The sequence below is a fragment of the Dipodomys merriami genome, unplaced genomic scaffold (genome assembly GCF_024711535.1).
Source record: "Dipodomys merriami isolate MVZ:Mamm:240054 unplaced genomic scaffold, mDipMer1.0.p SCAF_19, whole genome shotgun sequence".
NCBI classification, from domain to species: Eukaryota; Metazoa; Chordata; class Mammalia; order Rodentia; family Heteromyidae; genus Dipodomys; species Dipodomys merriami.
In genome coordinates this window covers 10,960,881-11,082,776 of record NW_027203270.1, presented here as the reverse complement: position 1 = coordinate 11,082,776, position 121,896 = coordinate 10,960,881, and the positions used below count along the sequence as shown (strand labels likewise).

General features: G+C 43.9%; 4 protein-coding genes across 7 annotated transcripts in view; 3 read left to right on the top strand and 1 right to left on the bottom strand.

Moving 5' to 3' along the window:
• The first annotated feature begins 573 nt into the window (after nucleotides 1-573).
• On the top strand, nucleotides 574-51,459 carry Atad5 (ATPase family AAA domain containing 5). The gene is made up of 23 exons (XM_070027246.1): nucleotides 574-673; nucleotides 3,603-5,479; nucleotides 8,563-8,659; nucleotides 10,464-10,616; nucleotides 11,599-11,725; nucleotides 14,044-14,125; nucleotides 18,882-19,066; nucleotides 20,216-20,370; nucleotides 21,447-21,606; nucleotides 22,295-22,483; nucleotides 23,135-23,231; nucleotides 24,250-24,329; nucleotides 24,569-24,708; nucleotides 25,531-25,681; nucleotides 30,623-30,799; nucleotides 31,055-31,191; nucleotides 32,960-33,053; nucleotides 35,465-35,529; nucleotides 38,021-38,201; nucleotides 46,078-46,250; nucleotides 47,710-48,566; nucleotides 49,366-49,524; nucleotides 49,628-51,459. Exons 1-23 carry the CDS (start codon nucleotides 608-610, stop codon nucleotides 49,704-49,706), a joined length of 5,481 nt encoding a protein of 1,826 aa, XP_069883347.1. The 5' UTR covers nucleotides 574-607; the 3' UTR covers nucleotides 49,707-51,459.
• Nucleotides 51,460-53,899: 2,440 nt separating this feature from the next.
• On the bottom strand, nucleotides 53,900-63,576 carry Tefm (transcription elongation factor, mitochondrial). Its single transcript, XM_070027250.1, has 4 exons — nucleotides 63,497-63,576; nucleotides 60,896-61,359; nucleotides 57,014-57,163; nucleotides 53,900-55,846 (listed from the first exon to the last, which is right to left on the bottom strand). The coding sequence occupies exons 1-4, from the start codon at nucleotides 63,525-63,527 to the stop codon at nucleotides 55,409-55,411; spliced, it is 1,083 nt and encodes a 360-aa protein (XP_069883351.1). The 5' UTR covers nucleotides 63,528-63,576; the 3' UTR covers nucleotides 53,900-55,408.
• A 10,318-nt stretch (nucleotides 63,577-73,894) lies between these two features.
• Adap2 (ArfGAP with dual PH domains 2) lies at nucleotides 73,895-102,878 on the top strand. Of its 3 annotated transcripts, XM_070027243.1 has the most exons (11): nucleotides 73,895-74,082; nucleotides 74,723-74,853; nucleotides 76,495-76,586; nucleotides 79,269-79,348; nucleotides 81,105-81,217; nucleotides 85,734-85,880; nucleotides 90,056-90,139; nucleotides 96,917-96,979; nucleotides 98,527-98,604; nucleotides 100,521-100,755; nucleotides 101,780-102,878. In XM_070027243.1, exons 1-11 carry the CDS (start codon nucleotides 73,989-73,991, stop codon nucleotides 101,812-101,814), a joined length of 1,152 nt encoding a protein of 383 aa, XP_069883344.1. In that variant the 5' UTR covers nucleotides 73,895-73,988; the 3' UTR covers nucleotides 101,815-102,878. The 3 variants fall into 3 exon arrangements, with proteins under 3 accessions (XP_069883344.1, XP_069883345.1, XP_069883346.1); XM_070027244.1 differs by lacking the exon at nucleotides 90,056-90,139; XM_070027245.1 differs by lacking the exons at nucleotides 73,895-74,082; nucleotides 74,723-74,853 and adding an exon at nucleotides 76,314-76,401.
• Nucleotides 102,879-110,677: 7,799 nt separating this feature from the next.
• Nucleotides 110,678-121,896, top strand: part of Rnf135 (ring finger protein 135) — a 13,562-nt gene continuing 2,343 nt past the window's right edge. Inside the window, exons 1-4 of one of the 2 annotated variants that reach the window (XM_070027242.1) lie at nucleotides 110,678-111,107; nucleotides 116,400-116,454; nucleotides 116,549-116,638; nucleotides 120,521-121,896. The exon at nucleotides 120,521-121,896 is cut by the window's right edge and continues 2,343 nt beyond it. In XM_070027242.1, coding sequence (XP_069883343.1) covers nucleotides 110,694-111,107; nucleotides 116,400-116,454; nucleotides 116,549-116,638; nucleotides 120,521-121,050 — 1,089 coding nt within the window. In that variant the 5' untranslated portion in view covers nucleotides 110,678-110,693 and the 3' untranslated portion in view covers nucleotides 121,051-121,896. Of the gene's footprint in view, nucleotides 111,108-116,384; nucleotides 116,455-116,548; nucleotides 116,639-120,520 lie in introns of both variants that reach the window. The other variant, XM_070027241.1, reaches the window with a different exon arrangement.

Below are 121,896 nucleotides of genomic sequence, written 5' to 3'. Positions count from 1 at the left end.
AATAAGACTAGCTTAGAGTCTCAGGTTTAATTCTGTGACTCACTGTGTAACTTTACTCAATTCGCCTCTCAGATGGCAAAACTCGAAAACTCCGTTCGTTTCCAATATCAGGACGATTTGGTGTCGTTTCCAGCAGCTTCGCTAAAGAGACTATTTTGGCCCTCGGGGCTCACCGTCTGCGCAGACTCCAGATGCACCCGTCAACTCCGCCCCCTGAGCTCAGGACGGCGCGAAAACCCAATTGACAAGAACTCCCGCCGAAGCCCCGCGGCCGAGCGGCGCTCTCCCGCCGGTCCTCGCCCGGGCCCTGGTCCCGAGCGCTCGGCCGGCATCGCCCATCGCGGAAGCTCCCTGTAGCTGCGGGCCGCGTCCCGGGGATCCGCGCTGCCCGCCTTTTTCTCGCCGCCTTTTTTTGTTTATTTTTTCCGCCGTTGACTGCGGAGCTGGGCCCAGCCTCCGCTCGGGTCTGGTGGGCTGTGGCGGACCCGAGAGGGATCCGAAGGCCCAGTGACTCCTCGGCTCGGAGCTGGCCGCCTCCATGGCCTCCGGACAGGCCAGGCTGGGCGGCACAAGGTCCTAAGAGCTGGGATTCGGGGAGGCAGGGAGCATGGTGGGGGTCCTAGCCATGGCGGCTGCAGCTGCTCCCCCTCCCGTGAAGGACTACGAGATTGAGGTGAGGTCCGGGGTTTCTGTCAAGTTTCCTTTCTTCGTCTGTGGAGGGGTGGGGTGGGGTGGGGAAGGTGAGGGGCGGGTGGAAGGCGATCCCGAGGTTTGCCTCCCGGAGGGGAGGAGGGGAGGAGGGGAGCGATCGTAAAGACCCACCACACAGTCGAGAGATGGCTTGAGAACGTCGCCCCTGTGTGTGGATGAGTGGAAGGGTGCTCAATGCCGACCAACGTGAGCCTGGGAGAAGCTTTCGTGGTCTCAGGAAGTCTGGGATCAACCCCGTCCAGTTTCTAGATTTTAAAATGGGGGGGTGGAAAGCGTTGCTTTGGGGTTTGTGCCAAGTTATAGAACCTGTGTCAAGTTCTAGGTTCAGCCGAGGGAATCATAGAACTTTAGCGCTGAAGAAGATCTCTCTGAGAAGTCCACGAATCATCCTATTCTAGGAATTCCATTCAGGATGTCACTTTAAGAAGCAATAAATGTACCTAATAGAGAAATCAGTTTCTCCCAGCTCTAGAGTGTAATATACAGCAGTGTGGAATTCCAGCTTGGCATGTTGATGTTCTATATTTATCAGGTTTCAGGGAAGTACACTAAACACTCATTATAAAGACGGGGTATACGCCTGTAGGTTTTGTATCTTTTCACCTCAGACTAACATGCTAACTGGTGTATCTCATGTGTTCTTGAGGTAAGCTAAATTGTATGCTCACTTAACTGGGACTCCCGATTTTTTAGAATCCAGTCATTTTTGTCTTTTTCACTGCTATTGTTTGCTAACCAAATGGATTGTTTAGCTTGTCTCAGGTCTGAAGGGCTTCTGGCACTTGAATTATGGGATTTTGTTTGATTGCTTGTATGCTAATTTTTGAACCTTTACTAAGGGGTACTGGAGTTTAAATTCAGGCACTCACTTGGCTTGCTTGTTTGGCTGATACTCTATCACTTGAGCCACACCTCCAGGCCAGTTTTTTTTTTTTAACTGGTAATTTGAGATGGAGTTTTGCCAACTTCCCTGCCCAGGCTGGCTTTGAACCACAGTCCTCAGATCTCAGCTTCATGAGTAGCCAAGATTCCAGGCATGAGCCACTGTGCCTGGTACCAGCTCTATTCTTGTTAGTTGTATGGGTCTTTAGTTTCTGTTTTTGATGCACTTTTTTTTTCTAATATTGTATCAAATGCTATAAGATGGGAAGTTTTGTTGTTGTTTTGCGGGTCCTGGGGCTTGAACTCAAGGCCTTGGCACTGTTCCTGAGCCTCGCTGTACTCAAGGCTAGTGCTCTACCACTTGAACCACACTGCCATTTTCAGCTTTTTTGAGTAGTTTGTTGGAAATAAGAGTCTCACCAGGTCTTTTCTGCCTAGGCTGGTGATCCTCAGATCTCAGTCTCTGAGTAGCTAGGATTACAGGTGTGAGCCCACCGGCATCCAGCTAATATGTGAAGTATTTTGCCAAGACTTCAAATATTTGGCTATTGTTCTATATCATAGTCATGCTTCATGAATGCTTTTGAAAAATCATCTACTTAAAAAAATAAAAAGAGCTGGGATGTAGCTCAGAGGCAAGCACTTGCTTAGCAAGTACAATGTTCAAAGTACTTAGCAAGTACTGGGTTTAATCCCCAGTACCAGGGGGAAAAAAAAAACAGTTGAAAAAAAAGTTGGGTGTTCAAAGCTGATACCTGTAATCCTAGCCACTCAGGAGACTGAGATCTAAGGATTGAAGTTAGAAGCAAGTCTGGGCAGGAAAGTGTGTGAGACTCTTTATCTCCAATTAACTACCAAAAGCCAGTAATGGAGCTGTGCCTCAAGTGATAGAGTGTTAGCCTTGAGCAAAAAAGCTCAGGGATAGTGCCCAGACCCTGAGTTCAAGTCCCAGGAAAAAAGAAAAATCATTTAGTTAAATTGACAGAACAAAATGGTAAGAATACATACATTAGCATTATGATAGCATGTAAAGAATTGAAAATAATTTGGCATGCTGGTTTTCTGGTCATATAGTATCAAATGTATGTAGGTGTCAGCCCTGGTTATCTTAGGTCTGAAATTGAGCAATGTATTATAGTTATGAAGGTTAGGATTACATTACATGTACTGCATAGCCGGTTGGTGCACTTTTGAGAGAGCCTCTCTTCCTCCCACCCCTCCTGTGTATTTCTTTCTCTCCTTTTCTTTTTTTGCCAGTCCTGGGGTTTGAACTCAGGGCCTGGGCACTATCCCTGAGCTTCATTTGCTCAAGCCTAGCACTTGAGCCACAGTTCCACTTCCAGCTTTTTCTGTGTATGTGATACTGAGGAATCAAACCCAGGGCTTTACGCATGCTAGGCAAGGACTTTACCACTAAACCACACTAAGCCTGAGAGAGCCTCTTTCATGATGGTACTTTCTATGTGAGATGGTAAAGGTAAAGGCCTTTAATAGATTATTTTGTTTAATATCAACTTTGTGATGAGATGATTTCTCATGATGAAAGACAGTAAAAAGCAATTGAAGCAGGTTAACTCAGTCATTTTTGTTTTATTGTGTAACTTGAAAGCTCACTTTCTAATATATATTTTATATATATATATATGTGTGTGTGTGTATGTGTGTGTATGTGTGTGTGTATCATGCTTTTTACCAAAGTATTCTTGCTTTTTTTATTTTTTATTTTTTGCCAGTCATGGGGCTTGAACTCAGGGCCTGGGCACTGTCCCTGAGCATCTTTGGCTCAAGCACCACAGCACCACTTTCAGCTTTTTTTGTGTATATGGTACTGAGGAATTGAACCCAGGGCTTCATGCATGCTAGGCAAGCACTCTACCATTAAGCCACATTCCCAGCCCAGTGTTCTTGCTTTTTAAAAAAATCCATGTGTTCCAAATGTTAGATCCCTATTTTATATTTGTATAATTTCACTTATTGAAATAAATGCTTTTTTTCTTTTAAATTGTTAGCCTTGCAAAAAGCGAAGGAAAGATGACAATGACAGATCTTCCTGCAAAACAATTACAAAATATTTATCACCAATAGGAAAGACTGGAGACAGGGTTTTCTCTCCATCGAAATCCAGTAATATTATGCGTTACTTTAGGAAGACTTCACCTATGAATGAGAAGTTACAATCAGCAAACGATTGCAAGATAAACTTGTCTTCACCATCGCCTACTGACAGTAACAATGACTGTAAGACATCTGTGGAAATGTTCTCAAATATAGAGCTGAAAAAGAAAAGAAAGAGGGTTAATCTATCTCATCAACTAAATAATATTAAAACTGAGACTGAATCTCGAATTGAAATTAGAAATGATGATACTAGGGATGATTATAGTTTAAATAATGATTTTGTGGAGAGAAGTACCTCTGTTTTACTTCACAAGAAACCCATAGAGATTGTTGCAGAAAGTATTCAAGCTAGCAGAAACCAATCAAATACTCTAACCACAAATAAGAGTTTTAAGAAAGTAAATCCTAAACAAGGCACCACAAAAAACGATTGCAAAAGATTGAGGAAAAGGAAGCACAGAGATGTAATTGATCTATCTGAAAATTTACCCTTGGTAGAAGAACTAAAAGATTGTAAAGATGGTAAACAGACAATGCCTTCTTTAATTCATGAAACTGAGAGTGTTACAGATTATACTAATGCAAGTGATCATGATCATGAAATTGTCAATTTATATGATAGTACAGTAACTGTCTCCTACGAGGAATTTCTAAAAAGTCACAAGGAAAGTCAAGGGCAACAGATGCCAGACTCTACAATGTCAATTTGTGTTTCTTCTGACACAGTTGAAGTGGCCAAAAGTGATTATATAAGTGAACCAGAAAACTATGAACTATCTCAGCAGGTACACTTTAAGACAGTTACTGTCCTTGCACAGGTTCACCCCACTCCCCCCAAAAAGATAGGAAAGATACCCTCAATTTTCTTGAAACAAAAGCAGTTTGAGATGGAGACTAGTTTTTCTGATCCTGAGAATGAACAGACAGTTCAGAAAAGGAAATCTAACGTTGTGATACAGGAGGAAGAACTTGAGTTGGCAGTGTTGGAGACTGGAGGTTCAGAAGCTGTGAAACCAAAGTGCAGCCTAGAAGAGAGACAGCAGTTTATGAAAGCATTTAGGCAGCCAGTGTCAGATGCACTTAAAAATGGAATAAAAAAATCTTCAGATAAGCAGAAAGACCTGAATGAAAAATCTTCAAATGAGGAAGAAAGAGAGAATAGTAAAAAATTAAACAAGGATAATTCTAGTAGCCAAATGGTTTCAAATAATGGCAGTTCACAATCACACATTGAGAAACGAAATTTTCCAAAGGAGAAAAGTAAAAAGTTAAAGAAAAAGGGTAAGAAAACATTAGATGCTAGGGATACTTCAGGCGAAAACAGAGAGAATAATACTCAAATGAGAGAAACAACCTTTTCCTTAAAAAGTAAACAAAATCAAAATAAACATAGGATGAGTTTAAGACAAAAGAAACCAGAAGTTTTCAAAAGCAGTACATTATTTAACAGTGAAAGTCTTGCTTGTGATAACCTTTTAAAGATTCCTCTGAGTGACAATACATCAAGAAAAACCAGTACACCAATTAAAAACAAGATTATGCATTCTAAAGCTGAATTTGAAGATGGACTGATAAATCTTTCTACGCTCAAATCAACCAGGAGATCTTTAAGAAATAGAAACATACATACTTCGGTAGCTCTAAGAGCTACTGATTCCGAAGATACACAAGACAATAGTCCAGTAAAAAAATCTAGCCCATCAGAAAAGCATAGCCTATATACTGCAGAGTTAATAACAGTATCCTCAGATTCAGAAAGTCCTATCAGGTAAGGTTTTGTTTTTGTTCTAATGTTCTGACATTCTACAGTATTACTAATTGGAAAGGAAAATATTTTAAGCATTGAAGGATTTGATTTCTTTTCTAGAACACAACTGATTACTTAGAAAAAGAAGGGCTGGGAATGTGGCTTAGTAAAGTAGAGTGCTTGCCTAACATGTATGAAGCCCTGGGTTTGATTCCTCAGTACCACATAAACAGAAAAAGCTGGAAGTGGTGCTGTGGCACAAGTGGTAGAGTGCTAGTCTTGAGCAAAAGAAGCTCAGGGATGGGCTGGGAAGGTAGCTCAGTGGTAGAGTGCTTGCCTTGCATGCATGAGGCCCTGGGTTCGATTCCTCAGCACCACATAAGCAGAAAAAAAAAAAAAAGAAGCTCAGGGACAGTGCCCAGGCCCTGAGTTCAAGCCCCAGGACTAGCAAAAAAAGAAAAAACAGGATTTCACAATGTTTCCTTTTGTGTATGTGGGTCTGTGGGGCTTAAATTCAGGACCAGGGCACTGTCCCTGAGCTGGTTTGCTTAAGGCTAGTGCTTTACCACTTTGAGTCACAGCTCCACTTCTGTTTTTTTTGTTGTTGTTGTTGATTGTGGGGCTTGAGCTCTGAGCCTGGGTGCTGGCTGTCCCTGAGCTCTTCAGCTCAAAGTTAGTACTCTACCACTTGAGCCACAGTACCACTTCTGGTTTTCTGGTGATTAATTGAAGATAAGAGTCATGGGAGGGCTGGGAAGGTGGCACAGTGGTAGAGTGCTTGCCTTGCATGAATGAGGCACTGGGTTCATTTCCTCAGTACCACATAAACAGAAGTGCTGTTATGGCTCAAGTAGTAGAGTGCTAGCCTGGGCCTTGTTCTGAACAGCTGAGGGACAGTGTCCAGGCCCAGAGTTCAAGCTCCATGACCACCCTCCCCCCCAAAAAAAAAGTCTCACAGACTTTTCTGCCCAGTCTGGCTTTGAACTGTGATCCTCAGATCTCAGCCTCCTGAGTAGCTAGGATTACAGGTGTGAGCCACTGGTGCTGAGCTCGCTTCTGGTTTTTGTGTGGTTAATTGGAGATAAGAGTCTCATGGGGACTTTTCTGCCCAGGCTGACTTCAAACTGCTATCCTCAGATCTCAGCCTTTTGAGTAGATAGGATTATAGGCATGTGCCACCAGTATAAAACTATGTTTCTTGTTTTGAACATTCCATTTCAAGTCAATCAGAATTTCAGATATATTTTGGATGAGTTGTAAACTTATTTATCACGGTTGTTAACCCTTGGAGAAATATCCAATATGAATCCTGCATATTTAACAACTAGATTCAATAAATTGGAGTTTCATTTCTTTTTCTCTTTTCTTTTTTTTTTTTTTTTTTGTCGGTCGTGGGGCTTGAACTCTGGGCCTAGGCGCTGTCCCTCAGCTCTTCAGCTCAAGGCGAGCGCTCTACCACTTGAGCTACAGCACCACTTCCGGTTTTCTGGTGGTTTATTGGAGATAGGAGTCTCACGGTCTCTCCTGCCCGGGCTGGCTTTGAACCGCGATCTTCAGATCTCAGCCTCCTGAGTAGCTAGGATTACAGGCGTGAGGTACCAGTGCCAGGCTTGGAGTTTCATTTCTTGGAGACAGTAAATACAGGATGAAGTACATACTTACATAGTGGTTCTGGCTAATGTAAGAATGATCCTAAGGCCTAGGATGGTGAATTACTCCTGTAATTCTAGCACTTGGGAGGCTAGAACAGTAGGATCTTGAGTTTGAAGCCAGTTGGTGATTTTCAGGCCAGACTTGGCCAATAATTATACCCCTTTTCAAAAACACACCAAACAGGGCCGGGAAGGTGGCTCAGTGGTAGAATGCTTGCCTTACTTGCCTGAAGCCCTTGGTTCCATTCCTCAGCACCACATAGCAGGAAAAGCCAGAAGTGGCGCTGTGGCTCAAGTGGTAGAGCACTAGCCTTGATCTGAAGAGCCAAGGGTCAGTGCCCAGCCCGAGTTCAGACCCCATGACCGATAAAAACAATCAAAGAAAAAACCACATCAAACAAAAAATATCCTAGGGACCAGTTTTCTGTCAGATTTATTATTAAACCAGGTGCTGGTGGCTCACACCTGTAATCCTAGTTACTCAGAAGGCTGAGATCTGAGGATCACTGTTTAAAACCAGCCTGGGCAGAAAAATAGCTAGAAGTTCATGTGGGAGCCACCAGTGCCCAGCTAAGTTTTATTATTTCTTTTTTTTGTCAGTCGTGGAGCCTGAACTCTGGGCCTGGGTACTGTCCCTCAGCTCTTCAACTCAAGGCTAGTGCTCTACCACTTGAGCCATAGCATCATTTCTGGCTTTTTCTGCTTATGTGATGCTGGGGAATGGAACCCAGGGCCTCATGCATGCAAGGCAAGCATTCTACCACTGAGCCATCTTCCCAGCCCCCAAGTTTTATTATTTCTAAAGATAGTTGCCAGGCACTGGTGGCTCATGCCTGTAATCCTAGCTACTCAGGAGGCTGAAATCTGAGGAACACAATTGGAAGCCAGCCCAGGGAGGAAAGTCCATTAGACTCTTATCTCCAGTAAACTACTCAGAAAAAGCTGTGGCTCTCACAGTAGAGCACTAGCCTTGAGCAAAAAGCTCAGAGATAGAGCCCAGGCCCTCAGTTCCCTCAGTTCAAGCCCTGTGTCAGACAAAAAAAATTTTAAAATGTAACAGAAAAGTAATGAATAAATAAAGTTTGGGCTTGGGACCATAGCTTAGTGGTAAACTACTTGCCTTGCATACACAAAACCCTGGGTTTGATCCCCAGCACCACAAAAAAATATAGTTTAGCAGGCAGGAAGTGTGATAGAGGGGGTGAGATTAGTGGGATTAATTGGACTATAGTATAAATTGTGTGGAGATATATTAATGAAATCCTTTTATGTAATTAGTGTAAGCTTTTAAAAAGTTTACATAGTTTTTAATTGGATTGATGAGAATTTCTTTTTTCCTCATATTTATAATTAAGCCCAGAAATTGAAGCCTTAGTTTGTTCATTTCTAAGTTGGAGATTCTTGAACATTACAATTAGGAAAATTTTTCTAATAATGTTATCTTTTTTTCAGAATGAAATTCATCAGAATTAATACTCCCAGAAAATCAAAGAAAAAATCTAGGAAATTTGAAACAACTGATGAAGATTTTACTTCTCAAACTAGAAAGGTAACTAAAATACTGGAATCCTATTAGTGATACTCTATTTCCTTAAAAAACCCACACTCCTGGGGCTGGGAAGGTGACTCAGTGGTAGAGCACTTGCCTTGCATGCGAGAGGCCCTGGGTTCGATTCCTCAGCACCACATAAGCAAAAAGAAAAAAGCCGGAAGTGGCGCTGTGGCTCAAGTGGTAGAGCGCTAGCCTTGAGCTGAAGAGCTGAGGGACAGCGCCCAGGCCCAGAGTTCAGGCCCCATGACCAGACCCCCAAAAAAAACAAAACAAAAAAAAACCCACACTCCTGTTATAAAGTAATAGGTCAAAGATACATATATTTTATAAATTGGTTAACTGCCGCTCTGTCTTATTTTTTACTATCATCCCATTTTTTCTAGCTAGGTTTTTTTTGTTTTTGTTTTTGCCAATCATGGGGCCTGAACTCTAGGCCTGGGCACTGTCCTGAGCTCAGCTCTTCAGCTCAAGGCTAGCACTCTTACCACTTGAGCCACAGCACCAGCTCAAGACTAGCGCTCTACCACTTGAGCCACAGCACTACTTCTGGCTTTTTCTGTTTATGTGGTGCTGAGGAATGGAACCCAAGGCCTCATGTGTGCAAGGCAAGCACTCTACACTGAGCCACCTTCCCAGCCCTCTAGCTAGTTTATAAAGGTATGAAGATACTTTGCTTTGAGATGTGAACAACTGATAAGGATATTTACTTGGAGAAGCCTTTTTTGGTCATTTTCCTTAAGGTTGCCTATTTGAGTTTGTGGTGCTGTACCAAATCAGTACAGTCCAGGTAGCTCAAATAACAGAAATTTATTTCTCACAGTTCTATGCATGAGAAAGCCCATTTAAGATCAAGGTGGTAGCAGCCTTAGTGTCTGGCAAAATTGATTTTCCTGACTTGCAATGGGCTGGTGTCTTTCTGTTACCTCCCCTAATATAAAGCAAGCAGAGAATAATAATTATATGTATATATATATATATATATATATATATTATTTTATTTTATTTTTGTCGGTCATGGAGCTTGAATTCTGAGCCTGAATGCTGTCCCTCAGCTCTTCAGCTCAAGGCGAGTACTCTACCACTTGAGCCACAGCACCACTTCCAGTTTTCTGAGTGGTTTATTGGAGATAAGAGTCTCATAGACTTTCCTGCCCAGGCTGGCTTTGAACTGTGATCTCAGATCTCAGCCTAATAAATTTATTATAATGGTAATTCTTATTTCTTTGTATGACTGCAAATATATTTTTTCTATTTTTATTTCTTTGTATTGAATATGAAATGTTAGCTGGGTTTTGATGGTTCATGCCTGTAATTCTAGTTACTCAAGAGGCTGAGATCTGAGTATCATGGTTCAAAACTAGCCGAAGTCTTTGAGACTCTTGTTTCATTTTCTTTTTTTGTCAGTCTTGGGGCTTGAATTCAGGACCTGGACACTGTTCCTGAGCTTCTTTTGCTCAAGGATAGCACTCTACTATCTGAGCCACAGCCCCACTTCTGACTTTTTATGTGTGTGTGCTACTGAGAAATGGAACCCAGGTATTCATGCATGCTAGGGCAAGCACTCTACCACTGAGTCACCTTCCCAGACCTGAGACTCTTATTTCTAACTAGGCACAGAAAAAGCCAGTAGTGGTTCTGTGACTCATGTGATAGAATGCTAACCTTGAGCAAAAGGATCTCAGGAATAGTGCCCAGGCCCAGAGTTCAAGCCCCAGCACCAGCAAAAAAAATAATAAAATAAAAAAAAATAAATAATCAATATTTGCTGTGATCTAGATTAACAGTTCAAATTTTTATCTAGGTAAGCAGTACTTCAAATATATCAAAAGCAAAACAATTGATTGAAAAGGCAAAAGCTTTACATATCAGTAGGTCAAAGACTACTGAAGAAATCGTGACACCCTTAAGGCGTTCCTCTAGACATCTGGAAAAGAAAAAATCACCGGAATCAGATGTGAGTATTATAAAGCATCTTTTTGGGTAAATTCTGTCCTAGTTTGCTTTTGGGAATGGGAAAAAGAAACCATTACAAAATTATAAGGTCACAGTGTATGATAGCCTTCAGATGGTAGAAAAAAATACTACTTCTAGTTTTGCTTTAAAAGCCTTTGACTTCCTTTTGATCTCAAAAGAGTCTGAACCTTTCTCAAGCCCCTCAGAATCATTTGTAAGCTGAACTAGCTCTTCCATTTTCCTCAAAGCAATGCTGACTTTTTTTTTTTGCCAGTCCTGGGGCTTGAACTGTGGGCCTGGGCACTGTCCCTTAGCTTTGGCTTAAGGCTAGCACTCTACCACTTAAACTGCAGCACAACTTCCTGCTTTTTCTGTCTATGTGGTCCTGAGGAATTGAACCCAGGGCTTCATGCATGCATGCAAGGCAAGCACTCTACCACTAAGCCACATTCCCAAGAGAAGTCATAAAATAATTCCTTTAGTGAAAAGGTAAAATCCTGACTTAATAAGGAATGAAAAAAAGTTATATACTGAAGTTGCTAAGAATTATGGTAAGAAGGAATAAGACATCCTAGTTTTGATGTCATAACTAAAGCTGCCATGTGTGGTAAGGTAAGTATATATATGAAAAGACCTAGTACATACAGTATTTGTTTTTTGTTTTTGCTTTTTTGGTCAGGTCGTGGGGCCTGAACTCTGGGCCTGGGCATTGTCCCTCAGCTCTTCAGCTCAAGGCTAGCACTCTACCACTTGAGCCACAGCGCCACTTCCGGCTTTTTTCTTTTTGCTTATGTGGTGCTGAGAATCGAACCCAGGGCCTCATGCATGCAAGGCAAGTGCTCTACCACTGAGCCACCTTCCCAGCCCTGTACATACAGTATTTGAAACTATCCGAAAGGCATTCGCTGGGGTTACTGGATGTATGGTCTAGATAAAGGGGAACACTGTATTAATTTTTCTTTCTTTTTTTTTTTTGGTCTTAGGACTCTGTAATACTGATAGATTCAAGTCCCACTTGTTTAAAAAAGCCAGAGAAAAATCAGAAGAAACTTCAGTGTTTGAATGATGTGCTAGGAAAAAAGCTTAACAAGTCTTCCGAAAATGTACCTGGTAATCAGATTTAATACTGTTTATACAATAATGTTTTGGGGGAATTTTTCTGAATGCTCTCATAATAGATATTTAATTTCTTGTCTTGTGAAATTTTGGTTGTATTATTTCCATTTTAACAACTAAATTTCTGATGAACTGAGGAATATTTTATTTTTACATTAAAAAAAATTAGTTTCTGAGCAGTTTCTGAATAGTATTTTAAAGAGAAGTTAGACATTTTTTTGGGGGGGTCCGGTCGTGGGGCCTGAACTCTGGGCCTGGGCACTGTCCCTCAGCTGTTCAGCTCAAGGCTAGTGCTCTACACTTGAGCCACAACACCACTTCCAGCTTTTTTTTTCTTTTTGCTTATGTGGTGCTGAGGAATCGAACCCAGGGCTTCATGCATGCAAGGCAAGCACTCTACCACTGAGCCACCTTCCCAGCCCCAGAAGTTAGACATTTTGTTTTTGAGCACTGAAGTTAATTTTAATTTACTGTGTTTCTCTAGTCTTAGGTTTGTAGTTCCCAAACTTGACTATGCATTTAAATTATCTGGGTACAATAAAACTTATTTTTGTTTCAGCATTCAGGGCCTGAATCCTGTCCCTTAGCTTTTTCCACTCAAGGCTTATGCTCTACCACTTGAGCCCATCTCCACTCCTGACATTTTGTGATTAATTGGAAATAAGTGTTTCATGGATTTGCCTACCTAGGTTGGCTTAGATCTCAGCCTCCTGAGTAGCTAGGAATACAGGCATGAACCACTGATGTCCAGCCAATAAAACTTTGAGGAAGTCTTTAGGTCTTTGCCTAGACATATTAACCAAGAAACTTGATGTAGGTTATGGAAATTTATAATGGAAAATAAAAGTTTATCCCAGCACATTGGCTCAAGCATGTAATCTAGCTACTTGGGAGATGGAGATGGGAGGATTGTACTTTTTTTTTTTTTTTTTTAATGGGAGGATTGTACTTTGAGGCCAGCTTTGGTATAAAATTCTTGAGACTCCATCTCAACCAATGGCTGGGCATCAAGGCTAACGCTCTACCACTTGAGCCACAGTGCCACTTCGGCTTTTTTCTTTTTGCTTGTGTGGTGCTGAGGAATCGAACCCAGGGCCCTCATGCATGCAAGGCAAGTGCTCTACCACTGAGCCACCTTCCCAGCCCATTGGTATAAAATTCTTGAGACTCGCTGGGCGCTGGTGGCTCACGCCTGTAATCCTAGCTACTCAGGAGGCTGAGATCTGAGGATTGCGGTTCAAAGCCAGCCCGGGCAGGAGAGACCGTGAGACTCCTATCTCCAATAAACCACCAGAAAACCGGAAGTGGCGCTGTAGCTCAAGTGGTAGAGTGCTCGCCTTGAGCTGAAGAGCTGAGGGACAGCGCCTAGGCCCAGAGTTCAAGCCCCACGACCACAAAAAAAAAAAAAAAAAAAAAAATTCTTGAGACTCCATCTCAACCAATGGCTAGGCTTTGCCTGCAGCTGTTAGCACCCATTATCCCAGCAGGGTGCATCCTGTCATCCCCAGCAACACTGGGAATGTCACTGAATGGCCCAGGCATAAAGTTAGACCTTACCTGGAAAATAACCAATACACAAAGGATTTGGAGCCCTGGGTCAACTAGAGCAAAGCATGAGTTCAATCCTCAGTACTGCCATAACCCAAAAACAAAAGCAAAAAGAAAGCTCCCCAGTTTTGATAGTACTAAGTTAAGGGAAGATATTATGTAGAATTTTTATAATTAAAAAAAAAAGTTCAATTTTTATGTTTGGTGCCAATAATGGGGCTTGAACTCAGTGCCTCACTTGCTTCTTGTCTTGCTTGTTGTCCCTCTACCACTTGAGCCAGGTGTTTTGCTGGTTATTTGGAGGTGGAGTTTCGTGGATTTTTATGCCCAGTCTAGCTTCATATCATGATCCTTCAAGTCTCAGCCTCATTAGTAGCTAGGAGTACAGGCATGAGCAACCATCAGCACCCAGAGCTCAGTAAAACAAACTTTGCTTTTTTCAGTTTAACATGTCAATTTATATGTAATGCATCTTGATTAGATTTTTAAAAATTAAATTTAAAACTTAAAAAAAACTGTGATCCTAGTGATGCTAGTGGCTGAGATCTAAGAATCGTGGTTCAAAGCCAACCATGAAAAAAGCCAGAAGTAGAGTTGTGGCTCAAGTGGTAGCTAGCCTTGAGCAAAGAAGCCCAGGGAAAATGGCTGGGCCCTGAGTTCAAGACTTAGGACTGGCACACACCAAAGTTTAAAAGATATAATTTTGAAAGTAGCTGAAATATAATGCAATCATTAATACTAACCTGATTTTTTTTTTCTCTAAGGAAAAATGAAAGTTGCTCCTTTATTTCTTGCCAGAAAGACTCAAAAAACAGCCAATCCTGTCCTTGGTTTTGATGAGAGCAGGTCAGTCCAATTCAAAATTTTGACACCTTGTATGTATTTATTTGGTCTGATAAGAAAGCATATGAAGCCAGGTGGTGGTGCTCATGCCTGTAATCCTAGCTACTCAGGAGGCTGTGATCTGAGGATCACGGTTCAAAGCCAGCCCAGACAGGAAAGTCTGTGATACTCTTATCTTCAATTAACCACCAGAAAACCAGAAGTGGCACTCTGGCTCAAGTGATAGAGTGCTAACCTTGAGCTGCAGAGCTGAGGGCCAGCCCCAAGGCCCACAGTTCAAGACCCACAACCGACAAAGAAAAAAAAAAAAAGCACATAAAAGCCAGGAGCTGGTGGCTTACCCCTGTAATCCTAGCTACCTAGTAGGCTGAGATCTAAGGATTATAACTCAAAGCCAGTCCAGACAAAAATGTCCAAGAGACTATTATCTCCAGTTAACCACCAGAAAACCAGAAGTAGTGCTGTGGCTTAAGTGGTAGAGCACTAGCCTTTTTTTTTTTTTTTTTGGTCGGTCGTGGGGCTTGAACTCTGGGCCTGGGCGCTGTCCCTCACCTCTTCAGCTCAAGGCGAGCGCTCTGCCACTTGAGCTACAGCGCCACTTCCGGTTTTCTGGTGGTTTATTGGAGATAGGAGTCGCTCGGTCTCTCCTGCCCAGGCTGGCTTTGAACCTCGATCCTCAGATCTCAGCCTCCTGAGTAGCTAGGATTACAGGCGTGAGCCACCAGCACCCGGCAGCACTAGCCTTGAAGAGCAGAGGGACAGCACTCAGGCTCAGAGTTCAAGACTCACAACCACCAACAACAAAAAGAAAACATATGAATGGCATCTGAAGCTTTAAGTTCATTTTCAGAGGTAGTATTTGATAGTGCTACTGAGTCTTGATTTTTTTGTAAGTATGTTGGAACTGTCTCTGTATAAATTAATACAATAATCAAAAATCAAACCAAAAATACACAACTTCATTTAGCAACTTCATCCAATAGTATGCTCCTAATATGTACCGTGTACTGGTTTTGTTACCAAAGATATAATATTAGGACACATTCTCTGTCATTATGATCTTTATAATCTTGAGGGCAGAAAGTCTATAATTAAACACTAATTAGGGCAACAAATGAAAAATTGGCATTGTGCTAAGGAGAGGTACAAAGTTCTATTAGGGGGGCTGGGAAGATGGCTCAGTGTTAGAGCACTTGCCTTGCATGCATGAGGCCCTGGGTTCGATTCCCCAGCACCACATAAGCAAAAAGAAAAAAAGCCGGAAGTAGTGTTGTGGCTCAAGTGGTAGAGCGCTAGCCTTGAGCTGAAGAGCTGAGGGACAGCGTCCAAGCCCAGAGTTCAGGCCCCACAACCGGGCCCCCCTCCCCCCCAAAAAAAAAAAGTTCTATTAGGGATTATATAAAAGGAGATTTCATCTGGTGAAGGAGGACTTTGCTAAAGAAATGGTACCTGAATTGAAACTAAAGGAAGAGTAGGAGTCCTCAATGATGTAGGGAAGACAGGTCTGATATGACACAGGTAAGAGATAAGATGTTGAAAATGATTTATGAAAAGATATGAGGAAATAAATTTGAAAACTTTTCATTATTAATTAGGTTTGGGTATAGGACTGGGTAAGAGTAAGGATGAACCATGTTCTAGTATATGCAACTGGAGCATGCTGGAAAAAGACTAGGTTTATCATCTTCATGGCTCAGTTATTTTGATTGTTTGATTTTTTTTTTTTTTTTGGTCCCTTGTGGGGCTTGAACTCAGGATCTGGGCACTGTCCCTGATCTCTTTTGCTCAAGGCTAGGGCTCTACCACTTTGAGCCAGCTCCACTTACAATTTTCTGGTAGTTTAATTGGAGATAAGAGTTTCTCAGAGATTTTTCATCCTTGACTGGCTTTGAACTGCAATCCTCAGATCTCAGACTCTTTTTTTTTTGGGGGGGGTCCGGTCGTGGGGCCTGAACTCTGGGCCTGGGCACTGTCCCTCAGCTCTTCAGCTCAAGGCTAGTGCTCTACCACTTGAGCCACAGTGCCACTTCTGGCTTTTTTTCTTTTTGCTTATGTGGTGCTGAGGAATCGAACCCAGGGCCTCGTGCATGCAAGGCAAGCGCTCTACCACTGAGCCACCTTCCCAGCCCCTTACATTCCTCTTATAGTCTACCTTTTACTTTAGTTTAACTACACCTTTGCCAATCTTTTCATTCCTTCCTATTAATAATAGAAAAAAATTCTTTCTTTTTTTTGGTTAGTTGTGGGGCTTGAACTCTGGACCTGGGCACTGTCCCTGAGCTAGTACTCTTCCACTTTGAGACACAGCACCACTTCTGGTTTTCTGGTGGTTAATTGGAGATGAGTCTCATGGAACTTGGGTGCCATTGGCTCATGCCCATCATCCTAGCTACTCAGGAGGCTGAGATCTGAAGATCTTGGTTCAAAGCCAGCCTGGGCAGGAAAGTGGGTGAAACTCTTATCTCCATTTAACCACCAGAAAACTGGAAGTGGCGCTGTGGCTCAAGTGGTAGAACACTTGCTTGAGCTGAAGAGCTGAGGGACAGCGCCCAGGCCCAAAGTTCAAGCCCCATGACTGACAAGAAAAAAAAAGGTCTCATGGACTTTCCTGCCTAGGCTGGCTTTGAACCGCAATCCTCAGATCTCAGTCTCCTGAGTAGCTAGGATTACAGGCATGAGCCACCTGTACCTGGCATCATATCTCTTTTTTGTTTTGGGTTTTTTTTTTTGGGTCCAGTCGTGGGGCCTGAACTCTGGGCCTGGGCGCTGTCCCTCGGCTCTTCAGCTCAAGGCTAATGCTCTACCACATGAGCCACAGCGCCACTTCCGGCTTTTTTCTTTTTGCTTATGAGGTGCTGAGGAATCGAACCTAGGGCCTCATGTATGCAAGGCAAGCACTCTACCACTGAGCTACCTTCCCAGCCCCTCATACCTCTTTTCTAAGGTTAATTCCTCTAATCTGGCTTCTAGATTCATCTTCTCATTTCACTCAAATAGGAAAAGAAAACAAGTAGAAAGTTTTAAGATAAGCCAAGTAAAATAGACATAAATAATAATTAGTTTCTTACTACCTAGTGATCATAAGCAGTACTTGAGTTTGAACTCAAAGCCCTGGGCTTGCTGGGCAGGTATTCCACTACTTCTGTGACATCTCCAGCAACTTATTTTTCTAAAAATAATTGTATTGTTATTATTAAGGTGTTGTTACAGAAAAGCATTTCATAAGTTGGATAATGAGTGCTTTTTAGTTTTGGACAATGTCATCATTGCCTTTCCTTTCCTCTATAAAATTATTTTTGTTTGTTATGTGTGTGGATTTTGTTTTGTTTTGCACTTATGGGGTTGAACCCAGCTCCTTGCCATGCTAGGTAAACACCCTGCAGTGAGCTCCATCTTCAGCTATTATATTCATTTTTTGAAAGCTGGTACTCTTTCTGAATATAAGATAAATGAATATTTAACAATAAAAAAGCCCTTCTAGTATGGAGGATAAAGCTTAGTGGTAGGATTTTTTTTTTTTTTTTTTTTGTCGGTCGTGGGGCTTGAACTCTGGGCCTGGGCGTTGTCCCTCAGCTCTTCAGCTCAAGGCGAGCGCTCTACCACTTGAGCTACAGCGCCACTTCCGGTTTTCTGGTGGTTTATTGGAGATAGGAGTCTCACGGTCTTTCCTGCCCGGGCTGGCTTTGAACCGCGATCCTCAGATCTCAGCCTCCTGAGTAGCTAGGATTACAGGCGTGAGCCACCAGCGCCCGGCTTGTTTTGTTTTGTCGGTGGTGGGCTTGAACTCTGGGCTTGGGCGCTGTTCCTGTGCTCTTCAGCTCAAGGCGCGCACTCTACCGTTTGAGACACAGCGCCACTTCCAGTTTTCAAGTGGTTTATTGGAGATAAGAGTCTCAAGGATTTTCTTTCCCCAGGCTGGCTTTGAACCGGGATCCTCAGATCTAAGCCTCCTGAGTAGGTAGGATTACAGGCGTGAGCCACCAGCACCTGGCAGTGGTAGGATGTTTGCCTAGTATTCTGAGGTCCTGGTTTCTGATACCTAGCATTCCACAAATAAAAGAAGAAAACTCACTTCCATCTGAAAGATAGTGGAAGATGTCCTTTGGTAGATGCCCTTTAAGTAATTTTTTTTCTCTACATACTTGTTTTATTTAGTTTTGTAACATGAGTAGACCTTTGCTTTTGTGATAACCAAAAAATAATTTCATCAGCTAATATCTTAGGTTAATTTTTTTTTTTTTTTGGTCGGTTGTGGGGCTTGAACTTTGGGCCTGGGCACTGTCCCTCAGCCCTTCTGCTCAAGGCTAGCGCTCTACCACTTGAACCACAGTGCCACTTCCGGCTTTTTCTGCTTATGTGATACTGAAGAATCGAACCCAGGTCCTCATGCATGCAAGGCAAGCACTGTACCACTGAGCCATCTTCTCAGCAGTTAACTTTTATTGTTTGTTTTTTTGGGTCCAGTCATGGGACCTGAACTCTGGGCCTGGGCGCTGCCCTCAGCTCTTCAGCTCAAGGCTAGCGCTCTACCACTTGAGCCACAGCGCCACGTCCGGCTTTTTTCTTTTTGCTTATGTGGTGCTGAGGAATCGAACCCAGGGCCTCTGGCATGCAAGGCAAGCGCTCTACCACTGAGCCACCTTCCCAGCCCCTTAACTTTTAAATTCAATGTAAAAATATTTTATTTTCTAGGCACTTTGTTCTTTCAAGTGTTAAAATAATCTTAGCTTTTTTTTTTCTAAAATTATTTTCTTAAAAGTCAAGATTCATCCGAAAAATCACAGGATTGTGATGTACAGTTTAAAGCAAAGCGTGAGTTTCTCATGAGTGGCTTGCCTGACTCTTTGAAACGACAAATTGCGAAGAAAGCTGCTGCACTAGATGTTTACAATTCAGTAAGTGCCAGTTTCCAGAGAGTTGTTCATGTTCAGCAAAAAGATGATGGTAAGTTTATTATGATCAAATACTTCAATTGTTAGATGTAATAAGTAACCATTTAATGTAGTTGTTTAAAGAAAAAATGATGACGGAAAAAAAAAAAAGAGACTCAGGGCTAGTCATAGTGAAGCACATCTACAATCTCCACACTTGAGAAGCTAGACAGGAAGATCTGTTGTTCAAGGCCAAGCAGGGCTATATAGTGAGACCCATTCCAAAAAAGAAAAAGTAGCTTAGGCTGGGATTGTGGCTTAGTGGTAAAGTGCATGCCTAGCATGCCTGAAGCCATGGGTTTGAGTCCTCAGGACCACATACACAGAAAAAGCCAGAAGTGGCACTGTGGCTCAAGTTGTAGAGTGCTAGCCTTGAGCAAAAGAAGCTCAGAGTCAGTGCCCAGGCCCTGAGTCTAAGCCCCAGGACTGGCAAAAAGAAAAGCAACTTGATTTTCTGATCTCATAGCATTCTAAGGGTTACTTTAGTAGGAATTTGAGATATATATTTTATCCTCTCTTCCTCATCTTTGGACTCAGATTACTAAGGGTGGGGAATTGTAGGTCAGGAAAGAAGCCAAAGGAAGATCTTTGCCTCCTTCCTTATGTTACCCTTATAGCCCTAATGTGAGGGGTACTGAGTGAGCATTGTTCTCTAGAGCGATGTTCTAAAAGAAAGGTAGTTCCTTTCTGAAATCAGAGCCCATGTATATACAGATCATCTTGAAGACTTTCTCAAAGGTTGGGTGTGTAGCTCAAACATAAAGCTGTTGTCTAGCATGCATGGGGTCTAGTTTTGATTTCCAACACTGTTTTGTTGTTGTTGTTAATTTGATTGATTGATTGATTAATTGATTGATTGTTAATCATGGGGCTTGAACTTGGAGCCTGGGCACTGTCCCTGGGTTTTTTTTGCTAAAGGCTAGTGCTCTACTACTTTGATCTAGTTTTCTGGTATTTAATTGAAGATTAGAGTCTCATGGATTTTCCAGCTTGATCTGGTTTCACCTTGATCTTCAGGTCTCAGACTCCTGAGTAGCTAGGATTACAGGTGTGAGCCACCAGTGCCTAGCTTTGTCAAATGTTTTTATGTTTGCATTCTTGTTGCACAGTACATGTACAGTGTATAAATATTAGTTATGATACCTTTTCTCTTTTCCTTTAGGGTATTGGTTATGGCATTTGAAACCACCCTGTTGTCCTCTGTTAACCAAACTTAGAGAACTGAGTCCTAACATAATAGATCTTTCAAAATGTGTCATTGCTCTGGGTGAATTTTCAACATTGAATTCAAATCTGAAAAGTAATTCTGCTGTCTTGGTAAGTACTAGAAAGCGCATCCATTGTAGGGTGCTTCTTTCACAAATCCCAGAGGAGCAAAGGTTGCATGTCTACTTTTGTTTCTTACCATCCTGAAGTATAATGTTTAACAATCCAAATGAAGTACACATCTTTTAGGTAATCAACAAAGTTTTAAAAATTAACAAAAAGGGGGCTGGGAAGGTAGCTCAGTGGTAGAGTGCTTGCCTTGCATGCACGAGGCCCTGGGTTCGATTCCTCAGCACCACCTCAGCAGAAAAAGCCGGAAGAGGTGCTATGGCTCAAATGGTAGAGTGCTAGCCTTGAGCTGAAGAGCTCATGGGCAGCACCCAGGCCCAGAGTTCAGGCCCCAGGGCAGACCAAAAAAAAAAAAAAAAATCAAAAACTAAAAATTAACAAAAGGGCCAGGCACTGGTGACTTGCACCTGTGATCCTAACTACTCAGGAGGCTGAGATCTGAGGATTATGATTCAAAGCCAGCCTGGGCAGGAAAGTCCATAAGGGTCTTATCTCTAATAAACCACTAGAAATGCCAGAAGTGGAAGTGTGTGGTTCAAGTATAGAGTGCTAACCTAGAATGAAAAAGCTTATAGAAGTGTCCAGGCTCTGCGTTCAAGTCCCAGGACCAGCACACACACACACACAAAAAAAAAAAAAAAAGAAAGAAAAATTAATAGTAGAGCTAGATGTTATTGTGTGCACTTCCCAGAACTTGAGTGGCTAACACAGGAAAATTTCAAAGCCACCTTGAGCTATATAGCAAAATAACAATAACAGAAAAAAAACAAACAAAACCTCATTACCAATCTTGAGAAAAAATATTAAATATTATACACCAATCTAGATATTTTGTAGATCAGCATTATAGTTTAGTAAAGGTATAAAGTATGACTCAAGAGAGAAAGTAAAATACAAAAGTAAGTACTTCATATGCTGCATTAATGCAGTGTTGTGTTTAGTGACTACAACTAATCCTGCAATGATACTGATTTCTTGTGGACAGAATATTTGGAGGTTTTGTGATTATTAAATAGATGGGATGGATCTGTTATTGTTCATCTTATTCTTCATTGCAGTGTACAAGGACAAGGAAGGATTTTACTAAAGATGTAAGAAATCTTTTGCTGGAAGAAATGAGGTGGTCCAATCCTAACTTTGCTTTTGGAAAATATTTTCCATTGCTTCTCCAAAAACGAATTGAGTACCAGGTGCTTTCTGAGGTCCCTGGCAACCAAGGTTAGTGATAATCTTTACCATCTATGTTAATACTTCAGGTTTGAAAACAAACAGGAAGCCTTTGACTTAGCTTTTGACTCAGAAATAGTCCACAGATAGCCAGGAACTGGTGGTTCACACCTGTAATCCTAGATACTTAGGAGGCTGAGACCTGAGGATCAAGGTTCAAAATCTTGCCCAGGCAAACAAATCAAGAAACGTATCTAGAATTAACCTACAGAAAAATCCCAAAGTGGAGATGTGGCTCAAGTGGTGGGGTTGGCAGTCTTGAGTGAAAAAACTAAAAGAAGGCACAAGGCTCTGAGTTCAACCCCAGTACTGGCATACACAGAAAAGTGGTTCACAGAGACAAAACATTTGGCAAGAGTTATTTAAAGGAAAGAGTCTCCTGTAATGGAATGTCAGCACTGTCAGCTTCTAGAAAGGTGAACCCAGTGATAGCCTCAATTACTGTAAAATATGAATCACTTAAGGAAAGCCTTAGATGAGGTAATTTTTACCTACATAGCTTTTATAAAAGGTAGTCTAAATAATAAGTCCTCCATCTTACTTTCAGTGTGTTGTATTTGACTCATTTTATCTTACTGTCTTGAGACTGGAATTTTTGGAAGTAATATAAAGATTATTGAATATTATAGTTTGCTTTGATAAATTAATAAGTATGCGTATTTGTATAATTTCCAAATAGAAAGTCCACAATTTAAGCCTGATGTTAGTCATAAAGAAACCAAAAGGAAACGAGTGGAAACAGGAAATCAGAAGTCAAAAAGAAAAAAGCCAAATGAATATTCAGTAATTCCAGAAAAAATAATGGGGAAGTCAGAAGATCTTGACAAAAGAAATATCTCTTCTGGGATAAAGCCAGATTCCTCCAAAGGTATATTTTCTATAACATTGCAGAAGAGGGCTGGGAAGGTGGCTCAGTGGTAGAGCGCTTTTGCCTTGTATGCCTGAGGACCTGGGTTCGATTCCTCAGCACCACATAAGCAGGAAAAAAAAAAAGCCAGAAGTGGGGCTGTGGCTCAAGTGGTAGAGTGCTAGCCTTGAGCTGAAGAGCTGAGGGACAGCGCCCAGGCCCAGAGTTCAGGCCCCACGACCAGACCCCCCCCCAAAAAAAAAAAAAAACATTGCAGAAGAAACAAACTGCTTTGAGCACATGTAAAGTTGAAGGAAGAAGCAGTAGGATATAATTATGTTCTGATAATAGGTGTTAACAGGTCTGCAGCAGAAGTATCCTCTATTCTGGTAAACTAGGTTTTTCTCCTTCTTATACTTGAACGCTTGTTTTCGCTCTCTCTCTACCTCCAGACTGGCTTTTTACTGGTTAACTTGAGATGGAGTCTCACAGACTTCTTTCCAGGCTGGCTTCAAACCATGATCCTGCTACTCCTGAGTAGTTAGGATTATAGGCATGAGCCACCAATATATAAAAACAGCCTTTTATGAATAAATAATTCTACAATTCATTTAAAATGTATACTTCAAGGAATATTTAATACCTTAATTTTTACTTACATTTTTTCTTTAGATTCTGGAATTGAAGACATGCTCTGGACAGAAAAATATCAACCTCAGAATGCCAGTGAACTCATAGGCAATGACTTAGCTATAAAAAAATTACATAGGTTAGTACAATCTTTGAAAAATATTAGAATTTATTATAGAGTTATATACTTCATGGGAAAATAGTTTTAAGTAGAATTTTAAGTAAAAAGTCTCTTTTTTTATATTTCTTTTGTTGTTGAATGACACTCATTTTATTTTATTTATTTATTTATTTATTTATTTATTTATTTATTTATTTATTTATTTTTTTGGTCCGGTCGTGGGGCCTGAACTCTGGGCCTGGGCGCTGTCCCTCAGCTCTTCAGCTCAAGGCTAGTGCTCTACCACTTGCCACAGCACCACTTCTGGCTTTTTTCTTTTTGCTTATGTGGTGCTGAGGAATCGAACCCAAGGCCTTATGCATGCAAGGCAAGCACTCTACCACTGAGCCACCTTCCCAGCCCATGACACTCATTTTATTTCCATTCTTTACCCCTCCCCACATTTTGAATTGGCATTAATGAGAGTTTAATTCTGACATGTCCATATATGCATGCAATGGATCTTGATTAGACTCAGACCGCCATTATTCTCCCTCCTTTCTCACATTTCTACTCCCTAGAGGTTCTATTGAGACTTTGTTATATACCTTTCCAGGAAAAATTGTGTGTATGTTTTTTCCTTTTCTTTTTGGTATCAGTCCAGTGGCTTGAACTCAAGGGCTAAGGACTAACCCTTAGTTTTTTCTCTCAGAGCTGGTGCTTTGCCACAACTCCATTTGGCTGGTGGTTAATTGAAGATAAGCCTTTCACAGACTTTCCTCCCTGGGCTGGCTTTGAACCTTGGTCCTCTGCTCTCAGCTTCCTGAGTAGCTAGGAGTGAACCACTGGCTCCCTGCTTTTTCTTAAGAATATAACCAGTGATATACTGAATACCCTGTAGTCTTGTATGTTTAAGAGAAAAGTACTTCATTTTAAAACATTCATGCCCATGTAAAAATATTTTACTGTTTAGTTGATTTAGAAGCATTATGGAGTAATAGGGCATAATTTCCTCAGCAATCCTTTTAACATAAGGTAAATGATGTCTGTATGGCAGTTGGTTGAAAGACTGGAAAAGGAGAGCCGAATTGGAAGAAAGACAGAATTTGAAGGGAAAACGAGACGAGAAGCTGGAAGGTATTTGAGTCATCTTTGCTCATTTCACTGAACTTTTCTAGAGTTAAATTAAGTCATAGTGTTCTAACATTTCTAGGTTGGCATTTTGTACTGGATCTACTTTTTGTAAATTAGTTTTTCTCCGTTCTTTGGCAAAAATAAAATCAAGACAATTGTGATATTTGATCCCTGAGTTTCATGAGGTAGAATGACTTTCGTGAGCATCTAATCATTTTCTATGCATTTAAACAACTTTTCAGATTTTTCAGATAGGATAGACCTTTACAGCAGTTCAGATGAAGAAGAGAGCCGTCTTTGCAATACTGTTCTCATAACAGGACCAACAGGAGTAGGAAAAACTGCTGCAGTGTATGCTTGTGCTCAGGAGCTTGGATTTAAGGTTAGTAGAGCTGCAATGGAAAAATGCTAATGTAATGATTATTCTTCTATAAAAATTTTAAATCACTGGGCTGGGAAGGTGGCTCAGTGGTTGAGTGCTTGCCTTGCGTGCATGAGGCCCTGGGTTCGATTCCCCAGCACCACATAAGCAAAAAGAAAAAAAGCCGGAAGTAGTGTTGTGGCTCAAGTGGTAGAGCGCTAGCCTTGAGCTGAAGAGCTGAGGGACAGCGTCCAAGCCCAGAGTTCAGGCCCCACAACTGGACCCCCCAAAAAACTAATAATAAATAAAATAAAATAAAAATTTTAAGTAGCTGCACAAAAGGGTTTCAAGTCAGATTATGCGTAAATATGTTTTTTTGTGTTTTTTTTTTGTCGGTCGTGGGGCTTGAACTCTGGGCCTGGGCGCTGTCCCTCAGCTCTTCAGCTCAAGGCGAGCGCTCTACCACTTGAGCTACAGCGCCACTTCCGGTTTTCTGGTGGTTTATTGGAGATAGGAGTCTCACGGTCTCTCCTGCCCGGGCTGGCTTTGAACCGCGATCCTCAGATCTCAGCCTCCTGAGTAGCTAGGATTACAGGCGTGAGCCACCAGCGCCCGGCGCGTAAATATGTTTTGATCAATGTCATCCCTTCCATCATTCTCAATGATTACTCTTAAATAAAACCCCCAGCATTTGTAGTGGAACATGCTTAAAATCTCATCACGCAAGAATGTGAGGCAGGAAGATCTCAAGTTTGAGGCTACCTTGTGCTACATAGAAAATTCCTGCCTGAGAAACAAAAAGGAAACATAAGCCATTCTATTTTGCATCTATTCTTCTTTCAGATATTTGAAGTGAATGCCTCTTCCCAGCGTAGTGGTCGACAAATTCTGTCTCAGTTGAAAGAAGCTACTCAGTCCCATCAAGTAGACAAGCAAGGTGTAAATTCACAGAAGCCCTGTTTTTTTAATAGCTACCACACTGGCAAGTCACCAAGTAAGTACTGGACATTGAACTCTGAGCCACACACTTGGTGGCAGGCACTTTATCACTTGAACCATTCCCTTGTCCTCAAACCCATTACTTACAAAGTTTCCCCAGTCATTGTATTATTAATGATACTTCACAACGGACTCATTAGGATTTTTTTTCTTTTTGTCAGCCATGGGCTTGAACTCAGGGCCTAAGTGATGTCTTTGAGCACTTGCTCAAGGCTAGAGCTTTACCACTTTGAGCCACAGTTTCACTTCTGGGTTTTTTTTTTTTGCTTGTGGGGCCTGAACTCTGGGCTGGGCACTGTCCCTCAGCTCTTCAGCACAAGGCTAGCGCTCTGCTTATGTGTTGCTGAGGAATCGAACCCAGAGCTTCATGAATACAAGGCAAGTACTCTACTAATTAGCCACCTTCCCAGCCCCTCACTTTTGGTTTTTGAGTGGTTAATTGGAGATAAGAGTCTAGTAGACTTTCCTGCTTACACTGAATTTGAACCATGATATTCGGATCTCAGTTTTCTGAGTAGCTAGGATTACAAACTAGGCTTGAGCCACCAGTACTTGGCTCATTAGGGATTTAAAATAATAATTTTATAATTCTTTTGGTCTTTTGGTATTTATTAGTTGGAATTCTTTTTGTTGTTGTTGTTGTTGCTCGTGGGGCTTGAATCTGGGCCTGGGTGCTGTCCCTCAGCTCTTCAGCTCAAGGCTATAGCACTCTACCACTTGAGCCACAGTGCCATTTCCTATTAGTTGGAATTCTGAGAAGCACTATTTACCAACTATTGCCTCATGTTCAATATTCTTTTTGTTGTTGTTGTTGTGAAAATACTGTACAGAGGGGTTACAATTACATGGGCAAGATATCATGTTTAATATTCTAATTCTTGTTTTCCCCAAGACTTTTACATCATGGGGTTGCAGGTTTGTTTTTTTCTAAATTTTTTTATTGGGATTAGGTGATTACATAAATTTCACATATTTCATAGTATTGTAGAATAGTGAGTGATACTTAAAGTCACAAATACATTTTAACCTTCACAATTATCATTATCATGGTCTATAAAGTTTGTGAATTTTTTTTTTTTTTTTTTTTTTTTGTCAGTCATGGGTCTTGAACTCTGGCTCTGGGCACTGTCCCTGAGCTCTTCAGCTCAAGGCTAGCACTCTACCACCTGAGCCAGAGTGCCATTTCCAGTTTTCTGAGTGGTGTATTGGAGATAAGAGTTTCTCGCACGTTCCTTCCTGGGCTGGCTTTGAACTGTGATCCTCAGATCTCAGCCTCCTGAGTAGCTAGGATTACAGGCGTGAGCCACAGGCACTGGCTAAAGTTTGTGAATTCTATGAGCTTTGACACTACAACTATTTCTTCCACATGAGGTGATAAGTATATTTCTTTTCTTTTGCTTAGTATAAACTGTTCCCTCTTTCCCTCTCATTCCCTCCCTCCCATTGCTGCCTTTGAGTTGCTTCGTTCATTTTCATCTATGTCCAGTGCAGCTGATGGGCCCTTCTGTTGTATGTTTTCCCATTTCCCTCTGATTCTGTGTCCTCCTATCCTAGCTTCCCTCAGTTACACACATATATATACCATATATGTGGTCATTTAGCAATGATATAACAAAATGAGTGGAAGTCTTTTGTTTCTGAAGTCCTATTTACTTTGTCATAAGGTTGCAGGTTTTATTTCCCCCATGGAAAATGTATTTCTGGAAATAAAGAAAAAAAAATTTTTTTTTTTTTTGTGCCAATCCTGGGGCTTGAACTCTGGGCCTGGGCTCTTTCCCTGAGTTTCAGTGCTGTAGCACTTGAGCCATAGCTCCACTTCTGGCTTTTTGGTGATTATTTGGAGATAAGAGTCTCATGGACTTTCCTGCCCAGGCTGGCTTTGAATTGCAATGCTCTGATGTCAGCTTCCTAAATAACTAGAATTATAGGCTAGTGAACCACCAGCACCCAACTTTTCTTTTTTTAGTTCTTAAATTAAAGCTGTACTAGCAGCCTCCAATGTTGACCATGAGCTTTTTTTGTAGTTTCATATTTTCTTAATGTTATTATGAATTCATGGATTTGTATTTATTTAATGTATTTTTTTTTTGCCAGTTGTGGGGCTTGAATTCTGGGTATGGGTGCTGTCCCTGAGCTCTTCAGCTCAAGGCAAGCACTCTACTGCTTGAACCACAGTGCCACTTCTGGTTTTCTAATGGTTTATTGGAGATAAGAGTCTCACGGTCTTTCTGCCCAGGCTGGCTTTGAGCCCTGATCCTCAGATCTCAACCTCCTGAGTAGCTAGGATTTCAGGCATGAGCCACCAGCCTGGTTTATTTAATGTATTTTGATACTTTGTATTTATTCATTCTTGCCTTCTTGCCCTGGGCTGGTAGTCTATAGCCCAGCCTTTTGCTGGTTAATTGGAGATAGAATCTTGCAGACTTTTTTTTTCCTGGGCTGAACTCTATTCTCCAAGTCTCAACCTCCAGAGTAGCTAGGATTGTAGACAATAACCACTGGCATCAGCTTGCTTTAAAAATTTTTTTTATCACTGACTTTAAACACTTTGATTATGAGATCTCTTCATGTAGGTATTTTCTACTTCTTATTTGTTGTGATTCTTCAATGTATGGGTTTATCATTTTCATTGCATTGAAAATTTTCAGGCTTTGTTTCTTTTTGTTGTTTTTGTGTGCCAGATAAGAGTCTCATGGGCTTTCCTACACTCATGGGCTTGTTCTTACACTCAGGGATTCACACTCGTCCTTAGTTTGTTCACTCAAAGCTGTCACTCTATCACTTGAGCCACACCTCCACTTCCAACTTTTTTCTGGTTTAATTGGAGATGAGAATCTCATGAACCTTCTTGCCCTGGCTGGCTTCAAATCATGATTCCATCTCAGCCTGTTGTGTAGCTAGGATTGCAGGAGTGAGCCACTGACATTCAGCCAACTTTTGTTTCTTTCTTTTTTTTTTTTTTTTTTGGTCCGGTTGTGGGGCCTGAACTCTGGGCCTGAGCACTGTCCCTCAGCTCTTCAGCTCAAGGCCAGTGCTCTACCACTTGAGCCACAGCGCCACTTCCGGCTTTTTTCTTTTTGCTTATGTGGTGCTGAGGAATCGAACCCAGGGCCTCAGGCATGCAAGGCAAGCGCTCTACCACTGAGCCAACTTTCCAGCCCCTTTCTTTTTTTTTTTGAATGGAATGCAAATGTATTTCCAGAAAGTAATGTTCAACATCAGCAAACAATACAGAGACCCAAGGACTGAAATAAAATCCACAAAAACATCAGCTCCAAGGAAATCTTGATCCCCATTATGTCCCTATAAGCCAGAAATTGTCTGGTTCAGAGTAAAAATATAATAAATCTTGTGGTATGGATGAGTCCACTGGAAATGGCCATTGAGGACATTGATAACCTTTGTCATAGAGGTTTTAACCCAGTGATTCTATGGAATATGAACACAAACCCGGCAGCCATGTACAGAAATAGAAGATATACATGTTTCTTTTTTCTTTCTTTCTTTCTTTCTTTCTTTCTCTCTCTTTCTTTCCCTTTTTCTTTTTCTCTTTTTCCTTCCTCTTTCTTTTGATCTCTCTTTCAGAACTTGAGAAAGGGATGTACCATATCTTTTTCTGTGTGTCTGCAGTCCTTCATGGAATGTGTGCCATATGATTGGATGAAGAATGGTTATGTTCCAAATCCATTTTCTTCCTGACTCTCTGCCTGGAGAAAGAAGATGTGAAACAAAACAGCAGACTCAGAACTGAATCCAGAGTCCAGTTAGGTTATGCACAGTTTCCCAGCACAGAGTCTAGTTTTCTTTAGCTGCTTTAGCAAGCAGCCTGCAGTCTTGGATGATGTATAGACTACATCATAATAACCATCCATTAAACTTCAAATGGAGAAAAATTAAAAACATGAATAGAGCTAATTGCTGGCTACTACAATTTGGTTCCTGGGCATTATAAATGGTTTAATAGTCGATCTAGACACTATTGCATTGGGTTGTACCATATACATATCTGAACACCAAGAGATTTGGAGATAACTGAGGCCAGGCTGTGACCTCACTATGTCACAGCTCCATGGCCTAAAGGAGAGAATTTTACATGGTTTTTGTGCTTGGCATAATTATCTGTCACCAAGTGGCCCAAAAGATTCTAGTTTAATGACTGTATTACCTAAAGACATGAAGTCTGGGCAGAACAGGCCAAATGATTACTTATTATCCTGAGCTGGGAGTTAGAATGCCTGGGGACCAGACCTGGCTCTAAAGCAACCACCAGTACCCGCTGGCCAGCTGCCTGTCTGCCCCACAGTGGGGAATGTTAGGAGACCTGTGCTCATGCATATACTTACTTATTTAATACGTTTGGTCAGGTACCTCTCATATTGTTGGCACTGTGCTGGACACTGGGGAATCTCAAGGGAAATAAGACAAAGTCTGTCACCTTGAGACCACAGTCCACTGTCAGGATCATGGAGACTACCACTTGACAAAGCTGTATGGGGCATGTAAGGGCACTGTAGGAGACCAGGAAGGAGCAACTGAAACTAGGAGAAAACAGGGCAAGTCTCTAGGGATTAGATATTTAATTGGGTTTAAATGATATGTAGGACCAACTTCTGTTTCTTAAAATACCTTTCCTGCCCTTTCCATATCCTTGGCAACTCCAAATTTCTGATATTTGAACTTGAAGTTCTCTCAGTTTCTTGATGCTTTGCCCAGCTTTTCAGCCTTCCTTTTCCTCTAAATTTGTTTGAATAGTTAGTACTGTTTATTCAAGCTAGAGATCTTTTCTTCTACAAATTCTCATTTGCTTTCAGTCACACTATGTAGTCTTCATTTCTAGAAGTTTTATTTGGGTCTTTTGTGTGTGTGTGATTACCTTAATCTTGCTCTCTTTAGTTTTTTGAATGTTTATCCCTTAAATACAATTTTTTCTTAACAGAAAAGTTAAACTCCCCTAAGAGAGTTTTATCATCACCAAGAAAACATCCTCCATCATCACCCAAAAATAGTGGGCAAAAACGAGCACTTCTTCCTAAAACTTTGGCCAATTATTTTAAAGTTTCTTCCAAACCCAAATGCACTGAAGAAGGAGGAGCATCTATGGAAAGTAAGAAAGGTAAAATATTAAGTTTGCAAAATAAATTTGATATTTTAAGTGTTAATGACATTACATATAAAAATATGAACATATTTCATAGGCTCCTATTGCTGTTTGTTAAACCTCAGTTAAACTGAAAGTTCTGCATGTAGGAGTTTTAATGTTCTATTTGATTTTTCTTAGGGAGAATTCAGTTTGAGCTTATTCAGTGGAAATGTCTAGTGTTCTAATAAAAATGAATTTTCCTAAAACGTTAACATTTTATTTGTGCAGGAATAAAACATTCTTCTTTGGAACAAAAGCAAATTACTCAGACCAAAAATACAAATGAAGCTAATTCAAATATCAAAGAATTTGGAGCTGAAGAACCCAACAGAAAAAATGCAACATCTCTCATTCTTTTTGAGGAGGTAGGCTTACAGAGGTATATGTTCATCTTATACCTTGGTAAAAATTTATTGTAATGTTGACTGTGTATTTTCACATAGTGATTATAAGCCATGTATGATGGCTGTAATTTCAGCTACACACTGTAGCTACAAATGTAATCTCAACTATAAGATAGCCTATCTCAAAACAAAAACAAAGGGCCTCAAGTGGTAGACCACCTGCCTAGCAAATGAGAGGCCCTAGGTTGAATCCTTAATTCTAGAAAAGTACGTTTGGGTGTGTGTGGTTATTTGATATACATATGCCCCAAAAGCCAGAAATATTCTTTTTTTTTTTTTTTTTTTGTCGGTCGTGGTGCTTGAACTCTGGGCCTAGGCGCTGTCCCTCAGCTCTTCAGCTCAAGGTGAGCGCTCTACCACTTGAGCTACAGCGCCACTTCCAGTTTTCTGGTGGTTTATTAGAGATAGGAGTCTCATGGTCTCTCCTGCCCGGGCTGGCTTTGAACTGTGATCCTCAGATCTCAGCCTCCTGAGTAGCTAGGATTATAGGCGTGAGCCACCAGCGCCCGGCTCAGAAATATTCTGTTTGTAATCAAAGCATATGATTTCATCAACTGTCAAATAATTTTTTTTCCCTGCCAGTTCTAGGGCTTGAACTCAGGGCCAGAGCACTGTCCTTGAGCTTCTTTTTTTTTTTTTTTTTTTTTTTGTCGGTCGTGGGGCTTGAACTCTGGGCCTGGGCGTTGTCCCTCAGCTCTTCAGCTCAAGGCGAGCGCTCTACCACTTGAGCTACAGCGCCACTTCTGGTTTTCTGGTGGTTTATTGGAGATAGGAGTCTCACGGTCTTTCTTGCCCGGGCTGGCTTTGAACCGCGATCCTCAGATCTCAGCCTCCTGAGTAGCTAGGATTACAGGCGTGAGCCACCAGCGCCCGGCTCTTGAGCTTCTTTTTGCTCAAGGCTAACACTCTACCACTTGAGCAACAGTTCCACTTCCAGCTTTTGCTGTTTATATGGTACTGAGGAATCAAAACCAGTGTTTCATACATGCTAGGCAAGCACTCTACCACTAAGCCACATTCCCAGCCCTCAAATAATTTTCAGGAAGATGATTAATGGAATTAATTAATGGAATTAATGTGCCTTATCCCTGAGCTTTTTGCTCAAGGCTAGCATACCATTACTTGAGCCTCAGGCTCTACTTCCAGCTTTTTGATGGAGATAAATGTCTTCAATGAACTAGCTTGGGCTGGCTTTAAACTGGAATCTTCAGATCTATCCCCTGAGTAGCTAGGATTGTAGGCATGAGCCATCAGCATCCGGCTAGCTCTGGGTTTTTTATTGTCATTGTTGAATATTTTGATTTTTTTTCTTTTTTTTTTTGGTCGGTCATGGGGCTTGAACTCTGGGCCTGGACACTGTCTCTGAGCTCTTTAGCTCAAGGTGAGTACTCTACCACTTGAGCCACAGTGCCACTTCTGGTTTTCTAGTGGTTTATTGGAGATGAGTCTCAGGTCTCTCCTCTTCGGGCTGGCTTTGAACCATGATCCTCAGATCTCAGCCTCCCGAGTAGCTAGAATTATAGGTGGGAGCCACCAGCACCCTGTTAATATTTTGATTATTTAAAAAATTATTTTATGATATAAGACAAACTTATCAGTATGAGCTAAGTTTACTTTTCAAAATTAATTTTTGTATTATTGATATATTCTACATCTAATGATATATGTAACTGATTCCAATGAGTGTCATGTTTCCCAATTAATTAATATTCTAATAAATGTTTTGTAGGTTGATGTCATTTTTGATGAAGATGCTGGATTTTTGAATGCAATCAAAACATTCATGGCAACCACTAAACGACCTGTAGTCCTTACTACAAGTGGTAGGTGACAATGGTTTCAGTACAATTAAAACTTTGGTTCAAATGTTGTAGGAAAACTTCTAATTTCAGTTAGAAATGTTCCTTTAAAAGTTGTTGAGAAGGGCTGGGAAGGTGGCTAAGTGGAAGAGTGCTTGCCTTGCATGCATGAAGCCCTAGGTTCACTTCCTCAGCACCACATAAGCAGAAAAAGCCAGAAGTGGCACTCTGGCTCAAGAGGTAGAGCGCTAGCCTTGAGCTGAGGAGCTGAGGGACAGCACCCAAGGACAATAACAACAAAAAGTCGTTGAGTAGCCATGTGCTTGTGGCTCATGCCTGTAATCCTAGCTACTTAGGAGGCTGAGATCTGAGGATCGCAGTTCAAAGCCAGCCTGAGCAGGAAAGTCCCTGAGACTCTTTATTTCCAATAAACCACCAGAAAACCAGAAGTTGCTCTGTAGCTCAAGTAATAAAGCACTTGCCTTGAGCTGAAGAGCTCAGGGACAGTGCCTAGGCCCAGAGTCCAAGCCCCACAAGCAACAACAACAACAACAAAAAGTCGTTGAGCTGGGCTCTGTTGGCTTATGCCTGTAATTCGAGCTACTCAAGAGAGCTGCTGGGTGCCAGTGGCTCAGGCCTATAATCATACCTACTCAGGAGGCTGAGATCTGAGTATCACAGTTCAAAGCCAGCCTGGGCAGGAAGGTCTGTGACTCTTACCTCAAATTAAACACCAGAAAACTGGAAATGGCGCTGTGGCTCAAGTGGTAGAGTGCTATTGAGCTGAAGAGCTCAGGGACAGCGCCCAGGCCCTGAGTTCAAGCCCCAGGGCTGGTAAAAAATAAAATAAAAAATCAGTTGAAAGAAGTATGGCTCATATTCAAGGGTGGAGAACCTTCTTAGCCAACATGAGCACTAGTACTAGGCAGGTACTAGTTAGAGCAAGTTCTCTAGCAAGCACAAGGTCCTGAGTTTTAATTGTATTACTGCCCCCCAACATGTAAGTTTAGCTGGATGTAGTAACACATTCCTAATAATCCTGGTACTCAGGAAGAAAAGATTTGAACTCTGGGCCTGGGCACTGCCCCTGAGCTCTTCAGCTCAAGGCGAGTGCTTTACCACTTGAGCCACAGCGCAACTTCGGGTTTTCTGGTGGTCTATTGGAAATAAAGACTCTCAGGGAATTTCCTATTCAGGCTGGCTTTGAACTGTGATCCTCAGATCTCAGCCTCCTGAGTAGACAGGATTAAAGGCAAGTTCATTCTGTATTATGAGACCTAGTCTTTTTTTTGGTCAGTCATGGGACTTGAACTCTGGGCTTGGTGCTGTCCCTGAGCTCTTCAGCTCAAGGTAAGCAAGCACTCTACCTCTTGAGTCACAGTGCCACTTCCAGTTTTCTGGTGGTTAATTGGAGATAAGAGTCTCACAGACTCCTTCCCAAGCTGGTTTTGAACTGTGTTCCCCAGATCTCAGCCTTCTGAGTAGTTACAATTACAGGTGTGAGCCACAGGCACCAGCAAGACCTTATCTTAAAAAAACAAAAAAAAGCAGATGCCAGTGGTTCATACTACTCAAGCTGAGATGTGAGGATCACAGTTCAAAACCAGCACAAACAGGAAAGTCTGTGAGAGTGTTTTTGTTTTTTTGGGTTTTTTTTGCCAGTCCTGTGGCTTTGAACTCAGGGCCTGGGCACTGTCTCTGAGCTTCTTTTGCTCAAAGCTAGCATTCTACCACATGAGCCATAGCACCACTTCTCACTTTTCTGTTTATGTGGTACTGAGAAATTGAAGCCAGGGCTTCATGCATGCTAGGCAAGCACTCTACCACTGAGCCATATTCCCAGCCCCTGGGTTTTTGTTGTCGTCGTTGTTTGTTTGTTTGTTTTGTCAATCATGTGGCTTGAATTCAAGGCCTGGGCGCTATCCCTGACTCTTCCCTCCCCGAAGGTTAGCACTCTACCATTTTGAGCTCCCCTTCCACACAGCTTCAATTCCTGTTTTCTGGTGGTTAATTGGACATAAGATTCTCAGGGACGGGCTGGGAAGGTGGCTCAGTGGTAGAGCGCTTGCCTTGCATGCATGAGGCCCTGGGTTTGATTCCTCAGCACCACATAAGCAAAAAGAAAAAAGCCGGAAGTGGTGCTGTGGCTCAAGTGGTAGAGTGCTAGCCTTGAGCTGAAGAGCTGAGGGACAGCGCCCAGGCCCAGAGTTCAGGCCCCACAACCGGAGCCAAAAAAAAAAAAAAAAGATTCTCAGGGACTTTCCTGGCTGGGCTAGCTTTGAACCACAATCTTCAGATCTCAGCGTCCTGAGTAGGATTATAGGTGTGGGCCACCAGTGCCCAGCTTTGTGAATCTTTCTTTGTGAATCTACTTTTAGTGTTGGAAAAAGTTATTTACAGCTTTTACTGTTTGATATATTTTTTTTTTTTTGTAGATCCAACATTTAGTTTAGTGTTTGATGGTTGTTTTGAAGAAATCAATTTCAATACTCCGTCCCTGGTAAGTTTTGCATTTTCATAATAATCAATGGCATATCATAATTACATAAAAGCTTTTGTTATTAAGCTATAATTTAAAATGTTTGCTAAGGAATAAAACTTCGGAGTTTTAGAAGACTTTTATTTTTATTTTTTATTTATTTATTTTTGTGTGTATGCTAATTCTGGGCTTGAACTCAGAGCCTGGTCGGTCACTGCCCTGTAGCTTTCTTGCACAAGGCTATCTTCATTCCACTTGAGCCACAGATTCACTTATGGATTTTTTTGGTGCTTAACTGGAGATAAGAATCTCAGGGACTTCCCTGCCTGTGCTGGCTTCCAACGCAGTCCTCAGATCTCGGCCTCCTGAAAAGCTAGGATGATAGGCATGAGCCACTGGCTCTTGGCTGTAATTATTTTTTTACTTTTCTTCAAATACTTAATTTTTTCTAATTTCAAAGCTCATTTGAGATTTTTTTTCCCTTGTAGTATTTCTTTCTTAAGATGAATTTTTTTAATGGCACTAGAGAGTTATTTCAGAGCCTCTTGCATACTTAGAAAGCTCTCTACTACTTGATCCACACTCACAGCACTTTTGTTTTCTGTTTTTCTAAGTACCTAGGCTAGATTCAAACTTAAGATCTTCTGTTTCAGCCAGAATGTGTCTACATGCCTGGCTAAGAGAGTTCAATATAGTTAAAATTTGCACTTATGTCTATTACCCAGTGAAAGTAAACATGTAAAATCCCATTGTAATCATTATCACTCACATGAAGATGCGGAACATTTTCATCACCTCCAAAACTTCCTGAGGGATATTCTCAGGGACTTTGAGCAACACTCAGGAGACTAAGGCAGGAGATATAGAGGTAAGACTAATCTACATGTCAGGATTCTGTCTCAACAAAACAAACAGTATGTCCATCAAGAGTGGAACATTTTAACTAAGAAGTGGTAGCTCAAACCTGTAATCTTAGTAACTCCAAAAGGCTGAGACCTAAAAATTAAGGTTTGAGGCTAGCCCAAGGAGAAGCGTCTGTGAGACTCTTTCATTTCCAATTAACCAACAAAACACCAGAAGTGAAAGGTGTGGCTCAAGTGGTAGAATACCAGCCTTGAGTGAAAAAGCAAAGCAGGAGTGATGCACTGATTTTAAGTCCCAGTATACATTTTCTCCCCCTCTCTCTCTCACACACACACACATACACACACACAAATAAGAACTCCATGAGGATGTTGGAGAGCCAGACCCATCCTTTAGATACCTAATACAGTTAAATTAAAAACATGGCCAGGTGCCAGTGGCTCACACCTGTAATCCTAGCTGAGATCTGAGGATTGCAAGTTCAGAGCAAGTCCAGGCAGAAAAGGCCATTTGATTCTTATTTACAATAAACCACTCAGAAAAAGCCAGGGCTGTGATTCACGTGGTAGCTTTGAACACAAAGAGGCCCAGGTGCAGTACTCAGGTCCTGAGTTCAAGCCCAAGGATTGGCAAATAAAAAAACAATCTAGCCAGACACTGGTGGCTCACGCCTGTAATCCTAGCTACTCAGGAGGCTGAGATCTGAGGATCACAGTTCAAAGCCAGCTTGGGCAGGAAAGTCCGTGAAACTCTTATCTCCAATAAACCATCAGAAAACCGGAAGTGGTGCTGTAGCTCAAGTGGTAGAGCGCTAGCCTTGAGCTAAAGAACTGAGGGACAGCGCCCAGCCCAGAGTTCAAGCCCCAGGACCGACCAAAAAAAAAAAAAATCTACCATGATTTCTTTTTAGAAAAAAGACTATGGAGTAAAATAAAATCAATGACTACATTGACATATAAACATATGTGTATGTCTGTGTACTTACATATAAATACTCATTGATACAATTTTCTTATTCTATTTTAAAAATTACGTAAGTATTTTTCAGTATTGTAGTATTCATACATTTGATGGCTATGAAGTATTCTATTGAGGTATACCATACTTAATCCTAAGAGGTTTTTTCCAAGATTGATAAAACTGCCTGTAATATTCAGGGTTGGAGAATCTCTCATGTAAGTTTCTTTGCTTTTCTAGACTAAACACAGTAAAGAAAAGAAATACATAGCCGGCATTGGTGGCTCATGCCTGTAATCCTAGCTACTCAGGAGGCTAGATCTGAGGGTCGTGGTTCAAAGCCAGCCCAGGCAGGAAAGCCCATGAGACTCTTACCTTCAATAAACCTATAGAAAATGGGAAGTGGTACTATGGCTCAAATGGAAGAGTGCTCGCCTTTAGCTGAAGAATGCAGGGACAGTGTCCAAGCCCGGAGTTCAAGCTCCACAACCGACAAAAAAACAAAGAAAAGAAAAGAAATATATGGAAAATCCCTCTAATTTGGTGCCATATGCTCATACATTTTTTAAATGGAAATTTAATTCTCAAGATCTGAAGATACTGTATAAGAAAAACTTACTTTGCTTTTATATATTGTTCAATTAACTCTGAAACTAATGCTATTTCTTGTTTTTTTCTCTCTGTTTTTAAGCTAAATGTTGCCAGCTACCTACAGATGATCTGCTTAACTGAGAATTTCAGAACTGATGCAAAAGATTTTGTAACCTTGTTGACTGCTAATGCTTGTGATATCAGGAAAAGTATCCTTTATTTACAATTTTGGATTAGAAGTGGAGGTGGATTTTTAAAAGAAAGGCCATTACCTGGTTGTCGTAAGTTGATCTATTATAAGAGATTCCTATTATGAGACTCAGTGTGTGTGTTTTTGTGTTTGTAGTACTAGGGTTTGAATTTAGGTCTTTATATCTGGCAAGTGATCGCCTGGTGAACTATGCATCCAGCCATATTTTGTCCAATTGTGTTTTGTTGTTGTCTCCCCCCTCCCCCCCCCATTGCCTGAACTCTGAGTCTGGGCACTGTCCCTCAACTCTTCAGCACAAGGCGAGCACTCTACCACTTGAGCCACAACACCACTTCCAGCTTTTTCTGTTTATGTGGTGCTGAGGAATTGAACCCAGGGCCTCATGCATGCAAGGCAAGCACTCTACCACTGAGCCACCTTCCCAGCCCCATGTGTTTGCTTGTTTGTTTTGTTGTTTAAAATAGAGTCTTGTCTTTTGTCCAGATCTGTGCCTTGACATCGGTCCTCATATTTTATACTTCCTGAAATAGTAGGGATAACAAGCATGTACTACAGTGTTCTGTTTCTTCAATCTAATCATGTTTCTTGAACCTTTTTTTCCTGTTGAATCTCAGCTTCCCTAGTAACTATGCTTTATAGATGTAAATGTATGTTATTACAGATATTTAAATGAATACCCAGTTAGGCTAATCTTCAGTATATATAGATAGATATAGATAGAGATGTCAGTATATATATGTACATCTTTTTATGAACTTAGATTTTTTTTCTTCTATGATGTATTTGTTCACAACTCCCTCCTTCCCCCTGTAATACTGGTCTTTGATCAAACTCGGCTTTATACTTATTAGGCAGACACTCTATCATTTGAGCCATACCCCTAGCCTTATTTTTCAGGGTGTGTGTGTGTGTGTGTGTGTGTGTGTGTGTGTGTGTGTGTGTGTGTGTGTGTGTGTGTGTGTGTGTGTGCGTGTGCGTGTGCGTGTGTGTGTGTGTGCGTGTGTGTGTGTGTGTGTGTGCGCGTGTGTGTGTGTGTGTGTGCTTGTGTGCGCGCACATCCATATTGGTACTGGGGCTTGAACTTAGGACCTATACACTGTCCGAACTTTACCAGATTGATGCTCTATCACTTGAGGCACTGCTCCACTTCTGACTTTCTTTGATGGTTTATTGGAGATAGGAGTCTCTTGAAGCCAGGTACCAGTGGCTCACACCTATAATCCTAGCTACACAGGAAGCTCAGATCTGAGAATCGCAGTTTGAAGCCAGCCTGGGCAGGAAAGTCCATGAGACTCTTGTCTTCAGAATAAACTACTCAGAAAAAGCCAGAAGTGGTGCTGTGGTTTAAGTGGTAGTGCCCTAGCCTTGAGCAGAAGAAGCTAAGGGACAGAGCTCAGCCCCAGAGTTCAAGCCTCAGCAAAAAAGAAAAAGTCTCTTGGGTTTGTTTGTCTAAGCAAAGCTGGCTTTTAAGTGTGATTCTTAGATCTTAGCCTCCTGAGTTGCTAAGCTTATAGGCATGAGCCTCCAGTGTTTGGTTATTTTGTTTTGGTTTTCTTCTGTGCTTCTATTGGAGCACAGAATTCAGGGTCTTGCTCTCTCATTGGGCTTTTAATTTCAAGGCTGGCACTCTACTACTTGAGACATGCCTCTACTTCCAAGTCCCATGCTTTTGCCTTTGGATGGCAATTCTTCATACAGTCTCTTGAGCAGCCGGGATCACAGGCTTGAGTCACCACTACATGTCTTACTGATTGAGATGGAGTCCTGATGACTTTTTCCCTGGACTGGCCTCAAATCACAATCCTCATCTTTTCCACCTTCTAAATAGCTATGATTACAGTTGTGGATCACCATGCTGCAGTTTCTGTCTGTTCAATTGTTTGAAATATTATCTTTTCATTTGGTTTAGGTGTTATTTTATTTTTATTTTATTTTTTGCCAGTTGTGGGGCTTGAACTCAGGGCCTGGGCACTGTCCCTGAGCTTTAGCTCTAGTCGTGCACTCTACCACTTCAGCCACAATGCCATTTCTGCTTTTTCTGTTTATATGGTACTGAAGAATTGAACCCAGGGCTTCATGCCTGCTAGGCAAGCACTCTATCACTAAGCCACATTCTTAGTCCCATGGGTGTTGTTTTAAATAAGTTATCCTGTACTTTTTTTTTTCTGGTTCTGTTGTTGGGGCTTGAACTTAGGCCTCATGCTCTTGCTTGACTTTTTTTTTTTTCCAAATTTTTTTTTTTTTTTTTTTTGGTCCAGTCGTGGGGCCTGAACTCTGGGCCTGGGCGCTGTCCCTCAGCTCTTCAGCTCAAGGCTAGTGCTCTACCACTTGAGCCACAGCGCCACTTCTGGCTTTTTTCTTTTTGCTTATGTGGTGCTGAGGAATCGAACCCAGGGCCTGAGGCATGCAAGGCAAGCACTCTACCACTGACCCACCTTCCCAGCCCCTTTTTTCCAAATTTTTTACTGCGATTAAATGGTTACATAATTTCCCAAATTGCACAGTATTGTGGGATAGTGATGCTTAGTTAAAATCACAAACACATTCTAACTTTCATGGAGCAAATTGTCTATCATGGTCTATAACATTTATGAGTTCTGTGAGCTCTGTAATACAGTTATTTCTTCCACATTGGGTGATACGTGCATTTCTTTTTTGCATAGTATCAGCTGTTCCCTCTTTTCCCACTTGTTCCCTCCCTCCCATCACTGCCATTGTGTTGCTTAGTTCATTTTGATCAATGTCCAGTGCAACTGATGGGTCCCACTGTTATATGTTTTTCCCTGATTCCTCCTGGTTTCCCTGCAGTGTGCACATATACACCATACATGTGATCAGCAGCATGGGGATATTTAGTAGTGGTTCGACCAGATGAGTGAAAGTCCTTTGTTTCTTAAGTCTTGTTAATTTTGTCGTATCACCTAACATTTTGGATTTAACATCCACTTATCAGGGAGACCATGTGCCGTTTGCCTCTTTACACTTGGCTTACCTCGCTCAACATGATTTCTTCTAGCTCCATCCATTTCCCTGCAAATGCCATTATTTTGTGGTTTCTAATGGCTACATAATATTCCATTGTGTATAGATACCACAATTTTTGGATCCATTCATCTGTGATAGGGCATCTGGGTTGTTGCCATATCCTGGCTATTGTGAACAGTGCTGCAATAAACATGGAGGTGCATGTGTCCTTGTATACTGGTTCCTGTTGTTCAGGATAGATGCCTAGAAGTGGTATGACTGGGTCATAAGGGAGGTCAATATTAAGCTTTCTGAGGACCCTCCAGACTGCTTTCCAAAGTGGTTTAAGTATACATTCCCACCAGCAGTGTAATAGGGTTCCTCTTTCTCCACATCCCCTCCAGCATTTGTCGTTGGCTGACTTGAGGATGTGGACCATTCTGACTGAGGTAAGGTGGTATCTCAGAGTTGTCTTTATTTGCATTTCCTTCAGAACCAGGGATGGTGCACATTTCCTCATGTGTTTCTTTGCCATTTTTATCTCTTCTTCTGAAAAGTCTTTCTTTAGTTCCCTTGCCCATTTAGTAATTGGTTTGTTAGGTTTGGGAGGAATTCGTTTCTTGAGTTCCCTGTATATACAGGATATTAACCCCTTGTCTGATATATTGCTGGTAAATATTTTTTCCCAGTTAGTTGGTTGTCTTTCTAGCTTGGTTGCTATAGCTTTTAGCTGTGCAGAAACTTTATTTTAAGGTAGTCCCATTTGTCGAGTTTTTCTTCAATTTGTTGTGACCCTGAGACTCTGTTCAGGAAATTCCTGCCTATGCCTGTAAGTTCAAATGTCTCTCCTTACTCTGTCCTGCAGTAGTTTCAGAGATTCAGGTTTGATGTTAAGGTCTTTAATCCATTTTGAGTTGATGTTGGTGCATGGTGATAGGCTGGGGTCTACTTTTAGTTTTCTGCATGTGGCTGCCCAGTTTTCCCAGCACCAGTGGTTGAAGAGGCTGTGTGTCTTCCACTGTGTGTCTTTGGCTCCTTTGTCAAATATCAGCTGACTATAGGTGGTAGTTTTATTTTTGGATCTTCTATTCCATTGGTCTTCAGGTCTGTTTTTGTGCAAGTACCATGCTGTCTTTGTTATTATGGCTCTATAGAAGAGTTTGAAGTCCGGCATGGAGATCCCTCCCATGTTGTCTTTTTTTCCTGGAATTGTTTTGGCTATTCTAGGTCTTTTGTTGTTCCATATGAATTTTTGAACTGTTTTCTGTATTTCAGAAATGTACGTCATTGCAATTTTAATAGTAATTGCATTGAATTTGTATATTAATTTTGGCAGTATTGCCATTTTCACTATATTAAGTCTGCCTATCCAAGAGCATGGAAGATCTTTCCATTTCCTAGTGTCTTCTTTTTTTTTTTTTTTTTGCTAGTTATGGTGCCTGAACTCTGGGCCTGGGCACTGTCCCTCAGCTCTTCAGCTAAAGGCTAGTGCTCTACCACTTGAGCCACAGCACCACTTCCAGCTTTTTCTGCTTATGTGGTGCTGAGGAATCGAACCCAGGGCCTCATGCATGCAAGGCAAGCGCTCTACCACTGAGCCACCTTCCCAGCCCCCTAGTGTCTTCTGTAATTTCTTTCTTTAAGTTTCTATAGTTTTCATTGAATAGTTCTTTTACATCTTTGATTAGGTTAATCCCTAAATATTTTATTTTGGAGGGGCAGTTATTCCTTTATTTCCCTTTCTGCTTGTACATTGTCAGTGTACAGGAAGGTGACTGATTTTTGTGGGTTGATTTTGTATCCTGCTACTTTGCCAAAGCAATTTATAATTTCTTTTTTTTTTGGCGGGGGGGTCCGGTCGTGGAGCCTGAACTCTGGGCCTGGGCGCTGTCCCTCAGCTCTTCAGCTCAAGGCTAGCGCTCTACCACTTGAGCCACAGTACCACTTCCAGCTTTTCTCTTTTTGCTTATGTGGTGTTGAAGAATCAAACCCAGGGCCTCATGCATGCAAGGCAAGCGCTCTACCACTGAGCCACCTTCTCAGCCCCATGATTTATGATTTCTAAGAGTTTGGGGATGGAGTTTTTGGGATCGTGAAGGTATAGTATCATGTCATCTGCAAAAAGGGATGGATAGTTTAACTTCTTCTTTCACTATGCGGATCCCTTTAATGTCTTTTTCTTGCCTTATTGTCCTGGCAAGGGTTCCAGGACTATATTGAAGAGTAGCGGAGATAGTGGGCATCCTTGCCTTGTTCATGATTTTCGGAGAATTGGTTGATGTTTTTTCCCATTAAGTATAATATTGGCTATTCATCTATCCTATATAGCTTTTTTTTTTTTTTTTAATTTTTTTATTGTAAAGATACTATACAGAGGGTTACAGTTACATGAGTGGGGTAATGAGTACACTTCCTCTTGAACATTGTTACCCCCTCCATTGTTTTCCCCCTACCATCCCCTCCCTCCCTCCCTTCCCCAAGGTTCTTTTTTTTTTTTTTTTTGATTGTGATTAAGTGATTACTTAATTTCCGGAAATTCACAGTATTGTAGAATAATGATGCTCATTTAAAGTCACAAGTTCATTCTAACTTTCCTGGAGCAAATTGTCTATCACAGTCTGTAATATATAACGGTGCTCATATGTTATATACCATATATGTGATCAGCAGCATGGGGATATTTGGTAGTGGTTCAACCAGATGAGTGGGAGTTCTTTGTTTCTTAAGTCCTGTTAGTTTTGTCATATCACCTAACATTTTGGATTTATCATCCACTTATCAGGGAGACCATGTACTGTTTGTCTCTTCGTTCTTGGCTTACCTCGCTCAACATGATTTCTTCTAGCTCCATCCATTTCCCTGCAAATGCCATTATTTTGTCATTTCTAATGGCTGCATAATATTCCATTGTGTATAGATACCACAATTTTTGGTTCCATTCATCTGGGGCATCTAGGTTGTTTCCATATCCTAGCTATTGTGAACAGTGCTGCCATAAACATGGAGGTGCACGTGTCCTTGTATATTGGTTCCTGTTGTTCAGGGTAGATGCCTAGAAGTGGTATGACTGGGTCGTAAGGGAGGTCAATCTTTAAGCTTTTATTGTTTTAAGGAATGCTCCTTCTATTCCTATTTTCTCCAGAGCTTTTAACATAAATGAATGTTGTATTTCAAAAGCCTTTTCTGCATCTGTGGAGATAATGATGTGATTCTTGACCTTGGCTCTGTTGATGTGTTGGATTACATTTATTTATTTACGTATGTTAAATCATCCCTGCATCTCTGGGATGAAGCCTACCTGGTCGTATGATTTTTTTTTGGTGGGGGGGGGGGTCTGGTTATGGGGCTTGAACTCTGGGCCTGGGCGCTGTCCCTCAGCTCTTCAGCTCAAGGCTAGCGCTCTACCACTTGAGCCACAGCGCCACTTCCAGCTTTTTTCTTTTTTGCTTATGTGGTGCTGAGGAATGGAACCCAGGGCTCATGCATGCAAGGCAAGCACTCTACCACTGAGTCACCTTCCCAGCCCCTCGTATGACTTTTTTTTTTGTATGTGTTTCTGGATTCTGTTAACTAGAATTTTGTTAAGGATCTTTGCATCTGTGTTTATCAAGGAGATTGGTCTGTAATTCTCTTTTTTGGTAGGGTCTTTGCCTGGTTTGGGAATGAGTGATATTGGCATCATAGAATGAGTTTGGGATAGCTCCCTCCTTCTCTGCTTCTCCTGAAGAGCTTGAGGAGTATGGGTATTAGTTCTTCTTTAAAGGTCTTATAGAATTCTGTTGTGAATCCATCTGGTCCTGGGCTTTTCCTTGTTGGAAGACTTCTGATTGTTTCCTGTATCTCGTTTTAAGATATTGACTTATTTAATTGATTTACTTCTTCTTTGCTCAGTTTGGGCAACTTGTATTTCTCTAAAAATGCATCCATTTATGCCAGGTTTTCTTTCTTTAGAGAGTATAACTTTTGAAAATAGTCTTTATAATTGTTTGGATATCTTGGGTACTTCTTGTGATTCTTCCCGTGGCATCCCTGATCTTGTTCATTTGGGTTTCCTCTCTTCTTTCCTTAATTGATCTTGCCAGGGATCGATCAATTTATTATTTATTTTTTCAAAGAATCAGCTTTTTGTTTTATTAATTTTATCTATAATTTTCCTATTCTCTGTCTCATTAATTTCCGCTCTTTAATTTGATTACCTGGCTCCATCTAGTAACTTTGGGTTCCATTTTTTCATGTTCTTCCAGCTGTTTTAATTGCAACATGAGATTATTTACTTGGTCTGTCTCTATTTTCTTGATGTGGGCACTGAGGGTGATAAATTTGCCCCTCAGGACTGCTTTTGCTGTGTCCCACAAGTTTCTTTGTGATGTGTCTTCATTTTCATTTAATTGTAGGAACTTTTAAATTTCTCTTTAATTTCTTCAATTACCCAGGTATTCCTCAATTTCCCTGTATTTGAGTAATTTCTGCAGTATGCTTTGTTATTGAGAACTTCTTGCTTGACTTTTGTACACAGCTATATCTCCACCTTTGGCTTCCCTGCCCCCCCTTTTTGGTAATTAATTAGAGGTAAGAGTCTTACAAACTTTCCTGCCCAGGCTAGCATTGATCTCAGCTTCAAAAGTAGCTAGGATTATGAGAGAAGCCATCCTATATTGTTTTTTTCCCTCCATAAGGCCAGCACTCTACCACTTGAGCCACAGCTCCACTTCTGACCATTTTTGCTGGAGATAAGAGTCTCACAGACTTTTCCTGCCTAGCCTAGCTTTGAACTACAAATCTCAGATCTTAGCTTCTTGAGTAGCTAGGATTACAGGTGTGAGCCACTGGCACCTGGCTTATCCTGTACTCTTAATGAAATAAATACATACTTGGAGAAGAATAAAATGGGGTTATAGATCCAAAAAAGATGTTTCATACTTTGTATAGTTATTTTTTAATTCATTTAAAATAAGTATATTTGCTTTTCTTTTATTTTGTAGAAGGAAGTAACAGAAATGTACTAATTTGCTCCAAAGAGGAACCTGATTCTAAGAATAAAAGTATTAAAAAGGGTCATACAGAACTTCCAAAATGTGATACTGGTTGTGCTGAGACCTTGTTTGGACTCAAGAACATCTTTTCCCCATCTGAAGACTTATTTTCATTTTTAAAGGTATTTTCAAAGTTTATTTGGGATACTGAAGTTAGATTTCTTTTCATCTTCCCAATATTCCATGTATTTTGAATCTTACATTTAACTTAATTTTCCTTAGTGTTTTTATATGTTAGATTCTGAATTCAACACATTCTACTGTTTGACTAATGATGCACAGATACTTCATTAAATGCACGTTACTGGAATTAAAATATACTTATGAATTTTTCAGATAACAAAGATAATTGAGTGATTTCTGTTTTAATTTTGGTACATACTAAATATTAAGAGCATTTAGTTCAAATGAGTCACTACTTAGGCTTGGAGTGCTGGGGATTGATGCCAAGGCCTTGCACATGAGGGCAAGCACCCTACCACTGAGCTGGCACATAGTCAGTATAGATGAATAAAACCTAAGGGTGAGCCAGATACCAGTGACTCATGCCTGTAATCCTAGTTACTCAGGAGGCTGAGATCTTAGGATTGTGGTTTGATTGTGGGCAGAAAAGTTCCTCTGAGACTCTTATCTCCAATAAACTACTCAAAAAGCCAGAAGTCAGGCACTGGTGGCTCATGCCTGTAATCCTAGCTACTCAGGACGCTGAGATCTGAGTATAACAGTTCAAAGCCAGCCCAGGCAAGAACGCCCATGAGACTCTTCCAAATAACCACCAGAAAACTGGAAGTGGCACTGTGGCTCAAGCGCTAACCTTGAGCTGAAGAGCTGAGGGACAGTGAGCAGGCCCAGAGTTCAAGTCCCATGACCGACCAAAATAAAGCTAGAGGTGGCACTATTGCTCAAGTGCTCTAGCCTTGAGCACAAAGAGGCTCAGGGACAGCACTCAGGCCCTGAGTTCAAGCCCCAGAATTGGTAAGAGAAAAAATACAGGGGCTGGGAAGGTGGCTCAGTGGTAGAGCGCTTGCCTTACATGCCTGAGGCCCTGGGTTCGATTCCTCAGCACCACATAAGAAAAAAGCCAGAAGTAGCCGGGCGCTGGTGGCGTGTGATCCTAGCGTGTAATCCTAGCTACTCAGGAGGCTGAGATCTGAGGATCGTGGTTCAAAGCCAGCCCGGGCAGGAAAGACCGTGAGACTCCTATCTCCAATAAACCACCAGAAAACCGGAAGTGGCGCTGTAGCTCAAGTGGTAGAGCGCTCGCCTTGAGCTGAAGAGCTGAGGGACAGTGCCCAGGCCCAGAGTTCAAGCCCCACGACCGAGAAAAAGAAAAGAAAAGAAAAAAGCCAGAAGTGGCGCTGTGGCTCAAGTGGTAGAGCGCTAGGCTTGAGCTGAAGAGCTGAGGGACAGCGCCCAGGCCCAGAGTTCAGGCCCCACGACTGGACCCAAAAATTTAAAAAAAAAAAAAAATACTAGTGAAACAGAAATTTTCAGATATAATTGGGACAACTTTATATTTGTATGGGCAGAAAAATGTTCAAAGTATGTACTAACATTTGTTTACTTATATTCACTATTCAGCACAAAATCACTACAAAGGAAGAATGGCAGAAACTCATGCAGATTCTTTCAGAATTCCATACGCGGAATGTAGATTTTTTATATAGTAATCTTGAGTTCATTCTGCCATTACCAGTTGACATCATTCCAGATAGAAAAGCTGTCTGTGGCTCATCAGTAACAGTGGATGCCAGTGCAACATCTGTTGTGAGGTGTCCTGCTAGGAAACAATCTGAAAAACAGCAGCCATTGAAGAAGTCACAGAAAAAGAAACAGAAAACGATGGTGATACTAGATGATAGCGACTTATTTGACACTGGTTTGGACTTTCCTGATGAAGCTATTAGCCTATCCCCTGAGTCTTACTCAAATTTAGAAGAAAGCAAAGACACAGACAAAGAAAGCAATCCTGAGACAAAGAAACTAAACAAGTGCTTGGAGTCTGACATTGAGACTATTCCTCATCCTCCTGAAACCCCCACAGAGAAAAACTCTTCGGCCCTTGTTTCTCATTGTTTAAATTCTCTCGCTGAGTTCATGGATAACCTGTCCTTCTTAGATGCTGTTTTAACTGATGTAAATGAACTGAAGGAATTTGGTAAAAATGACTTTCATTGGACAAGTGGAAAGGTTAAAAGTGGACTTTGTGATGAGTTTAGTCTCGAGAATAGTGATGGATGGACTTCCCAAAGCTCTGTAGAATTAAAAGCAGCTGCAGAAGCTCTCAGCTTCACTAAATGTTCTTCTACTATTTCAAAAGCCTTGGAATCCTTGAATGCATGCAAGAAATTAGGAAAAGATCCAACCAAAGATCTTACCTTTTATGTTTCACAAAAGCGCAACAATGTATGCTTTAGCCAGTCAGCAGCTAATTCAGAGTAAGTCCTATTTTTGTTTTTCAATAATAAATGGCAAAAGGGAAATCATTTTCTTCCCTACATAATTTCCCAAATTTCACAGTATTGTGAAACAAACACATTCTAACTTTCATGGGGCAAATTGTTTATCGTGGTCTATAACATTTATGAGTTCTATGAGCTCTGCAATACAGTTATCTCTTCCATATTGGGTGATATGTACATTTCTTTTTTTTTTTGCATAGCGTCAGCTGTTCCCTCTTTCCCATTCGTTCCCTCCCTCCCATCACTGCCATTGAGTTCATTTTGATCAATGTTCAGTGCAGCTGATGGGTCCCGCTGTTGTATATAGTTTTCCCTGATTCCTTCTAGTTCTATGTCGTCCTCCTGGTTTCCCTCCAGTGTGCACATATACACCATATATGTGATCAGCAGCATAGTTATTTAGTAGTGATTTGACCAGATAAGTGGTAGGTATTGATCATAGCAGATCTAATGATTGTTAAGGGAATCAGTTTGATTGATGGGAAGATGAGTCTAGGCTAGATTTGTGAAACCCTTGTATGACAGGACAGAGTGACTGCAGTTAGCTATTATATTTCAATATGGAGACAGGTGTGGTGAATCATGTCTATAGTCACACGACTGGGGAGTTTGAAGCAGGTTGGTGAGTTTGAGATCAGCTTGAGCTACAAAGGGAAACCTTGTCCAGGAAATTAATCTAGAGCTGTCATATAGTCTAGAGACAAATAAACTGATTTGGGACTGTTACATTTTTATTGGGTATTGACAAAAGTAATGTATTACTTTTAATTTACAGCAGTGCTTGGAAGAGGATAGCAGTCATTAAAAGTGTATTTTCTAGTCGATCTCTTCTGAACCTGGGTAATAAACAAGCTAGTATAATCGAATACTTGCCAACTCTTCGAAACATTTGTAGGACTGAGAAGTTAAAAGAACATGGAAAAAACAAAAGAAGGTAAACACCATAAATAATAACATGTTAGATAGCTATTTCAAGAAAAGTATTGCTTCTGATGAAAATATTAACTTTAAAATTTTTTTCTTTGTAATTTTGATAGGTTCCTGCACTATTTCGAAGGAATCCATCTTGACATTCCTAAAGAGACTGTCAATACTTTGGCAGCTGACTTCCCTTAATATACCCATGAACATCGCTTCTGGGCCTTTCGAGCAGGATAAAAGTGTCTTATCTGTTCTTGTCAGTTTGATATCTGGTATGTCCTATAGTTTTTTGGATCAAGGAGATGGAATAGTTTTCTCCATCCACTTCAGTCATATTGTAGAACCTCCCAGAATGATGCACAAAAACACAAAGCAAAGCAAAATGACTCATTGACAATGTCTTATACAGTGTGCGTGGTACTTAAGGTGCATTTTTGTACTATATTGATCTTCATGGAAGAGTTTTTCTTAATGTACATTTGAAACAGACTTTGTATTTTTATTACTGTAAAAATATTTAAATGAAATTTTTAAAATTGAATATATATGACTTTGTAAGTTTTTTAATGAAATTTTTGTATTATCTAATTTTGCTTTGTTGGTAATATGTTTTGTATGTGAGTGAACTGTTCATAGAAAATGACTTACTAGGATATTTCTAAGAATGTTCCATTGCTTCACTAGTCTGTAATTTTTCCCTTTCCTGTTACCCATAATCCACTCAGCTCCAGGTATCAGTGCTCTTTCAGTGCACCTACATGGTAATTTTTCTAAAGTTTATACAATACAAAATATAAAACTTCAGCCGGGCGCTGGTGGCTCATGCCTGTAATCCTAGCTACTCAGGAGGCTGAGATCTGAGGATTGCGGTTCAAAGCCAGCCCAGGCAGGAGAGACCGTGAGACTCCTATCTCCAATAAACCACCAGAAAACCAGAAGTGGCGCTGTAGCTCAAGTGGTAGAGCGCTCGCCTTGAGCTGAAGAGCTGAGGGACAGCACCCAGGCCCAGAGTTCAAGCCCCACGACCGACAAAAAAAAAAAAAAATATATATATATATATACATAAAACTTCAAATGAAATATTTAAGGAAGAAAATTGATTCATTTTGAAACAATAGCTTCCTAATAAGTTTATGGCTAGTATAACCCTTAAAATATATTTTAATCAGTGAATCATAGAATGTGGATAAAGTAAAATCAACATTCCAAATTAGTTTTCCTTTTAAAACCTCTGTATAGGGAATACCTTGTATATTTCGTGAAGTTATTTGCCTTGTAAATTTTCCTTGTACTTTTATGTCACCGATGTTTTACTTCATAAAGATCTTGCTACATCATTCTGAGCATACAGCTCAGTGGTAGGGAACTTGCCTAGTTCTGGCTTCAATTCTCAGCATAGCAAAAGAAAAAAAAAACCTACAAAATCTGATAAAGCTATTGATGATACTTTGGATCTTTTTTGGATAAGCTACAGTTCCTTAAAATGATAACAATGGAAGATTTTACTATAAGGTTTTATATAATGGCCATTTTCATTTATATTTTTGTTTTTGTAGTATTGGTAATCAAACCTAGAGTCTAGCTAGCATATTTTAGGACAGCATCTTAGCACTATGCTAAAACTATGCGAGCACTATGCTAGGTGTTTTTGTTTTTGAAACTGTTGATCAGCCTGGCCACCCTGGACTCTTAGAGGGAGTCCTACCAAGTAGCTGGGATTACAGCCATGAACTACAATATACAATTAGGGTTTTTTGGAATAGGCCTATTTTTTTACTTGAGTAATAAGGCTTTTATGTATATTTGTTTTTTGCAGTCAAATTATCAGGTATGTTTAACATCACTCCATATTTTAAAAGTTTACATCTTATAACAGCTATTATTCAGATACATTATCTGATGGATTATATTTTTAAACTCTAAAGGATCCTATTTCTGTAATTTTTAAAGTCATAGATGTGCATATTTACAAACAAATATGAAGAAGTATGTGTTACAACTTTTTCCTTTTTGAGTAGTATATTGATCTAATTAAAGGTTAAAAATAAAGGAAGGCTTCTATGTGGTATTTAAATAGGAGTTCAAGATGTCATCCTATAAATATGTAGAATTTATAGGTCCAGATGTAGGCTGCATCTAACAGATCTCATCCTGTATAAAAGAGAGTAGCTGGGCACCAGCTATTACATGCCTGTAATCCCAGCTACTACTCAAGTGGTTGAGATCTGAGGACCATGGTTCAAAGGCAACCGGGGCAGAAAAATATGGAAGACTTTTTTTTTTTTTTCTCATAGGGTTTGAATTCAGAGTCTCAATGCTGTCCCTGAGCTCTTTTGCTCAAGGCTAGTGCTCTACCACTTTGAGCCACAGTACCACTTCTAGTTTTCTGGTGGTTAATTGGAGATGAATGTCTCAAGGACTTTCTTGCTTGGGCTGGCTTCGAACCGCCATCCTCAGAATTCAACTTCCTGAGTAACTAGGATTACAGGAGTGAGCCACCAGCACCTGGCTCTGTAAAACTCATCCCCAATTTAATCAAAAAGCCAGAAGTGGATCTGTGACCCAAGTGGTAGAATGCTAGCATAAAAACTCAGGAATAGCACCTAGCACCCAGGTTCCAAGTTCAAGTTCCATGGCAGAGAGAAGGACAGGGAGAGAGGCAGGAAAACTAATCTGTTTGGTTTGGTTTGGTTTGGCTTTTTTTGCAATTGAGTTCTTCCTGTAGATCATAGTTTTTTTTATTAGAAACTGGTAATTCTCAACAATTGAGGAACCATACTAAAATAATTTCAAAGAACTATATTCAACTTACCCAAAACCCAAGAAATAGTGAAATACTTCTTTCCTTAATAGTGACACATTTGATACCTATATATTTTAGGTTCTGTTATAATTTGGGGAAGTTTCTGTCAGACTTTTGGGGGGGGCCAACACTGGTGCTTAAACTGTTTGGCACTCTGGCTTAGCTTTTTATCAAGGCTTGTGCTCTATCATTTGAACCACACCTCCATTTCCAACTTTTTGCTGGTGAATTAGAAATAAGAACCTTTCTGATTTATCTGCCTGGGATAGCAGTTAAGTGTACATAATAGTAAGTCCAGCATGAACACCAATGCCAGAGATTTGGAATAGCTAGTAAGGCAAGATTTCTTCCTTTATATATACATATGTGTATACATGTGTGTATTTATATGCATATGTATATAAATATGTAGATATAAATTATATATACATACATGTATGTATATTTCTGACTATTTCAATTTTTTCCAGAAGGTATATTTAACTTTTAACATAAAAGATATACTACTTTGATATCAAGACTTGGGTTCAGAATACAAGATATAATGGGTCTCTCAATTAAGGCAGATATAATGGGAAATTGAGAGGGATGGGGGAAAAGTGGTACTTTGTGTGTGCCATACCAAGGCTTGAACTTAGGGTCACACTTTTTTCTTTCTTTTTTTAGGGGGGGTCCGGTTGTGGGGCCTGAACTCTGGGCCTGGGTGCTCTCCCTCAGCTCTTCAGCTCAAGGCTAGCGCTCTACCACTTGAGCCACAGCGCCACTTCCGGCTTTTTTCTTTTTGCTTATGTGGTGCTAAGGAATCGAACCCAGGGCCTCATGCATGCAAGGCAAGTGCTCTACCACTGAGCCATCTTCCCAGCCCCTCTTTCTTTTCTTTTTTTTTGCTGGTCATGGGGCCTGAACTCTGGGCCTGGATGCTGTCCCTCAGCGTTGCCAGCTCAAGGCTAGTGCTCTACCACTTGAGTTACAGCCCTGCTTCTGCTTTTTCTGCCTACGTGGTGTTGAGGAATAGAACCCAGGGTCTTATGCATGCAAGGCAAGCACTCTACCACTGAGCCACCTTCCCAGCCCTCTCATTTTTTTTTCTTGCTCAGCATTCTTGCTAAGGGGTACTCTATCACTTGAGTCATGCTTTCAGTCTAGTATTTTGCTGGTTAATTGAAGATGGAGTCTCACAGCCTCTTCTGCCTTGGCCAGCCTTAATCCTCCAGGTCTCAGCCTCCTTAGTAACTAGACTTATAGGCCTGAGCCAACAGTTCCTGGCTAAAAAATTAATTTCATCAAATGATTGTATGTCAGATGATTTAAAATTAAGAAAATGAGCTGGGGGAGAAAAAGCCAAGTGAGAGTGTTAAGGTTCTAAGTACAAGCCCTAATAATGGCATAAATGAATTGGGGTAGAGGAGGGAAGAGAGAGAGAGCAAAGAAAAAAAGAGAAGAAAGTGCAAAAGAAAAAGGGCTGAACAAAAGATATGTTTGGAGTTACCAGATCTCTGCTGAAAAAATGTGCCTCTTTACTAGCCTTGAACTGAAGAGCTGAGGGACAGCGCCCAGGCCCAGAGTTCAGGCCCCATGACCGACAAAAAAAAAGAAGTGCCTCTTGCAGACAGTATGTCAAACCACATTCTCACTAGAAAATAAGAGTCTACAAAGTTATATTACCAGTTGTCTTGACTTTATTCTCATACACAGCACCCAGAAAATTCACTATTTTACCAATGTGGTAATACAAATCCTTAGTACAGGAGGTTTGTTAGATATTGTTGTTGTTGATTTATGTGTGTGTGCCTTGTGCCAGTCCTGGGGCTTGAACTCAGGGCCTGGGTATTCCCTGAGCTTACTAAGCTCAAGGCCTTTTCAGTTTATGTGGTACTGAGGAATGGAACAAAGGGCTTCAGACATGCTAGGCAAGTACTCTACTACTAAGCCACATTCCCAGCCCTGCTTTTAATTTTTTTTTTTTTTTTTTTTTTTTGGGTCCGGTTGTGGGGCCTGAACTCTGGGCCTGGGCGCTGTCCCTCAGCTCTTCAGCTCAAGGCTACCGCTCTACCACTTGAGCCACAGCGCCACTGCTGGCTTTTTTCTTTTTGCTTATGTGGTGCGGAGGAATCAAACCCAGGGCCTCAGTCATGCAAGGTAAGCGCTCTACCACTGAGCCACCTTCCCAGCCCCTGCTTTTAATTTTTTGAGACAGGTTCTTCCCATGTATCCCAGACTGGCCTCAAGCTCACAATTTGCCTGGGCTCCTCAATGCTGGGATTACAGGTGTAGAACACAATGAACAGTTGGCATTTGCTTCAAAAGGGAGATAACTTTATTGTTTTGGCCATTTGGGGGCATTTTGTTCCCTAATTCTTAATTAAATCCAGAAGGCATAGACTCTCATAAAAATATTTATTACTTTGGTTGGCTTATTGTGTGCATACTATTTCACAGCCAAGATTCTGACTTTATAAACATCAAAAATACACTAAAACTAGGCACCGGTGGCTCACACCTATAATCCCAGTTACTGCTCAGGCTGAGATCCCAGTTTGAGATCCCAGTTTGAAGCCAGCTCTGGCAGAAAAGCCCATGAGACTCCTATCTCCAGTTAACCACCAAAAAGTTGGAAGTGGTGGCTCAAGTGGTAGAGTGCAAAAAAGCTAAGGGAGCCAAGCACCAGCAGATCATACCAGTAATCCCAGCTATTCACGAAGCTGAGATCTGAGGATTGCAGTTCAAAGCCATTCTGGACAGGAAAGTCCAGGTGAATTTCTTATCTCTAACCATCCACCAAAAACCCAGAAGTGGCATTGTGGCTCAGTGATAGGACGCTAGCCTTGAGCAAAGAGCTCAGGGACAGCACCTAGACTCTGAGTTCAACCCCCAGTTCCAGCACATATACTAACACAAAAGCACTTAAAAGAGCTGGAGGCATGGTTCAGTTATATAGCACTTGCCTAGCAAGAAGTCCTGAGTTCAAGCCCACCAACCACACACACATACAAAATGTATTTTCTTCTCCACTAATATAGTTCCTTAGTACAGCTGGTTTCATGACTTTAGGATAAATTAAGCTAATAACAGCATCTGCATCAACCTCAGAGGTCTAAGGCTCAGTGTCAAAAACTGCTAGCTCGAAGAAGGCCACAGCTTGTAGTAAGGAATCGTACAATTCCTCCTGCCTGTGTGTGCCCGAGGATGAGAACATGTGTCTGTAGCCCACTATTTTGTCCGGTGGGAAGAACACGCGTGGCGCCTCGCTCAGCACAGAGTTGGACAGGAACTGCTTCACCAGCTCCTTCCCACTGGTCCGCGTGGAGCCAATCATCAGTTGGAAGTACTTGCCCACCTCAATGCGGTGCATGCTCAGCACACAGTGCTGTCCATCCTGGGCAAAAGTTCTGTTTAATAGGGCATACAGCATAGCTTCCGTGACATGAAAATGTAACAGTGCAGGAAACAGAGAGGAGTTCTGCATGGAAAGGCCTATTTTTTCTAGAACGTAGAAATCTGCTTTAGGCATCTTTGAAATGACTGAAGATATCTTTATAAAAAGAAAGAAAAAAGAAAAGTAAGCAGAAGTAATGCATTAAGTTTTATGCTTGGGTCCCCCTTTCTGTCCAATTTCTATTTAAAAATACTATAATGAGGTATCTACATATTCTACTACTGACAATTTTGAAATAATTGAAAGCTCTTTAGGGGAAGACCAGTTCTGGTCCTGCTTTTCTCAAAAGCAAGCCGAGCTGTTCAGTCCTCCCAACTAATGGTTTCTTCATCTGTAAAACAGGTGTCTAATTTCTAAAAATCTATTTTGGCTTTAAGATCAGACAAGTTAAAATTTATCTTTGGTAAAATTAGATCAACTACAGTTGGCCACTGGTGGCTCATGCTTGTAATCCTAGCTACTCAGGAGGCTGAGATCTGAGGATTGAGGTTCAAAACTAGCCCAGGCAAGAACATCTATAAGACTTCAATTAACTACAAAAAAGCTGAAGTGGAGCTGTGGCTCAAGTGGTAGAGTATTAGCCTTAAGTTCAAAAGATTAGGAAAATGGGCTGGGAAGGTGGCTCAGTGGTAAGAGTGCTTGCCTTGCATGCGTGAGGCCCTGGGTTGGATTCCTCAGCACCATATAAGCAGAGAAAGCCAGAAGTGTGCTGTGGCTCAAGTGGTAGAGTGTTAGCCTTGAGCTGAAGAGCTGAGGGACAGTGCCCAGGCCCAGAGTTCAGGCCCCACAGCTGACAAAAAAAAAAAAAAGATTAGGACAACAGCCGGGCCCTGAACTCAGGGCCTCATGTTCCCGCTAAGCTTTTTCATTCCAGGCTGGCACTCTACCACTTGAGCTAGAGCTCTACTTATGGTTTTTTGGTGGTTAACTGGAGTCTGCCTAGGCTGACTCTGAACTTCAATCCTCAGATCTCATCCTCCTAAGTAGCTAGGATTACAGGTGTGAACCACTGGTGCATGGTATAACATGGGTTTTCTCAACATCTTGCTTTTGATATAAAGGCATTTTTTTCAACTAACAAAAAAAAAAATCAAAAGTTGACAAAAACATAATACAGTGGGTAAGGAGTAAGTGCCCAATCAGACAAAGCCTTCCTATTTCCATTCCTTTTAGAATTAGAAGATTAAACCACAGAGAACTACAGAGAACATACAAGGAGGTACATAAATAACAGGCAAGAATTTGGAAATGCAGCTGTCTTACCTGTTCTAAATAGAATGATGATGGGTATGTTTTATTTGTCAACTTCCAACAGTCACTTTGCTGCCAGTCCAGCACTGCCAATTTACGATCAAGGTGAGCCCATGCAATTCTTCGGGTACCAAAAACAATAGATACGATACTATTAACTGCCTGAAAGAAAAGGTCTGGCTTTATTATAAGTACAAACATTTTAACAGGTACAAAGCCTAATCTACAAACTCAGAATGCTTACCTAGTTCATGCAAGTTCATTTACACTTTATGAGTGGAGAACTGCTGTTGCCAGGGTCTCTACTAGATAGTAAACAACAAGTAAACATAACTGTACATTGTAAGCAATGCCTCCAGGTAATGTGGTCTACCTGCAATCCCAATTACAGGTAAATGAGATGGAAATGGAGGCAGGGGGATCAGAAATTCTAGCCCAGCCTGGACAAAAACTTAATGAGACACCAAAATACAAAAAGGGTGGAGGGTGTGGTTGAGTGGCAGAATGCTTGGTTAGCATGCACCGGATCATGGGATTACTCCCCAGTACTCAAAGAAAGGGGTGGTTGGAGAAGTAGTTTAAGTGGGAGGGTGCACAGCCCTGAGTCCCACCCTAATATTGAGAAAAAAAGAAATGTTGCCATATAACAGTTACTGTGCGGAGCAGAAGTTGGGAGGTTCACTGGAGGACTGGCAGGATGAGTGACATGGTCAATGGGAAGTTACCTTCCCATGAAAGTATCGGAGTAAAGAGTGGGAAAAGGACAGAAGGGTAGGCACATTTTTGTAAGATTAACTACCTGGCTTTACCCTGAAAACTGCAAAGGGCCACCAAAGCCTGCATGGGGTGAGAGGCATGCACCCTCAGGCCAGGCTCCACACGTATTCTAGCAAATGGGAAGTTCTGAGTTCAAACATCAGTACTACAAAATTAAATAAACAGGCCTTCTAATAGGTAACACAGCAGATTCATCTCGGGAGATAAAATACACCTCTTTCCCTTCCCCTGTGGCTCATTAAGTTATTTAGTGTTTGGTTTTATTTAACTCTTTTTAATTTTTTTTTTGGGGGGGGGAAGGGAGTGTACTGGGGATCAAATCCAGGACTTTGCACTTGCTAGGCAAGGACTTTGCCACTGAGCTACATCCCAGCCCTCATTAACTTATACTGATAAATATACTTCTAGTATGTTCTGTGAACACAGGGACAATTAAGCAGGAACAATTTTAATTCTATCTCCATCTCCCTTTCAATGCTAAATAAATCACTGGAGAAGGTTGTGTGTGTGTGTGTGTGTGTGTGTGTAAGGTGTGTGTGTGTGTAAGGTGTGTGTGTGTACATGAACCTGTGTGTGTGTGTACACTCATGTCGTGTGCCTCCTAGGCAGGTGCTCCACTACTTGAGCCAGGCCCCAAGTCCTAGATAAGTATCTTAAGGGCAGAATAGCCATGGTGGCACAAGCCTGTGATCCCAGCACTTAAGAGTTAAAGGCTGCCGGGCGCCAGTGGCTCACACCTGTAATCCTAGCTACTGAGGAGGCTGAGATTTGAGGATCACAGTTCAAAGCCAGGCCGGCAGAAAAGTCCGAGAGACTCTTATCTCCAATTAACCACTAGGAAACTGGAAGTGGTAGTGGTACTGTAGCTCAAGTGGTAGAGCACTTGCCTTGAGCTGAAGAGCACAAGGATAGCGCCCAAGCCCAGAGTTCAAGCCCCACGACCAACCAAAAAAAAAAAAAAGAGTTCAAGGCTAGGGCTGGGCAGGTAGCTCAGTGGTAGAGTGCTTGCTTTGCATGCATGAGGCCCTGGGTTTGATTCCTCAGCACCACATAAGCAGAATAAGCCAGAAGTGGTGCTGTGGCTCAAGTGTCAAGTGGTAGAGCACTAGCCTTGAGCTGAAGAGCTGAGGGATAGTGCCCAGGCTCAGAGTTCAAGCCCCATAATTGACAAAACACACATACACCCCTCAGTGCCCAGGCTCAAGAGTTCAAGCCCCACAATTGACAAAACACACACACACAAACACACACACACACCCTCAGTGTCCAGGCTCAGAGTTCAAGTCCCACAATTGACCCCACACACACACACACCCCAGGCTCAGAGTTCCAAGTCCCACAATTGACCGAACACACACACACACACACACACACACACACACACACACTTGTATTTAGCACATTGAACCTCAAGCTTTAGTATGCACAAGCACTCCTAAACCACATACTCAAATGACTTTCCTGGCTGATAGGTATTTTTTTTTCCTGGCATTACTGGGGTTTGGACTCAACATTACTGAGGGCCTCATGCTTGCTAGTCAAGAAAAACACCACATGAGCCACACCTCTGTCCAACTGTTTTTCCGTTAGGTTATTTTAGGGTCTTGCTTCTTTGTCAGAGACTGACTTTGGCAATCCTCCAAAATAATTACTACAGTCAGCTTATTTGTTAAGATGGGATCTCAAAGTTAGATGGGATCTAACTTTTTTGCCTAGACTGCCTTCAAACTACAAATGGCCACCTTCCAACTACCTTGAATAAAAGTGAGAGTCACTATTAGATTTTTAAAAAAATTATTTTATGGCACATATTTTTCTCCATATAAACTGACTTTGAACCTAGCCTCCCTAATCTGGACATGCCGGCTATCCTAGCAACTCTGGATGATTAGAGTTTGAGGCCAGCCTGGGCAAAAAGTGAGACCTTACTTCAACAAACTGAGCACAGCAATGTGAGCCTGTAATTCCCAGGAAAAGTTCAAGGCCCAGCTGGGCATGGATGCTCAGGTATGTAATCTTTGCTAAGTTGGCTAGTAGAGATCAGGGGACTATGAATCCAGGCCAGTCCAGGCCTTGAATAGAAGTTCATGAGATTCCATCTCATAAATAAAACTCCTCCATGAAAAATGTAGATTAAACATGTTTCTCATCTACAGCAGAATTTCTATACTGTCTGTGGATGGACTTTATGACCTTTGCATGTATTCACAGCATTCTGTGTATATGTGATTGACAAATAGGTAGGTAGGTAGATAGATAGATAGATAGATAGATAGATAGATAGATAGATAGATAGATAATATAGAAATTTATATACATATATATTCTCCAGCACAACTGAAAACCACTGTTTTTTTTTTGGTTGGTCACAGGGCTTGAACTTAGAGCCTGGGTGCTGTCGTTGAGCTTTTCAAGTCTAGCACTCTACCACTTGAGTCACAGCTCCACTTCTGGCTTTCTGGTGGTTAATTGGAGATAAGAGTCTCATGTACCTTCCTGCCCAGGCTGGTTTTGAACTGTGATCCTCAGATCTCAGCCTCCTGAGTAGCTAGGATTACATGTGTAAGCTACCAGCACCTGGCAAAACCACTGTTATTTTAAAAAATGATGCTAGTATTGTTATAGGACATAAGGCATCTTTTCCTCTTCCATTATTGGGGCTTAAACTCAAGGCAAATTTTTTTTTTCTTTTGCCAGTGCTGGAGGCTTGAACTCAGAGTCTGGGCACTGTCCCTTAGGTTTTTTTCCTTACGGCTAGCACTCTACAACTTGAGCCACATTTCTACTTCTGGTTTTCTGGTGATTAATTGGACGTAAGAGTCTCATGGACTTTCCAGGCCAGGCTGGCTTTGAACTGTTATCCTGAGATCTTAAGTCTTCTGAATATCTAGGAAATTATAGGAGTGAGCAACTGGCACCAAGCAAGAGACCATTTTTATCAAGCAATGCTACACAGACCTAAGTTCCACCAAAATTCAACTTATATGCCTAGCTCCACCAACAAACCTGCAGAGCCCTGTCTTAATAATCCACAACCAAATGTCCCAAATAGTGCTTTATAGAGTAAGTTTTTAAAAATCAGGCAGTATAACAGTCATGAAGAGGAATGGTGTATACCTTAAGTCTCTCTCTTTCTACATCTGGTTTGATGAGTTTTCCAAGTTGCCGTTTTTCCTGTAAATTTCTTTTTTCCTTTCTGGTCTCTGGACAAAGAATGGAGTTACAAACTTGAAAAGCAGTTTTATACTGGAACAAGGGCACATTTATCAAACTCTCCAAATTCTGAAATGGCCCAAACTTTTCTCTGTGTGCAATAATATTGATGGACTTTCTTCCACGAAGCAATCTGAAAACTTCAAGTTCCTTAGTAGATGCTGTATTCAGTACATGCAAGATAGAAGCTTGCTGTTCTGCAGAGAAGAGCTTGTCAAGTGTATTTCCCAACTGCTTTGCATTTTCATCACAAGCAGCAACACTGGGAATAACTTGCTCAGGTAGAGTGGATTTTTTCCGATAGCAGAAACTATGTAGGGCCTGAGATAAGGATGACTGAAGTAGGACTGGAAAGCATCTCCACCTCCCTAGAGGGAAAATTTAGCAAAATTTAAGTTAGAATAGCCTTTTTTTAAGTGTTAGTTGCAAACTTAACTAATCCTTTGCAAAGGCATATAGACTTGCAGGGAAGTTAATTTAATTTATAGTTTCAGTAGAACTGTATTAGATCATAAGAAATCCTCTTTTATAGTTTCAGAATGACTGATAGATAGACAGACCGATAGATAATTATCTCTCCAGCTTTTATTTATTTATTTTTTTTTGTCAGTCCTGTGGCTTGAACTCAGGGTCTGGGCACTGTCCCTGAGCTTCTTTGTATTCAAGGCTAGCACTTTACCATTTGAGCGACAGCACCACGTCTGGCCTTTTCTGCTTATGTCATACTGAGGAATCGAACCCAGGGCTTCATGCATGCTAGACAAGCATTCTACTACTAAGTCACATTCCCAGCCTACAGCTGTTTCTGTTGTTTTGAGCTGGTCCTGGGGCTTGAACTCACAATAGAGGTGCTGGCCTTAAGCTTTTTCACTCTACCACTGAAGCCACAGCTCCACTTCTGGATTTGGTGTAATTAACTGGAGATGAGAGTCTCATGGACTTTGCTGCCTGGGGTTGGCTGAGAACCAAAATCCTCTGACTCAGCCTCCCAAATAGCTAGGATTACAGGTATAAGCCACTGGCTCAAGGCTACTGGATATTATAGATAGATAGATAGATAGATAGATAGATAGATAGATAGATAGATAGATAGATAGATAGATAGAGAGAGAGAGAGAGAGAGAGAGAGAGAGATAGATAGACAGATAGACAGACAGACAGACAGACAGACAGACAGACAGATAGATAGATAGAGCTATATATATATTTTTACTTTATTTCTTTCTGTTGTGGGTCTTGAACTCTGGGCCTGGGTGCTATCCCTCAGTTCTTCAGCTCAAGGCGAGTGCTCTACCACTTGAGCCACAGCTCCATGTCCGCTTTTCTGGTGGCTAATTGGAGATAAGATTCTCATGGACTGGCTTTGAACCATGATTCTCAGATTTCAGCCTCCTGTGTGAGGCACCTGCACTCGGCTTGTTTTTTAGATTTGTAATGTTAATCTTTTTGTAACTGACACAGCTTAAGATTTACATTCACGTGTAGTTCTACTAGTTTCTTATCTGGTAGAACTAAAGAAAACCTGTATTTCTAGCAATAGAGGCTGAGATATGAGCATCTCAGAAACAGGGCAGAGCAGATAAATCTGAGGATTCTTATCCTCATTTAGATAGTGTGACTCCAGTGGAAGGATGACAGCCAGAGCACGAGTCCCTGAGTTCAAGACCTATTACCAGCACATACAAAAATCAAGTTTACAAGAGTCTTTTAGCCAAGTGATAGATTTTTTTTTTTTTTTTTTTTGTCCGTTGTGGGCCTGAACTCTGGGCCTGGTGCTGTCCCTCAGCTCTTCAGCTCAAAGTTAGTGCTCTACCACTTGAGCCACAGCGCCACTTCCGGCTTTTTCTGCTTATGTGGTGCTGAGGAATCGAACCCAGGGCCTCATGGATGCAAGGCAAGTGCTCTACCACTGAGCCACCTTCCCAGCCCAAGTGATAGATTTTTAAGAGTTTTTTCTTCTGTGCACTTTTCAGGATATCTACCACGACCACGTTTTTACAAGCAGGACAAACACCTCACAATGACGAACTCTGTAAAACCAATGAAAGTCACCCCACCATCGCCGCCACAGGACAAGGACGCGGCTGGAAGAGCACCCTGATCTCTGCGCGGGGGACTCGAGGACCACAGCCGCCCCATGGGCTCAGCCAGATCGCTCAACATTCGACCTGGACATGGGTGAATAAAATACATACTTTGCTTTCTTTCTTTGTTAAAGCTAGACACTGGTGGCTCACGCCTGTAACCCAACCTACTCAGGAGGCTGAAATCTGCGGCTCAATGACAGCCCGGGCAGGAAAGTCCGTGAAACTCTTAGCTTCAACGAAGAAGCCTCAAGTGGAGCTGTGGCTCAGGTGGTAGAGCGCTAACCTTCTGCAAGCGAGCTCAGGGCCAGAGCCCAAGCCCTGAGTACAAGCCCCAGGACCGGCACCATTATTTTCGAAGACACTGGAATCAGAGTCTAATGTTAGATGGGAAATTAACGCTGTGTTCCAGACACCCTACCTCCCGCGTGGAGGAGACACGGCAAGCTCATCTTCCAAGTTGCATTACTCCAGTCCCACAGCTCAACCTCCCGCCACTTCCTGTTCCTGAGTACTTCACCCAAAAGCGCCCGGGCCGGAGCTCTTCTTAAAAGGTTCCGGCTGAGGCGGAGTTCCGGGGTGGGTCCCATTGGGCAGTGAGAAGCCAGCGGCTTCCGGTTGGATGCTAACGCCGGAGCTGGGCGGGACTTCCTGGAAGGGACCCTGCCTACCTTGTTCTAGGCGAATAGATTGAAACGAGTACACGAATAATCAGGTCGCCGGGTACAGTGAGATAACTGCGAGGCGTGAGCTGTGTTAGAGCAGCCCAGCGAGGAAAAACAAAACAACAGACCGAACAGGTATAAACCGGTACCTGTGGTTCAGGCCGGCAATCCTAGCTACTCCCGAGGCTGACATCGGAGGATAGAGGTTCAAAGCCAACCCCCGTGGGAAAGCCGATGAGACTTCTAACTCGAATTAACTAATGAAAAAGCAGGAAGTGGAGCTATGGCTCAAGTGGCAGGGCGCTAGACTTGAGGGAAAGTGCCGGGCCCTGAGTTCAATCCCTAGGACCAGCGTGCGCGCGCGCACACACACACATACACACACACACACACACACACCAGGCCCCCCCCACACCAGGCCCTGAGTTCAATCCACACACACACACACACATCAGGCCCCCCCACACACACACCAGGCACACACACACCAGGCACACACACACACACACCAGGCACACACACACACACCAGGCACACACACACACACCAGGCACACACACACCAGGCTCACACACACACCAGGCACACACACACACACACACCAGGCACACACACACACCAGGCGCACACACACACACACACACCAGGCGCGCACACACACACACCAGGCGCACACACACACACACCAGGTGCACACACACACACCAGGCGCACACACACACACACCAGGCGCGCACACACACACACACCAGGCGCGCACACACACACACACCAGGCGCGCACACACACACACACCAGGCGCGCACACACACACACACCAGGCGCGCACACACACACCAGGCGCACACACACACACACACACCAGGCGCACACACACACACACCAGGCGCACACACACACACACCAGGCGCACACACACACACACACACCAGGCGCACACACACACACCAGGCGCACACACACACACACACCAGGCGCACACACACACACCAGGCGCACACACACACACACACACCAGGCGCACACACACACACACACACACCAGGCGCACACACACACACACACACCAGGCGCACACACACACACACACACCAGGCGCACACACACACACACACACACCAGGCGCACACACACACACACACACCAGGCGCACACACACACACACACACCAGGCGCACACACACACACACCAGGCGCACACACACACACACACACCAGGCGCACACACACACCAGGCGCACACACACACACACACACACACCAGGCGCACACACACACACACACACCAGGCGCACACACACACACACACCAGGCCCTGAGTTCAATCCCTAGGACCAGCACACACACACGTATAACAGAAGGGGGGAGTAGGCTTTTGTACGGGGCACCATATATTCCTTTTGGAAGAATAGAGGGAGATGAATCTGGTGCCAAATCTGTTTGGTCCTTGAATGCAGACTGGAGTAGTTAAGTAGTTTCAGCATATTTCTTAATTTTGAGCTGCAAAATTAAAACTGAAGGTGTGTTTCTCGAAAAAAAAATTTTTTTATAAGTCCATTAGTAGTCAACCAACCTGAGGCTGGATTGGAGATGAAGAGCCTGGGCGCAAGGAGAACATCTGGGAAGCCTTTCTATCTTTCTATCTTTCTAAAGGAGAGGGGAACTGTGATGAATTGAACCTGGAAACTGGAAAGAAAAGGATTCTTTGTGGAAGACATGAAGACTTCAGCCGGTTTTTGTGAAAAACAAGTCAGAAGGAAAGGAAAGTGAAAAGTTTGTAAACCAGCCATGGATTGTCTCCATGAAGGCTGTGTGGGAAGTCATAAACTATTAATATGAATCCCTGGTAGGAGAGCTAAGCATGATGATATACAACACTTAGGAAGCTGAAGTCAGATTGCAAGTTTGAGGCTAGCCTGGTCTAACTAGCAGATCTGGGTCTCAAAAAGAATAAGATACAATAGTAATATTTTATAGGAATTCTAGGATCTCTGCCGTTTCTGCACGATTTAATAAAAAACAAACAGTAAGGGGCTGGGAAGGTGGCTCAGTGGTAGAGCACTTGCCTTGCATGCCTGAGGCCCTGGGTTCGATTCCTAAGCACCACATAAGCAAAAAGAAAAAAGCCGGAAGTGGCGCTGTGGCTCAAGTGGTAGAGTGCTAGCCTTGAGCTGAAGAGCTGAGGGACAGTGCCCAGACCCAGAGTTCAGGCCTCATGACCGGACCCAAAAAACGACAACAACAGAAAAAAAACAGTAAATAAAGTAAACTTTAGCCGGGCACCAGTGGCTCACGTCAGTAATCCTAGCTACTCAGGAAGCTAAGATCTGAGGATTGTGGTTCAAAGCCAGCCATGGCAGGAAAGCCTATCTGTGATAAATAAACCACCAGAAAACCTGAAGTGGCACTGTGGCTCAAGTGGTAGAGCACTCACCTTGAGCTGAAGAGCTGAGGGAAAGCGCCCAGGCCCAGAGTTCAAGCCCCACAACTGACAAAAAAAATTTTTTTTAATAAAAATAAAGTCAACTTCTTGTGTAAAATCTTTCAAATCAGAAATTCTCTTCCATCCCAGAGCTTATTCAATTTACTGAGGTATTATGGTTGAGTTGTATAAATGGCAATTCATTTACTTAGGAGACTGAAACTGGGAGGACTGTGGTTTAAAGGCCAACCTGGCCAGAAAAATACACAAGATCCCTCCTCAATGGTTGCAAGCCTGTCATCCTAGCCACAATGGGAAGCCATAAAATAGATCAATAACAGCCTACGTATTGGCCAGGAAAAGAACTGATAAGCTATCTCGAAGATAGCTAGCACAAAAAGGGCTGGAGGTGTGGCTCAGCGTCAAAACAACTGAAAGGAAAGCTTGAAGCCCTGAGTTCAAACCACAATGCAGGAGGTGGGGGGAGAGCAGAGAAAAAAGAAATGTTGAATTCCTAACTCTAAATTCTTCAGAATATGACCTCACATTGGAAATGAGGTCCTGGTGATGCTTTAATAGATGACTGGGTTCACTGTGAGGCCATAACTTGGCACTTAGGAACTGAGCCAGCGTAGGTAGCTTAGGTACTGTCTGCTTCTCTGAGCCTTACATCCCTTACTTGTCAAATGAAGATATTGGTTCCTTTCTTACTTGACCATTTCGAGGATTATTGAGAAACTGAATGTAGAGAACTCACATATAATGAAGGATCAATAAACACTAGTTTCTCCATGAAAACATCACCACTTTTTCAGTATTATCAATGGCCTTGAGACCTTCATCCCTCAAAGCATTCATTCAGAAATATTCTTTGACCAGAACTTGGAGACAGTAGGTAGAGAAAGAAACAATCAGTGTTTATGATTCACCATAAGCCAGAATCACTGATTTCATTGAAAATTCAGAATCACGACTTTTATTCAAAATGAAAGTAGTCATTTTCCTCCAGAAATTGGCTCCTTTTCACTTCTGTTTTTCTTGCCTAGATACAGATGTCCCTAGCTCAGATTAATTAACTTGGATTAATTTTGTGCATTTGGAACATCACAAATGTTCCATAACTTCATGACCTTGAGGTAGGTAAACATTTCTTACAAGAGCCAGAAATAGCATAGAACTTAATGATAAATAAATTGAATATTCATTAACAGGCACCATTAAGTGGGTGAAAAGGCAGCCAACAGTGAAAGATGATGTTTACAATGCTATAACAAGGAACTTGTATCCAGAATATATTATCATTTTCTTTTTATTTTTTTTTTGGTGGCGGTAGAGGTGTTGTGGTCCTGGGTCTTAACTAAGGGCCTAAGTGCTGTCCCTGAACTGTTTTTTTTTTGTTTTTTTTTTTTGTCATGGGTCTTGAACTTGGAGCCTAGGCACTATCCCTGAGCTCTTTTTGCTTAAGGTAATGTTCTACCACTTTGAGCCACAGTGCCACTTCTGGTTTTTCTGGTGGTTAATTGGAGATAAGAGTCTCAGGGACTTTCCTACCCAGGCTGGCTTTGAACTGGAATCCTCAGATCTCAGCCTCCCGGGCTGGGAATATGGCTTAGTGGTAGAGTCCTTGCCTAGCGTGCATGAAAACCTGAGTTCAATTTTTCAGCATCACATAAACAGATCCAAGCCTCCTAAGTAGCTAAGATTATAGGCCCAAACCACTGATGCCCAGGTAGCATGCCACTCTTACACTGCACTGTGTATTTGTATATTTTCATTTTCTACCTCCCCATAAGGTAGGTAAGCTCCACAAAGGCAGCTATACCCCAGCACACACAGAAATGCATGGCACATAGTAAGTGCTTCCTAAAGATTTAAGAATAGGTGAACAAATTTTTTGACAGTGTTGTCCTACAGTGTCTCTTCGGTTTTCAGCTGCTCCCTGTTGTGGAAGATAGAGTAACATTCAACATAGAAGTATGTAGGTAAATTCAATGTGATTCTTCTGCATGGCTGCTTGCCTGACTGATTGCCAACTGTCTTTCATTCCTGCTTCCTATTTCTTTCTTTTTTTCTTTTTGTTGGTCATGAGGCTTGAACTCAGGGCCTGGGCACTGTCCCTGCACTCTTCAGCTCAAGGTGAGCACTCTACTGTTTGAGCCACAGCACCACTTCTGGTTTTCTAGTGGTTTATTGGAGATAAGAGTCTCATGGACTTTCCTGCCCTGGCTGGCTTTGAACCAAGATCATCAAATCTCAGCCTCCTGAGTAGCTAGGATTACAGGCGTGAGCCACCGGCTCCTGGCCCTGCCTCCTATTTCTTACACACACACACACACACACACACACACACACACACACACACACACGGCAGTAATAGCAGTACTAGGGGTTGAACTTAAGGCCTCGCATTTGTTGGGCAGGCACTTAACACTAATGCATTTCCTCAGCCCTACAGAAATATTAATGATGGTTGTATCTGGGCTATTTAAAACATAGGTTGGAATTGCTATCATGTCAGGTTTATTCATATGGTTCAACCTAATGTGTTGGTGAGAAGGGCCCAAGGCAAACTGGGATCAACTAGCTTCAGGAGCAGGCATCACTCAGCATGTCAGCTATGTGACCACAGATGAATGTGTCTACACCTCTCTGATCCACAGTTGTCTCATCTGTAAAATGGGCATAAAGTTTGTTGGTGTTGTGACAAAGAACAAATGGAATCATTTGCACCTGGCCTGCTGTGGTCCCTGGAGAAATGAAGGCCCTCACGGGGTGCTGTATTTCCTTTGTTCAGTGCTGCATTTTCCAAATTCTCTAGAACTATTGTTTTTTTAAGTCTAAAACTAATAAACATAATTATTTAAATTGACAAAAGGGTCATGCTGTCTTCCCTAGGGATCTGGAGCCTGTCCCTGGGAATGTGCTTGAAGGCTTTCTTCCAGCCTTGCTGTGGTTCAACTCCACTTGGCTGAGCAGTGGTTGGGGTGGATGTTTGTGCGCTGAGGGCCACTGGGAGCTTTATTTACAGAGGACATTCTGTTCTAGAGCCTTGGCTTCTCCCTCACCCAACCGCTGTTGTCTGGATCAAACACCCTAGAGAGGCTGCCTCAACTCACCCTGCCCCTCAAGGCTGGACCACCATGCTCAGAATCTCCCTGAAGAGTGACAGCCTCTTCCCTTGGGAACAACTTCTTTTATTATTATTAAATCTGTTTTATTGTTATTATAAAGGTGATGTACAGAGGGGTCATTGTTTCATAAGTAAGGTAATGAGTACATTTCTTTTTGGACAATGTCACCCCTTCCCTTGTTCTCTCCCAGTTTTTCCCTTCCAGCCCCACCCACGAGTTGTATAGGTTATTTTCAACATGCTATCTAGTGAGTACCACTGCTGCATTTGTTCACCCTTTGTTCCTCTACTTATGTGTCCTCCTCTCTACCCTAAGAATATCCTCCTTTGGGTCCTAGTGCAGCTTCTCATTCATTCATTCCAATTCATTCACTTCAGTACTGGAGATTGAACTCATGACTTATTTGAGCCATGTCGCTAGCTGGTGACCAGCTTCTGGCTTCTGAACACAGAAAATGAGCTCAGATTTTTATTTCTTTTCTTTTCTTTTTCAGGTCGTGGGGCCTGAACTCTGGGCCTGGGCGCTGTCCCTCAGCTCTTCAGCTCAAGGCTAGAGCTCTACCATTTGAGCCACAGCGCCACTTCCGGCTTTTTTCATTTTTTGCTTATGGGGTGCTGAGGAATCGAACCCAGGGCCTCAGGCATGCAAGCAAGCACTCTACCACTGAGCCACCTTCCCAGCCCTCAGATTTTTATTTTATCCTATACCCAGGAGTAAGCTACAAAGTGAGTAGGCTACAAAAGGATGATGAAATGTTTTTGACATAATGAAAATAAAGGATGTATGGGGCTGGGAAGGTGGTTCAGTGGTAGAGTGTTTGCCTTGCATGCCTGAGGCCCTGGGTTCAGTTCCTCAGCACCACATAAGTAGAAAAAGCTAGAAGTGGTGCTGTGGCTCTAGTGGTAGAATGCTAGTCTTGAGGTGAAGAGTTAAGGGACAGTGCCCAGGCCCAGAGTTCAGGCCCCACAACCAACAACAGCAACAAAAAAGATATTCCCACAGATGTTCCACTGCCCTGAGTCTGCAGAGGATCCAAGAAGAGTACCTAGCCCAACATTAGAGCATCCACAAAGACTTCAGGATTCTGTGCATTTCTTTTCCTTCCTTCCTTCCTTCCTTTCTACCTTCCTTCCTTCCTTCCTCCCTAACTTCCTTCCTGTATCCTTCCTTCCTTCTTAAGAAAAATAAAAAAATAAAGGATGTAAGTTTTCAGTTACAAGATAAACAAGGCTGGGTGCTGGTGGCAATAGATGTATTACTTGATTGTGATAATTATTTCACAATGTATATCATCAATTCCTCACTTTACACACACACACACACACACACACACACACACACACACACACACACACACACTTATGGAAGTAAACAAAAAAAAATCTAGCATGAGAGGACCAAACAGAAACAGAGAGGGTCTGATTAAATACCTTGGGACCCAGAGACAGGAGATATAATTTAGTCCCCTGTTCTCCTTTTTTGACTACGTGACTTCTGAGGTTCAGCCTTCTCTTCTGAAAACTGGCCTTCTGCGCCTGCTGTCCTCCAGGGGATCATGAACCTTAAACCCATCCATGGAGTTACCTGCAGAACTCTCAGTGTTAACAATCATTCCTCTTTCTAGCTCAGAATAAAGGAAGGAAGGAAAGAAATCTATCAGAGAGTACCAGAGAACTTACTATATTTTCTCCCTCTGAGGATGCCTGAAATTCTATCTTAAGGCTTAGATTCCTGTTAAACTGAAACCTCCAAAAATCAGGCAAGGAAGAGGGGAAACTAAAGGGACCTTTCAACCTTTCTGGGAACAAGATGCTGCATTTTCTGGGTGGCTTTGTGAAGCCTCTGGGGAGGAGACAGAGTCAAAGAACCAGAAGAGAGCAACTCAGAAGAGCCGAGGAGCTTAGACTGGAGATGGCTAGAGTCTGAAAAACCAGGATCATGCTCACAACTTTGCATGGATAATGGACAGAGAAGAGTCCTCCGCTTGTCCCCTCTTTTTCCCCTCCCCCTCCCTTTGCCTTCATACCTTAGGCTGCCTTTCCCATCTTCCTCCTGGGAGATTTATTTCTGTCCCCCTTTTCATTAAAAGCAGCGGAAATGAATCATCTCTGGGCTCGTTTAGTAAACAGCCTCTTGCCCTTGACCCCAACTGGCTAAATTGCTGCTTCCCCAGTGGCTGCTCCCGGGCTAGGCCTCATTCCCCCCCACCCCCCAAGACATACAAGACATACATGGTCAAGACCCCTGTGGAGGCTTGTTCTCAGGAATGTTCCCCTCCCTCCTCTGGGCTTGGTGGCTTGACCTCCTCCATGCTGGGTTGATGAAAAATGACACACAGCATTCCAGATGAAATCCCATGTGCTAAGCTGAGGGGCAGGAGAAGCAAAGGGACCACTGTGTTTTGAGGGCCTTGTGTGCCATTTCAATGACCCTATTAGGTAGAACTCTGAGTCTAGGCTCAGAAAAGTGAAGTATCTTGTCCTAGAACAAACAGCTAAGAAGTGATGGAGCCACTATCCAAATTGTGAATGCATAGCATCTTGGATTCATTCCATTATATCATGGTGTGGTATAGTGTGATTGTGATTGTGATTGTGTGTGTGTATGTGTGTGTGTGTGTGTGTGTGTGTGTGTGTGTGTGAACATGGGCAGGTTGTTAGAACATCAGCTCAGTCCATCAGGATAGAAATCTAATATCATGACCATTAAGCCATGTTTATATGGCAGATGCTCAAGAGATGATAAGTATGTATGTGCCAGGAACCCTGTGAGTCACTGAGAATGGTGTCAAGAAGGGAAGGCAAGCTGGGTGCCCGTGGCTCACACCTATAATACTCAGTAGGCTGAGATCTGAGAATTGAGATTTGAAGTTAGCCTGGGCAGAAAAGTCTATGAGACTCTTATATCCAATTACCTACATATACATCTTAAAAGGCCGAAATTGAATGGTCCCTCAAAGAGGTAGAGTGCCAGGCTTGAACAGCTAAGGAACATTGCCAGGCACCTGTGGCTCACTCATATCTGTAATCATAACTCTTCAGGAGGGTGGAACCTGAGGACCAAGATTTGAAGCCAGTCCATGCAGGAAAGCCCACAAGACTCATACCTCTAAGTAAACACCAAAAGCTGGAAATAGAGTTGCAGCTCAAGTGTAAGAGCACTACCCTTGAGCACAAAAGCACAGCGACAGTGCCCAGGCCCTGAGTTGAAGCCCCAGATCTGGTGTCTATGCGTGTGCATGTGCAAGAACACATATGCACGTGTGAACACACAGGTAAAAAAAAAAAAGCTAAAGGATGGTGCTCAGGCCCTGAGTTCAAACCCAGTATTAACACACACAAATATTAAGAAGGGAAAAGGACTAAAGAAGTTCAACACCTAATCCTTGCCTGCTTCATGGTAATGGAATGTCACAATAAGTACCCAGCTGTGGCCACTTTGGCTCTCTTCCTGGTGAACACGGTCATGCAACATTTTTTGGGCTTGTAAAAATATCCAGGTGCTCTTTCTAGAAGCTGTGAAGGATATAGGGATAAACACCGCTGGCTTGGAACTCTAGAGTGAAAGTTGTGGTGTATGCTTGGAGGCAGAGGGTGGAATTAACGCAAATGTATGTTACTATGGTGATGCCAGGTGAATAAAAGTACTCAGGGCCAAAAAGGATTCTTGGATTCTACCAAGGAGTAGACCAGGGTCTGGAAAGATTGCTGGAGAAGGGGTAGCAAGGAAGGCTTTTGGGGGAAGTGACATTTGGATATCTATATACACCAGAAGAAGGCTTTAACAGAACTTAGCGCCTGTTTAATTTTCCCAAGAAACAGAGGTGTGGACGTGTCCTGACTCCTTGAAAACTGGACTCTGAATAGGTTGTTCTTGCAGCTAGCAAATGAACACCAGGATTATTTATTTTGGTGCCAGTCCTGGAGCTTGAACTCAAGACTTAGGCACTGTTGCTGAGCTTTTTTCCCCCCTCAAGGCTAGCATTCTACCTCTTGATCCATACCTCTTTCTACTTCTGAGTTTTTGGCGCTTTATTGGAGATAAGAGTCTTTTTTTGGGGGGTCCGGTAGTGAGGCCTGAACTCTAGGCCTGGGTGCTGTCCCTCAGCTCTTCAGCTCAAGGCTAGCGCTCTACCACTGAGCCACTTTCCTAGCCCCTGGAGATAAGAGTCTTACTGGACTTTCCTGCTCAGGCTGGCTTTGAACCTTTTTGCTCAGATCTCAGCCTCCTGAGGAGCTAGTATTACAGGCGTGAGCTCCTGGCGCCAGGCTCCAGATCAGGATTTGATATCACACGCTGCGGTACTTTCCGCCAGTGGACTGCTGGACAGGCCTTGCTGAGGATGGCGAAGGGTGGGGGATCCTGGGGGCGTAGCAAGATGTCCTGGGAGAGGAGCAAGGGGTCGTGGGGGCGTGGCCAGTAGCTGGGCGGAGAGGCTGGAGGCGTGGCAGAGGGGAATAGGGGCGTGGCTAGAGGCCCGGGGGCGGAACTAGAGGCCATAGGGGGCGCGGCTAGTGGCTGGGCGGAGAGAGCAGGGGGCGTGGCGGGATTGGGGGCGGGGCTTGCCTCAACCAGCGCCAGGCAGTCGGCGCCAGGGGCTGGGCCCTTCTGCCTAGTCGGGAAAGCTCACGGCTATGGGTGGCCACCGGCCGGGAGGCAGCCGGGCTAAGCCCCGCTGAGCCCACCGGGCCGGCCATGGGCGACCGGGAGCGGAACAAGAAGCGACTGCTGGAGCTGCTGCAGACGGCAGGCACTGGCAATGCGTACTGCGCCGACTGCGGGGCGGCGGGTAAGGACGCGGGGGAGCGGGACAGGTGCAGCCCTGGACGCCACCACGGCCCGGGTCCTCCGCACTCCTCCCCGGGAGTGTCTTTGCGGGACCCACTCGTGCTGGGACTCCGCGCATTTAGATCCTGAACTGCACCCTCACTCACTGACCCCGAGACCCCAAGGCCAGGTCTGGGAGCCGGGTGTCCTGTTCACTTCCCCCACTAGACTGTCAGCCTCGCTGGGACTACCGCACTTCCCACACCCCTGAGGTTCAGACCCCGAACCCCGACCCTCCGAAGGACCCCGCCCCGCCCCCTCCCCGGCTCCCCACTCCAGCGCACTGACCCCAAAGACATTGGGAGGGTCTTGATTCAGACCTCCCCACTTACGTGGCTCCTTGCCCACACCCCCCCCCAGCGGGTCCCTCCCTCCCTTTTCTCTCGGTTCCCCCTCAGTCCTGTGGCTTCCACGTCCTAAGCTACCAGAAGTTTCCTGCAGTCAACTTAGTTGTTCAAGGTGGGGAGGTCATGGCGGGGGTGGGGGGGCGGGATTTCCACTCCCCATGGCCCTGGGATCCAAACTGTCGGGGGCCCTGCCTATCCCAGGGTCCCCAGTCCCCTTCCCGCTGCCATCCGCTGCCATGCGCTCCCGCCCTGCAGATCCTGACTGGGCCTCGTACAAACTGGGCATCTTCATCTGTCTCCACTGCTCGGGCGTACACCGCAACTTCCCCGATGTCAGCAAGGTGAAATCCGTGAGACTTGACTTCTGGGACGACAGTATTGTAGAGGTAGGTAGGAGCGCATGTGGAGAGCTTGGAACCCAAGAGCTGAGATGCAGGCTCAGGGAAGGTGCTCCAATTCCACAGGGGAGGAAAATCCAGAGAGGGGCCGTGGCAAAGGAGAGAAAAACACAACCCAGCAGATGGCAGCTTAGACAGAGACGCTGAGTTCCAATCCGGAGTCATCAAGGTTGGCTCACTGACAAGCTTCCAGGGGTAGAGGTAGAGCATCTGCAGGCAAAGGCGACGCCTCATTTCACTTTTATTTCGTTTGCTTAATTCTAACTGGACACCTTGTTTCCACATCCGTATTATGGATGTCCCTGGGCTGCTGTTAGGGTTAAAATGCAGGTTCAGCCTAGACACAATGTAAGCAGTCAATTGATCGTTTCTCTCCTGGACGGATGGAAAAGAAACATTCTGATTCATAGACTACAACCCTTGTTCCTCCCGCCAGCCAGGAAGCAGGCAGGCCCACTCTGCGGTCCTGCCTGTGGACATCTAGAAGAAGCTCCTGATCCCCCATGGTGATCCTAACACAATCTTATCATTTGGGGCAGAAAATCTTCAGAGAGCAGGCAGTTGTACATTGTGCTTCTGGACTAGAGAAGCCAGTGACATCACTGAGCACCAACTCCAACCAACTTCTGGATGATTTGCTTGTTCAGTCTACACACAAGGTCTTATATGCTAGGTGCTGGGAAAGAGTAGGGATAATATACAATGGCTGCCCCTGTGAGGCATAACGTTCCATTGGGAGAGGAAACAGCCATAGAGCTAACCAGCCCATCCACCTCCCTACCTGCCTGAAGAGTTTTTATTTGTGCTGTGTGACACTTCCTTTTCCTCCCTTGAATCCTTTGTACACATTAGCTTCCAAGGGTCACTCATCACATTAATGGCAGAGTTAGAACATGGACCCTACACAGTTGGGGTTCAAAGTTGGTGCATATCATATGCCACATCCTAGCACTCTGCCTCCCCTTGGGAAGAGCAGAGTAGAATTCACTGTGCCCAAGGGATGAAAATTGCAACCCTGGAGTTTATTCCCAATCCTGCCCATACCTCAGATATGTTACTGCCAGGTATGATGTCACATCTTACACAAGTCATATCAGCCCCTTGGCCTCATGTGTGACCAGTGATTCCTCTTGGTTATCCTGAGCTCTATACTCCATGGGGCCAGCAGCTGCTTCTTTCTCCCCCACTACCTGGGTCTCCTGTACACTTTCAGGGTGGCAAGGATCTTGTCTGTCTGTTAAGGGAGTAGGAGAAAGAGCATGAGTTTTGGAGTCAGATGGCTCTAGGTTCAAATCCCAACTTGCTGCTTACTTGCTGTGTTGTCTGTGCAAACCTCCTAACCTTTATGAGCCTCTGTTTCCTCATCTCGAAAGTGCAGATGGTAATGTTAAATGGTGAGAGGCTCCAATGAGCTGATGTGTGAGAATGATAAAGCACTGTTCCTATAGGAAGCATGGGTAATGTTCCAGCCTGGGACTTCCCAAGGTGAAGAGTGTCATCCTGGAGGCAGTTTCTTCTGACCCAGCTTCCATGCTGGTGAGCACATGGCCTTCTGGGTAGATCATAGTTTCATTTCACTTTTATTTCGTTTGAATTTTAATATTACCTCAAATTGCTGTTGTCTTGCAGTTTATGACCCACAATGGGAACCTCCGTGTGAAAGCCAAGTTCGAAGCCAGAGTTCCAGCTTTCTACTACATCCCCCAAGCCAATGACTGCCTGTAAGTGCCTGATTCTTTTTTTGTTTGTTTTTTCCTGTCAGTCATGAGGCTTGAGCTCAGGGCCTGGGCACTGTCCCTGAGCTTCTTTTGCTCAAGGCTAGCTAGCACTTTACCACTTGAGCCATAGCGCCACTTCTGGCTTTTTCTGCATATGTGGTACTGAGGAATCGACCCACAGCTTCATGCATGCTAGACAAGCACTCTACCACGAAGCCACCAAGTGCCTGATCCCAGACCAAGTGCCTGATTGTTTAAAAGCTGGGTGAGGGGTCTTCCTGATTCCCTATTCACCTCTTACTTATTCCTAAGGCCTTTGTCTAGTGTGGGCTTTTCTGTGGCCTTATCAACAGTTAGATCCAAGAAAGCATTTGGTACAGTTGTGGAAGACACAGCCTCTATCTCTCTTGTCCTGGAGCCCCTTCCCCTCTCTGGATCTCAGTTTGCATATCTGTGAACTGAAGGGTTTTCTCAAAGATCTGTCCTCCTGCCTCTGATGTTCTCATAGCCTGGAGAGGACAGAAACACTGGTAGGTGAGTCAGGTCAGTTTCTGAATGTTGGTTTAGAGCTGATCCACCAGGCTCAGGTTGTCTTGGAAAGCAGTCTCACCTGAGCTGCAGATCCCTGGTCATAACCTTAGAGACAGTACACAAACTTTATAACTAGACCCGGAAGTTCTATAATTTCTTAACATGTAGACATCCCCAAAAGCTATTGGTAGAATGTGGAGTGGGAGGGAAAGCACCATTTTGCATGCAGAAGACCAGGGATTTTTGTTTGTTTGCTTGTTTGTTGTTTGTTCTGGGGGGAGGAGGGGAGGTACTAGGGCTTAAACTCAGGGCTTCACATTCTTGGCTTTTTGTTCAAGACTGGTGGCTGTACCACTTGAACCATACCTCCACTTCTGGATTTTTGTTGGTTAATTGGTGATGCAATCTCAAGATCTTTTCTGCCAGGGCTGGCCTTGAACAGGAATCTTCACATCTCAGCTTCCTGAGTAGCTAGGATTATAGATATAAGCCACCAGCCTTAGATCTGGAAAGATTCTTTACACATTTTAAAAAAATTTAAATTTAATTAATTTATTTATTGTTGGTTGTGAGGCCTGAACTCTGGGCCTGGGCACTGTCTCTCAGCTCTTCAGCTCAAGGCTAGGGCTCCACCATTTGAGCCACAGCACCACTGCTGGCTTTTTCGGCTTATGTGGTACTGAGGAATCGACATGACTATCTCAACCAATTAAAAAAAAATTGGGTGCAAAAATGTCTCACACCAATCATCTAAAGGGGAGACATTAATAGAAGGATCATGGATGAGGCTGTCCTGGGCAAAAATATCAAGACCCTATACAAGAAGTAACCAATGAAAAAGGGCTAAGGATGTGGCCTAAGTGGTTGAATACCTGTTTACAAGCACAAGGTCCTGAATTCAAACCCCACTACTGCTGAAGATGGATGGATGGGTAGATAGATAAATTGACAGATGATAGATAGATAGATAAATAGATAGACTGATAGATAGATAGATAGATAGATAGATAGATAGATAGATAGATAATTTAAGCTGGCTTAGGTAAAAGGAGAATTTATGGGTTCTGGGGAACCAGACCATCAAAGGATAGAGGAGGAATCACCCTCAGGAAGAATCAAGCCAGGGTTCAAACATCATCAGGTCTTACTCTCTGGCTCTCAGCCCTGCATATTTCATCCTTGCCAGACTTTCTTCCTGCTACTGCCAACAAGGTCACTTCCAGGCACCAATCTACAACCATACTTCCCAGCAGGATTCCTGGGAATGGCTTCTAGTCACTCTCTGTTTCAGATTTAGTCCTTTCAGCTCATAGAGCCCAGGGAAGATCAGACCTCTAGATGACCAGTTTTGGCCAAATACTACACTCTTGGTCATTCTTTTGCTTAGGGAGTAAGGGCATGTAAGCCTTGGAACATGTACCTGGGAAAGGTAAGGGGCTACCAAACAATTAAAATAAGTCTGCTCTTGGTTTAATGGTTTTTCTTCAGGAGTCACTTGACTCAGATGGCATTAAACATGTACACAGTGCTAGGCCCTTTACATGCATCAAAATCTCTCAAGCACTGTGGTGTAGGCTGCTACAATGTTACTGTCGTGTTTCCAAAATTTGAAGGAGTGAAGTAACTAGCTCTTGGTCACACAATGGATCATTGATAGAATGAGATCACATCCCAGGTGGCCAGGCCCCAGTGCCTGGGTTCATGAGCTGGCTCAGGAAGAGTCTCTTGGACTGTCATAGCTCAAGCTTGAATATGCAGTAGGAGGAAGTGGGGTAGGCATCCAGGATTCTTCCTTACTGACCGAGGAGGCTAAGCCTGGTGTTGGAATAATCCAGGATTCTCAGAGGATCCACGGGGACAAAAAATAAAACTTCCTTATAGGAGGTATTTGGTAATGTGTGATAGTCTGAATATTACTCCTGGATTGTGGGTGTTACTGAGAACTAGTAAAGAGACCAGACATACAGTTTCACATTCTACAAAGCCCAGAACAGCTCCCCAAGACAGAGAACTACCCATCATCCAATGTAAACAGTCCTGAGGCTTCCCCCTCCCCACCTGGCAGCAGCAGGCAGCTATTAGGATGTGCCTGCCCTCAGCTGTAGGAAGACACTTCAGCCGACACAAAGCTAACCAAAGCACCTTTCTTATTAGGGTCTTAAAGGAACAGTGGATTCGAGCTAAGTATGAGAGACAGGAGTTCATGGCTGATGGGAAAACCGTCTCTAATCCAGGTAAAGTTATTATCTTATCTTTTGAGATTTCTGTTCTAATGAGCTCTAGAGAGCAAATACATGAAGTAAGGAGAAAGTTTCACCCAAGAGATGCCTGCTGCTTTGGCTCCACCGTCAGAAGTCAAGGTGTGGGTACCTCTGCCTGGGAACCTTGGGTCCATGCACACGTGTGGTCTGACTGCAGAGAAGCACATGGGTGCCAAGTCCTAACAGGGCTTCAATGAGTCCTAGTGTGAACTGAGAGTCCTCTCCCACTGGCAGACCAATTAGAACAGCATCTCTGCTCCTTGCTAATGTAGGTCCAGGAGCAGCTCTGGGCTTGGTGAGGAAGAGGCTGGATTTCTACCTCCCTTTTTGCCCTGAGTGGGGCACGGCTTCATGAACAAGTCAATGGTGCATTTCATCTCACTGACCTGAATCCAAGCTGACACTGACCCAGAGAACAAGAGGCACAGAACCAGAGCCAGCCAATACTCAATTCTCTTGACTACTAGGGGCTCAAATCGTTCTTTAAGCCAGCAGTTGCCTCAAGGCTATTTATTCCCAAAGGTGTGTGTGTGTGTGTGTGTGTGTGTGTGGTGTGTGCTGGTCCTGGGACTTGAACTTGGGGCCTGGATGCTGTCATTGAGCTTTCTTGCTCAGGGCTAGTGCTCTACCATTTGAGCCATAGCTCCAATTCTGGCTTTTTTGCTGGTTAATTGGAGTCTTCCTGGGCTAGCTTCAAACAGTGATCCTTAGATCTCAGCCTGCTGAGAAGCTAGGATTACAGACACGAGTCTCCAGTGCTTGCTCAGCTTCATTTCCAAACTTTCAGTAGTCTGGTGTCAATGTGAAGTTGGGTAGGATTATATACATTTAGAACTCTTTGAGGATAAGTCCAGTTTCTTATGATTTTAGCAAGGCTTTGAGCTTTCTAGGCCAGGGGTCTATCACTCAAGTCATGACTACAGACCCTTTTGCCTTTAATTAGTTTTTTCCAGATAGGGTCTCATGCTTTTGTCAAGATGGTTTCAGGTTTTGATCCTCCTACCTCTGCCTCCCACATAGCTGGGATTACAAGTGTGATAATCACGCCCAGCTTGTTCTTTGAAATAGGTTCTCATTAACTTTTTGCCTAGGTTGGTCTTGAACCACAACCTTCTTGTCTCTGCTCCCTGAGTATTTACATTTGTAAACATGAGCCATGGAACTCTTCTTTTTCCTTCCTTCCTTCCTTCCTTCATCTTTCTTTCTTTCCTCTCTTTCCTTCCTTCTTTCTTTCTTTAAAATTTTTTTTGCTGGTCATGGGGCTTGAACTCTGGGCCTGGGCGCTGTCCCTGGGCTCCTTTGGCTCAAGGCTACCACTTGAGCCAGAGGGCCACTTCCAGCTTTTTCTGTGATTAATTGGAGATAAGAGTCTCACGGACTTTCCTGCCTCAGCTGGCTTTGAACTAAGATCCTCAGAGTTCAGCTTCCTAAGTAGCTAAGATTGCAGGCATGAGCCATCAGTGCCCAGCAGGATTTAGCCTTTTTAAGAGCTTTTTGTGTCTTGTAACAAGACCAAGGAAGAATGATCTTGCACAGTGGGAGAAGTCAGGCTGAAATAAGGTATCACAGAGTTGGCTTCAGACAGGATCCTTGGGTCATGCAGCTGTAATAGCCAAGTTTGGGCAACAGACAGAGGGCTCTTTCCTCTCCCAAGGCCCCAAGTAGTTCATTGGCTGAATACTCATCTGAGGTTATGTGTGTTCACTCCTTGTTGTCCTGGGTGTTGAAGGTAACCGTGAAGGAATCCTGTGGAAGCGGGGAAGGGACAATGCTCAGTTCCTGAGGAGGAGGTTTGTCCTTCTGGCAAGAGAAGGCCTCCTGAAGTACTACACCAAGGAAGAGGTAAGAGGCCAGAAGGAGAATGCTTTCTTCCCAAACACTGGGCTTAGTCAAATGGCTGCCCATGCTGAGGCTTTCTTGTAAATGGAGACAATTTACATTGTCTTATTGACAATTTCAGCCCATGACAGGACAGCCTTTTCTTCCTTTTCCTTTGATCTACAGTCAGCCTAAGCCACTAAAACCCACTCTGTGATCATGTGGAATCAGCTTAGCCTGGCCCATGTTTTGGAGGGTTTGTTCTTCCCCTTTGTTTTAGGAGTTGGGGGTCCTCACTATGTTGCCTGAATGGTCTTGAACTCAAGGGCTCAAGCAAACCTGCCTCATCTTCCTGAGTAACGGGGGCTATGGTGTGCATAACATGGTATGAGCTACTGGGCCATGTTTAAGTCTGATGATTTCATGATTTTAGTTCATCTGTTCACTTACTTCTAAGCACTGGGGAACACTGCAGTGGATCAAAACAAAACTCTCATTCCCACAGAGCTGTCATTCTGGTAGAAGGATATTGCACCAATACATAACAGGTGGCAGTAAATTATATGACGTAAAATAAAGGGCTGAAGAGTTAAGGGCCAGGGGGCTCCACAGATAGTCAGTAAAGGACTATCTAGTGATGGACAGAGGAGGAGGGAAGTATGTGGGTGGGAGGGAGCAGTATGTACAGGAACTCTGAGCAAGGTGGTCAGTTAGAGAAAGATGGCCATGTGAAAGGATGTAGCTCAGGGCCCCAGTTCCAATAAGCAAAATCCTAGATTATAGCTCTCACCTAGATTTTCATATGGTGCACAAATCACTCAGCCACGAGCCCTGATCTTGTCCCTGTGCTGGGAATGTGTTGAATAGTCTATTAGACATCAAGATAAGAGTCTGATGAGAGCCGGGCGCTGGTGGCTCACGCCTGTAATCCTAGCTACTCAGGAGGCTGAGATCTGAGGATCGCGGTTCAAAGCCAGCCCGGGCAGGAGAGACCGTGAGACTCCTATCTCCAATAAACCACCAGAAAACCGGAAGTGGCACTGTAGCTCAAGTGGTAGAGCCCTCGCCTTGAGCTGAAGAGCTGAGAGACAGCACCCAGGCCCAGAGTTCAAGCCCCACGACCGACAAAAAAAAAAAAAAAAAAAAAAAAAAGAGTCTGATGAGATTTCTGATTTTTTTCTTTGATGGTACTGGGGTTTGAACTTAGGGTCTTGTGCTTGCAACACAAGAGCCACTTGAGCCATGTCCCTGGTCCTCTTTGCTGTCATTATTATTATTATTGGTTTTGTTGCTGTTGTTGATCATAGGGCCTGAACTCTGGGCCTGGGCGCTGTCCCTCAGCTCTTCAGCTCAAGGCTAGCTCTCTACCACTTGAGCCACAGTGCCAGTTCCAGCTTTTTCTGCTATTATGGTGCTGAGGAATCGAACCCAGGGTCTCAGGCATGCAAGGCAAGTGCTCTACCACTGAGCCACCTTCCCAGCTCCTCTACCTCATTCACTTAAGTGCTTGGACTACAGGTGTAATCACCACACCCAGATGACTAGATTCATATTGAGATTACTTCTGCCACTGTGAGCATTGTAACAGTTTTTGCCCCTGGTACACATATGTGAAAGTTTCTTCAGGTCACAGTGCAGACTTTAAAATGGAAATGCAGGGTCACAGCTGTGTACATCTTCAACTTACTGGAAAAGGCCAACTTATCCCACTGACTGGCACCACTATGGTTGTACCAATACTTATTTCCATCAATAATGGAGAGGAGTTAGCTTTATCTCATATTCACTTCAACACTGAACAGTGCAACATGATGGATATTAAATTGTTTTGCATTGTTAATTTTCTTATAATTATGGTACTCACTGTCCTGGTAGCTCATGCTTATAATCCTAGCTACTCAGAAGGCTGAGATCTGAGGATTGCAATTTGAAGCCGGGCCAGACAAGAAAGACTATGAGTGTCTTATCTCCAATTAACCAGTAGAAAACCAGAAGTGGAGCTGTGGGTTAAGTGGTAGAGTGCTAGCCTTGAGCAAAAAGAAGCTCAGGGACAGTGCCCAAGGTCCTGAGTTCAAGTCCCAGGACTGACACAAAAGTTTTTTTAGTGCTCATTTTAATACTTCAGTTACATTTTGCATATATGTTCCTAATTACAGTTTTTATGACAGCCAAAATGTGGGGGGAAAAAAACCTTAATTCATTCATCAACAAATGAATAAGTAAAATGCCATATGCAAATACAGTGGAATAATACTCTGCAATAAAAGTAAGGGAAGTGTTTGAAACATGGTAAATGTGAATGAACTCTAAAGAGCTTAGGTACAGTGACAGAAGTCTATTACAAAAGAGCACATGTTATGTGATTCTGCTTATATGAAATGTCAAAAATGGGAAAATTCATAATGCTTAAGACTAGGAATGTGGATGAGAGACTACTGCTAATTGGATAGGCTTTCTTTTTAGAGTTATGAAAAAATTCTAAAATTGATTGATATTGTATAACTCTGAGTATGCCAAAAGCATTGCTTGTATCCTTTAGAAGAGTGAATTGTATGCTATGTGACTCATATCTCAATAAAGTTGTCTTTAAAAAAAAAAACTTCTAGGGGCTGGGAAGGTGGCTCAGTGGTAGAGCGCTTGCCTTGCATGCATGAGGCTCTGGGTTCAATTCCTCAGGACCACATAAGCAAAAAGAAAAAAGCTAGAAGTGGCGCTGTGGCTCAAGTGGTAGAGCGCTAGCCTTGAGCTGAAGAGCTGAGGGACAGTGCCCAGGCCCAGAGTTCAGGCCCCCACAACCGGACCCAAAACACAAAAAACAAAAAACTTCTAGATTTAATCCCAAGTAATGCAACACACACACACACACACACACACACACACACACACACACACACACACACACATACACACACACACACACACACACACACACACACACACACACACACACACCCCTCAAAAGCATAAAGAAAGGGGGACATGGTGGATCACACCTGTAATCCTAGCTACTCAGGGAGGCAGAAATTGGGAGGACCATGGCTGCAAAGCCAGCCTAAACAAAAAGTTCCTATGATCACATCTCAATCGATAAAAAGCTGGGTGTTGTATCATGCCCCTATCACCCCAGCTATATGGGACGGTTTAATGGGAAGATTGTGGTTCAGACTGGCCCAAGAAAAAGTGTAACCTATTCAAAACAATAATGACAGCAGAGCTTGGAAGGTGGCTTAGTGGAAGAGCGCTTGCCTTGCATGCATGAGGTCCTGGGTTCAATTCCTCAGTACCACATAAGCAGAAAAAGCCGGAAGTGGCGCTATGGCTCAAGTGGTAGAGTGCTAGCCTTGAGCTGAAGAGCTGAGGGACAGCACCCAGGCCCAGAGTTCAGGCCCTACAACTGACAAAAAATAAAAGAGGCTGAGGTAAGAGGACCATAAATTAAAAGCCAGCATGGAAAAAAAAAAAAAAGCCAGCATGGGCTACACAGTGAGATTTTGTTTCACACAATCAAACAAACAAGATATATATAATTTCAGCATTTAGGAGGCAGAGTTTCAGACCAGCCTGAGCTACATAGCCAGATGGTCTCATAAAACCAAGCATTGGGACATGGCTCAGTGGTAGAGTACTTGCCTAGCACATTCAAGAGTACTTCCAAACACTTTTTATTCTGTGTCAGTACCAGGGTTTAAATTCAGGGCCTCCTACTTACTCAGCTTCTTGGTTCTCCTAGCATCTCAAAACAAAATCAAACAATAGCACATAAGACAATACTATACATTTGCTCATAGATATATTTGTATGAGTACAAGATGAAAGGAACCTAGAAGGACAAATATTAAACTTATACCAGAGATACCCTGCAGGATGCAGGGGCATAGTGGGTGGATCACAGATGAATTGGCTTTACTATAATTCTTTTGGTTGCTGTTTTTGAGACAGGGTCTCACTATGTAGCTTAGGTTGGCCTTGAACTCTAAATCTTACTGTTCAACCTTCCTGGAATTACAGGCATTTGCCATAAATTATTATTGTTGTTGTGTGTGTGTGAGTTCTAGTCCTGGGACTTGAACTCAGGCCCTGAGTTCCTGAGCTTTTTTTTTTTTCTGCTCAAGACTAGTGCTCTACCACTGCAGTACAACTCATTTCTGGCTTTTTAGTGGTTAATTGAAGATAAGAGTCTCATGGTCTTTCCTGCCCAAGCTGGCTTGAAACAGCAATCCTCAGATCTTAGCCTCTTAAGACTAGGATTACAGGCATGAGCTACTGACACTACCCTAAATTAATTAAAGAGTTTTTTGGGCTGGAGGTATGGCTCAAATGGTAAAATACCAGCTGAGCAAGTGCAAGACCCTGGACTTCAAACCCCAGTTAAAAAAAGTGGCAGGGGTGGGGATGGGGGTGGGGGCAGAATCTTGGTGAGGAGGTAAATCACCCCACTGACTGTATCTGACAATTCTCTCTCTCTTTCCTTTGTTCTTTCTTCCTTCCTTTCTTCTTTCCTTCCTTCCTACCTCCCTCCTTCTTCCTTCCTTCCTTTCAGAGTAAAGGCCCCAAAGCTGTCATCAGCATCAAGGATTTGAATGCTACCTTCCAGACAGAGAAGATAGGGCACCCACATGGGCTGCAGATCACCTACAAGAGAGAGGGCCGCACCCGGAACCTGTTTGTGTATCATGAAAGTGGGAAGGTAAGCCCCCAGCTTGGTGCCTGGGACTTGGCAGGCTCAGCTTGCCACTCCATTGTACATTTCCTGATGTCCCACAGCCAGTGGCTCCTCAGTTATTACCACCCTACATGTCCCTGCTGGAGGGACAATCTTGGCAGCGAGAGTCAGGACCCAGTTGCGGGGACTGGGCCTCCCCAATGGTTGCTCACACTGGGATGGTGACGCAGGTCACTCTGCCAGCAGCCTCCATGCTTCCTTCCTCCTGGGTTAGGGCAGAGTGCCTAGTGGTGTGGTCTGAAGAGTAGAGGTCTTGGAGCCCTGGCTGCTGCAATCAGCTGTGTTCCTGGGTAGCCTCTTCGCTGCTGAGTGTGTGTGCTTGTCTGTGGACTCTAGCACCCAGTGACTGGGAGCTGTGCATGCGAAAGAATTTCATGATCATGAAGTGACTTAGAAACAGTTGCTGCATTACCTGTGTGGGTTATAGTAGTGATGTAAAGGGCATCTTATGGCCAATTGTATCTCTGTATTATTTATTGCTGAGTGAATTCAGTCTTTTAACACATCTTTCTTGAGCTCCTGTGATGTGCAAAGGTTCCAAGGACTGTGGCAGTGAATGGGGCAGAGTTGTGGGCCTCAAGGTGGGGCATAGGCACTGATGATGACAGTGATGACAGTGGTCAGCACTCTGGAGACAGAGATAGGCAAACATCTTAGGTTTTCCTAGGACAAAAAGCAAAAAGGCTTTCCCAAGCCGGGCACTGGTGGCTCATACCTGTAATCCTAGCTACTCAGGAGGCTGAGATCTGAGGATCATGGTTCAAAGCCAGCCTAGGCAAGAAAATCTATGAGACTCATCTCCTTAGAAAAAGTTGAAAGTGGCACTGTGGCTCAAGTGGTAGAGTGCTAGCCTTGAGCAAAAGGAGCTCAGGGACAGCGCCCAGGCCCAGAGTTCAAGCCTCAGGACCGGCCAAAAAAAAAAAAGCTTTCCAAACAAATAATACAGAGATCCAAAGTATCTATCTGTACATGGGGGAAGGAAAAGGTTTCCAGAATAAGCTTTCCAGAGCAAGAAGTTTCTGCTTCAGTATTGGTAACTGCTATAAATCCACTACAATCTGGCTAGAAGGACCCAGACAAGAAAGGCACATAGTATTTATCAAAGGCCAGAAGTAATATAGTAATATAGCCTGAGAGAGAGAGGAATCAGGAGTGTGTGTGTGTGTGTGTGTGTGTGTGTGTGTGTGTGTGTGTGTGTGTGTAAGGGAGAGAGAGACAGAGGAAAAGGGGGAAGAAATGAAGAGATAACAAGAGGAGAAAGGTAGAAAGGGAGAGAGTATACTCCTTCTAACAGGGGCAAATTATTCTGTAATCCCAAGGGTCAGATGATTTCACACCCCTTCGTTTCTGTACATTGAAGAGCCTCATTTCCAAGACTAGTAAGAAATCTAAAATCACTTACCTTTCTCAGTTTCCTTGATTGACTTTACCAAAATCTTAGGAGTTGGGTAGTCTGGGAGATACAGAGGGGACTCCTGGTTCTCAGTCTGTGGAGTTTGGGATGTCTGCCAATTGGCTGGACACTTTGAGCAATCCTTCCATGTCAGATGGTCACTGCCATGACTTTGCTAGGTCTCTGAAACTGGTGTGACCTGCTCCCTCCCATTTGCCCAGTTGTGGAGGCCGCCCCTTCTCCCATTTCCCTTGATGCCCCCAGCCACTCCTGCCTCTCTGTTAGAGGAACATCAATGAAGATCTGAAAATGTGCCTGCAGGAGTCAGATAGGTAGTCTGTGTGTGTGTGTGTGTGTGTGTGTGTGTGTGTGTGTTACTAGAGTTTGAATCTAGGACTTTGTGCTTACTTAGGAAGGTACTTTACTACTTTAACCACACTTCATATTTCCATCCCTATTTGCTGGACTTACTTTTCAGATAGTCTTGTGCTCACTCCTATTTTTGCTTTCCTCACAGCTGGATAACAGTGTGGCCAGCCTGTTACTGGTTGAGATGAGGTCTTGAAAACATTTTTTGCTCTGGCTGGATTCCAATTGCAATCCTCCCAGTTTACAAGTGGGCTCAGATATAATTTAAAAATAAAGTGGACCAGCATGAAAGCAGGGTTGGTGTGCTGCATAAATAGGAGAGCCTGCATAGAGGATTGGAACAAAAAAAATTTTAAGGAGCTAAATGAATATGTATACAAATTGGATTTGTCCCCACCAGCCTGTGATTTGAGAGACCTTGTAAAGTGAAAACTTGAATACATCTTTTCTGGGTTGGCCTCATTCACTTAGTGCCTGAGATCCAGGAGGAGTCTTTCTGTTTTGGTTTTGTCTAGTTCGTTTGTTATTTGAGGCAAGATCTAGCCTCAACAACTGTGTGGGAGCATGCACATGTGGGAGCATGTTAAGAAGTTGCCTGACTTGGAGTCCTCTCTGCTATCCTAAATTCTTTTACCTATTAGCTCCTTCCATTTACCACTACTACAACCCACCTAACTCATTCATATTCTCATCTCCTGGGACACTCTGTCTCTCCAAAATTTCCCACACTTCCACCTTTTTTTTTTCTTTTTTAATTTTTTTTTGAGTTGGTCATAGGGGCTGAACTCTGGACCTGGGCGCTGTCCCTCAGCTCTTCAGCTCAAGGCTAGTGCTCTACCACTTGAGCCACAGCGCCACTTCCAGCTTTTTCTGCTTATGTGGTGCTGAGGAATCGAACCCAGGGCTTCATGCATGCAAGGCAAACACTCGACCATCCACCTTTTTTTAAATCTTTCCTTTTTTTTGCCAGTCCTGGGGCCTGAACTCAGGGCGTAGGCACTGTCCCTGAGCTTCTTTTGCTCAAGGCTAGCACTCTACCAGTTGGGCCACAGCACTACTTCTGGCTTTTTCTGTTTATGTGGCACTGAGGAATCAAACCCATGGCTTCATGAATGCTAAGCAAGCACTCTACCACTAAGCCACCTTCCTAGCCTACCTCTGCTCATCCTGTGGATCTCTCTCTCTCTCTCTCTCTCTCTCTCTCTCTCTCTCTCTCTCTCTCTCTCTCTCTCTCTCTCTCTCTATTTTTGTGCCTGCTCTAGGGCTTGCACTCAGGTTCTAGAAGTTGTCTCTGAGGTTTGTTGTTGTTGTTGTTGTTGTTTCACTCAAGTCTAGTGCTGTACTATTTGAGCCACAGTTCCACTTCTGGCTTTTTAGTGGTTAATTGGAGCTAAGAGCCTCATGGACTTTCTGCCTGGGCTGGCTTCAAACTATGATAATCAGATCTCAGCCTTGTGAGTAGCTAGGATGACAGGTGTGAGCCACTGACATCAGTACCTGCAGGGTTATTTTGATGAATTTTGGGCACTAAGGCTAAGCCCTGCTTCTCTGAGACCCATCTATTTGCCAGTGTGACATCCCTGCCCTTCCAGGACCACAGGGACTGGACTAGGACAAGATGATTCAAAGGTTGGAGCGAGCTCCTCAGAATTGGAACTGGGAAGTTGGATGACTTGTTCGAACAGCTGCAGTTATGGACATGCATGTAACTCAGTGATTAAGAAATTCATTTGAGGGCTGGGAAGGTGGCTCAGTGGTAGAGCGCTTGCCTTGCATGCTCGAGGCCCTGGGTTCGATTCCTCAGCACCACATAAGCAAAAAGAAAAAAGCCGGAAGTGGCGCTGTGGCTCATAGTGGTAGAGCGCTAGCCTTGAGCTGAAGAGCTGAGGGACAGCGCCCAGGCCCAGAGTTCAGGCCCCACGACCGGACCCAAAAAAAAAAAAAAAAAAAGAAATTCATTTGAGGGTTGGGAAGGTGGCTCAGTGGTAGAGTGCTTGCCTTGCATTCATGAGGCCCTGGGTTCGATTCCTCAGCACCACATAAGCAGAAAAAGCCAGAAGTGGCGCTGTGGCTCAAGTGGTAGAGCACTAACCTTGAGCTGAAGAGCTGAGGGACAGTACCCAGGCCTAGAGTACAGGCCCACAACCGACAACCCCCCCCCCTCAAAAAAAAAAAAAAGAAATTCATTTGAACACACTTTCAAAATTATGAAACCATTTCCCTTTCTCCTCTTTAGGTCAAGCACACCTACTATTCTGAGCTTTTATTTTTTGTCCTGGGGTTTGCCCCATAACTGAGAACCCTCACCTGCCACCAGACTTGGCCCCTTCCCCTCCATCTCACTGGCTGTCTGTATCCTTTGCATTTCTTCTGGCAGGAGATAGTAGACTGGTTCAATGCCCTTCGTGCAGCCCGTTTACAATACCTCAAAGTGGCCTTTCCTGAGCTCCCAGAGGCTGAGGTGAGTGAATGTGGGCCCCAGCTTCTGAGTCTCCCTGCTGCCACCTCCTTCTCTCTTTGACTCCTGACCCCAAGATACTCAGAGACTCCACTAGATTTGTAGTAATGCAAGGCCTTGGAACTTGGGGGCTGGGCACCTCAAAAGGAAGCACCATATCTGGCTCACAAAGTGTGTTTGAGCCTATTTTATCTTGCAATTCTAAAAAAGAAAGAGGGCTGGGAAGGTGGCTCAGTGGTAGAGCACTTGCCTTGCATGCATGAGGCCCTGGGTTCAATTCCTCAGCACCACATAAGCAAAAAAGAAAAAAACCAGAAGTGGCGCTGTGGCTCAAGTGGTAGAGTGCTAGCCTTGAGCTGAAGAGCTGAGGGACAGCGTCCAGGCCCAGAATTCAGGCCCCACGACCGGACCAAAAAAAAAAAAAAAATCTAGGGCTAGGATGTAGCTCAGTGGCAAAGTACTTGTCTAGCTAGTACAACATCTTGGGTTTGATTCCCAGTTCCATAAAAGAAAAGACCAAAAAAATTCTAGCCAGGTGCTTGTGGATCAGACCCGTAATCCTAGCTATTCGGGAAGATTGTGTTTTGAAGCCAGCCCTGGAAGGAAAGTCTGTGAGATGCTTATCTCCACTACAATACAAAACAAACCCAAAACAATACCAACCCCCTCCCCCCAAACAACAACAACAACCCAGAAATGGAGCTGTGGCTCAAATAGTAGAGTGCTAGCTATGCACTAAAGAAGCTCAGGGATAAGTCAGGTGCCAGTGGCTTACACCTGTAATCCTAGCTACTCGGGAGGCTGAGATCTGAGGATCACAATCTTGGTTCAAAGCCAGCCTAAGCAGGAAAGTCCCTGAAACTCTTATCTCCAATAAACCACCAGAAAACCGGAAGTGGGGCTGTAGCTCAAGTGGTAGAACTCTGGCCTTGAGCTGAAGAGCTGAGGGACAGCGCTCAGGCCCAGCATTCAAGCCGCACGACCAACAAAAAAAAGAAGCAGCTCAGGGATAGTGTCCAGGCCCCAGGATTGGAACACACACACACACACACACACACACACACACACACACACACACACACACACACACACACACACACACACACACACACACACACGAGAGTCTATTAGTTAGGTGGAGTGATTATTCTCATTTTGCTGATGAAAACCTGAGTCCCAGGAAGGTCACTTGAGTATCTGAAGGTGCCCTTCCTACTCTAACATCAGGGAAATCTTGGGTACCTCCCCATTACAATTGTTTGGTTTTTTTTGGGGTCCGGTCATGGGGCCTGAACTCTGGGCCTGGGCATTGTCCCTCAGCTCTTCAGCTCAAGTCTAGCGCTCTACCACTGGAGCCACAGCGCCACTTCCGGCTTTTTTCTTTTTGCTTATGTGGTGCTGAGGAATCCAACCCAGGGCCTCAGGCATGCAAGGCAAGCGCTCTACCACTGAGCCACCTTCCCAGCTCCCCCCATTACAATTGTAACAGGACCATGTCTACCTGCCATGGCCAAGGCAGTGGTGAGCCTTTGATCATTCCCTGGCATCTGGGATAACATCTACTTCCTTCAGACTTGGCTAGGGAGGCTCAACAGTATGAGGCAGAGTAATGGGTTGAGGCAGGGGGCCTGGGTCCTCCTGGATATTTATCAATAACTTGCTGTGTGCTCTTTGCAGGTTATGGAACTTCTCTAATCAATGCTTTCTGTACTGATGACTAGGTGGTTGGTCCTTGTCATCTTCAGGGTCTCTTCCAGTTTTGAGGTGCTAAATCTGATTCCTGATTGAAGCTGCTAAGAGGATTGTTTCTTTTTGCTTGGTCTGGCCTTGAACCTCCATTCTTTTTTTTTTTTTTTTTTTTTTGTTGGTCGTGGGGCTTGAACTCTGGGCCTGGGCGCTGTCCCTCAGCTCTTCAGCTCAAGGCGAGCGCTCTACCACTTGAGCTACAGCGCCACTTCCGGTTTTCTGGTGGTTTATTGGAGATAGGAGTCTCACAGTCTCTCCTGCCCGGGCCGGCTTTGAACCGCGATCCTCAGATCTCAGCCTCCTGAGTAGCTAGGATTACAGGCGTGAGCCACCAGCGCCCGGCTGAACCTCCATTCTTCTATCTCTATCTCCCAAGTACCTTGTGTAAGAAGATTTTGTGTGTGTGTGTGTGTGTGTGTGTGTGTGTGTGTGTGTGTGTGTGTGTGTTGATAGTGGGGCTTGAATTTAGAATCCCAAGTTCTTTTCACTTGTTTTGTTTTTTCACTCATGGTTGACACTTTAGTGCTTGAGCCATGCCAGCAATTCTGGTGATTTCCTGGTTAATTTCTTGAATATGTATACCTGAGTTGGGTTTAAACTGTAATCCATAAATCTCAGTTTCTTGAGGTTTAGGATTATAGGCTTGAGGCACCAGTACACATTACGAGGATTTTTTTTTTCCTGTTTGTCAGTCATGGGGCTTGAACTCAGGCCCTGGGAAATATCCCTGACCTTTTTCCCTCAAGGCTAGTCCTACCATTTTGAGCCACAATGCCACTTCTGGTTTTCTAGTGGTTAATTTGAGATAAGAATCTCACACTTAAGAAGATTTTAAAGTTAGTTGTACAAAGGGGTTGAATTCAGTATGTCAGTTTGTGAGTACAATATCTTTTTCTTTTTTTGTTTTTTTTTCCTTTTTTTGTGCTGGTTTTGGAGCTTGAACTCAAGGCCTAGGCACTTCCCTGAGTTGCTTCCTCCTCCTCCTCCTCCTCTTCCTCCTCCTCCTCCTCCTCCTCCTCCCCCTCCTCTTTTTTCTCCTATCTACTACTTGAGCCACAGCTGCACTTCCAACTTTTTCTGAGTAGTTTTGTTCTGAGATAAAGGTCTCTTGGACTTTCCTTCCCTAGCATGGCTTCAAACCATGATTCTCATATCTTGGCCTCTGGGGTAGCTAGCCAGGCTTACAGGCATGAGCTACCCCCACTGGGCTAAAAAAAGAATTTTTTAAGTGCTAGGAATGGAGGGATTATAGCAATCTTGAAATGTTCTTCCTTCTATCTGCTTGGCCTTCCTGGAGAGCCCAAATGCTCCTCAGTTCCATAGTTTGCAGGAGGCTGGGTGTCTGAGACAGAATCCACTCTAGGCATAGGGACACACTGAGACACCAGCTCCCTAGACATGATTTTAACAAGGCCAGGGATCAGAGTCCAGAATGTTGTAGTTGTGGTGCTGAGTTAGCACTTAGAACTGCTTACTGCTGCTTCAGTAGGTGGGAAATCCAGAGTGCTGACTGTTAGGTTTTTAAAAAGAGGTTGCCGAGTAAGAGCTGCACCAGCACGCACGTGGTATTCAGGTAAGGGGTAGGTTTATTCAGTAGACCTGCTTGGACCAGGCAAGGGTGGCACTCCACGTGGCTGGGAAAGGCCTGGGAATGAGAGAGAGCTGGGAAGAGAGGAAAGAGAGAGAAAAGAGCAGAGAGAGGGGTAAGAACAGTAGCACTCACGTGGTATTCAGGTAAGGGGTAGACCTGCTGGGACCAGGCAAGGTTGGCACTCCACGTGGCTGGGAAAGAGAGAGAGCAAGAGAGCAAGAAAAGAGCAGCAAGAGCTAGAAACGAACAGAGAGAAAAAAGAGGGGGCAGCAAGAGAGCAAGAGAAGAGCAGCAAGAGCTAAAAAGGGAGGGTCTGGGCCTGGGCTAGCCCTTATGTAGGGTATGGGTGGGGAAAGGTGTGGCCACATCAAATTCAGATGTGACCTCAGCAGATGCAGACGTGACCTCTTCCAGGTGTCCCAGTTGCCTAGGTAACGCAGGTACTGGGTGGAGACTTTGCTGCGAGGAGGGTGGAGTCTGCTCGCCATCCAGGAGAGGACCTTACATTCCAGCCTTTTAATAATCATGAAATAGGGCGAGGATTCTCTCTGGCTACTTCCTGCTGACAAGGGGCGTCGACAATAGGGGTAAAAGGCTGGAATTTGGTCTCCTCCCAGAGAAGGCAGTGAGCAGCAGCTGTCCCTTGGTGGCGTGAGTCCTTAGATGAAATCTGGAGAAGTCTCATGAGCATTGAGGGGCTGGAAAAAAAATACTAGAGAGCAAATAAATGGCAAGAGGAAGGACTTGGGGCTGAAAATGTTGGTAGAAATGTCCCTAGTTACTTCTGACATCTGGCGACTAGGTAGAGAATTCAGGTGACAAAGGCAAGAATATAAATCCCTGTTCAGTTAATAGGTAGACAGGTATAGACATTGGCTGGGTAAGCTTCTTACTTCTACTGACCTCCCGGCTCAGGTTAATTTTGAAAGGGCAGGCACAAAGTAGCTGATGTGACATCATCTCCTCTTACTCCTTTCAACGTTCCCTTGTTCCCTAGACTGGCTGAGTCTAGGTGCTCGTTGCTGGGATGGCTTGTCCCAGTTGGTATTCAAGATTTGAACTCAAGGCCTGGGCACTGTCCCTGAGCGCTTCCGCTCAAGGCTAGCACTGAACCACTTTGAGTTATAGTACCACTAGTATTTAAAGAGGTTTGAACTCAAGGCCTGGGCACTGTCCCTGAGCACTTCTGCTCAAGGCTAGCACTCTATCACACTGAGTTATAGTACCACTTGCAGAGTTTAGCTGGGAGACGGAGTCTAAGGGATTTTTTAGCCTGAGCTGGCTTTGAACTGAAATCTTTGCCACAAAAGCCCTTTATTATTTCCAATTAAAGCAACAAGGAGATCAAGTAGAATAAGTAGAACTTACCTGGTTCTTATCAAGAATTGCCAACAAATATTCTGAAATGACAAAACTCATTAGATGTGATGAAAATTTTAGCATAGATATGCCCAGTATTTTAGAACCATGTAGTCAGTAGTAGAATACACAACACAAAACAAAAAAGGCAAAACTCAAAACCTAAAATTTTGACAACATTTAGACATCTTTGCTAACAAAGCACATCAGATGGTTGGGCCTCAGTTACTAGGGCCTGTGAAAACAGCAACTTGTTAGCAAGGCACCTTAGAATAGATGGAGTAGTAAACTTAGTGGAAGGTTAAGGGTCAGATGGGGCCAAACCCTTAACCCACCACGTGGCCAAGATGGCGGATTCAAGATGGCGAATTTCTGAAAGAATGCAAAGAAAGCCTGAATAGATTAAGCCTACATTGGCTAGCCTTTGAGAGGGAACCTAGAGGGGGGTCCCTGGGACCCAGCCTGCGTCGCACTCTTCAAGGCACAAGCCAAAAAGTTGTAGAAAAAAAGGGTAGAAAGTTGCCCATGAATGGCAGAGAGAGCAAAGAGCCTGAAATTAAACTTCTGACCATTTACCATTGCAGTAGCAAAAACTGTGCTTCTGAGAATGGCATAAAAATGAGGCTCTCTGGCTTTCCAGGGAGCGCGGGAGACATTTCAAAGGGGTTTCACGGCTCAGGCGTGATTCGTAGCACCCCATTAAATGAGTAGGAGAGTCAGTCTGGTGAGTGAAGGAGAGCTGACCAGGCAGAAGCGGCGTCCCGACTTCCCCCAGAGCCCTCTAGAGAGAAATGGCCAAGCCCCCAAAGCCAAGCGTCCTCGGCTTCAGAGGTGACCGGCCTTTCAGCTAAAGGCCGTAGGAGCTCTCTGGCGTGGCGCCACGTCTGGACAGAGACTGAGCGACAGAGAGCCGTAGAGTAGTTTCACTCACCAGAGTAGAGAAGTGGTGTGGACGTGGATGTGAAGGCAGCAATGGTATCGATGCGTTGATTCCGCCGCAGAGACTGGTTCGCAAAAGGCCGTAAGAACTGCGGGTATTCCTCAGAGCAAAAAGGGAAGAACAAAAAAAAAAAAAAAAAAAAAGAAAGAAAAACGAGGGGAAAAAAACAGAGAAATCCCAGCTATCCTGACTTTAAGCCTTTATCCGAGTCACGGCACCATTTATGTTAGGTTTTTAAAAAGAGGTTGCCGAGTAAGAGCTGCACCAGCACGCACGTGGTATTCAGGTAAGGGGTAGGTTTATTCAGTAGACCTGCTTGGACCAGGCAAGGGTGGCACTCCACGTGGCTGGGAAAGGCCTGGGAATGAGAGAGAGCTGGGAAGAGAGGAAAGAGAGAGAAAAGAGCAGAGAGAGGGGTAAGAACAGTAGCACTCACGTGGTATTCAGGTAAGGGGTAGACCTGCTGGGACCAGGCAAGGTTGGCACTCCACGTGGCTGGGAAAGAGAGAGAGCAAGAGAGCAAGAAAAGAGCAGCAAGAGCTAGAAACGAACAGAGAGAAAAAAGAGGGGGCAGCAAGAGAGCAAGAGAAGAGCAGCAAGAGCTAAAAAGGGAGGGTCTGGGCCTGGGCTAGCCCTTATGTAGGGTATGGGTGGGGAAAGGTGTGGCCACATCAAATTCAGATGTGACCTCAGCAGATGCAGACGTGACCTCTTCCAGGTGTCCCAGTTGCCTAGGTAACGCAGGTACTGGGTGGAGACTTTGCTGCGAGGAGGGTGGAGTCTGCTCGCCATCCAGGAGAGGACCTTACACTGACTACTGAGCCAGAGGAGGGGAGGAGGGGAACAGACTCTCAGCTCAATTTAAATCTGGCCCAGCTTCCTCCAAGCCTCTCCTGAGTCCAGACTCTGGGACTGAAGAAGCCCTTACACCATGACTGAACTGTGCCAGTAAGCTCACCAAACATCTGGGATGCTGTTGACTGACTTGGTTGAAATATTCATATTATATCCAGTGCAGGTTCTAAATATACCCCAGAAACCATGAATGCACATCCTTCTGCCTTCCTAACTTCCCCTTTGTCTGGGAGCCATGTTCAACAGAGAGCCATGAATAAGGTCTCAGTGTCTGTCTCTCTTCCCCCAGCTTGTGCCCTTTATCACCAGGAACTACCTCAAACAAGGCTTCATGGAAAAGACTGGCCCAAAGGTATACCTCTCCCCTACCCCCCCCCCCCCCTGCAGGACTCAGACTCACATGACCTGTGAGTCACCACCAATAGGGCAGAATTTGGGAGGTGGAAAAACAAGGGTCTAAGTTCCTGGGTTGAAGGAGTCAGTGGAGACTGGCTGTTAGTGGATGAGAGGCTTCTCATGGTCAGCTCCCCACCCCACCAGCATCACCATTATTCTTCAGAACCCTATCTAACCCACTCTATTCCTGGGAAAGCAGAACCAAGAAGGGACAGCTCCTGGGCGGGTATTCTAGAACCTTGGTGTGAACCTGTGTATGTGAACCTACCAGGACCAGCCAAGGTTGTGGGGCTAGTGAGGTGTGAGGAAATACATATGCACACTTGTCTTCTTCTTTTTTTGTCGGTTGTGGGGCTTGAACTCTGGGCCTGGGTGCTGTCCCTGAGCTCTTCAGCTCAAGGTTAGCGCTCTACCACTTGAGCCACAGCGCCACTTCTGGCTTTTTCTATTTATGTGGTGCTGAGAAATCGAACCCAGGGCCTCATACATATAAGGCAAGCACTCTACCACTGAGCCACCTTCCCAGTCCCTAGTATGTACACTCACTGGCTCTTCTTCAGTAAACAAGCCCCTTACCTAGGGCCAGCTCTTGTTCCCTAATCTAAGAAGGAAGGGAAGGCCAGCTGTGGGGTGGAGGAGGATGGAGCCTGGATGCTAGGTAGAGAGAATCTGGCCACCTAGGATCCGGGTGCTTGAGGGACAGAGAAAGAGGAGAGATAGAGAAGAGACTCAGAAGTTCACTTTGAAGAGGCTGCAATCCATGGCTTTTGGAAAAGGTTTTACAGATTGAGGGCCAGGTATTAGGGAAGCATGGGGCCCCAGGCTACTTGGAAAAACATCCAGGGACTGGGAAGGTGTCTCAGTGGTAGAGCGCTTGCCTTGCATGCCTGAGGCCCTGGGTTCGATTCCTCAGCACCACATAAGCAAAAAAGAAAAAAAAAGCCGGAGGTGGCACTGTGGCTCAAGTGGTAGAGCGCTAGCCTTGAGCTGAAGAGCTGAGGGACAGCGCCCAGGCCCAGAGTTCAGGCCCCACAACCGGACCCAAAAAAAAAAAAAAGAAAAGAAAAGATAAACATCCAAAGGTAGTTTCAGGCTCCTTCCTCCACTAGCCAGGCAATCTGTCTCCCCCTCCCCTGTTCTTGTGCTGAGCCGTTTCTCTTTGATCTAGGTTAGAATTTGGCCCAAGCCAGCACTTTCTGCCTTGCTGAGCAGTGGCCACTTCTGATTTCCCCAGCTTCCTTCTCTGCCCACAGCCTGAGAAAGCAGAAAGCACCACTTCCAACCCCAGGCAGCAACTGCTGCAGGGAGGTGGGGGGGAGGGCAGTGAAGTTGGGGCAGGGAGGAGAGGATAGAGCTTGCAGAGTCTGAGCACAAGTCCAAGGCCCAGGAGAGAGGCACCAGGGCATCTGACAGCAGAAGCCAGGCTGGAGAACTAGTGGGACAGGCTGTGATCTTTGTCCTCGGCCTTTTCCAACCCTTTTAAAGAGGTTCTCTCTTTTGTAGCAGAGAGAACCTTTCAAGAAAAGGTGGTTTGCCCTGGATCCCCAGGAGCGGAGGCTGCTGTATTACAAGAACCCTCTGGTAAGAGCCATTCCTGGTGTATCCTCAACATGTCCCCAGACAAATGTAGCCCAGTCCTTGTCAGAGAATACCCAGTCATGCCAGGGCTGGGGACCCTGATGGGAAGGCCTGTATCCTTTCTGATGGGAAGGCCTGTATCCTTTGCTTCTCTCTGTTAGCTTCTGTGTGGGAAATCCATGTGGGTTTCCCCAGGGCTGCCAATTGTGGATAGATAAGGTGTTTCCTCCTTGAGTCTCTGGGGAGCTCACTTATAACCAAGCGGTGCAGGAGAAGAGTTGGTGAGAAGTGTGGGCTCTGCAGTGGCTCAGGCCTGTCTTTGTAGTGGTGTGCCCTGGGTACAGTGCCCACACTGCTCCATCTGGTTCATAATTTTTTCTGTGGAAGTAGGTCTGGCTTGTAGGTAGCCATCATGAGTATCTGAGTTGCTGCAGAGAAAGTACCCACTGTAGCTGGGTATTGGTGGCTCATGCCTGAAATCCTACCTACTTTGAAGGCTGAAATCGAAGGATCATGGTTCAAAGCCAGCTCTGACAGGAAAGTCTCCAACAGGAAAGCTCATGAGACTGATATCTCCAATTAACCACCAAAAAGCCAGAACACCAGCCTTAAGCATTAGCATTAAGCATTAAAGCTTAGGGACAGCACCCAGGCCCGAGTTTAACACACATACACACACACACACACACACACACACACACACACACACACACACACACACACAGAAGGCACCTACTATGCACTTCAGCGAATATTAATTTTTTTTTTCAATCAAGTGACACTTGTGATTTACTCAAAGGTTTTCAAAGCCCTTCAAAATCATGCTTGGAGCCAGGCACTGGTGGCTCACACCTGTAATCCAGAGGCTGAAATCTAAGGATCATGGCTTAAAGCCAGCTCTGACAGGAGATTTTTTTTTTTTTTTTTTTGGTCCAGTTGTGGGGCCTGAACTCTGGGCCTAGGCGCTGTCCCTCAGCTCTTCAGCTCAAGGCTAGCGCTCTACCACTTGAGCCAGAGCGCCACTTCTGGCTTTTTTCTTTTTTTTTTGCTTATGTGGTGCTGAGGAATTGAACCCAGGGCCTCGAGCATGCAAGGCAAGCGCTCTACCACTGAGCCACCTTCCCAGCCCATGACAGGAGATTCTTATCTCCAGTTAACCACCAGAAAACCAAAAGTGACACTGTGGCCCAAAGTGATAGAGTGCTAGCTCAGAGACAAAGACGAGGCTCTGAGTTCAAGCGCCAAGACCCACCAAACAAACAAACAAACAAATCCCAAAACCATGCCTAGTAGGGCCTTCATACTCTGTGTGTGTGTGTGTGTGTGTGGTGGGGGTGGGGGGAGATTCATGCATGTATGAACTGGTACTGCGCCTTGAACTTCAGCCTGTGGGGCTTGAACTCAGGGCCTGGGCAATGTTCCTGAGCTCTTTTGCTCAAGGCTAGTACTCCACCACTTTGAGTCACAGCCTCACTTTCCATTTTCTGGTGGTTAATTGGAGATAAGAGTCTCTTGGACTTCTTGCCTTGCCTGGCTTCAAACTGTGATCCTTCAGATCTCAACCTCCTGCATAGCCAAAATTACAGGTGTGAGCCACCAGCGCCCAGCTGAACTTCAAGTTCTGCTGGTCCTTTTCACTCAAGGTTGATGTTCTACCACTTGAATCACAGGTCCATTTCCAGATTTTTACTGGTTAATTGGAGACAAGTTCCTTGACTTTTCTGCTTGGGCTGACTTCAAAGTGTGATTCTCAGGTCTCAGCTTCCTGAGTAGCTAGGATAATAGACATAAGCCACAGGTAACAGGCTTCTCATACTTAAAAAAAAACAAATCGAAAATAAAGCCAGGAGCCTGTCAGGGATTCAGGGTCTTTTCTACCCCAGGGTAATCTCTGATGACCGGGTGCCTTTGATTTTCAGGATGCCTTTGAGCAGGGCCAAGTTTTTCTGGGGAGCAGTGAGCAGGGTTACGAGGTATGTGAAGACCTGCCCAGGGGCGTTCGAGGGAACCGCTGGAAAGCCGGCCTCACCATAGTTACCCCGGAGCGGAAGTTCATCCTTACCTGCCCCAGTGAGAAGGAGCAGCGAGAGTGGCTGGAGAGTCTGGGGGATGTCCTGTCCCGCCCCTTGTCGCCCCTCCACCTCCACCTCCTCAGTGAGAAGCAGGGACTGGCTGGAGGGGGGTGGGGGTGGGGGAATGTTCTTTTATTCTTCCTTTGGGCTCAGCTGCTAAGCTACGAAAGTTCTGACTCTGCTTTCCATTCATTGTCTTCTCTTCCCGCTAAGTAAAAACAGACATTGCACCTTGTTGCAGAAATCCCCTGAGGTCCCCAAGTTCCTCTAACAGGGTCCTTCTCCACTTGCCTTGGGAGGAGTTGGCAGAACACCCCAAGACTGGGTTCTATTGAGCTGGGCAGCCTCCCTCCACCCCCACTCCCACCCCCAGCCCTTTTCTCATGAGAAAACTCTGGCCCGAGATTGTCAGGAGAGGTCACCCTGCTGGGCAGCTAGCTGTTGGTGTTCTGAATTCTTCCTCACCCAGAGGGAAGGGTATTTTTAGTGTCATTCCTTTCCCTGGGCCCTCCCTTCTGTCTCTCCTGCTCTTCTGCATCACCCCACAAGTGTCACTTGGAGGGGCCCTATCTCCTGCAGTCCTGCACGCAGGGGAGGTGTGCTTGCTAAGTAAGGTCAAGAAGTTTCTGGCCCAGGGCCACCTTCTGTGGCACAATGGAGAAGTTCTGTGTTTGGAAAAGTACAGACTGAGCAGGTGACCCCTATGTGGCCCCTTGGGGAAAGCCCTTGTGCCCTCTGAGGCTGACTGATAGAAACACGCAGAAGTGTTAGGGAATCCTGTGAGCCACCACTTTGTTCTCCATGGCGTGTGTGTGTGTATGTGTGTGTGTGTGTGTGTGTGTGTGTGTATGCGCATGCGTGTGCCTCTCAGTTTCTCCCTGTCTAATTTGCTTTTTCTCCTTTTTGAACCTGTGGCCTCTCTGTCTCTCATTGTTTCGTCTGTTTTTAGAGTCCAGCTTTGTTTTTCTTATCTCTTGTATCAACTTTTTTTTAAATTTTAAATCGGGGTTCCCTCTGTCATTGCGCACTGTCCCTGGGCTGTCTTTTCCCCTCAGCCTGATGGCACTGCCATGGCGCCTTCCCTCAGCCCTCTGTTTCCCTTGCAGCTGCATCAGCAGACAGTGGCTGTGGCAGCAGGTGACCTTTTGTCACAGTGTCATTGCCGAGAAGGAGGCTGGCCGCTGAGCACCTGAGGTCCTGGGGCACAGGAGAGTTCACCTCTGCCCTGGTTGCCCAGCTGTCCCTGGCAGAGAACTCTGGCAAGATGGACGCTGGGAACATTTCTCTGGCTGCCTGGGCTCCCTCTGGCTCCCCCTGCCCAGCCTCGCGAAGCTCTGGATCTGGTACAGAGATGAACCCATAGCCCGGCTCCACTGCACCCAGGCTGGAAATGTCATGAAGGCCTAGAATTTTCTCCCCAAGCTACCTGGAGGTATTGGGATAAAAAAGCACCACAGCCTCATGTGGATGACATTTTGCCAAGCAAAATAAAAGGTCAATGTTTAATCTGAATCTAACCATGAGGAAATAATCAGGCACAATCAAATTCACATTTAAGTACCTGCTGCTAATTAATTAACCTAGACACTTCAAAATGTCAATGTTATGAAAGGTAAAATAGTAGAGAACTTCTAGATTAAGGGAGAGTAAGACATGTCAACTAGATACAGTTTAGAATTCTATTTTTTTTCAGCCCTGGGGCTTGCACTCAGGGTCTGGTTACGGTCCCTGAGCTGCTTCTTCTCGAGGCTAACACTCTACCACTTGAGCCACAGTGCTACTTCTAACTTTTTCTGAGTGGTTTGTTTAAGAGTCTCACGGATTTTCCTGCCCAGGCTGGCTTAGAACTGGGATTCTCAGATCTCAACCTCCTGAGTAGCTAGGATTACAGGCATGAACCAGCAGTGCTTGGTTGAGTTTTGGATTGGATCCAGAATTTTTAAAAATAGTTGCAAACATCGTAATTGAGATATTGGAGAATATGGATGTACATTAGCTAATGGTGCTGTAAATTTTTGATAATTATGCTGTATTTTTTCACTTTTTTCAAAAAACTTATTGTTACTATAAAGATGATATTCAAAGGGGTTATAGTTATATGTCAGGTAAAGAGTACATTTCTTTTTGGATGATGTCACCCCTTCCCTCACTCTCTCATGCTATATTTGTATAGGACAAATGTTCCTGCTTTTAGGAGATATGTACAGCCAGTTCTTAAAAGAGTTCTACATAAAGTAAGTGTATGTATGCAAGTGTATGAGCAAAATATATGTATATTCAATCTGTAGTATCTTTATATATACATGTATGTATACATGTGTCTCTGTGTATATATACATGTTTACTGAGAATATCTCTGTGCAAGATGTTAGTGATTGATTAATCTAAATGAAATATAGGCATTTATTTTCCTATTTGTGCAAATTTAATATAAACTTAAAGTTTTGATATTAAAAGTTTATGAAAGAATTTTATTTATTTTATTTTTGTCAGTCATGGGGCTTGAACTCTAGGCTTGGTTGCTGTCCCTCAGCTCTTCAGCTCAGGTTAGGGCTCTACCACTTGAGCCACAGTGCCACTTCTGGTTTTCTAGTGGTTTATTGGAGATAAGAGTCTCATGGACTTTCCTGCTCGCGCTGGCATTGAACCATGATCTTCAGATCTCAGTCTCCTGAGTAGCTAGGATTACAGGCATGAGGCACTGGAACCCAGCTATGAAAGAATTTTCAAAACCTACTTTTCACCTTTCAAAAGCAGTGGATTTTTTAGCATGAATCAGAAATGTTCTGGAAGGTTAGGGATATGCCCTAGCAAGAACACAGCCCTGAGCTCAAACCCAAGTACCATCCTACTGGGTAACAATGGGTTACACTGTAAACTACTCAGGAGGCTGAGATCTTAGGACTGCATTTGAACCTACATCCAGCAGAAAAGTATATGGGACTCTCATTCACAATTAACTACCAAAAAGCCTGAAATGAAGCTGTGACTCATGTGACAGAGCAATAGCCTTGAGCAAAAAACTCAGAGACAGTTCCCAGGCTCTGAGTTCAAGCCTCAGGACCAGCATGTGCACATACATATATACAAAGTTCTTGGAGCCAGGCATGGTAGTGATGTGTACCTGTAAGCCCAGTTACTCAGGAGGCTAAGGAGGATCTCTTGAGCTCAAGGATTTGAAACTAGTCTGGGAAACATAGTAAGAACTCGTCTTTCTTCTTCTTCCTTCTCCTCCTCCTCCTGCTCCTCCTCCTTTGGCCAGTCCTGAGGCTTGAACTTGGAGCACTGTCCCTAAGCTTCTTTTTGCTTAAGGCTAGCACTCTACCACTTAAGCCACAGTGCTACTTCTGGCTTTTTTTGTTTATGTGGTATTGAGGAACTGTACCCAGGACTTCATACATCCTAGGCAAGCACTCTACCACTAAACCACATTCCCAGCCCAGAACTCATCTTAAAAAAAAAAAAGAAAGAAAGAAAAGCGGGGCTGGGAAGGTGGCTCAGTGGTAGAGTGCTTGCCTTGCATGCATGAGGCCCTGGGTTTGATTCCTGAGCACCCCATAAACAGAAAAAGCCGGAAGTAGTGCTGTGGCTCAAGTGGTAGAGTGTTAGTCTTGAGCTGAAGAGCTGAAGGACAGCACTCAGGGGTTAACATGTTTAGTCTGCTTGGGGCCTTGGGTTTAATCCCTAGCATTAAATAAATAAATTAATTTAAAATGTTCCTGAGGGGCTGGGAATGTGGCTTAGTGGCAGAGTGCTTGCCTAGCATGCATGAGGCCGTGGGTTCGATTCTTCAGTACACATAAACATAAATAAATAAATACATAAAATTATATAAAGAAAGAAGAACGAAGCAACTGAAAATTTTTTCCTGGGAGACATCCTCCTCTGTGCACGTTTGAGAATAGAAGCTCAGATAAAATAGTAATAACAGCCAGCTGCTGGTGGCTCACTCCTATAATCCCAGCTACTCAGGAGACTGAGATCTGAGAATCACAGTTCAAAGCCAGCCTGGGCAGGAAAGTCTGTGAGACTCTTATCTCCAATAAACTACTTAGAAAAAGCTGGAAGTGGCACTGTGGCTCAAGTGGTAGAGCGTTTGCCTTGAGCACAAAAAGCATAGGGACAGTGCCCAGGCCCTGAGTTCAAGCCTCAGGACCAGCAAAACAAACAAACAAACTAGAAATAATATCTGCATTGATGACCACAGTGCTCTGCAAAGAAAGAAACAAGCTGAGCACTCCTATTTTCATTGGGCCACACAGCAGAGAGCCATCCACATGGGACAACAGGAAAATTCATGTCTTCAATTCTTTGCCTTTTCATCTCTTAAATAAGGAAGCAGGTACGTGTGTCTCATATCTGCAATCTTAGCTACTCAGGAGGCTCAGATCCGAGGATCATGATTCAAAGCTGGTCTGGTCAGAAAAGTCTGTAAGATTCTAGTCTCCAATTAACCATCAAAAATCAGGGAATGCAAGTGTGGCTTAAGTGGTAGCGCACCAGCCTTGAACAGAAAAAGCTGAAAGAGAATTCCCTGGCCCTGTGTTCAAGCCATAGTACTGGCATAGACACATGAAAACAGGAAGTTGGACTAATGATTAAAATTTCAGGATAAGTATTTCTGATCATGATGTGGTTCCTGCTGTTACACACTAAGCCTGCAGGAGGCAGAATCCCTTCACTAGGGCAGCACAAGGAAGCAGGTGTTCAGAAAGGGGAAGAGCAGACTGCTATGGGATTTGGCAATAGAGCTTACAATGATGGATGGGGAGAGAAGACTCTGTTCCCCAAAAACTATAACCTCCAAGCTGTGTAAAGGTTAGCCAAAGGGAAGAGGGTAAGGAAGAACAAAAAGCTAGGCAAAAATGTCAAAGGCCTCAAGATGGGAAAAAGGAACTGAAAGAAATCTCAAATGGCTGAAATGTTAGAGAAATCTAAGGGGCCAGTATTCATACTCCATGATTCTTTGTTCCTTTTTTTTGTGTGTGTGTTTTGGGATTTTTTTTTTTTGCTTTGTTTTCTGACCCAGGGGTTTTAATTTAGGGATGGCATTCTACTGTTTGAGCCACGCCCTACTTTTTATTGGGGATGGAGTCTCACAGACTTTTCTGCCTAAGCTGGCTTTGAATCTTGATCCTCAGATCTTAGCCTCTTGAGTAGCTAGAATTATAGACACGAACAACTGATGCCAGCTCTTTGTTCCTTTTATTGCCTTACAAGAGAGGTGAAGAAATATGTTGGGTGTTCTCTCTTCATTTCAATGAAGACCCAGAGGGTTGAGAGGGTCTTTAAGAGATTCTCTGGATGGGTGCTGGTAGCTCATGCCTGTTAGCCTAGCTACTCAGGAGGCTGAGATCTGAGGATCGCAGTTCAAAGGCAGCCTGGGCAGGAAAGTTCATGAGACTCTTACCTCCAATTAACCACCAGAAAACCAGAAATGGTGCTGTGGCTCAAAGTTGTAGAGTGCTAGCCTTGAGCAAAAAAGCTCAGGGACAGTGCCCAGGCCCTGAGTTCAAGTCCCACAACTCTCTCTCTCTCTCTCTCTCTCACACACACACACACACACACACCCAGATCATCTCCATGTTGTGGGACTTTCCTTGGATCCTCAATTGGAGACAAGCACCACATTGTAACCTATGGCTTATAAGCCACAGACCCAATTCCAAAGATTCCATTTGTTAGGTCCAGCCACTCCCCACAACATGCTAAACAAGAGGAGCAGTGGTGAAAGGCCTAGGAAGGAAGTTTATTAGGTACATGGGCATGCCTGGGGGAGAGGCAAAGTACACATGTTGGCACATCTTTAGGGTACAGACATTTAGGTTTATGTAAAAGAAGAGTGGGGCAGGGGAAGAGAGGTCTGTAGTCCCAGTCTCAATGAGGTCTGGCTGATCTTTATCTCAGTTCTGGCTCTTCCAGGAGTCCTGGAGAAGTTGTTATTGCTGTCATCATCTGAGAAAAATGACTTGGTTTCCATGGGATAAATACTGTGTGTGTGTGAGGGGGGGGGGAGAGAGAGAGAGAAAGAGAGAAAGAGAGAGAGAGAGAGAGAGAGAGAGAGAGAGAGAGAGAGAGAGAGAGAGAGAGAGAGAGATTTGGGACTCTGAACTCAGGGCCTAGGTATGTCCATTCCCTTTTTTTTCTTTCTTTGCTAGTCCTGGGGCTTGAACTCAGGGCCTGGATACTGTCCCTGAGCTTCTTTTGCTCAAGACTAGCGCTCTACCACTTGAGCCATAGCACCACTTCTGGCTTTTTCCGTTTATGTGGAACTGAGGAATCAAACCCAGGCCTTCACACATGCTAGGCAAGCATGCTACCATTAAGCCACATTCCCAGTCCTTCCCTTAGCTTTTTTGCTCAAGGTTGACACTCTATTACTTGAGCCACAGCTCTACTTCTGGCTTTTTTTTAAATGGTTAATTAGAGATAAGAGTCTCATGGACTTTCATGCCTAAGCTGGCTTTAAACTGCAATCCTTAGATCTCAGCCTCTTGAGTAGCTAGGATTACAGTTGAGTGCCACTGGCATCCAGTTGGGCTAAACACTCTTGTTCCAGGGTGCAGCTTCAGAATAGGTGATCGCCCTCGTTTGGCCAGGCGTGGTCTGTTCTATCTTTACTTGGGATAGTTCTGGCTCTTGTCATACAGGTGCCATTCTATATGTCCTGTCTAGTCCTTGGATTTCAAGGTGGCTGCGGGGGAAAAAATGGCCCAATGTAAAATGGATGCAGCGATGCCAAGCATTTCTCTAGCTTCTAGCTACCCTTTGGACATTTGTAGGTCCAAGGGAGGAGTCAGTGCTCTTAGCAAAAGCAGTTCTTTCTTTTTTCCCAGTTAACAAACTTCTCCTAAGATAAACCTCATGGGCTATGAGGTTTATAGTGCCACTATGCAAAGCTAGCAAAAGCAGTTTCTAAGAACTTATAGCATGAGGTGTCTCTTTCTTGACGGAAGCTGCTCAAGTAGAGAGGTGGGTGGTCTAGCTCCCAAGGCACCTTGAGCATGTCTGTTTCAACACCTGCTGGAACATTTACTTATTTGTCTTTTCCATGACCTCTGAGCTCTGTGGGGTTCACTCTGCTAAGGTCTAGAGATGAGGAAGTCAACAATGAAATAGTCCCACCCTCCAGGAAATTATGGTCTAGAGGGGAAGAAAGAGAAGTAAAAGGCAGTACCAAAGCTACTTGTGGGAGGAAAAAGACTTCTGAGGGTAAGGGCCACTCAGCGAGGCAGAGAACAGACACACACACAAGAGGTAAAGTCTCAATGCAACTGGCATATACAAAATAAAGTTACATTGGTATCAGTGATTCATACCTATATTCTTAGCTAATCAGGAGAATGAGATCAGAGGATCATGACTAGAGGCCAGCCTTGGTAAAAATGACTATGAAACTCCATCTCCAAAATAATCAGCAGAAAAGCAAGTCAAGAGGCATGGCTCAAGGAATGGCAGAGTGCCGGCTCTGAGTTAGGAAGCCGAGTGAGCTGGAGCAGTGGGCCAGTGGCTCAGGCCTGTAATCCATATTTTTTGTGTGCAGGTACTGGGTCTTAAACTTAGGGCCTCACACTCTTTCTTAGCTCTATTTTGCTCAAGGCTAGTGCTGTACCACCTGAACCACCCTCCACTTCCTGCTTTTTGGTGGTTTATTGTAGATAGGTCTCACAGACTTTCCTGCCCAGGCTGGACTTTGAACTGTGATTCTCAGATATCAGCCTTCTGAGTAGCTAAGATTACAGTATGTGTCAGCAGCACCCAACCTGTTATTTTTTAAGAGGGAGGATATGAATATAGGTCAGATAAATGTTTAGTAGTATGTCTATTTTACAAGAAAGAAAATAGGGTCTTGGAACTGGAGGTGTGGCTCAAATGATAGAGCACCATCCATGCCAAGTGAGTTAAAGCACCAATACCAGCACATAAAGGAAAGAGAAACAGTGTGTGTCTTAGGGATGGTAGTGTGGCCCAAGTGGTAAGAGTACCTGACTAGCAAACACAAGGCCATGCATTCAACCCTTTAGTACCACCAAAAAAAAAAAACAAAAAACAAAGTAGATGCTATATGATCTAAGAAATACATTAGTCATCATGGGCTAGGTTATACTGAAACAAGTAAGCTTAGCACATCACAAATGCATCTGTCTCCTTTACTACATGCCCTAGTATAGCCTACACTGAATCTGTACATCATAGTCACCCAAAGCCCCAGGTTTCCCAGAAGATTTTTTTTTTCTCCAAAGTCCAACAACTGGGAGAAAGATATTATGAAAAAGCAATACCACCACCACCACTATGGCCAAAAAGCCGCCCCCCCCCCAACAAATCAAGTGGGTTAAATAGGTCCAATCCTATTAGTGTCCACAATGGGAAACAGCTGGAAACAGTGTAGTGTGTGTGTGTGTGTGTGTGTGTGTGTGTGTGTGTGTGTGTGTGTGTGTGTGTGTGTGTGTGTGTGTGAACACTAGGGCTTGAACTCAGGGCCTCATGCTCACACTTGGCTTTTTCACTCAAGGCTGGTGCTTTACCACTTGAGCCACACCTTCATTTCTTAAAAACAATGACTCTTCATTTTGGGTCTGAAAATATGATGTCTATTTTATGCCTGTCTTTGCTCTTGTGGTTACCTAGGACTCCCAAATGGCAGGACTTACGCATACTTATGACAAAAACCTGTTAGGCAAGAAAGGCTTTCTTATCATGTTAAACTCTTTTGCTTACTCCAGCAATAATGAGCAACTGGACCACACCTGTGACTGGCAGTGTTTAATAATTATGCAGACCTCAACCCCCTTTTCCCACCCTTTCCTCTATTTAAAACTGAAATTCATGTCTATACCCTAAAGATGGGCTGAAGTGCTTGCCTTGCCTCTTCCCATGATGTCTCTGTACTGCATATTAAATCTCCTTTCTTTGCCAGTCACCACTATTGTCTGTTTGGATTATTAAGCAAGTAGCTGGATTTGCCCTAACAGAACTTCTGGAGTTCAGCCTTTGTCCTAGACCTCAGATTATGTAATATCTATTAGCCATTCCCAGCATTGGAAATAGCTGCAAACTTGTATAGTCTGGCACCTTCTTTGAGCCCAGGGAAGGTGGCATAAGTCAGGAATGAGTACAATATTTCTTGGGCAATGTCTCCCCTTCCATCCCTGTCCACAAGTTACACAGTTCATTTTTTTACATCACACACACACACACACACACACATATAATACAATGACTGTATTTGCTCACCCTTCCTTCTTCCATTCCTGTGCCCTTCTGCCCCTCCCTCCCCAGCATAAAACATTTTAAATAGAACAGATGAAAGTTATGGGCTTCTGCCTCTGCTGGTCTATCATTGCTCTACAAATCTGGAAGCCCCCTTAGCTCTTTGGGTCATTGCCGGGAGTGGATAGAAAACAAGCCCAGCAGATGCCGGATGTGCTGTTTTCTGGGAACCTATTTAGGAGTGTACTTTTAGCCCGCAGAGAGCAGTCAGGAGAGAATGGCACAATTAAGCAGTAAGACAGCTATTTCAAAGGGCTGGTTATTTCTTTTCTTCTCTTTCTTCTCGCTCTCTGTCTGTCTCTCTCATCTTTTGGTCCGGGATCAGGACTCGAACTCTGTACCTCATGCTTTAATTTTCCCAACGGAGCCACGCCTCCAGCCCCTAGGGTAGCAACTTGAAAGCCTAGAGATCAGATACTCCCCACTCTTCTTTAATCCCTCTACTATTGTTCAGAGGGGCTGACAGTGGGCATATCCCGACACCTGAGTTCTCGGGGGGAAGCCTCTCTTTCTCCTCCTCCCATCAAGCTAAAGGGCGGCCTATGGAATACAGCGGGGTCCTCGCGGCTTCCGGGCGGCCGTCAGCCCGGTCAGCTCCGGCCCGAGGGCGGCGCGGGCTGAACCGCCGCGAGGAGCGGAAAAGGCATAGGGGAGGGGGGGGGGGAGTGGACAAAGGAAGGACGAGGGAGGAGCCTGGAGAGACATCGGCCGCCACTTCCGGGCCAGGGCGGTGGCGGCCGGGTCCCCATGGCTGGCCCGGGTTCCAGCGCGGCTATCCCGGTATGGCTAGCCGAGGACGACCTGAGCTGCATCATCTGCCACGGGTTGCTCTCCTGGCCCACCACGCTGGCCTGCGGCCACAGCTTCTGCCGGAACTGCCTGATGAAGACGTGGGGTGCCCGGGGTGCAGGCGTGGCCGGGCGTCCTTGGGCCTGCCCCACGTGCCGCGAGGGTGCGGCGCATGAGCCGCGGCTGTGCAAAAACACGCTGCTGCAGTACCTGGTGGACAAGTACAGCCGCGCCGCGCGGGAGCTGGAGGAGGGAGGGGAGCCCGCCGGAGGCCACGCCCACCGCGCAAGCGGAGGCCACGCCCACAGCCACGCCCACAACCTCGCCCAGGCGCTGGCTCCCCAGCCCCAGCGCTTCCGAGCGCAGCCGCGGGTAGGTAGGCTGGGCCCCGAGAGCTCCTTTCTGTGGCCTACCGCCTTCATCCTGCTCGCTGACCTTCTCTCCTTCTTCCCCTTCCCACTTTCACTTGCTCTAAAGAGAATCTAGAAATTTTAGATTAAGTGTCCAGGAGGAAAAAAAAACACCCTCCTTCCAGTCCATCCACCGAGGGCTTGCACCTTTGCAATATTTCTGCTTTGTTTCAGTTTCTCGACCATCTCTGTGGGGGGAAAAATTGATGTTTTACATTTCCTCACAATGAACTGATGATCCTCGCGCATGCCAGGACCACTTGAACCCCTGGCCCAGATTTTTTTGTCTTTTGCTTTAATTCTGCTTTACAGATAAAACCTGGGCTGTACGGGCTTGGCTCAAACTCCAAAAATCTGATGATAAGTGTGTATTCACACACCTGTATTATTATAAAAATTGACATTTTATAACTGTGATGATAAAAGTTGACATTTTAGCTGAGCCCTGTTGACTCATGCCTGTGAACCTAGCTACTCAGGAGGTTGAGATCTGAGGATCACTGTTCAAAGCCAGACTGGGCAGGAAAGTCCTGGAGACTCTTGTATTTACCAACAAAAAGCCAGAAGGGGAGCTGTGGTTCTCAAGTGGTAGCGAACTAACCTTGAACACAAAGTGTTCAAGCATCCAGGCCCTAAGTTCAAGCCCCAGGACCAGCATGCACGCGCGCGCGCACACACACACACACACACACACACACACACACTAAAAAAAGAAGACATTTTAACAATATTGTGTGACTGACACCACCACTATTTTCAAGATTTTTTTTTATCACCAGAAGCAGAGACTCTGTACCCATGAAGCAATAACTTCTCATTTACCCTCCTTTTAGATACTGCACACATCTAGTCTCTTTTTTGCTTCTGAATTTTCTTTCTTTCTTTCTTTTTTTTTTTTTTTTTGAGTCCTATCATGGGGCCTGATCTGGGCCTGGGCGCTGTCCCTCAGCTCTTCAGCTCAAGGCTAGCACTCTACCACTTGAGCCACAGCACCACTTCCGGCTTTTTTCTTTTTGCTTATGTGGTGCTGAGGAATCGAACCCAGGGCCTGAGGCATGCAAGGCAAGCGCTCTACCACTGAGCCACCTTCCCAGCCCCATTTTTTTTTTTTTGTCAGTCATGGGCCTGAACTCTGGGCCTGGGCACTTTCCCTCAGCTCTTCAGCTCAAGGCTAGCGCTCTACCACTTGAGCCACAGCACCACTCCCAGCTCTTTCTGCTTATGTGGTGCTGAGGAATCGAACCCAGGGCCTCATGCATGTAAGGCAAGCATTCTACCACTGAGCCACCTTCCCAGCCCAGAACTTAATTATTTTGTATAGTTGAATTATGCTGCACTGTATGGATATTTTAATATTGTTTTGATTTTTGGAGAGAGGGTCTCATGTCATACATACTGGCCTTAAACTGCAATTCTCCTGCTTCAGCCTCTTGAGTGATGGAATTACAGGCACTAACCACTACTCTCAGCAAGAATATATTCTGTGTGTGTGTGTGTGTGTGTGTGTGTGTGTGTGTGTGTTTTCAGGTCTTGGCGTTTGAATTCAGGGCCTGGGAGCTATCCTTGAGTTTATTCTTTGTGCAAGTCTAGTTGTTTTTCCACTTGAGCCAAGCCTCCAGCCCTACTTTTCTCTGGTTATTTTGAAGATAGACTCTAGTAGATTCTTCTGCCCTGGCTGCCCTCAAAACAATATCCTCGCCGGGCGTTGGTGGCTCACGCCTGTAATCCTAGCTACTCAGGAGGCTGAGATCTGAGGATCACGGTTCAAAGCCAGCCCGGGCAGGAGAGACCATGAGACTCCTATCTCCAATAAACCACCAGAAAACCGGAAGTGGCGCTGTAGCTCAAGTGGTAGAGCGCTCGCCTTGAGCTGAAGAGCTGAGGGACAGTGCCCAGGCCCAGAGTTCAAGCCCCACGACCGACAAAAAACAAACAAACAAACAAAAAAACAAAAAAACCCCAACAATATCCTCTGGATTTCAGTCATCTAAGTAGCTAGGAATATTAATGTGAGTCATCAGTACCCTAGCATACAAGTTTTTTTTTTCTTTCTTGGTGGCACTGGGGTTTGAACTCGGAGCTTTATGCTTGTTAGGCAGGTGCTCTACTGTTGGGAGCTGACAGTAAAGTTTAAAGGTCATCTTGACCCTGGTGCTCACTTGAAGGGACGTACAAGGAACTGGCTTACTTAGAAACACCAGGTGCCCAGGATTGCTTTGCTATGTCTGCAGAGTTTGTTTTACTTTCTACCAGTTGACCTTGTCTTGTTTTTACTGTACTCTGTTTTTACTGAAATTTTCCTTGTTTTTCTGGACTATTGTAACCTTATGTTACCTCTTGACTTCTAATAGTATATATTAGGGAAAGTTAAAAATGAACGGTGCTGCAGTCTTGAACTGCAGACCTCCCGACCCCATCCTTTGTCTTAAGTCTTTATTTTTCCGTCCTCACCCCCTAATTCAGGATTCCCTTTCGTTGCCGGCAGGCACCGGCACTTTACTAGTTGAGCTAGGATTCCAGCCCCTATTTTCTTTCTTCATTTTTCAGGAGAATGGGGAGGGGATTAACTCCAGGGCACCATGCATGCTAGGCATACCATCTTGTCTACCACTGAACTGCACCTTCAGCCCCTGAGTTAGGTGTTAGGTAAGAGTCTGTTTTGATTCTTTTGCCATGTGGACATAGTTTCCCTTTGAGCACTCCTTTCCCCATTGAATAGTTTTAGCACCTTAGTCAAAATTTTATTTGATTTATTATTATTATTATTATTATTTGCAACATTACAGTTAAAACTTAGGACTGTATGCTTGCTAGGTAAGCATTCTAAGTCTTGCTAGGTAAGCATCCCAGTCCTACAAAAATCATTTGACTGTTTATGTGAAGGTTTGCTTCTTGGCTCTTCATTCTTTTCTTTTTTCTTTTTTTCTTTTTTTGGATCTGGTCGTGGGGCCTGAACTCTGGGCCTGGGCATTGTCCCTCAGCTCTTCAGCTCAAGGCTAGCACTCTACCACTTGAGCCACAGCACCGCTTCCAGCTTTTTTCTTTTTGCTTACGTGGTGCTGAGGAATCAAACCCAGGGCCTCATGCATGCAAGGCAAGCGCTCTACCACTGAGCCACCTTCCCAGCCCTCTTGGCTCTTCATTCTAGTTCATTGCTTATATGTCTGTCTTTCCTCTGTGCCAATAACAGTGTTTATTGCTCCCTCTGTTTAGTGGGGTCTCTTGGGTCCAGTGTTTTGTAGCTCAGCTCTGCTCTTTTAAAGGTAGTGGGACAGCAGAACACCACAGAGATTGCTCAGGAGCTGAAAGAGTTGGCTGAAGAGCTGGTAGCCATTGTCAAGAGCCTTCAGAGGCAGAAACCCCTCTCTGGATCTGGAGCAGACAATGTCCTGAGAGAAGAAGTGATGAAGGAGGGGGATAGGATTAGAAACAGCTTGCAACTAGAGCAATATGACTGTTTTTGAAGTCAAAGACATAGACAAGAAGTTTCTATCTTTAACCATTCTGTTTATTACAAAACATGGTGGATGGCTGGAGGTATTCGGAAAGGTTAACTGGGCTAATTCATCTGTGAAACTTCATCTAACTAGCTCTGTAAGCAATCACCAATGATATCTAGGTCAAGAGATCTTCTAGGCCTTATTTTCATTGATTTTTTTTTGGGGGGGGGAAGGAGCAATACTAACATAGAACCCAGGGACATTGTACATGCTAGGCAAGTACTCTACTATTGAGCTATATCTCCAGATTTTGTTTTTCTGGGGAGCAGGACAGTCTTTTTTTTTTTTTTTGTCGGTCGTGGGACTTGAACTCTGGGCCTGGGAGCTGTCCCTCAGCTCTTCAGCTCAAGGCGAGCGCTCTACCACTTGAGCTACAGCGCCACTTCCGGTTTTCTGGTGGTTTATTGGAGATAGGAGTCTCATGGTCTCTCCTGCCCGGGCTGGCTTTGAACCGCGATCCTCAGATCTCAGCCTCCTGAGTAGCTAGGATTACAGGCGTGAGCCACCAGCGCCAGCGACAGTCTTGTTTTATAGTCCAGTCTAGTCTCAAACTGTTGATCTCTTGCCTCTGCTTCTGGAGTACTGGGATTACAGGCCTTCACTCTGGACAAATTCATTTCTGAGATGCATTATAATAGCTACATAAGTCTCTACGTTCAATTCCCAGTACTATAAAAAAATCTGGGGGCTGGGAAGGTGGCTCAGTGGTAGAGTGCTTGCCTTGCATGCCTGGGTTTGATTCCTCAGCACTACATAAGCAAAAAGAAAAAAGCTGGAAGTGGCACTGTGGCTCAAGTGGTAGAGCGCTAGCCTTGAGCTGAAGAGCTGAGGGACAGCGCCCAGGCCCAGAGTTCAGGCCCCATGACCAGACCCAAAAATAAATAAATAAATAAAAGAAAGACAACTATGAGGAGAGAAGGAGAAGAGAGGAGTGGAAAGAAGAAACAGAAGAGGACAAATCCAAATCTTCTATAACCCTACAACTCAGAAATAACCATTCCATGTATTTTTGCTGTTTTGCATATTATTTCAGACTGTTTTCAACTTTCAGACTGTTACCTTAATTTTGTTCTTTTTTTTTAAATTATATTTACTTATTTTTTGCCAGTCCTGGGACTTGAACTAAGAACTTGGGCACTGTCCCTGAGCTTCTTTTGCTCAAGGCTAGCACTCTACCACTTGAACCACAGGGCTACTTCTAACTTTTTCTGTTTATGTGGTACTGAGAAATGGAATCCAAGGCTTCGTGCATGCTAGGCAAGCACTCTATCACAAAGCCACATTCCCAGCCCTCAATTTTGTTTCTAGAAGCTTTCTTGGGAGCCAAGTGCTGGTGGCTTATGCCTGTTTTTCTAGCTACTCAGGAAGCTGAGATCTGAGGATCAAGGTAAGCCAGCCTGGGCAGAAAGGCCCATGAAATTTCCCATTAACCATCAGAAAACTGGAAGTGGAACTGTGACTGTGGCTAGTGGTAGAGCACAAGCCTTCAGGGAAAGCACCCAGGTCCTGGGTTCAAGCTCCACAACCCACAAAAATGCTTGCTTGGGATCTAGAGGTGTGCCTCAATGGTAAGCACCTGCCTAGCAAGCATTAGGCTCTGAGTTCAAACTCCAGTACTTCAAGCAAAACAAGTTTGCTCAGAGTTGAATGGAAACTTGTAAGTGGTGACAGAACTTGAATCTAATATTTGATGGGTTCTATGTGGGACTTCCATTTGTTATTTTATGATTCATCCATAGACCTCTCCACAACAGGAAAAATTGCAAAGAACTCTCACGTGGAATGAAGTTTCTGAAGAACAAACACAGGGTGAGTTGGTTTTTTATAGTAGAGTAGGATATTTGGATACCTTTGGTTTGTACTTTTCTGATGGGACTTTTTCTTTTTTGTTTTAATTCCTTAGTGGATGTGCTAGCAGTGCCATCATCTTCCATATGCCCACTGTTGGCCCAGAGCTTCCCAGCAACCAGGAGTGCCTCTCAATTTGCTCAGTGTAAGTATACAGACCTCTTAAAACTTGGGTTTGATATGCTGCAGATAGGTACTATGGGAATGTGTGTGTCCATCTTTGTCGCAAGGCCTATTTCTTGGCTTATGGCCTTTGGATTTGTTCGTCAGACCAGGCCCTTCCACATGTTGAGATGGACACAAAGGCAAAGAAGGCTGAAATTCCCCAATACCCCAGTCTAGGGCTCAGCTTGAAGCTTAAGTACATCGAGCACAGGCAATACTTGGGCATCTGTGATGGGGCCACCAGCCAATGGTCTGTTCCTTCATCTGTCCCAGTCTTTTTTTTTTTTTTTTGGGGGGGGGGTCCGGTCGTGGGGCCTGAACTCTGGGCCTGGGCGCTGTCCCTCAGCTCTTTTTTTAGCTCAAGGCTAGCGCTCTACCACTTGAGCCACAGTGCCACTTCGGGCTTTTTTTTCTTTTTGCTTATGTGGTGCTGGGGAATCGAACCCAGGGCCTCAGCATGCAAGGCAAGCGCTCTACCACTGAGCCACCTCCCCAGCCCCTGCCCCAGTCTTGTGAGCGTGGATAAGTCATTTCACCTGTTAGGGCCCTTGTTCCCCCCCCCACCTCACCATGAAATGGAGATGATAACAGTACTTTTGTGGAATTGCTGTGAGGGTTACATGAGTAGATGTGTGTGATGTATCATGGTATATGACAGCAGGCTTTTACTCACTTAAGCAACAAGGTGGGCTGGCCTTGTAGCTCTATGGGGGAATATGTGTTTGGTTGCTTGGTATGCATAAGTTCCTGAATTTTAGCTCTAGCACAATTTTTTTTAACAATCCATGTATGTTTTATTTTATTTTATTTTTTTCAAAATTTTTATTGGGATTAAGTGGTTACATAATTTCCCAAAGTTCACAGTATTGTGGGATAGTGAAGTTTAGTTAAAGTCACAAACATTCTAACTTTCATAGGACAAATTGTCTATTATGGTCTATAACATTTATGAGTTCGATGAGCTTTGTAATACAGTTATTTCTTCCACATTTTTTTTTTTTTTTTTTTTGCGTAGCATCAGCTGTTCCTTCTTTCCCATTTGTTCCCTCCTTCCCATCACTGCCATTGTGTTGCTTAGTTCATTTTGATCAATGTCCACTGCAGCTGATTGGTCCTGCTGTTATATGTTTTTCCCTGATTCCTTCTAGTTCTATGTCATCCTCCTGGTTTCCCTCCAGTGTGCACATATATACCATATATGTGATCAGCAGCATGGGGGTTATTTAGTAGTGATTCGACCAGATGAGTAGAAGTCCTTTGTTTCTTAAGTCTTGTTAATTTTGTCATATCACCTAACATTTTGGATTTAACATCCACTTATCAGGGAGACCATGTGCCGTTTGTCTCTTTGCACTTGGCTTACCTCGCTCAACATGATTTCTTCTAGCTCCATCCACTTCCCTGCAAATGCCATTATTTTGTCGTTTCTAATGGCTGCATAATATTCCATTGTGTATAGATATCACAATTTTTGGATCCATTCATCTGTGGTGGGGCATCTGGGTTGTTTCCATATTCTTGCTATTGTGAACAGTGCTGCAATAAACATGGAGGTCTAGCACAATTTTTTTTAAAAAAGGAAACAGGCTAATTATGTTATCACATGCCTGTAATTCCTTGTATTTGGGAGGCAGAAATCAGGAGAATCAATGTTTGAGGCCAGTATGGGCAAAAAGCTAAGGGGATTTTGCATCAATAAAAACCTGGTCATGGGGGCTGGGAAGGTGGCTCAGTGGTAGAGTGCTTGCCTTGCATGCATGAGGCCCTGGGTTTGATTCCTCAGCACCACATAAGCAAAAAGAAAAAAGCCAGAAGTGGCGCTGTGGCTCAAGTGGTAGAGTGCTAGCCTTGAGTGAAGAGCTGAGGGACAGTGCCCAGGCCCAGAGTTCAAGCCCCACAACCGGACCCCCCCCCCAAAAAAAAAAAAACCTGGTCATGGTGGTTTAAAGCAGCTAGAATATTTTCTTTTCTTTGTTGGTCATGGGGCTTGAACTGTGGGCCTGAGTGCTGCCCCTGAACTCTTCAGCTCAAGGCTAGTGCTCTACCACTTTGAGCCACATTGCCACTTCTGTCATGGTGATTTATATCTGTAACCCCAGCTAAATGTGGTAGGTGTAGGTAGGAGGCTCAAGGTCTAAGGCTGGGAAAAAAGCATGAGACCCCATCTGAAAAATAAATAACGGAAAAAAGGGCTGGGAGTATAGTAAAGCACTTGGCTACTAAATGGGAGGCCCTAAGTTCAAGTCCTAGTGCCACCAAAAAAAAAGTAGATATATTGTGAGTGTATATTCATATATTTATACACACAAAAATACACATATGTATTTGTGTATACACTATTGTCTATACATAAAAACATATATTTATGTATACAATATACATATTCATACATATACACATACATACATACATATATATACACACATATAATATATACAAATGAATGAGACATGGGCCATCATGTGAAAGCTGAAGATTAGGAGAAGACTGTTTGGTGATGGGAACCAGTGGGAAGGTGAAAGGAGAGTGAAGGGAGGTGTATAGTCTATATATGTCACATGCATATATGAAAATAGTATAAACCTGTTAAAATTGTTTAGAAGGGTGGGAGAGGAATAATAGAGGGAATGAATTTGATCAAAGCATATCACATGCATGTATGAAAAAAATCAAACAAAACCCTTTTGTACAATTCAAATAAGCTAATAAAAATGAATAAATAGCTGTGTACAGTGGTTCACACCTGTAATTATAGCTACTGTGAGGACAGAGATTGGGAGGATCACAATTCAAAGACAGTTCAGGCAAAAATATTGAGAGACCCCCTCCCATCTCAACCAAGAAGAAGCTGGGTGTAGTAGTAAGCACCTGTTATCCTAGCTACTCAGTAATTGTTAAGTAGGATTGTGGTCAGGTTGGTCTAGGTATAAATGTAAGACCCTATTTGGAAAATGTTGATAGCAAAAAGGGCTGGAGGAGTGGTTCAACTAGCAAGTGCAAGGCCCTGATTTCAAACCCTACTACGGGGGCTGGGAAGGTGGCTCAGTAGTAGAGCGCTTGCCTTGCATGCCTGAGGCCCTGGGTTCGATTCCTCAGCACCACATAAGCAAAAAGAAAAAAGCCAGAAGTGGTGCTGTGGCTCAAGTGGTAGAGTGCTAGTCTTGAGCTGAAGAGCTGAGGGACAGTGCCCAGGCCGAGTTCAGGCCCCACGACCGGATCCAAAAAAAAAAAAAAGAAAGAAAGAAAGAAAGAAAGGCAAACCCTACTACTGCCAAAAATTAAATAAACAACCCCCACAAATGGTCCTAGCTACTAAGGAAGCTGAGCTCCAGAGGTTGGTGGTTTGAAGCCAGCCCAGATAGAAAAGCCCTTGAACTTCATATACAAAGTAACCAGCAAAAGGCCAGACTGGAGGCATGGCTTAAGGTATATAGCACCAGCCAAGCAAGCAAGCTAAGTGAACATAAGCTTGGGTTTGAACTCCAGTACCAGCACATAAACAAACAAACAAAAAGAAATAGCTGAGAGATACAAACAGCCACGTTCATTACTCATAAATCACAGAGGCATTGAGAACTGCAGGAGTTGACCGTACTGTGTGAGATTCGGGGTTAGCTTCCTGAAAGGTGGGTAAGCAGTATAGGCAAAAATCAGAGTAGGAACAAGTTACCTCTGATAGAAGGCATGTAAAGAAAATTATAAGTTTATATGTCAATATTTATGGCCTACAACAAGTAAATTATAGAGCATCATCAAAAGCAGTGAAAGATTTAATGCTACCTTTTGCAATTGGATAACTTTTCAGCATGTATGATCAAAAGCTGACCTGCCATGTTCTTATGGTGTTGATTTTTCTCCCTAGGGGCCATCTATCCAAGCTTTGACTTGAGGAGTCTCTCCTCTAACCTGGAAGTATCTACAGATTGCCGGACAGTGACTGTATCTCACTGGCCACATTCCTATCCCTGGAGACCCGAGAGGTTTTCTAATAGCCAAGTCTTATGTTCCCAGGCCCTCTCTTCTGGGCAACAGTACTGGGAAGTAGACACTAGCTCCTGTAGCCACTGGGCTGTTGGAGTGGCTTCCTGGAGCATGAACCGGAACTGGATGCTTGGAAGGACTATGGACTCTTGGTGTATAGAGTGGAAGGGCACTGGCCAGTTCTCTGCATGGACCAACGTTAAGAAAATCAGCCTTGACTCAGACCAGCCTAAGGTGGTGGGCATTTGGCTTGACCTTGAGGAGGGCAAGCTTGCCTTCTATTCAGTGGACAATCAGGAAAGGCTTCTGTATGAGTATGAAGTTTCCATCTCTTCTCCTTTGCACCCTGCCTTCTGGCTATATGGTTTAAATCCTGGAAACTCTCTGACGATAAAGCAAGTCAAGGCATAAAGGTTCCTTAGGGGTTAAAACACACCAGCTTCTCCATTTCTTTCCCTGCCTTCAAGCAGGATGGTAACTTGACAAGAAATCTCACTTTGGGGGCTGGGAATGTGGCTTAGTGATAGAGTGCTTCCCTAGCCTTCATGAAGCCCTGGGTTCAATTCCCCAGTACCACATAAACAGAAAAAGTTGGAAGTGGCACTGTGGCTTAAATGATAGTGTGCTAGCCTTGAGGAAAAGAAGCTCAGGGACAGTACCTAGGTCCTGAGTGCAAGGCCCATGACAGGCAAAAAACAACAACAACAAAAAACCTCACTTTTAGCTAGGGATGTGGCTCAATTGATAGATAAATGCTTGGCAAGCACAAAAGCTCCTAGTTCAAACCCCAGCATCTCCAAATCAAATAAAAATACAGCCAGAAGCTGGTAGCTCATGCTGTAATCTTACTCAAGAAGCTGAGATCTGAGGATCAAGGTTTGAATCAGCCCAGACAGACAAATCTGAGAGACTCATATCCAGTTAGCCAGCAAAAAGCCAAAAGTGGAGATATGGTAGAGAGCCAGACTTGAGTGAAAAAACCAAACAAGAGTAGTAAGAGGTCCTAGAGACAAGCCCCTATATAAGCAAAAATTAATTAAGAATAAAAGATTCCTGGGGCTGAGAAGATGGCTCAGTGGTAGAGTGCTTGCCTTGCATGCTTGAGGCCCTGGGTTCGATTCCTTAGCACCATATAAGCAAGAAGAAAAAAGCCGAAAGTGGCGCTGTGGCTCAAGTGGTAGAGTGCTAGCCTTGAGTGAAAGAGCTGAGGGATAGTGCCCGGGCCCAGACTTCAGGCCCCATGACCGGACCCCCCCC

What these genes read in the sequence shown, in the direction of transcription:
- Atad5 (XM_070027246.1), top strand. Translation starts at nt 608, where the DNA reads ATGGTGGGGGTCCTAGCCATGGCGGCTGCAGCTGCTCCCCCTCCCGTG. An exon ending in TGAGGTCCCTGGCAACCAAG is followed by an intron (nt 21,607 to 22,294) that starts GTTAGTGATAAT and finishes ATTTCCAAATAG; the next exon opens with AAAGTCCACAATTTAAGCCT. An exon ending in GCTATAAAAAAATTACATAG is followed by an intron (nt 23,232 to 24,249) that starts GTTAGTACAATC and finishes TCTGTATGGCAG; the next exon opens with TTGGTTGAAAGACTGGAAAA.
- Tefm (XM_070027250.1), bottom strand. Translation starts at nt 63,527, where the DNA reads ATGAGCTTGCCGTGTCTCCTCCACGCGGGAG. An exon ending in GTGTCTCCTCCACGCGGGAG is followed by an intron (nt 61,360 to 63,496) that starts GTAGGGTGTCTG and finishes TTTTCCCTCTAG; the next exon opens with GGAGGTGGAGATGCTTTCCA. An exon ending in TAGAAAGAGAGAGACTTAAG is followed by an intron (nt 57,164 to 60,895) that starts GTATACACCATT and finishes CTTTTCTTTCAG; the next exon opens with GCAGTTAATAGTATCGTATC.
- Adap2 (XM_070027243.1), top strand. Translation starts at nt 73,989, where the DNA reads ATGGGCGACCGGGAGCGGAACAAGAAGCGACTGCTGGAGCTGCTGCAG. An exon ending in GAAAACCGTCTCTAATCCAG is followed by an intron (nt 79,349 to 81,104) that starts GTAAAGTTATTA and finishes TGGGTGTTGAAG; the next exon opens with GTAACCGTGAAGGAATCCTG. An exon ending in TGTATTACAAGAACCCTCTG is followed by an intron (nt 98,605 to 100,520) that starts GTAAGAGCCATT and finishes TTTGATTTTCAG; the next exon opens with GATGCCTTTGAGCAGGGCCA.